Below are 144179 nucleotides of genomic sequence, written 5' to 3'. Positions count from 1 at the left end.
GTTGACAGTGGATAGGCAATGGCAAACATTCAAAGACCGCATGGATGAACTACAGAATTTGTTCATCCCAGTTTGGCATAAAAATAAAACAAAAAAGGTGACTCAACCGTGGCTAACAAGGGAAATGAGGGATAGCATAAGATCCAAGGAGAGGACATATAAATTGGCCAGAAAAAGCAGTAAACCTGAGGATTGGGAGCAGTTTAGGATTCAACAAAGTAGGACAAAGGGATTAATTAAGAAAGGGAAAATAGAATATGAGAGTAAGCTTTCAGGGAACATAAAAACTGGCTGTAAAAGCTTTTATAGATATGTGAAGAGAAAAAGACTGGTGAAGTCAAGTGTAGGTCCCTTGCAGTCAGAATCAGGGAAATTTATAATGTGGAACAAAGAAATGGCAGACCAATTAAATACATACTTTGGTTCTGTCTTCACAAAGGAGGACACAAATAACCTCCCAGAGATGTCGGGGAACATAGGGTCTGATGAAAGGGAAGAACTGAAAGAAATCAGTATTTGTGGGGAAATGGTGTTAGGAAATTGATGGGATTGAAGGCCGATAAGTCCCCAGGGCCTGATAATCTACATCCTAGGGTACTTAAGGAAGTGGCCCTAGAAATAGCAGATGCATTGCTGATCATCTTCCAACATTCGATGGAATCTGGAACAGTACCCATGGATTGGAGGGTAGCTAATGTTACCGCACTATTCAAAAAAGGTGGTAGAGAGAAAACGGGGAATTACAGACCGGTAAGCCTGACATCGGTAGTGGGGAAAATGCTAGAGTCCATCATAAAAGATGTAATAGCAGAGCACTTGGAAAACAGTGACAGGATCGGACAAAGTCAACAGTGGGGGGGAGGTTCCTCGAGAGCAAATAATAAAAATGACAACAGAGAAGGTCATAGACTTAGGTAGCAGTGGGGAAATTAAAAACCAGAGCGTGTCAGGAAGGGGCAGAAGGTATGGAGTAAAAGGTAAAGTAATAAAAAGGGCAAAAGCAGGAACTAAGTGTCACAAAACATCTTTGAAAGTTCTCTATCTGAATGCACGTAGCATTCATAACAAAATAGACGAGTTAATGGCACAAATAACTACATATGGGTATGATCTTGTGGCCATTACAGAAACATGGCTGCAGGGTGACAATGCCTGGGAATTAAACATACCAGGTTATTTAACGATCAGGAAGGACAGGCAGGAAGGAAGGGGAGGTGGGGTGGCTATGTTAATAAAGGAAGGAATCACTGTAATACAGAGAAATGATATTGGGTCAAAAGATCAGGATAATGAAACAGTTTGGGTGGAGGTAAGGAATAATAAGGGGAAAAAAGCACTAGTAGGCGTAGTCTATAGGCCTCCGAACAGTGGCAACTCTGTTGGACGGAGTATCAATCAGGAAATAGTTGAGGTTTCTAATAAAGGAACATCTATAATTATGGGGGATTTTAACTATCATATTAATTGGACAAATCAAATTGGGCAGGGCTGCCTTGAGGATGAGTTCATTGAATGTATTAGGGATGGGTTTCTTGAGCAGTATGTAACTGAACCGACCAGGGGGCAAGCAACCTTAGATCTGGTCCTGTGTAACGAGACAGGATTAATTAAAAATGTCCTTGTAAAGGATCCCCTTCGAACGAGTGACCATAACATGGTTGAATTCCATATTCAATTAGAGGGTGAGAAGGTTGGATCTCAAACAAGCATGCAAAGCTTGAATAAAGGAGACTATGAAGGTATGAGAGCGGAATTGAGTAGAGTGGATTGGGAAAATAGATTAAAGGGTAAGACGATACATGATCAGTGGTGTACATTTAAGGAGTTATTTTACAACTTCCAAAAAATATATATTCCACTGAGAAGAAAAGGGTGTAAAAGAAAAGACAGCCATCCGTGGCTAAGTAAAGAAATTAAGGATAGTATTTGACTAAAAACAAGGGCATATAAGGTAGCCAAATCTAGTGGGAGGATAGAGGATTGGGGAAACTTTAAAAGACAGCAAAAAATAGCAAAAAGATTGATTAAGAAAGGGAAGATAGATTATGAAAGTAAATTAGCAAAAAATATAAAAACAGATAGTAAGAGTTTTTACAGTTATATAAAAAGAAAAAGGGTGGCTAAAGTAAATGTTGGTCCCTTAGAGGATGAGACCGGGAAATTAATGGTGGGAAATATGGAGATGGCAAAAATACTGAATGAATATTTTATATCAGTCTTTACAGTAGAAGACACTAAGAATATCCCAACACTGGACAAACAGGGGGCTAAAGGGGGGGAGGAGCTAAACACGATCAAAATCACTAAGGAAGTGGTACTCGGTAAAATAATGGGACTCAAGGCGGATAAATCACCTGGACCTGATGGCTTACATCCTAGGGTCTTGAGGGAAGTGGCGGTAGGAATTGTGGCTGCATTGGTAATAATTTTCCAAAACTCCCTGGACTCGGCAAAGGTCCCGGCAGACTGGAAAACTGCTAATGTAACACCCTTATTTAAAAAGGGCAGTAGACAGAAGGCTGGAAACTATAGACCGGTTAGCCTAACATCTGTGGTAGGTAAAATTTTGGAGTCCATTATTAAGGAGACAGTAACAGGACATTTGAATAATCATAATTTAATAGGACAAAGTCACCATGGTTTTATGAAGGGGAAGTCATGTTTGACAAATTTGCTGGAGTTCTTTGAGGAAGTAACATATAGGGTGGATAAAGGGGAACCAGTGGACGTAGTGTATTTAGACTTCCAAAAGGCATTTGACAAGGTGCCACACAAAAGATTATTGCTTAAGGTAAAAAATCACGGGATTGGGGGTAATATTCTGGCATGGCTAGAGCATTGGCTATCAGCAGAAGGCAGAGAGTTGTGATAAATGGTTCATTCTCAGACTGGCAATCAGTAACTAGTGGTGTTCCGCAGGGGTCATTGCTGGGTCCCCAACTCTTTACAATCTATATTAACGATTTGGAGGAGGGGACCGAGTGTAACATATCAAAGTCTGCAGATGATACTAAGATGGGAGGGAAAGTAGTGAGTGAGGAGGACATAAAAAACCTGCAAGGGGACATAGACAGGCTAAGTAAGTGGGCAGAGATTTGGCAGATGGAATACAATACTGGAAAGTGTGAGGTTATGCACTTTAGCAGGAAAAATTGTAGAGCAAGTTATTATCTTAATGGCAAGAAACTGGAAAGTACTGAAGTACAAAGGGATCTGGGGGTCCTGGTGCACGAAACTCAAAAGGTTAGTATGCAGGTGCAGCAAGTGATTAAGAAGGCCAATGGAATGTTGGCTTTCATTGCTAGGGGGATAGAATATAAAAATAGGGAGGTATTGCTTCAGTTGTACAAGGTATTGGTGAGACCGCACCTGGAATACTGCATACAGTTTTGGTGTCCATACTTAAGAAAGGACATACTTGCTCTCGAGTCAGTACAAAGAGGGTTCACTCAGTTAATCCCGGGTATGAGGGGATGGACATATGAGGAGAGGTTGAGTAGATTGGGACTCTACTCATTGGAGTTCAGAAGAATGAGAGGCGATCTTATTGAAACATATAAGATTGTGAAGGGGTTGGATCGGGTGGATGCGGGGAAGATGTTCCCGATGATGGGTGAAACTAGAACTAGGGGGCATAGTCTTAGAATAAGGGGCTGCTCTTTCAAAACTGAGATGAGGAGGAACTACTTCACTCAGAGGGTGGTAGGTCCATGGAATATGCTGCCCCAAAAAGCTGTAGAAGCTACATCATTACATAAATTTATAACAGAAATAAACAGTTTCCTAGAAGTAAAGGGAATTAAGGGTTACGGGGAGCGGGCAGGAATTTGGACATGAGTCTAGGTTCGGATTGGTCATGGCCCTGTGGGTAGCGGAGCAGGCCCAGGGGCCGTGTAGCCTGATCCTGCTCCTATTTCGTGTGTCTAACTCTGTTAGATTCAGGAGATGTTTCTGTGATAGTGGATTGGCGGTTAGGATCAGATCAGCCATGATCTTATTGAATGTCGGAGCAGGCTCGAGGGGCCGATTGGCCTACTCCTGCTCCTATTTCTTATGTTCTTATGTTCTAACATGGATTTACAAAAGGTAAATCGTGCTTGACTAATCTACTGGAATTTTTTGAGGATGTAACTGGTAAAATAGATAAGGGAGAACCAGTGGATGTGGTGTATTTGGACTTTCAGAAGGCTTTCGATAAGGTCCCACATAAGAGATTAGCATGTAAAGTTATGGCACATGGGATTGGGGGCAAGGTATTGACTTGGATAGAGAACTGGTTGGCGGACAGAAAGCAAAGAGTTGGAATAAACGGGTCTTTTTCCGAGTGGCAGGCAGTGACTAGTGGGGTAACGCAGGGATTGGTCCTTGGACCCCAGCTATTCACAATATATATTAATGATCTAGAGAAGGGAACTAGATGTAATATCTCCAAATTTGCAGACGACACAAAGCTGGGTGGGCGTGTGTGCTGTGAGGAAGATGCCGAGAAACTCCAGTATGATTTGGACAGGTTGGGTGATTGGGCAGAAGCATGGCAGATGCAATATAATGTGGATAAATGTGAGGTTATCCACTTTGGTGTCAAAAACAGGAAGGCAGATTATTATCTGAATGGCAATAGATTGGGAGAAGGGGAAGTGCAACGAGACCTGGGTGTCCTTGTGCACCAGTCGCTGAAGGTAAGCATGCAGGTGCAGCAGGCGGTTAAGAAGGCAAATGGTATGTTGGCCTTCGTAGCGAGAGGGTTTAAGTACAGGAACAAGGATGTCTTGCTGCAGTTATACAGGGCCTTGGTGAGACCACATCTTGAGTATTGTATGCAGTTTTGGTCGCCTTATCTGAGGACGGATGCTTTGCCATGGAAGGAGTTCAGCGAAGATTCACCAGGCAGATACCTGGGATGGCAGGAATGACGTATGAGGAGAGATTGGGTCGATTGCGCTTGTACTCGCTGGAGTTTAGAAGAATGAGAGGGGATCTCATTGAAACTTTTAAAATTCTGACAGGAGTGGACAGACTGGATGCAGGAAGGATGTTCCCGATGGTCGGGGAGTCCAGAACCAGGGGTCACAGTCTAAGGATAAGGGGTAGGCCATTTAGGACAGAAATGAGGTGGAATTTCTTCACCCAGAGAGTGGTGAACCTGTGGAATTCCCTACCACAGAAGGCAGTTGAGGCCAATACATTAAATATGTTCAAGAAGGAGTTGGATATATTTCTTAAGGCTAAAGGGATCAAGGGGTATGGGGAGAAGGCAGGGACTGGGTACTGAATTTGGATGATCAGCCATGATCGCATTTGTAGTGTCCGTGTGTAGATAAAGACACTGAAGACAGGAGTTGGTTCATAGGTATTTACTAAGCAAGTCTGGGGGGGGGTTTCTAAAGGATACACACAATACACAGGCTTATATAGCCCAAGTGGCAATTACCGACATTACGCACACCTGGGGCTCTTAAAGGCACATACACCATAATTGCTCTTAAAGGCACATACACCACAATTCCTCCCCTTCTAGCTAACTAGTACATCATATTTTAAGTAATTATTAATTGCATGTTATATGCAAAATAATATACATTGCTGTATTAATTAATTATAAGTTAGTCTCTCAGGAGGCTTCCTGACTCGGTCCGGATAACGCCTCGGGGGTGTAGTAGTTTCTGGTGGTGTAGTAGGTTCTTCTGGCAAGGCTGATTCGGCTTGATGGCCAGTGTCGGGTTCACCGGGCTCCAGTATCACCGGATCGGAGGTAGATATGGGTATCTCTACTTCATCGTTAGATGTATAGAGTGGTGGTGTAGGTTGTCCCTTTTCGGATGACTTGATGATTTGGTCAGCATGGCGCCTTATTATGCTGTCTCCGATGTCCACAGTATACATCAGTGGTCCAAATCGTGTGCAGATAGTTCCAGGCTGCCATTTCTCGGTACGGTAGTCCCGGGCCAAAACCGGTTGGCCTATCTGGAAGGCCCTAGTTGGCCTTTCATTCATGCCCTGAAACTGCCGGTTCTCCACGTCCCTTCGGATGTTGGGCTTGACCAAATCCAGCCGGCATCTTAGGTTTCTATTGTAGAACATCATGGCGGGAGTTTGGTTAGTAACCATATGCGTTGCATTCCTATATGCAAATAAAAAGTTATCCACCTTGTGCTGAAGTTTTATGTCTTCATTACCCATGGCCTTGATGGCCTTCTTGAAGGTCTGGACAAACCTTTCAGCCAATCCATTGGTGGCGGGATGGTATGGGGCGGACGTGTAGTGCTTTACCCCATTGTTCTTTAAGAACTTTCTGAATTCTTCGGACACAAATTGCGGTCCATTATCAGAACATATCTGCTCCGGCAGCCCATTCCTGGCAAATATGGTCCTTAATACTGTGATGGCTTTTTCCGTGGTGGTGGAGGACATCTTTATTACCTCCGGCCACTTGGAGTGTGCATCAACTGCGATTAAGAACATTGAGTCCATAAATGGACCAGCAAAGTCGATGTGCACCCTTGGCCAGGGAGATGAGGGCCACTCCCATGGATGTAGAGGGGCCTGTGGCGGAGCATTTTGGACCTTCTGGCATCCTAGGCAGCTCTTGGTCATGTCTTCGATGTCTCCATCGATACCTGGCCACCATACAAACGCCCTAGCTAGGTTCTTCATTTTCACTCCACCCAGATGCCCCTCGTGAAGCTCCTTTAGCACTTTATCCTGGAGTTTGGGTGGAATCACCTCTCTGGATCCACACATCAAGGTTCCTCGGCACACTGACAGCTGTTCTCTTCTTTGCAAGAATGCTGGCAACAGTGGTTCGCCATGTGCTGGCCATCCCTTCACTGTTAAATCGTAGACCCGTGAGAGAGTAGGGTCATTTCTTGTCTCCCTTTCAATGGCAGAATTTGTCACCGGTAGACATTCCACTATGGTAGAGTGGAATATCTCTACTGGGTCTACTGTAGGTGCCTCTTCTATTGTTGGCAACGGTAGGCGTGATAAACCGTCAGCATTCCCATGCTGTTTTGACCCTTTGTATTCAATGTTGTATTGGTGTGCCCCTAGAAAAAGGGACCACCTCTGTAGTCTTTGTGCCGTCATAATGGGGACACCTTTTTTAGGGTTGAATACGGAGATGAGGGGTTGATGGTCAGTCAGCAAGGTAAATTTTTGTCCGTGTAGGTAATGGTTGAATTTCTTCACTCCCCATACCAGGCTGAGTGCTTCCCTGTCTATCTGGGCATAGTTACGCTCAGCTGAGTTCAATGAGCGTGACGCAAAAGCTATCGGCCGTTCCGAGCCATCAGGGAATCTATGGGACAATACCGCTCCTATGCCGTAAGGGGATGCATCGCACGCCAGTCTGATTGGTAGTGATGGGTTGTAATGAGCCAAAATTTTCTCGGATGTGATTAAGTCTTTACACTTATGGAAGGCACGTTTACAGTCTTCGTTCCATTTCCAAATCACTCCTGTCTGTAGAAGATCATTAAGAGGGTGTAGAATAGTTGATAAGTTCGGTAAAAATTTATGATAGTAATTTATTAATCCCAGGAATGACCTTAATTGTGAAACATTTTCAGGTGCTGGGGCTTTTAAAGCTGCTTCAATTTTTTCAGGTGACTTATGCAACCCTTCCTTATTAATTATGTGGCCACAATATGATATCTGATTTTGGAAAAATTCGCACTTGGGGCGATTTGCTCGTAGGCCCCGTTCTTTCAGCCTAGTGAGCACCTGCTCCAAATTGGCAAGGTGCTCGTTGTCGTTTTCTCCTGTTATAAGGATGTCGTCTAGGTAGCATTGAGTCCCTGGAATCCCTTGCAGGACTTGCTCCATAGCTCTTTGCCAGATAGCTGGAGCTGATGCTATTCCAAAAACCAGTCGATTGTACTGGTACAGGCCTTTGTGTGTGTTTATTGTGAGATACTTTTTAGAGGTCTCCTCAACCTCCATCTGTAGATATGCCTGTGCCAAGTCAATTTTTGTGAAACGTTTCCCTCCGGATAGTGAGGCGAAAATATCTTCTATCCTCGGAAGAGGATACTGTACCGTGTGAAGGACCGGGTTTACAGTCACCTTAAAGTCCCCACAGATGCGAATTTTTTTCTGTTCCTCAGAGTTATTTTTCAATGTTTTTTTCATGACTGGAACGATGGGTGTTGCCCATTCGCTCCAATCTATTTTGGATAATACGCCTGCCTTTTCCAAATTCTTCAGCTCTGCCTCGACTGCCGGACGTATTGCGTATGGCACCGGTCTTGCCTTAAAAAATTTTGGAATTGCTGTATCTTCCACTTTTATTGAGGCGGTGATGCCTTTCAAGGTTCCTAGTTTCTCTTGAAACACTTCTTTGGCGTTGGCCAAGATGTCTTTTAATCGTTCAGGTATGATGTCATCATTGTTTTTTTCCTTACTGGTCACCGTCAGTGCCTGAATGGAGTGCCAGTCTAAACGTATCTTCCTTATCCATTCACGTCCCAACAACGGTGGACCACCATCTTGTAGAATGTATAAATACAACTTTTGTATTTCTTTGCCGTTGTACATCACAGGCACCCTTATTTTTCCTTTGGGGTAGACTTTCTGCCCCGTATATGTTTTTAAGATAATGGATGTGTCTTTTAGAGGTATATGTGAAAATAGCCTCTCGTAATCTCGTCGATTTATTACGGTTAGAGCTGATCCTGTATCTAGCTCCATTTTAACTGGGTACCCTGCTTTTGTGAGGGTAACCCAAATGGTTTGGTAATCCTCTTTGGCAAGTACATTATGTAATTTGAGACAGCTTAGTCTCTTGTTTCCGGAGTCGCTATCGCTATTCTGGTCTTCGGAGCTATTGTCCGTCATCATTTGTACCTTCCTGTACTTTTCTTTATTGATTTTTTGTTTTCTGTCAGTGGATTTATTTTGTCCAGATTGGCATACCCGTGCAATGTGTCCAATCTTACCACATTGCCTGCATGCTTTGCCCTTGAACCAGCAGTCCCTCTGGTTATGGGTGGATCTGCCGCAGCGATAACATCTTCCGAACTCCTGTGTCATTTTATGGGTGCCGAAGTCCTGTGTCTCTTGTTGTATCTCTGCAGCTCCTTTTGCTGCTGCTTCGTATGATACAGCCATACTGAAAGCTTTGTCCAATGTTAAATCTTTTTCAGAAAGCAGTCTTTTTTGTGTTCCTTCACTTAAGAGACCGCAAACAAATTTGTCTCGAAGATAATCCGATAGTCCTGCTCCGAATTGGCAGTACTTTGATAGCTTTCTTAATTCGGTTAGGTAATCAGCGTTACTTTCATTCTTGTGTTGATTTCTCTTGAAGAACTTGAATCGTTCCGCTATCAGCAGCGGTGTTGGGTTTAAATGCTCCTGCAGGGTATCAACAATTTCTTTAAAAGTCTTGTCCTTTGGTTTGGCTGGAGTGATTAAATTTCGTAACAGCCCGTATGCCTTCGCGCCCATTAAGTTCAGAAGTACTGAAGCTTTTTTTTCATCTGTTATTCCATTTGTAGTGCAATAAACCTCTACTCTTTCCACGTATGTGGTCCAATCTTTTATTTCGCCATCAAAAGCCTCAATATTACTAGATTTAGGCATTTCAGAAAAGATATGGCGCTTCCCGCGCTTTTTTTCTCTCTCTGTAGCAACGATATGGCGCTTCCCGCGCTTTCCCGCTGCTGCTACCAATAACAACGCTGCTTTACTGTGGTTTCCGTTTATTCACTGTTGGAGACTCGTTCCCGACGGAGGTCTAAACGCTGACCTGCTTGCCGCGCCGGCCGTCTCTCGAGTGCACCCTCCCAGTCCGTTATTGCTTGCCTCTGATTTCGCTGCCTGTCTCAGCTGCAGAACCCGCCGCTGGAGCTCCAGCCTGACGCCCAGGAAGGATTAGCGCAGTACCTGTCACCAGCTTGGCCAGCTGGTGAAACCACAGTTTCTCTTACTTCCTTGAGTCTTCTGGACGCTGGAGGAATCGATGTCCTTGAGGTGCTGCCGAATTGCAGGTAAGTCCGTTTCCACTTCGTCGCCACTGTAGTGTCCGTGTGTAGATAAAGACACTGAAGACAGGAGTTGGTTCATAGGTATTTACTAAGCAAGTCTGGGGGGGGGTTTCTAAAGGATATACACAATACACAGGCTTATATAGCCCAAGTGGCAATTACCGGCATTACGTACACCTGGGGCTCTTAAAGGCACATACACCATAATTGCTCTTAAAGGCACATACACCACAGCATTGAATAAGCAGGCTCGAGGGGCCGAATGGCCTACTCCTGCTCCTATCTTCTATGTTTCTATGGAACACTCTCACTCGGGTGTGTGTGTCTCGGTGCTTTTCCAGTCACACTGATGTTTGAAATCTTTTCCCACAGACAGAACAGACAAACATTTCTCCTTCCAGATTCAAAGGCGGATGATATTCAGGTCCTGATGAATGGAGTGACTCTGTCAGATCTTGATGTGATGTTTGGTTTGAGTTTGCGGTGTGTAAATGCTGCCCTTCTCACCACCTGTAAAAGGAGTTTACAAAAGCCATCACTGTGAGTCCAGGATAGAAATTGACAAGATTCTCTCCTCCTGGTTCCTGGCCAAGGGGGCCGCGCATGCGCCCTGCTGGCCCTGAGCCTCTCAAGATGGCGGCCGTTAACCGCGGGCCTGTCACCGGGAGAAAGCCCCGCAGCTGCCGCCCCGCTCGGGGCAAACGCCCGGCCCGGAGGCTCTTGGTCGGGGCCTGATGCCCACCCCGGGTGTGTGTGAGGCAGATAATGTTGAATGTTTTAATAATGGGGCCAGGGGCCGCACTCGGGGTGTGTGCAGCCCGCGTCCCCCCGGGGTTCATGAACCCGCTCCCTGAGCTCGGGGTGTGAGCGGTCCGCGTCCCCCCGGGGTTGATGAACCCGCTCCCTGAGCTCGGGGTGTGAGCGGCCCGCGTCCCCCCGGGGTTCATGAACCCGCTCCCTGAGCTCGGGGTGTGTGCAGCCCGCGTCCCCCCGGGGTTCATGAACCCGCTCCCTGAGCTCGGGGTGTGAGCGGCCCGCGTCCCCCCGGGGTTCATGAACCCGCTCCCTGAGCTCGGGGTGTGAGCGGCCCGCGTCCCCCCGGGGTTCATGAACCCGCTCCCTGAGCTCGGGGTGTGAGCGGCCCGCGTCCCCCCGGGGTTCATGAACCCGCTCCCTGAGCTCGGGGTGTGAGCGGCCCGCGTCCCCCCGGGGTTCATGAACCCGCTCCCTGAGCTCGGGGTGTGAGCGGTCCGCGTTCCCCCGGGGTTCATTTTTTTAAATTTTAACATTCAAGTATAACTGAAACAACTCATCAATTACATCGTAAATCCATTACAATCATTGACCACAATAAAAAGGATAAAGCCTCAAAAAAAAGCTTTATGGTCAACAATATAAATACAATAATAAATTTTACAGGTAAATCAATAATGTTTACAGTACAAACTGCCACTATTTAATAAACCAAGAAAAGAAAGAACCCCTATACGCCAGTCCTACTGGCATCGCTCAATCATTCGGTCATTCATTCTTCCGTTCGTTCGTTCGCTCACTCAAGCGTAAGTTCCATTGTGCATGTCAGCGTGCGTGTGTGTCATTTGTCTACCTGCGTGCGTTCGTTCATCCATCCAGACAGGCCTCACGCTCACCCAATAGGATGCCGGCCTTCATCCTGGGGAGCGAAGACCATTCGGTCGAACGTAAGTTCCATTGTGTATGCGTGCATATTATTTGTGTCCGCATGCGTGCGCACAGTTGAGCGTTCGTTCGTCCGTACATTGAGGAAGGCTTTAACACGAAATAACACCACAATATACAAAGTCCCATAACCATATCAGAAATCAATTAAAACTTCAAGTAAATACTATTAACCAGAAACCCGAAACTTCTTCAACAAACCAAGTAAATACCAGTTCTACGCCAGTCCTATTGGCCCTCTAATAACTCCTCGTCTTCACTTGATGTTATCCAACCATATAATGTCATGATCCTTGTCCACAGTCTTCAACCTTTCCACAGAAAAGAAGCCGACCACTTTCTCAAATCCCGTAAAAGAAGAAAACAACTACTCAAATTCCCTTCTTCTTGCTGTTATCACTCACAGGACCCGGCCATCAAGACATTCATTATTCCTTGCCGATATTACTTTGTTTTGCCTTTTATCTTTCTTTTATTTTCCTTTTTTCCTATTATTCCGTTCTCCTTTCCCATCTTATGGCCGCTCAAGCACCATACTATAGATGGAAACAGTCTGTCTTTCCTCCACCAAAATGGCAGCGCACAAACCGGCCCCGTCACCGAGAAAAAGCCTCACAGCTGCCACCAAACGGAGCACAGGCGGGGCCGCTGGAACTCATTCGGGCCGGAGACCGTTGTTCAACTTTAGAAACTGTGCAGCATGCTCACCCACAGCATCTCCCGACTCCGCTTCTGGCGACCAGCCACTCCGCCCTAGACCCCCCGCCTGGGGTCCTCCGTGCTGGGCCTCCCGCCTAGGACACTCTCCTCTGGCTCTTCCACCCTGGGACTTCTGCACTGGGCCCTCCGCACTGGCATTCCCCGTGAGCAGCCGGGGTGTGGAGCAGCCCGTTCACACAGCACCGAGCAGAGCCGAGCTGCTGAGAATCTCGCAGCCTGCCCCGGGGTTTATGAACCCGCTCCCTGAGCTCTCTCACCTGATGTGTCAGCAGCTGCTGCCAAGGTCCGCGCATGCTCAGCTCACACTGCCCGGGTGATTGACGGGAGCTCGGACTAATAGGAAGAGCGGGGCGGAGGTGGGCGGAGCGAGCAGGTGGCGGGTTCTCCGACCAATGGCGGCGCAGCAAGGGGGCGGGGCCTGGTGAGCAGCTCAGGTGCGCTGGGGCCGATTGTGACGCGCTGTCCCCAGGTGAGAGCAGCTCAGTCAGCACAGAGCTGGGGCTGGAATCTGGGAGAGGGGCCGCAGTCAGCACAGAGCTGGAGCTAGAATCTGGGAGAGGGGCCACAGTCAACACAGAGCTGGGGCTGGAATCTGGGAGAGGGGCCACAGTCAGCACAGAGCTGGGGCTGGAATCTGGGAGAGGGGCCACAGTCAGCACAGAGCTGGGGCTGGAATCTGGGAGAGGGGCCACAGTCAGCACAGAGCTGGGGCTGGAATCTGGGAGAGGGGCCACAGTCAGCACAGAGCTGGGGCTGGAATCTGGGAGAGGGGCCACAGTCAGCGGGCCTGGCAAAGGGCCAGAGCCACAGCAGCTTCACTAAAGAAGATTATTTAAAAACACATTTCCTGCAGTTTCAGAGACAGCCTTGGTCACTGCAATAATTTCTTAAATTTTTAATAATTAAATCAAAAGCATCAAAAAGGAAGAGAGTAGCACCGGACGTCTCAAAACACTTTACAGTCAATGAAGTACTTTTTGAAGTGGAGTCACTGTTGTAATGTGGGAAATGCGGCAGCCAATTTGCACACAGCAAGCTCCCACAGACAGCAATGTGATAATGACCAGATAATCTGTTTTTGTTATGTTGGTTGAGGGATAAATATTGGCCAGGAAACCAGGGATAACTCCCCTACTCTTCTTCGAAATAGTGCCATGGGATCCTATACATCCACCTGAGAAGGCAGACGGGGCCTTGGTTTAATATCTGAAAGACGGCACCTGTGACAGTGCAGCACACCCTCAGCACGGCACTGGAGGGTCAGCCTAGCTTTATGTGCTCAAGTCCCTGGAGCGGGACTTGAACCCACAACCCTTTGGCCCAGAGGCGAGTGTGCTACCAACTTTTTTTTTAATATACTTTATTAAACATTAAGAACATTTACAACATTGTGATCATTACATTGTATGATACAAATCAATTCCACCACTCTGCACAGCCATTCCGCCACCACATTTTAACATCAAAACCTAAAGTTTAATATGTCACCTGTAACATATATTAATCGATTGTACTTTAAAAATTGGTTGTAAAATACTATCCTTAAATTCCTTTCTGTATAAAACATCCACAGAGCCTTATAATGATCTTTTAGCTTATATTTAAAATACTCTTTTAAATATTCTCCTCCCCTTAAAAAACAGAGCATTCCTTCTTTGCACAATCACGAATCTAGCCAAACTGAACATTAAATTAATTGCTGCTCCGCTAGACTCTGGCAGACTCTCCTGCAATCCCCATCTCAAAATTGAGTCCCACGGGATTCCCATTCTCGCTCTTCGGTCCCCACCCAGCAAAAAAGCTTCACACAACTGTCGAACATAGTACTTAAAGTCATTTAACTGCGGACATAACACCAGTAAATGGGACAGAGTCTCATCCCGTGTCCCACACATTGGGCAAGTTGCCGCCTCCACTCGTCCAATCTTGAACAAGACAGTCATGGGAAAAATCCGGTTATGAGCCAATTTGAAATCCAGTTCAATCTATTCTGGGCATTTAAAATTCGCCCACACTCCCTTCCAAATCCTGTTGAAGTCCAGCTGTGGGTATATACTCTGCCAAAACTCCTGACCAGCAGGTGTCTTGAATCTCCATTCTTTAAATACCTCATAGAAATCTCGAGTATTACAGTTGTCAAATTGGACTAACTCTCCCCCTTTCTCCAGTACAAAGCTTGGAAAAGCAGGACACATTTTACTTCCTTTGGAGATTTCCGCATTTATTTCTTCCATCCAATCCTGTGGCATTGCCCTCACAATCTTCTCATACATGATTCCTATTGCTTTTCCTTCTACCTCCTGATCCTCCTCCCACACCATGTCCCTCACTATCGCTTCTGGCAACCAACCTGGAATCACCTCGTATAATACATCTTTCACCGATATAATCCCAGCTTTTATAAAAGCTTGATTAAATAAAACCTCTCCTTCGATGTTGTACAAAAATAAAGGCTGTTCTAAAAATTCCTCAGCCCCCTTGGGCATAAACTGCACACTCTTTAAAAATTGGGCCCAAGTCTCTACAACCCCCTTATAAAACCTAGGGAGAAGTTTAATCGATTTCAAAAACATATTATTGTATTCCATATACAATATCCCCTGCCCTCCTATCCCACTTCGTTTTAAAAAATGCTCAAAACTCTTCCAAAAACTTGTATTTGACTTCTGAAGAAATCTCTTCACCCATTTGATTCTAAAGGATTTCTTCTTCAAGTCAATATCTGGGAAATTGAGTCCTCCCTGATTTCTCCGTCCAATGATGGTATTGTAAGCCACCAAGGCTGGTTTCCCTTCCCATAAAAACCTCACACAAGCCTCTCGGATGGACTTTTCCACCCACTCAGGAATATCCTCCACCGTCAATAAGTACCATAGCTTAGATAGCAAGAGAGCAGACACCACTGTCGCTCTTCCTTGCACTTTCAACCACCTTCTTTCCCATCTTCCCAAAATCTTTTTAATTTTCATAACCTTCGGTTCCCAATTTAATCGATCCACTTCATCCCTGTCTTTCTTGCAACCCATATGCACCCCCCAGAACTTCCAAAACCTCCACCACCTTAAAGGGACATTCCCCCAACCATTCCCCCCTATCCCTCCCTGCAACCAGGCATTGGGACTTACTATAATTCACTCTGGCTCCTGAAGCTCTACACGGTGGCATAGTGGTTAGCACTGTTGCCTCACAGCGCCAGGGACCCGGGTTCAAATCTGGCCTCGGGTGACTGTCTGTGTGGAGTTTGCACATTCTCCCCGTGTCTGCGTGGGTTTTCTCCGGGTGCTCCGGTTTCCTCCCACAGTCCAAAGATGTGCAGGTTAGGTTGATTTGGCTATGATAAATTGACCCTTAGTGTTAGGGGATTAAATACGTGGGGTTACGGGGATAAGGTGGGATATGTGTCGGTGCAGGCTCGATGGGCTGAAATGGCCTCTAACTGCACTGTAGATTCTGTGATTCTGTGAATATTCCTCCACCACATCCATAGCTTTCCTTACTGACTCTCCATTTCTCAATGTTAAGGTTGTGGCATCTGCATATTGGTGTATCACCGACACCAGCCCAGAACTGGGGACCACAATCCCAACTACACCTTGTTTCTTTCGCATCATGTAACCTAATGGTTCTGCTACCAATGTGTACAACAATGGGGACAGGGGACAACCCTGTCTCACTGATCTCTGTATCGGAAAATACTTGGATAAAGAAACCATTACATTTAACACAGCTAAATATGTTCGAATAAAAAATCCTTATCCACTGAATGAAGTTTTCCTGGAAACCAAATGCTTCCAAAACCTTCAATAAAAACTCATGAGAGACCCTATCAAAGGCTTTCTCTTGATCTATCTTTAATACATAAGCCTCCCTCCCACTCTCTTCCATGAGCTCTATCGCATCTCGGATTGAGACCACAGAGTCTGCGATGTCCTGGCCTATGACTCCATAGGACTGAGAGGGCCAAACTATCTCCGGTAACACCTCCTTCAAACGATTTGCCATAACCCTCGCCAAGATCTTATAATCCACATTTAATAATGTGATGGGCCTCCAATTCTTCAGATCCCGTCTATCCCCTTTATTTTTATATAAGCTAAGCTTATGATACCTCTCCTCACAGATGGGGCCAGGCTTCCCTCAATTTTAATTTCCTTAAAAACTTCTAAAAGCAATGGACTTAAAATCTCGAAAAATTCTTTATAAAATTCTGCACTTAGTCCATCGGACCCTGGGCTTTTCCCCCTCTTCATTCCACTTATTGCTACTTTTATTTCCGTTAATCCTACTTCTTTGTCACACGTGCTTCTCTCATCCTCCTTTAAACCCTTTTCAATAAAAGCAGTAACCTTCTCCATCGCCAAATTGGAAATGTCTTCTTTTGTATATAACTCTTGATAAAAGCTGCTAGCCGCCTCTAAAATCTCCCCACTTTCATGAATGATCTTCTCCCTAACCTTCAATTCTCCAATTAATGATAATCTCTGTTGCAGCTTCTCTTGCTCTAGAAAATATCTAGTGCATCTTTCGCCCTCCAATGCATCTCTAGCCTTTGCACAGAGAATGGCCCCCTTGCATTTTTCAGCTTGCAATAATTCCCACTCTTCCTTTAGCACCCGGAACTTAGTCTCAGCTCCCTTATCCCCTCCGTCAACTGCTTTACAGACATCCGTAAACCTTTTGTTTATATTCTCTTCTCGACACCGGTTAGCTGCCGCCCTCTTTTTCCCATAACATACCGAAAAAACTTTTACCTCATATTTGAAATTGTCCCACCAAACTCTTCTTTCTTTCAAGAACAAAGGTTCCTTCCGAGCATTCTTTATTATATTTATAATCCCTTCTTTATAAGCAATTTCTTTCAGGTATTGATTGTTTAAAATCCACACCCCTGAACCGATCTTAACTCTGCTGTTCCTAATTATAAGAACCAATGCCGAGTGATCACTAAAAAATACTTTTTTATAATAAATCTCCATCACCTCAGAACTTAACCCTTCCCGCATTAACACAAAATCTATTTGGCTCTGTTTTAAAACATCACCCACCCAACCTGCTCTGGAGAACTCCCTTTTTATGGGGTTCCGGTCCCTCCATAAGTCTCTCAAATTTAAATTTGCCATCATTTTTACAATCATCCCTCTGGAGTTATCCTCCTTAAAGGTCATCTGGGCTGAAATGTCCATCCGAGATAAAAATACATTAAAATCCCCCACTATACAAGGATTTTCCACCTCTGCCACTTCAGTGAATAACCCCCGAAAAAACTCACGACGCTTGCAATGGTCGTTCGGTGCATAGATATTAAAAAGATCACAATTAAATCCCTCCAATTTTACCCTTAGCCATAAAAATCTCCCCTCAGTGTCCTTGTCCACCAAGACAACGTTCTCTTTTATGGACGGACTCACCAAAACAGCCACCCCTCTACGGTTATTGTTTGCACAACTTGAAAACACCTCTCCCTTCCAAACCTTCTGAACTCTTTCTAGGATATCCTCATCCCAAAAGGTTTCTTGTAGACACAATAAGTCCGAACCTTTAAAACCCTGCAACAACTGCTGTAATTTCTTCTCACCCCTCAGTCCGTTCACATTAATCGAGACCAATGTAATCATGGCTCCAAAGAAGGGAAGTATGCCCAATAATCTCCCCATCATTTAATCTCTGGCTCTTCCCTCCTCACATGCTCCTTCCCAACTTCTCGGGCAGCTGTTGCTTTTTCCTGCAGCCTCCGGCTCTTTTTACCTCCTGTTTAAACGTTCCCTGCTGTTTCAGCCTCTTCCTTGCATTAAGTTTGGGCCCAGGAGCTGCCCTTTCTCCCCCCTTCTGCCCCTCACTAACCTTTCCCTTTCCACATGATGCCACCCCATCCCCGACTTCCATGTTTCTGTCCCCCTCTAATTCCTCACACTCAAGCTCTTCTGCAACCCCCTGTGCCTGCTCCCCGTCAGATACATAATCCTGCTCCCCGTCAGATACTTCATCTCCCATAGAGAGTCCTCCTGCTATCGCAGTTTCTCCCACTGTGCCGCTCCCTTCGACCACATCTCCACCCTGTTCCCTCTTTCCATGGGACAATGGCACACCTAAATTGTTTCCCTCTGACGTCTCTATCTCGCCAATTCCATCCTGCTGTCCCTTTAAGGCTCCTGTCTCTTGCACCCTCTCCCCGTCCTGCCCCCTCCCGCTCACCAAGATATCCGACTCCCCGCCTCTCCCCGGAGCACCCACATCCACCACACACCCTGCTCCTGCCTCCTCTCCCCCTGCAGACACCAGACTCCCCAGGGGGAGCCGAACCGCACTGAGGCTCGAGTCTGCACTCGACCCTCGCTGCCCACTGCTGTCTTTGAGAGGGCTGTCCTATGATGAGAGATTGTGTAGAATGGGCCTATACTGTCTGGAGTTTAGAAGAATGAGAGGTGATCTCACTGAAACATACAAGATTCTGAGGGGATTGACAGGGTAGATGCTGAGAGGTTGTTTCCCCTGGCTGGAGTGTCTAGAACTAGGGGGCATAGTCTGAGGATAAGGGGTCGGCCATTTAAGACTGAGATGTGGAGGAATTTCTTCACTCAGAGGGTTGTGAATCTTTGGAATTCTCTGCCCCAGAGGGCTGTGAATGCTGAGTCTTTGAGTATATTCAAGGCTGAGATCGATAGATTTTTGGACTCTAGGGGAATCAAGGGATATGGAGATCGGGCGGGAAAGTGGAGTTGAGGTCGATGATCAGCCATGATCTCATTGAATGGTGGAGCAGGCTCGAGGGACCGTATGGCTGACTCCTGCTCTTATTTCTTATGGACTTTCAAAAGGCATTTGATAAAGTACCACACAAGAGACTTACTCGGAAAAGAGAAGCACAGGGAATTAAAGGGCTGATGGTAATTTGGGTATATAATTAGCTAAGGGAGAGGAGGCAGTGAGTAGTGCTGAGGGATATGGAGGGAAGTATGCAGTGGGTTCCCCCAGGGGTCAGGATTAGGACCATTGCTTTTCTTGTTATATATAACTGACCTGGACTTGGGTATAGGTGTACAATTTCGAAGTTTACAGATGATACAAAATTTGGCAATGTAGTAAATAGTGAGCATAGTAGTAGCAGACTTCAGGAGGACAGAGACAGACTGTGAAATGAGCAGACACAAGGCAGATGAAATTAAATGAGGATAAGTGTGAAGTGATGCACTTTGGGAGAAACAACAGGGAGAGGCCGTATAATCTAAATGGGATTATTTTGAGGGGTGCAAGAGCAAAGGGACATAGAAACATAGAAGATAGGAGCAGGAGTAGGCCATTCGGCGCCTCAAGCCTGCTCTGCCATTCAATGAGATCATGGCTGATCATCCAAATTCAGTACCCTGTCCCAGCCTTCTCCCCATATCCCTTGCTCCCTTTAGCCTTAAGACATATATCTAACTCCTTCTCAAATATATTTAATCAATTGACCTCAACTGCCTTCTTTGTAGAGAATGCCACAGGTTCACCAATCTCTGGGTGAAGAAATTCCTCCTCATCTCTGTCCTAAATGGCTTACCCCTTATCCCTAGACTGTGACCGTTGGTTCTGGACTCCCCGGCCATCGGGAACATCCTTCCTGCATCTAGTCTGTCTAGTCCTGTAAGAATTTTAAAGGTTTCAAAGAGATCCCCTCTCATTCTTCTAAACTCTAGCGAGTATAAGCCTAATCGACTCAATCTCTCCTCATACGTCATTCCTGCCATCCCAGGTATCAGTCTGGTGAATCTTTGCTGCACTCCCTCCATGACAAGAACATCCTTCCTCAGACAAGGCGACCAAAACTGCACACAATACTCAAGGTGTGGTCTCACCAAGGCCCTGTACAACTGCAGCAAGACATCCTTGCTCCTGTACTCAAATCCTCTCGCTACGAAGGCCAACATACCATTTGCCTTCTTAACCGCCTGCTGCACCTGCATGCTTACCTTCAGCGACTGGTGCACAAGGACACCCAGGCCTCGTTGCACTTCCCTTTCTCCCAATCTATTGCCATTCAGATAATAATCTGCCTTCCTGTTTTTGCCACCAAAGTGGATAACCTCGCATTTATCCACATTATACTGCATCTGCCATGCATCTGCCCAATCACCCAACCTGTCCAAATCATACTGGAGTTTCTCGGCATCCTCCTCACAGCACACACGCCCACCCAGCTTTGTGTCGTCTGCAAACTTGGAGATATTACATCTAGTGCCCTCGTCTAGATCATTTATATATATTGTGAATAGCTGGGGCCCAAGGACCAATCCCTGCGGTACCCCACTAGTCACTGCCTGCCATTCAGAAAAAGACCCGTTTATTCCACCTCTTTGCTTTCTGTCTGCCAACCAGTTCTTTATCCAAGTCAGCACCTTGCCCCCAATTCCTTGTGCATTAACTTTACACGCTAATCTCTTATGCGGGACCTTATCGAAAGCCTTCTGAAAGTCCAACTACACCACATCCACTGGTTCTCCCTTATCTATTCTACCAGTTACATCCTCAAAAAATTCCAGCAGATTAGTCAAGCACGAGTTACCTTTTGTAAATCCATGTTGACTTTGTCCGATCCTGTCACTGTTTTCCACGTGCTCTGCTATTACATCTTTTAAATAATGGACTCTAGCATTTTCCGCACTACCGATGTCAGGCTTACCGGTCTGTAATTCCCCTTTTTCTCCCTACCACCTTTTTTGATTAGTAGGGTAACATTAGCTACCCTCCAATCCATGGGAACTGTTCCAGAGTCTATAGAATTTTGGAAGATGACCATTTCTAGGGCCACTTCCTTAAGTGCCCTAGGATGTAGATTATCAGTCCCTGGGGATTTATCGGCCTTCAATCCCGTCAATTTCCCTAACACCATTTCCCTACAAATACTGATTTAATTCAGTTCCTCCCTCTCATTAGACCCTATGTTCCCCGACATCTCTGGGAGGTTATTTGTGTCCTCCTTTGTGAAGACAGAACCAAAGTATATATTTAATTGGTCTGTCATTTCTTTGTTCCCCATTATAAATTCCCCTGATTCTGACTGCAAGGGACCTATGCTTGACTTCACCAATCTTTTTCTCTTCACATATCTATAGACCTGGGGGTCCATATTCACAAATCTTTGAAAGTGCCGCGGCAAGTTGGTGAGGCGGTTCAGAAAGCGTATGGGATACTTGGCTTTGCAAATAGGGCCATTGAATACAAAAACAAGGAAGTTACACTAAACCTTTACAAATCACTAGGAACATAGGACAGGAGGAGGCCATTCAGCCCCTCGAGCCTGTTCTGCCATTCAATGAGCTCATGGCTGATCTGTGACCTAACTCCATACACCCGCCTTTGGCCCATATCCCTTAATACCTTTGGGTAACAAAAACCTATCAATCTCAGATTTAAAATTAACAATTGATCTCGCATCAGTTGCTGTTTGCGGAAGAGAGTTCCAAACTTCTACCACCCTTTGTGTGTAGAAGTGTTTCCTAATTTCACTCTTGAAAGGTCTGGCTCTAATTTTTAGACTATGCCCCCAGTCCTAGAATCCCCAACCAGCGGAAATAGTTTCTCTCTATCTACCCTATCTGTTCCCCTTAATATCCTGAAAACTTCGATCAGATCACACCTTAACCTTCTAAATTCCAGGGAATACAACCCTAATTTGTGTAATCTCTCCCCGTAACTTAACCCTTGAAGTCCAGGTATCATTCTGGTAAACCTACGCTGCACTCCCTCCAAGGCCAATATATCCTTCCTAAGGTGTGGTGCCCAGAACTGCTCACAGTACTCCAGGTGTGGTCTAACCAGGGTTTTGTACAGCTGCAGGGTTTTGGCCTCAGCTGGAGTCTTGTGTACAGTTCTGGGCACCACACTTTAGGAAGGATGTCAAGGCCTTGGAGAGGGTACAGAGGAGGTTGACCAGGATGGTACCAGGGATGAGGGACTTCAGTTATGTGGAGAGACTGGAGAAGCTGGGATTGTTCCCCTTAGAGCAGAGAAGGTTAAGAGGAGACCTAATAGAGGTGTTCAAAATGATGAGGGGTTTTGATCGAGCAAGTAGGGAGAAACTGTTCACTCTGGCAAGTGGGTCAGTAACCAAAGGTCTCAGATTTAAAATAGTTGCTAAAAGAACTAGAGGGAAATGAGGAGAATTGTTTTCACACAGAGGGTTGTTAAGATCTGGAACGCACCATCTGAAAGGATGCTGGAATCAGGTTCCACAGGAACTTTCAAACGGTAATTGGACATGTACTTGATGAGGACTAGTTTGCAGAGTTCTGGGGATAAAGCTGGGGTTTGGGACTAAATTGAACAGCTCGTTCAAAGAGCCGGCACAGACACGATGGGCCGAATCACCTCCTTCTGTGCTGTTAGATTCGATGATCAGTGTGAACACGCTGGTGTCCCTTAAGGCTCTTCGAGCTTTTAAAGCTCTTCCCACAGTCAGAACACTGAAAGGGTCTCTCGTCAGTGTGAACAAGCTGGTGTTCTTTCAGTTCCCCGGGGCTTTTAAAGCTCTTCCCACAGTTAGGACACTGAAATGGTCTCTCGTCAGTGTGAACAAGCTGGTGTTCTTTCAGTTCCCCGGGGCTTTTAAAGCTCTTCCCACAGTCAGAACACTGAAATAGTCTCTCCCCAGTGTGAACAAGCTGATGTGCCAGCAGGTTGGAGGGCCGAGTGAATCCCTTCCCACACATAGAGCAGGTGAATGGTCTCTTCCCAGTGTGTAGGTTTTGGTGTATCTTCAGATTCCAGGAGCTTTTAAAGATCTTTCCACAGTCAGAACATGTAAAGGGGTTCTCTCCAGTGTGAACAAGCTGATGTGACAGGAGGGTGGATGACTCAGTGAATCCCTTCCCACACACGAAGCAGGTGAACGTTCTCTCACCAGTGTGAACTCGCTGGTGTCTCTTCAGCTCCCCGGAGCTTTTAAAGCTCTTCCCACAGTCAGGACAGTTAAAGGGTCTCTCGTCAGTGTGAACAAGCTGATGTGCCAGCAGGTGGGATGATTCAGTGAATTCCTTCCCACACATGAAGCAGGTGAACGGTCTCTCACCAGTGTGAACTCGCTGGTGTCTCTTCAGCTCCCCAGAGCTTTTAAAGCTCTTCCCACAGGCAGAACATTTAAAGGGGTTCTCTCCAGTGTGAACAAGCTGGTGTGTCTGCAGTTTGGATGATTCAGTGAATCCCTTCCCACATTCAAAGCAAATATCCTCTCCCCAGTGTGGAGGCGTTGGTGTTGTTTGAGCTCCCGGGGGCTTTTAAAACTCTTCCCACACTCAGAACATTTAAAGGGTCTCTCGTCAGTGTGAACAAGCTGGTGTTGCTTCAGATCCCCAGAGCTTTTAAAGCTCATCCCACAGTCAGAACATTTAAACGGCCTCTCATCAGTGTGAGCTCGCTGGTGTTGCTTCAGATACTGGGGGCTTTTAAAGCTCTTCCCACAGTCAGAACATTTAAACGGCCTCTCATCAGTGTGGACAAGCTGGTGTTGCTTCAGATCCCAGGGGCTTTTAAAGCTCTTCCCACAGTCAGAACACTGAAATGGTCTCTCCCCAGTGTGAACAAGCTGGTGTCCCTTCAGTTCCCCGGGGCTTTTAAAGCTCTTCCCACAGTCAGAACACTGAAATGGTCTCTCCCCAGTGTGAACAAGCTGGTGTCCCTTCAGATACTGGGCGCTTTTAAAGCTCTTCCCACAGTCAGAAGATTGAAATGGTCTCTCATCAGTGTGAACAATCTGGTGTCGCTTCAGTTCCCCGGGGCTTTTAAAGCTCTTCCCACAGTCAGGACACTGAAATGGTCTCTCATCAGTGTGAACAAGCTGGTGTTCCTTCAGATGCCCAGGGCTTTTAAAGCTCTTCTTACAGTCAGAAAACTGAAATGGTCTCTCATTAGTGTGAACAAGCTGGTGTTCCTTCACATCCCCGGCACTTTTAAAGCTCTTCCCACAGTCAGAACATTGAAATGGTCTCTCATCAGTGTGAGCTCGTTGGTGTTGCTTCAGATCCCAGGAGCTTTTAAAGTGCTTCCAACAGTTAGGACACTGAAATGGTCTCTCGTCAGTGTGAACATAAGAACATAAGAAATAGGAGCAGGAGTAGGCCAATCGGCCCCTCGAGCCTGCTCCGCCATTCAATAAGATCATGGCTGATCTGATCCTAACCGCCAATCTACTATCACAGAACCATCTCTTGAATATAACAGAATTAGACACACGAAATAGGAGGAGGATCAGGCTACACGGCCCCTGGGCCCGCTCCGCTACCCACAGGGCCATGACCGATCCGAACCTAGACTCATGTCCAAATTCCTGCCCGCTCCCCATAACCCTTAATTCCCTTTACTTCTAGGAAACTATCTATTTCTGTTTTAAATTTATGTAATTATGTAGCTTCTACAGCTTTTTGGGGCAGCATATTCCATGGACCTACCACCCTCTGAGTGAAGTAGTTCCTCCTCATCTCAGTTTTGAAAGAGCAGCCCCTTATTCTAAGACTATGCCCCCTAGTTCTAGTTTCACCCATCATCGGGAACATCCTCCCCGCATCCACCCGATCCAACCACTTCACAATCTTATATGTTTCAATAAGATCGCCTCTCATTCTTCTGAACTCCAATGAGTAGAGTCCCAATCTACTCAACCTCTCCTCATATGTCCATCCCCTCATCCCCGGGATTAACCGAGTGAACCTTCTTTGTACTGACTCGAGAGCAAGTATGTCTTTTCTTAAGTATGGACACCAAAACTGTACGCAGTATTCCAGGTGCGGTCTCACCAATACCTTGTACAACTGAAGCAATACCTCCCTATTTTTATATTCTATCCCCCTAGCAATGAAAGCCAACATTCCATTGGCCTTCTTAATCACTTGCTGCACCTGCATACTAACCTTTTGAGTTTCGTGCACCAGGACCCCCAGATCCCTTTGTACTTCAGTACTTTCCAGTTTCTTGCCATTAAGATAATAACTTGCTCTACGATTTTTCCTGCCAAAGTGCATAACCTCACACTTTCCAATATTGTATTCCATCTGCTAAATCTCTGCCCACTTACTTAGCCTGTCTATGTCCCCTTGCAGGTTTTTTATGTCCTCCTCACTCACTACTTTCCCTCCCATCTTAGTATCATCTGCAAACTTTGATATGTTACACTCGGTCCCCTCCTCCAAATCGTTAATATAGATTGTAAAGAGTTGGGGACCCAGCACTGACCCCTGCGGAACACCACTAGTTACTGATTGCCAGTCTGAGAATGAACCATTTATCCCAACTCTCTGCCTTCTGTTAGATAGCCAATCCTCTATCCATGCCAGAATATTACCCCCAATCCCGTGATTTTTTATCTTAAGCAATAATCTTTTGTGTGGCACCTTGTCAAATGCCTTTTGGAAGTCTAAATACACTACGTCCACTGGTTCCCCTTTATCCACCCTATATGTTACTTCCTCAAAGAACTCCAGCAAATTTGTCAAACATGACATCCCCTTCATAAAACCATGCTGACTTTGTCCTATTAAATTATGATTATCCAAATGTCCTGTTACTGTCTCCTTAACAATGGACTCCAATATTTTACCTACCACAGATGTTAGGCTAACCAGTCTATAGTTTCCAGCCTTCTGTCTACTGCCCTTATTAAATAAGGGCATTACATTCGCAGTTTTCCAGTCTGCCGGGACCTTTGCTGAGTCCAGGGAGTTTTGGAAAATTATTACCAATGCATCCACAATCCCTACCGTCACTTCCCTCAAGACCCTAGGATGTAAGCCATCAGGTCCAGGTGATTTATCCGCCTTGAGTCCCATTATTTTACCGAGGACCACTTCCTGAGTGATTTTGATCGTGTTTAGCTCCTCCCCCCCATAGCCCCCTGTTTGTCCAGTGTTGGGATATTCTTAGTGTCTTCTACTGTAAAGACTGATACAAAATATTCATTCAGTGTTTTTGCCATCTCCATATTTCCCACCATTAATTTCCCGGTCTCATCCTCTAAGGGACCAACATTTACTTTAACCACCCTTTTTCTTTTTATATAACTATAAAAACTCTTACTATCTGTTTTTATATTTTTTGCTAATTTACTTTCATAATCTATCTTCCCTTTCTTAATCAATCTTTTTGTTATTTTTTGCTGTCTTTTAAAGTTTTCCCAATCCTCTATCCTCCCAGTAGATTTGGCTACCTTATATGCCCTTGTTTTTAGTCGAATACTATCCTTAATTTCTTTACTTAGCCACGGATGGCTGTCTTTTCTTTTACACCCTTTTCCTCTCAGTGGAATATATATTTTTTGGAAGTTGTAAAATAATTCCTTAAATGTACACCACTGATCATGTATCGTCTTACCCTTTAATCTATTTTCCCAATCCACTCTACTCAATTCCGCTCTCATTCCTTCATAGTCTCCTTTATTCAAGCTTACCACGCTTGTTTGAGATCCAACCTACTCACCCTCTAATTGAATATGGAATTCAACCATGTTATGGTCACTCATTCCAAGGGGATCGTTTACTGGGACATATATAATTAATCATGTCTAGTTACACAGGACCAGATCTAAGGTTGCTTGCCCCCTGGTCGGTTCAGTTACATACTGCTCAAGAAACCCATCCCTAATACACTCAATGAACTCATCCTCAAGGCAGCCCTGCCCAATTTGATTTGTCCAATTAATATGATAGTTAAAATCCCCCATAATTATAGATGCTCCCTTATTACAAGCCTCAACTATTTCCTGATTGATACTCCGTCCAACAGAGTTGCAACTGTTCGGAGGCCTATAGACTACGCCCACTAGTGTTTTTTTCCCCTTATTATTCCTTACCTCCACCCAAACTGTTTCATTATCCTGATCTTTTGACCCAATATCATTTCTCTGTATTACAGTGATTCCTTCCTTTATTAACATAGCCACCCCACCTCCCCTTCCTTCCTGCCTGTCCTTCCTGATCGTTAAATAACCTGGTATGTTTAATTCCCAGGCATTGTCACCCTGCAGCCATGTTTCTGTAATGGCCACAAGATCATACCCATATGTAGTTATTTGTGCCATTCACTTGTCTATTTTGTTACGAATGCTACGTGCATTCAGATAGTGAACTTTCAAATATGTTTTGTGACACTTAGTTCCTGCTTTTGCCCTTTTTATTACTTTACCTTTTACTCCATACCTTCTGCCCCTTCCTGACACGCTCTGGTTTTTAATTTCCCCACTGCTACCTAAGTCTATGACCTTCTCTGTTGTCATTTTTATTATTTGCTCTCTAGGAACCTCCCCCCCACTAGTTAGTTTAAAGCCCTCTCTACAGCCCTAGTTATATCATCCGCCAGGACTCTAGTCCCAGCACTGGCCAAGTGAAGCCCGTCCCAACGGAACAGCTCCCTCCTGCCCCAGTACTGGTGCCAGTGTCCCAGGAAGTAAAACCCATTTCTCCCACACCAGTCTTTGAGCCACGCATTTAACTCTCTAATTTTATTTGTCCATGCTAAATTCGCTCGTGGCTCAGGTAATAATCCAGAGATTATTACCCTTGAGGTTCTGTTTTTTAATTTGACCCCTAGCTGCTCATACTCCTTTAACAGAACCGGTTTCCTAGTCCTATCTACGTCGTTTGTACCAACATGGACCACGACAACTGGATCCAGCCCCTCCCACTGCAAGTTTCTTTCCAGCCCAGAGGAGATGTCCTTAACCCTGGCACCGGGTAGGCAACACAGCCTTCGGGACTCTCGCTCTCGGCTGCAGAGAACTCTATCTATCCCCCTAATAATACTATCCCCTACCACTACAACATTTCTATTTACTCCCCCCTCTTGAATGGCCCCCCGTTCCACGCTGCTGTGGCCAGGTTGCTCATCCTCCCTGCAGTCCCTGCTCCTGTCCCCACAGGGAGTAAGAACCTCGAACCTGTTGGTCAAGAACAAGGGCTGCGGCTCCTCCAGCTCTACCTCCTGGATCCCCATACCTGCCTCACTCGTAGTCACACCGTCCTGTCCCTGACCATGGCTACATCTGAATTACTTAACTTCATAGGTGTGACCACCTCCTGATACACAGAGTCCAGGTACTTCTCCCCCTCCCTGATGTGTCGCAGTGTCTGAAGCTCAGACTCCAGCTCATCAACACGGAGCTGGAGTTCCTGTAGCAGCAGACACTTGTCACAGACGTAATCACCGTGAGCCTCAATGGGGTTCACCAGCTCCCACATCTCGCAACAGTAACACATCACCTGCTCCATTCTATGTAATTAATTAAATTTTTTATTGTTAGTTATGGACACCCTCTGCCCGATTTTAGATGCTAGTATCCCCTTTAATAAATTGGATTTAAATTAAATCAATCCCTCTAGTTACACCAGTTAAATGGTTTACCAACAGTCACTCTGCACCAGAAAGGCCTTATTAACTACAACCCACAGAGTTAAAGTTTGAAAAGAGCACCTAACACCCCACTTACCCTAACTCACAGCACTCTTTGATGACTCGCACTCAGTGCTTGCTCGCACTAGGACTGGTCTTTTTATACTGTTTGTTTGTTTACAGCCAAATGAGTCACCCCTGCTGATTGATTAGAAAGCTGGTTTCCACTGCCTGCTGTGCCAATTTACTCCTACTGCAGTGTAACCTTGTTTTACTCTTCTTAAACCAACAGAATCCCAAATATTTAACTTTTCCCCTTTACTTAAACTGCTTAAAGTAATCTTATCAAGAATGATTTAAAGAGAAATAACAATTAAAGAACTCTCACTCTTACCCAAACTCACAGCACTCTTTGATGACTCGCACTTACCCTTTAACTAATTAATTCGTGGTGTGTTTGCAGGTGGGATGAACAAACAAATCCCTTTCCACACACGGAGCAGGTGAACGGACTGTCCCTGGTATGACTGCGCCGTTGAACTTCTATTGCAGACGGGGAACTGAATCTCTTCCCACCATCCCCACCTTTACCCGGTCTCTCCCCAGAGTGATGGTGCACGTGTCTCGCCAGGTCAGGTAATCGGCTGAATCCGCATCCACACACCGAACACGTGTGCGGTTTGTCATTGCTGCGATCGCTGCTTTCTCCTTCCATGTGCAAAGGCCGATGATATTCAGGTCCTGATGAATCCAGCGACTCTGTCAGATCTTGACGTGATGTTTGGTCTGAGCTTCCCGCCTGTAACTGTCCACCTCTATAACCCTGTAAAATGAGTTCAGAAAAGGATCAGAGGCAAACTGTTGTTTAATTTTCCCCTTTCTGACCCTAGGGGCAGTGAAGCTGGTTTTCAGGCCCCAGCTGCTGCACAGGTTGGTTGAAAGGATCAGCATTAATGGCGGCTGTAATGCCCACAAGCCCCCGTGCTCCAGAAAGCACTCTGTTGACACTGAGTCCCGCGCATGTGCCTCATGGCCCCCGCGCTCTCCCTCCTGCTCCACAATCGCCCGTCCCGATCGGTCCACAAGGTGCATGCTCAGCGCACAAAACCCCGCAGTTGGAACATCGGGCGCGCATGCGAAGCTGCAACATCTGGTATGCGTGCACAGCTCAGGTGGGGGCGAGTCCGTGTTTCGCCTCAGCCACCAGGGAGGTGCGCATGCGCAGGACGACCCAACATTCTTCCTGTCAGCAATCACTCCCTTGTTTCTTTAATAAAAACAGAAACTGCTGGAGACACTCAGCAGGTCAGGCAGCATCTGTGGAGAGAGAAACAAGAGTTAACGTTTCAGGTCAATGACCTTTCGTCAGAACTACTTGTTCGTTAGTGTCAGCCAGTGGCTCAGTTGGTAGCACTCTCGCCTCTGAGTCAGAAAGTTGTGAGGTTCAAATCCCACTCCAGAGACTTAAGCACATAAAGCTAGGCTGACACTCCAGTGCAATGCTGAGTGCGGCACTGTCAGAGGTGGCGTCTTTCGGATGAGATGTTAAACTGAGGCCCTGTCTGCTCTCTCAGGTGGATATAAAAGATCCCATGGCACTATTTTGAGAAAGATCGGCTTGCATTTATACAGTGCTTTCATGACCACCAAGACGTCTTGAAGTGCTTTACAGCAAATGAAGTACTTTTGGAGTGTAGTCACTGTTGTAATGTGGGAAAGAGCAGGAGAGTTATCCCCAGTCTCCTAGTCAATGTTTATCCCTCAATCAATGTAACAAAATGATAGATTATCTGGTCATTATCACATTGCTGTTTGTGGGAACTTGCTGTGCGCTAATTGACTGCCACGTTTTGTAAATTGCAACAGTGACTACACTTCAAAAGTACTTCATTGGCTGTAAAACGCTTTGGGTCGTCCGGTGATGGTGAAAGGCGCTATAGAAATGCAACTCTTTCTTTCTTCACTGGCCTCACCAGCAACCTCTTCTGGCTGTTGCTTGATTGACAGCTGAGAGTCCGCGCATGCGCAGGCGTTTCGGCGGTTTGGGTCAAGTCCGGCACAGCGACCCCTCCCGGTCACCAAGGGCTACAACTGCGCATGATGCCCAGAGGAGACCAACCCCCTCCCCCACTCGGAGCTGCGCCTGCGCACTCGGATCCTGTCGAGCGGAGTTGGCGCGGGGCATTCCGAGAAAGGCCTTGGTGTCGGTTAGAGTCGCGATCGGTGACGCAAAGTGAGTTTTCTCTGCTCCGATTGGGTGGAGAATCGCGCGGGGTGGGGGGAGGGGTGGATCGGGAGAGAATAAAGCGAAATAGAAAAACCAGGGAGTCCGCGAGACCCCGGACCGAGCGGCGTCAGTTGGACGGCTCACCTGATCTCCTCGAGGCCACGTGACCCGGGCCCGCGGCCTGATTGACGGGAGCTGCCGACCAATAGAGAGCGAGCGGGGCGGGGTGGAGGAGCGATCCGGCGGCGGGTCCTCCAACCAATCAGGGAGCCCGAGGGGCGGGACTAGCGACGGCCAATTGTCTGATCCGCAGGGCAGCGAGTTTCTCCAGTCCCTTGTTCAGGGCCCGGGGCCAGGGGAGGCTGTGGGCCTTTATTCCCCTTATTGGACACAAGGCTCTTTGTCTCACAACACACTGGCTCAGGTTTTAATGGAGACTTTTTTAATTCATCAATAAAAGCAGATAAACCCCGTGCTTCTGTGGAACAAACTTTCTAATATTTTACAGAATTATAGAATGGTTACACCACAGAAGGAGGCCATTCAGCCCGTCGAGCCCGTGCCGGCTCTCTGCAAGACCACTTCAGCTGGTCCCACTCCCCGCCCTTTCCCCGTAACCCTGCACATTTCTTTACTTCAGGTACTTATCCAATTCCCTTTTGAAAGCCGTGATTGAATCTGCCTCCACCACCCTTTCAGGCAGTGCATTCCAGATCCTAACCACTCGCTGCTTAAAAAAGTTTTTCCTCATGTCGCCTTTGGTTCTTCTGCCAATCACCTTAAATCTGTGTCCTCTGGTTCTCGACCCTTCCGCCAATGGGAACAGTTTCTCTCTATCTACTCTGTCCAGAACCCTCATGCTTTTGAACACCTCCATCAAATCTCATCTCAACCTTCTCTGCTCTAAGGAGAACAACCCCAGCTTCTCCAGTCTATCCACGTAACTGAAGTCCCTCATCCCTTATCCCTGCAACCATTCTTGTAAATCTTTTCTGCACCCTCTGTAAGGCCTTGACATCCTTCATAAAGTGCGGTGCCCAGAATTGGACACAATACTCCAGTTGAGGCCGAACCAGTGTTTTATAAAGGTTCATCATAACTTCCTTGCTTTTGTACTCTGTGCCTCTATTTATAAAGCCCAGGACCCCGTATGCTTTTTTAACTGCTTTCTCAACCTGCCCTGCCACCTTCAACAATTTGTGCACACATACCCCAGGTCTCTCTGTTCATGCACCCACTTTAGAATTGTACCCTTTAGTTTATATTGCCTCTCCTCGATCTTCCTACCAAAATGTATCACTTCGCACTTTTCTGCGTTAAATTTCATCTGCCACGTGTCCACCCATTCCACCAGCCTGTCTATGTCCTCTTGAAGTCTATCACTATCCTCCTCACTGTTCACTATACTTCCAAGTTTTGTGTCATCTGCAAATTCGGAAATTGTGTCCTGTACACCCAAGTTCAAATCATTAATATATATAAAGAAAAGCAGTGGTCCTAGTACCGACCCCTGGGGAACACCACTGTGTACCTTTTAGTTTTATTGCAGGCTGACGGAAGGTAGGTCCCTGGCCGCCTGTGTAGGTCTTTTTGTTGCTTCAGATTGAGCTGGAGTGGAGATGGAGGAGAAGCTGCTGGGTTTAACCCCCAGTACTCCTGAGCCCAGGAGGACCCAACAATTTCCAATGTGGGACTGTCAAGGGATGTGGATTCTAGGGGAGATTAGGTTGTTAAACAGACATTGTCCCTACAATGTAAAAGAGTATTGTTTTAGGAACAAGTATTTCTGTGCAGACTTTTAATCCAGTTTACATATACAGATTTGTTTTAATTTATTCTTGGGATGTGGGCGTCACTCGCAAGAGCAGCAAATATTGCCAATCCCCAGTTGCCCGTTGAGAAGGGGGTGGTGAGTCGCCTTCTTGAACTCCTGCAGTCCATGTGGTGAAGGTACTCCCACGATGTTGTTAGGTAAGGAGTTCGAGGATTTTGACCCAGCAACGATGAATATGTCTAAGTCAGGATGGTGTGTGACTTGGAGGGGAACTTGGAGATGATGGTGCTCCCATGCACCTGCTGCCCTGGTCCTTCTAGGTGGTGGAGGTCACGGGTTTTGGAGGTTCTATCAAAGTTCTGGTCGAGTTGCAGATGTATAAAGTTCCTTTCCTTTGCCCCCTCCCTCTCCCCCTCCCACCTCTCTCTCTCCTCCCATGGAGGCCAGAGTCTTGTGTCGGCCCAGACCGGGTGGTGGATTCCCTTCCCTGAGGGACATCAGTGAACCAGTTGGGTTTTTATGACAATCCGGCAGCTTTCATGGTCACTTTTTTCCAGTGCCGGCCCCACAAATGACCAGATTCATTGAGCTCAATTACACAACCTGCCTTTGTTTTCTTGTGGGTTCTCTCTCACGCTCCCTGTTTTAAATTAATTTTACAGGGCATTAGAATAGGAGGATTTACAGACAGTAAGCTCAAACCAAACATCACGTCAAGATCTGACAGAGTCACTCGACTCATCGGATCTGAATATCACCGGCCTCTGAATATGGAAGCAAAAAGCACCGTTCACAACGGGGAGAAACCGTACACGTGTTCTGTGTGTGGACGAGGCTTCAGCCAATCATCTGGCCTGGCGCAACACAAGCGCATTCACACCGGGGAGAGGCCGTTCACCTGCTCTGAGTGTGGGAAGGGATTCACTCAGTCATCCAACCTGCTGAAACACCAGCGAGTTCACACTGGGGAGAGACCGTTCACCTGCTCTGAGTGTGGGATTGGATTCAGGCATTCATCCCACCTGCGGGAACATCAACTTGTTCACACTGATAAGAGACCTTTTAAATGTTCTGACTGTGAGAAGAGATTTAAAAGCAAAAAGCATTGGCTGAGTCACCAGCGAGTTCACACTGGGGAGAGGTCGTTCACCTGCTCTGAGTGTGGGAAGGGATTCACTCAGTCATCCCACCTACTGAGACACCAGCGAGTACATACTGGGGAGAGGCCATTCACCTGCTCTGAGTGTGGGAAGGGATTCACTGATTCATCCACCCTGCTGACACACCAGCGAGTTCACACTGGGGAGAGGCCGTTCACCTGCTCGGTCTGTGGAAAGGGATTCACTCAGTCATCCCACCAGCTGAGACACCAGCGAGCTCACAAGTGACTGCAGGGGTTGGATTCTGCTGTTATTGCTGCTGTTAATCACATCCAGGACTGAACCATGTTCATTCTGACAGTTGGGATTTGTTTCTGCTGATGTTGTTAACTCCTGTAACTGAGCTGGAGTTTAATATTCTGGATATATGTGAAATAAATCAGCTTTGTTTCAAACACATTGTTGTAGATTTTTGTCTTTCCCACCTGAGTGTTTAGCATCACCTGGCTGGAGCTCAGAAAGGACAATCTGGGGGAGGATCGTACGGCGGGAACAGAACTTCAGCCTGGACACAGTCCTTCAGGGCCACACTGAGAGGGGCAAACGGCACTTTGGTCTTTCTCGTCTCTCTTCACTGACAGCAAAGGCTCTGTGCGGGTTAATCTCGAGGCGTGTAAGAAATGTGTTCCAGCCGCTCTCTGCCATGGTTTAGAGCTCCTTCGCACGGAACAGAAGGCTCCTTTAGGAATGTACCCCAGTGCTTTTTTTTTAATGGCCTTATTAAGCTCTGTCGCTACTTTTAGTGATTTGTGTATCTGTATCCCCGGATCCCTCTGCTCCTCCAGCCCATTTAGACTCTTAGGGGGAAAAATTCAGTGGCGCCCCCTTTGTGTCGCTAACGTTGCCGGGGCTAATTTTAGCCCCGAAAAAGTTAGTGCCCCTGCGCATTAAATTCAGTGGTAGTGCCCCAGGCAGGAGGCGGGGTTAACATAAGAACATAAGAAATAGGAGCAGTAGGCGGCCAATCGGCCCCTCGAGCCTACTCCACCATTCAATAAGATCATGGCTGATCTGATCCTAACCTCAAATCTACTATCACTCTACATCCCACCCGAACCCATGTGATCGCCTGGGAGAGGCGAAAAACTAGATTAAAAACCCAATGGCCAATTTGGGAGAAAAAATCTGGGAAATTCCTCTCCGACCCATCTAAGCGATTGAAACTCGTCCAGGAGATCACTCTGTCCCTATATTTTCTACGGTACTTACCTTCTGTAAAAGGTGATCTCCACCCCAGCCAGGAACAGGAATAGAACCATCTCCTGAAATCTAACACATAATTAGAACACAAGAAGTAGGAGCAAAATCACGCTACACGGCCCCTGGGCCCGCTTCGCTACCCACAGGGCCATGACCGTTCCGAACCAAGACTCATGTCCAATTTCCTGCCCGCTCCCCGTAACCCCTAATTCCCTTTACTTCTAAGAAACTGTCTATTTCTGTTTTAAATTTATTTAATGATGTAGCTTCCACAGCTTTCTGGGGCAGCAAATTCCACAGACCTACTACCCTCTGAGTGAAGAAGTTTCTCCTCATCTCAGTTTTGAAAGAGCAGCCCCTTATTCTAAGATTATGCACCCTAGTTCTAGTTTCACCCATCTTTGGGAACATCCTCACCGCATCCACCCGATCAAGCCCCTTCACAATCTTATATGTTTCAATAAGATCGCCTCTCATTCTTCTGAACTCCAATGAGTAGAGTCCCAGTCTACTCAACCTCTCCTCATATGTCCACCCCCTCATCCCCGGGATTAACCGAGTGAACCTTCTTCGTACTGACTCGAGAGCAAGTAGGTCTTTTCTTAAGTATGGACACCAAAACTGTATGCAGTATTCCAGGTGTGGTCTCACCAATACCTTGTACAACTGCAACAATACCTCCCTGTTTTTATATTCTATCCCCCTAGCAATAAAAGCCAACATTCCATTGGCCTTCTTGATCACTTGCTGCACCTGCATACTAAATTTTTGAGTTTCGTGCACCAGGACCCCCAGATCCCTTTGTACTACATTACTTTCCAGTTTCTTGCCATTAAGATAATAACTTGCTCTATGATTTTTCCTGCCAAAGTGCATAACCTCACACTTTCCAGTATTGTATTCCATCTGCTAAATCTCTGCCCACTTACTTAGCCTGTCTATGTCCCTTTGCAGGTTTTTTATGTCCTCCTCACTCACTACTTTCCTTCCCATCTTTGTATCATCTGCAAACTTTGATATGTTACACTCGGTCCCCTCCTCCAAATCATTAATATAGATTGTAAAGTGTTGGGGACCCAGCACGGACCCCCGCAGAACACCACTAGTTACTGATTGCCAGCCTGAGAACAAACCATTTATCCCAACTCTCTGCTTTCTGTTAGATAGCCAATCCTCCACCCATGCCAGAATATTACCCCCAATCCCATGATTTTTTATCTTGAGCAATAATCTTTTGTGTGGCACCTTGTCAAATGCCTTTTGGAAGTCTAAATACACTACATCCACTGGTTCCCCTTTATCCACCCTGTATGTTACTTCCTCAAAGAACTCAAGCAAATTTGTCAAACATGACTTCCCCTTCATAAAACCATGCTGACTTTGTCCTATTAAATTATGTTTATCCAAATGTCCCGTTACTGTCTCCTTAATAATGGACTCTAAAATTTTACCAACCACAGGTTAGGCTAACAGGTCTATAGTTTCCAGCCTTCTACCTACTACCCTTTTTAAATAAGGGTGTTACAGTAGCAGTTTTCCAATCTGCCGGGACCTTTGCTGAGTCCAGGGAGTTTTGGAAAATTATTACCAATGCATCCACAATCCCTACCGCCACTTCCCTCAAGACCCTAGGATGTAAGCCATCAGGTGCAGGGGATTTATCCGCCTTGAGTCCCATTATTTTACCAAGTACCACTTCCTTAGTGATTTTAATCATATTTAGCTCCTCCCCCCCTAGAGCCCCCTGTTTGTCCAGTGTTGGGATATTCTTAGTGTCCTCTACCATAAAGACTGATACAAAATAATTGTTCAGCGTTTTTGCCATCTCCATGTTTCCCACCATTAATTTCCCGGTCTCATCCTCTAAGGGACCAACATTTACTTTAGCCACCCTTTTTCTTTTTATATAACTATAGAAACTTTTGCTATCTGCTTTTATATTTTTTGCTAATTTACTTTCATAATCTATCTTCCCTTTCTTAATCAATCCTTTAGTTATGTTTTGCTGTCTTTTAAAGACTTCCCAATCTTCTATCCTCCCAGTAGATTTGGCTACCTTATATGCCCTTGTTTTTAGTCGGATACTATCCTTAATTACTTTACTTAGCCACGGATGGCTATCTTTTCTTTTACACCCTTTTTTCCTCAGTGGAATATATTTTTTTTGGAATTTGTAAAATAATTCCTTTAATGTACACCACTGATCATGTACCGGCTTACCCTTTAATCTATTTTCCCAGTCCACTCTAATCAATTCCGCTCTCATACCTTCATTGTCTCCTTTATTCAAGCTCAGCACGCTTGTTTGAGATCCAACCTTCTCACCCTCTAATTGAATATGGAATTCAACCATGTTATGGTCACTCATTCCAGGGGGATCCTTTACTAGGACATTTTTAATTAATCCTGTCTCATTACACAGGACCGAATCTAAGGTTGCTTGCCCCCTAGTCGGTTCAGTTACATACTGCTCAAGAAACGCATCCCTAATACACTCAATGAACTCATCCTCAAGGCTGCCCTGCCCAATTTGATTTGTCCAGTTAATATGATAGTTTAAATCCCCCATAATTATAGCTGTTCCCTTATTACAAGCCTCAAGTATTTCTTGATTAATACTCCGTCCAACAGTGCTGCAACTGTTCGGAGGCCTATAGACTACGCCCACTAGTGTCTTTTTCCCCTTATTATTCCTTACCTCCACCCAAACTGTTTCACTATCCTGATCCTTTGACCCAATATCATTTCTCTGTATTACAGTGATTCCTTCCTTTATTAACATAGCCACCCCACCTCCCCTTCCTTCCTGCCTGTCCTTCCTGATTGTTAAATAACCTGGTATATTTAATTCCCAGTCATGGTCACCCTGCAGTCATGTTTCTGTAATGGCCACAAGATCATACCCATATGTAGTTATTTGTGCCGTTAACTCGTCCATTTTGTTACGAATGCTACGTGCATTCAGATAAAGAACTTTCAAATGTTTTGTGACACTTAGTTCCTGCTTTTTCCCCTTTTACTACTTTACCTTTTACTCCATACCTTCTGTCCCTTCCTGACATGCTCTGTTTTTTAATTCCCCCACTGCTACCTAAGTCTATGACCTTCTCCGTAGTCATTTTTATTATTTGCTCTCTAGAAACCTCCCCCCCACTAATTAGTTTAAAGCCCTCTCTACAGCCCTAGTTATATGATTCGCCAGGATTCTAGTCCCAGCACTGGCCAAGTGAAGTCCGTCCCAACGGAACAGCTCCCTCTTGTCCCAGTACTGGTGCCAGTGTCCCAAGAAGCAAAACCCATTTTTCCCACACCAGTCATGGAGCCACAGTCTTGGTGCTACTGGAAGCGCTCCCCTCCCTCTTGGGGCGCTACCAGTGAATTTCACGGCACTTCGTGCAACAGCGCCACGCCCGTCGGCACATAGCACCACGTCATAGCAGACCTCTCGCCCTGATTAAAGGGGAGGGGCCTAGCACTGCGCATACCGGGGCCCTGCTGGACCACCGGGGAGCGGGGTGTCGGATCAAGAGGAGCGCCGAGCTGAACGATCGCGGCCGGCACCCCGAAGAAGAAAGGGGAAGGGGGCAGGTGCTGGCAGTCGGCCAAAATAAAAAGTTGTGCCCGATACCTGCCCTTTAAGTGGCACCACCGCGGCTGCAGAAATGACCCCTGACCGTGTCGGACATACCGTCAGTGGTCGCAACCCAAGGTTGCAGCCGGGGTGCTGCGCACAGCGATGAAGTCATTGCCGGCGGTGCAGTGCCGCGGGGCGTTACCGGCTACTGCCGCCGCTAACCTCCCGCTGAATATCGCGGTAGGCACAAAGCAGCCCAATTTCACCCCCATGTTGTCCAAGTAGTGTGTGGCCTCCTTATTCTTCCCACCAAAACACACCACCCCACACTGATCTACAGTGACATTCATTTGCCAATTACACGCCCATTCTGAAATTTATTAATGTCTTCTTGCATTTTGTCTTCCTCAGTATTAACTCTACCTCCCAATTTGGTGTCATCGAGAAATTTTAAAATTGTACTTCTGATTCCCGAGTCCAAATCGTTTCTGAAAATGGTGAACAACAGTGATCCCAGCACTGATCCCTGTGGAACACCACTTCCCACCTTTTGCCAGTCTGAGTAACTACTCCCAGCCCCTACTTTCTGTTTCCTGTTTTGTAACCAGCTTGCTATCCATAAACAGTTTGTAAGATCGACAAGATGACCAAGGTCAGGCCACGTGGAGTGAAGGGCCAGGCAGCAGAATGGATGGAAAGCTGGCTACAAAACAGAAATCAGAGGATTGGAGTTAAGGGAAGTTTGTTGCGATCTGTCCATCCATTCTGCTGCCTGGCCCTTGACTCCACACGGCCTGACCGTGGTCATCTTGTAGACCGTACATACTGCAGACACAGTGCACCAGTGGTGGAGGGGGTGGATATTGAGTCCTGTGGCAGGGCGCCCCTGACAGGGTTACAGACCCTTCAGCCACTGGAGAGACATGGAGAGCTGAGCTCGGCAGCATTAGTCCTGTTTTGCCTCCTTTGGAGACCAGGTGTACAAGCAGAGTGAGCGAAGCCTTCACAGCAACCGCAATAAAATTGTTTCAGTTGTGAAGGAACTTTGAGTCAGTGCACTGGACCACAAACAAAGTATGTGTGTCGATTATTGTCTGACTGCAATACTGTAACATTTTAAAGGTGCTATATAAAGGTAAGTTGTTGTTGTTGGTTTGAGTTTGCGGTGTGTAAATGCTGCCCTTCTCACAGCCTGTAAAAGGAGTTTACAAAAGCCATCACTGTGAGTCCAGGATAGAAATTGACCAGATTCTCTCCTCCTGGTTCCTGGCCAAGGGGGCCGCGCATGCGCCCTGCTGCCCCCTGAGCCTCTCAAGATAGTGGCCGTTACCCCGGGCCTGTCACCGGGAGAAAGCCCCGCAGCTGCCGCCCCGCTCAGGGCAAACGCCCCGAACAAGAGCCTCTGGGCCGGGCCTGGGGCCCACTCCGGGTGTGTGTGAAGCGGATAATGTTGAGCGTTAATAATGGGGCCTGTGGCCGCACTCGGGGTGTGAGCAGCCCACGTCTCCCCGGGGATTATTTATTTTTATTTGAACATTTTATTCACAGTTAATAACATTACAGAGGTCAAGCTCAGTTCTTTGTACAAAGTCACAAGCCACCATTCCCTGCAAGGCAGGGGTCCCAAGCTCTTTAAGTTGGTGATGTGATCTCCAAGCTTCTTGATCATCTTCACTTGTTCATCCAGATAGCGGGTCTCCAGGAATTCACACAGATGAGGGTCGGCGCTCCCAGTGGAGAGTTTGTGCAGATCCGGCAGACTCTGGTTGACATTCTTCTCCATCTGCAGGGCTCTCTGCATCGCTGAGCGGAGCCTCCCGCTCTCCCGCCCGAACAAATGGACTGTAAAGAAACTTAAAATACTGAAATTAATTTTAAGACATATCAAATTAAATTAAAATCACATTGGCCGGGGTGACGATGCACTCCAGTCCCCGCGGCGCCCACCGGTCTCGGAAGGCCTCGTGTGCCGGCGGACACCGCGTGATCCATCTCCAGGGCCACCCGGGCGCGAACATAGCCACGGAAGAGAGGCAGGCAATCGGGCCGAACGACCCCCTCGACCGCCCGCTGCCTGGACCTGTTTATGGCCACTTTGGCCAGGCCCAGGAGCAGTCCTACGAGGATTCCTCCCTGGGCTCCTCCAGAGGTGCTGGGTCAGGAGGCGGTGGCGGTTCGGGGCCCCCCTCCGCCCCAGGCACCGGGGTGCACGGGGAAACCGGGGAGAACACTATCCCCATTTCCCCCAACACCCCCGGCGCCAGCGTCGGAGACGGAGTCAGGGGGCCTTCCCCCTCACCGCCATCAGCCACCGACCCAGCGGACCGGGGAGCTTGAATACATTCCTCGGCCACGTCGAGCAGTGCCTGGGAATGGTCCGGACTGTCCTGGGCGAGCCCAGCCTCACTGGCTTCACCCACCCCAGTCTCCAGGGCGCCCGACATGGCGAGATGTAATGGTTCTTGTGTTATTTCCTCCGCGGGTAGATCCACGGTCCCCCCCACGCGCAGGGTCTCTTCCCCGTCCCCGGGAGGCGCAGGCGGGACAGACTCATCTGTCGTACCCTCCCGAGGGACAGGCAACTCCTGCTGAATACAGATGGCGGTAATGGTAGGGAGGGGCCGCAGCACCCACGGCGGGCGACGATTCCCCCCGCGAGGAGGGACATTGTCTCTCGTGGTCCTCCTCCTCTCCCAGGGACTCGCGCCTCCTTTTTGTTATGGAGGGACACGAAGGCTGGGAGACCTCCATACCTACCGGGGCCGCCTCCTCCGCTGCCTCCCATCGCGCGGGTTGCTCGGGTCCCTCGAGCCCAAGCCCGGTTGCAGGTCTTAAATCTTCGCCTCAGCAGTTGCAATCATGGGCCTGGGCACGAGGCCCCCCAAACTCTGAAACACCGCCGCCACCAGCGCAGGGAATGCAGGCGTAAGTTCTGCCAGATTGTCCGTATCCGTGTGCTCACCGAGGGGACCCGCCCTAAGGTGCTTCATCTTCTTCTGCACCTTCCCTTCGCGCGGACGCTCTCCCTCCCCCCCCGGCGTTGGCCTCCGACGTCGACCGCGCATCAGGTGTTGAGGACGCGCGGACAGAATCAGCGGGGGGAGTGGTGGCGGCGCCAGCCTTGGCCGCCTCAGATGTTCTGGCGGCCTTGGAGGTGGGGCAGTTCTTTCGTACATGCCCCACCTCCTTACAGGCGTGGCACCGCACACCGTCTGACACCCAAAAGACGCGGTGGGCAGCCCCCTCATGGCACACGACAAAAGTGCCCTCAGTGTCCTGCTCCCACGCCAGCTGAACAAAAAGCTGGCGCCGGAAGGAGAAGACGTGCTGGAGGCTGGCCTCCCTGCATCCGAGCGGGATCGGTGTGATCCCTGACCTCACCTCCCCCAGTTGACGTAGGTGGGGGAGGAGGAGCTCAGCCGAAACAAAGGGTGGGAGGTTTGATAAGAGGATCCTCTGCGCGGTGGCCTTGAGAGGATCCACCGGCAGGATGGTCCCACCCACGGTGAGCTCCTTGGTTACGGCCAGGGACACCGCCCGCTCCGACCCCAGGAAGAACACAGCCTTGCCGTACATTTTCGAGGCGGCGACGATGGCTGAAGGACCGACTACCCCAGCCACGGCCTTCACGCACGCCTCGATAGTCATGTTGGGGTGAGTGTAGCTCTTCAGCCCGTGATTTTTAGTGAGCAGGCGGAAAGGTGACGGGGTAGCAGAAGCAGCGGGAGCAGCCGTGGCTGCCATACTTGCGTATGATCTTGCTGGCCCCGTCACCGGCGATGATGTGGTCGCCATCGTGGGGTGCTTATTATAAAGGGCTACACCCACCCCCAGTCACAGGCCTGGTGATCTTTATGGCCTCAATGGTTGTTTTCCCTGAGCAGGGGGAGCTTTAAAAGTGAAGGCACACCTCTCCCCTTATTGATTAAATTGGGAGAGGGGCCTTCTCCCCTCTGCTCAACGGGCAATTAATGGAAATGAGGTGCCTCTTAGAGAGAGGCAAAGAGAGAGAGAAAGGGGGGTGGGAAGGAGGGAGGCTGCAGGGGCTGGGTCTCCACTCAAGATGGTGGGTGGGTGCTCGCAGGGGTGCACTCACTGAAAAATAAGTCTCTATTGATGGTCTTGTGGGGGGAGAAGATGTCTTCACCTGGGAAAATAAAGCTGGAGATGCCCAGGCTCAGTCCACCACCAGGTGTTAACGATGTGATCATTAAATGATGACTTTGCCTGGGCAGCACCAGCTGTCCCAAGTCAAGCAATAGGGAGGGGTGTTTGCTAGTGGTGTGCGTGGCCTAGTTTTTACAAGAGCCACACACACTCACACACACCCCTAGATGTTTCCTTCTCCTCCTTCTTTCCTCCCCCCACTTAAATACAAAATCTTTATGAGAGTGCACCATGAAACACCCACCTGTAGAAGTTTTCCAATGGCTCTCCCTCCTTCTGAACAGATGTAGGATGTTTGTTTTTCTCCCCTCTCTCCCTCTCCTGTAATGGAGACCACTTGGGGAAGCAGTGATGGAATGGCTTCCCTTTGTTGTTAGTTCTGGTCTGGTCTCTCCTCTCCTCTGGCACAGCAGCAGCACAAGATTCCTGGCTGGCTATCAGGGATCCCGGGGTTTATTTATTTACTTTTTTTGAGTCAAACATATTTATTTAAATATGGCAGTACTTGTTACAACTCATCAATTACATAATAAATCCATTATATTCATTAGCCGCTATAAAACAAAGCCTTAAAAACACCTTTAAGGTTAACAGTATAAATGCAGTGGTAAATTTTACAGACAAATCAACAATATTAACAGTACAGGTACCAATAGTCCTATTGGCAATTTAGTAAGTCTTCATTTTTGCTTGGTATTACCTGTTGTCCTTTTTTTTTCACTTTAACATTCAAGTGCAACAGTACTTATACAACTAATCAATTACATAGTAAATCCATTACATTCATTGACCACAAAAAAAAGCCTCAAAACAGCTTTATGGTCAACAATATAAATACAATAAATTTTTACAGGTAAATCAATAATGTTTACAGTACAAACTGCCACTATTTAATAAACCAAGAAAAGAATCCATATACGCCAGTCCTACTGGCATCACTCAATCATTCATTCCTCCGTTCGTTCGTTCGTTCGCTCAAGCATAAATTCCATTGTGCATGTCTGCGTGCGTGTCATTTGTCTACCTGCGTGCATGTGTGCGTTCGCTCATCCGTCCAGACAGGCCTCACGCTTACCCAATAGGATGCCAGCCTTCATCCTGGGGCGTGAGGGCCCTTCATTCAGTCGAACGTAAGTTCCATTGTGTATGCGTGTGTGCGTGCGTATTATTTGTGTCTGCATGCATGCATTCACTTGAGCGTTCGTTCGTTCATTCGATTAAGGAAGGCTTTAACGCTAAATAACATCACAATATACAAAGTCCCATAACCATATCACTTTTATTCCGTTCTCTTTTCCCATCTTATGGCCGCTCAAGCACCATACATTAGATGGAAACAGTCTGTCTTTCCTCCACCAAAATGGCAGCACACAAACCGGCCCTGTCACCAAGAAAAAGCCTCACAGCTGCCACCAAATGGAGCACAGGCGGGGCCACTGGAACTCATTCGGGCCAGAGACTGTTCTTCACCTTTAGAAACCGTGCAGCATGCTCACCCACAGCATATCCCGACTCCGCTTCTGTCGACCAGCCGCTCCGCCCCAGGCCCCCCGCCTGGGGTCCTCCGTGCTGGGCCTCCCGCCTCGGACACGCTCCTCTGGGTCTTCCACTCTGGGCCTTCTGCACTGGGCCCTCCGCACTAGCATTCCCGTGAGCAGCCGGGGTGTGGAGCAGCCCGTTCACACAGCACAGAGCTGAGCTGAGCTGCTGAGAATCTCGCAGCCTCCCCCCGGGGTTCATGAACCCGCTCCCTGAGCTCGGGGTGTGAGCGGCCCGCGTCCCCCCGGGGTTCATGAACCCGCTCCCTGAGCTCGGGGTGTGAGCGGCCCGCGTCCCCCCGGGGTTCATGAACCCGCTCCCTGAGCTCGGGGTGTGAGCGGTCCGCGTTCCCCCGGGGTTCATGAACCCGCTCCCTGAGCTCGGGGTGTGAGCGGCCCGCGTCCCCCCGGGGTTCATGAACCCGCTCCCTGAGCTCGGGGTGTGAGCGGTCCGCGTTCCCCCGGGGTTCATGAACCCGCTCCCTGAGCTGGGGGCCGCACATGCTCAGCTCACACTGCCCAGGTGATTGACGGGATCGCCGGACCAATAGGAAGAGTGGGGCGGGGCTAGAGGACCGAGCGGGCGACGGGTCCTCCAACCAATCGGAGTGTGCGAGGGGCGGGGCCTGCGTCACCCAGTGGGCGGGGCTCAGCCCGGAGCTCCCTCATTGGCTGAAACTCGCAGTGGGATTTGAATCCGCAACCTTCAGAGTCAGAGGCGAGGTTGCTGCCAAGTGACATCTGCTTCTGTTTCCGCCTTAACTCCCTGTTCCCTCTGGTTTTGAGGAGAATGTGCTTTCTGTTGTCAGAATTCAGTTACTCAGTGTCGAGCTGCATGTATTCTCTCAGACTAACTTGGTTGTGCCCCTGGTGCCTGTGTTAGCCCTTCAATCATTGTTTAATGCTCAACCTATGTAGAAGCGCTTTTATTTTCCAACAGGTGCTGTGCTCAGTTTTACACAACGCACCGCAGGAACGATATAAATAATACAATAGCAAAATACTGCGGCTGCTGGAAATCTGAACGACAGAAAATGCTGGAAACACTCAGCAGGTCAGGCAGCATCCGTGGAGAGAGAAACAGAGTTAACGTTTCAGGTCTGGGACCCTTCATCAGAACTGGAAAATGTTGGAGATGTAACAGATTTTAAGCAGATGCAGAGACAGGGAAAGGGGGGGAGGGAGGGAAGAACAAAAGGGGGTGTCTGTGATAGGGTGGAAGGCAGGAGTGGTTAAATGTTGCAAGTGGGGACGGCAGAATCATCAACAGCTGCCGCCTGAAAAAATAGGGGCAGAGGTTAACTTTCGATAAGGTCCCACATAAGAGATTAGCGTGCAAAGTTAAGGCACATGTGATTGGGGGCAAGGTATTGACTTGGATAGAGAACTGGTTGGCAGACAGGAAGCAAAGAGTTGGAATAAACGGGTCTTTTTCCAAGTGGCAGGCAGTGACTAGTGGGGCACCGCAGGGATCTGTCCTTGGACCCCAGCTATTCACAATATATATCAATGATCTAGACAAGGGAACTAGATGTAATATCTCCAAGTTTGCAGATGACACAAAACTGGGTGGGCGTGTGTGCTGTGAGGAGGATGCCGAGAAACTCCAGTATGGTTTGGACAGGTTGGGTGATTGGGCAGATGCATGGCAGATGCAGTATAACGTGGATAAATGCGAGGTTATCCACTTTGGTGTCAAAAACAGGAAGGCAGATTATTATCTGAATGGCAATAGATTGGAAAAAGGGGAAGTGCAACGAGACCTGGGTGTCCTTGTGCACCAGTCGCTGAAGGTAAGCATGCAGGTGCAGCAGGCGGTTAAGAAGGCAAATGGTATGTTGGCCTTTGTAGCGAGAGGATTCGAGTACAGGAGCAAGGATGTCTTGCTGCAGTTGTACAGGGCCTTGGTAAGACCACACGTTGAGTATTGTGTGCAGTTTTGGTCGCCTTATCTGAGGAAGGATGTTCTTGCCATGGAGGGAGTGCAGGGAAGATTCACCAGACTGATACCTGGGATGGCAGGAATGACGTATGAAGAGAGAGTGGGTCGATTAGGTTTATATTCGCTAGAGTTTAGAAGAATGAGATAAATCAACCCCAGTCACTGACACCAATCTCCCCTTGTCTGATATAAACCAACCCCACAGTCACTGACACCAATCTCCTCCTGTCTGATATAAACCAACCTCGCAGTCACTGACACCAATCCCCTCCTGTCTGACATAAAACAACCCCACAGTCACTGACACCAATCTCCTCCTGTCTGATATAAACCAACTCCACAGTCACTGACACTAATCTCCTCCTGTCTGATATAAACCAACCCCACAGTCACTGACACTAATCGCCTCCTGTCTGATATAAACCAACCCCACAGTCACTGACACTAATCTCCTCCTGTCTGATATAAACTAACCCCACAGTCACTGACGCTAATCTCCTCCTGTCTGATATAAACCAACCCCACAGTCACTGACACCAATCTCCTCCTGTCTGATATAAACCAATCCCATAGGCCCAGAAAGATTAAACTCAGCCCATGATTTGGTTTGGACTTGTCTCCATTCCCGTGCTGAGGGGATTGCTATATCAGACAGGAGGGGCAACATTTGGGGACTCTCGATTCTCCACCATTTCCCATTCCCCGTCTTTCTGGTGGATAATGGAGGTGCCACTGTGTGTAATGTGCAAGTCAGTAAAAATTGTCAGTGAGGATTAATCAGCACTTTCTAATAGCAGATGTTCTTATTCAGACGGGAAAGTGGAGTTGAGGTGGATGATCAGCCATGATCTTATTGCATGGTGGAGCAGGCTCGAGGGGCCGTGTGGCCCACTCCTGCTCCTAATTCTTATGTTAATCAGTGGAACCTTTCAGACATTGATTTGTAGATTTTGTACCAAAGATTAATATAGGATTAAAGAAAAATTAATAATTTTATTATAAACTAAACTAATTTCTGACGAGAGTCTCTGAATTAAGGGGAAAGATCACAGACAGCACTTCTTAAAGCAGCCCCGAGATCACAATCAGCTTTATATCCAGAATAGTAAACTCCAGCCCAGTTATAGGGGTTATTAACATCAGTAGAAACAAACCCCAACTGTCAGAATGAACATGGTTCAGTCCCAGATGTGATTAACAGCAGCAAGAACAGCAGAATCCAACCCCTGCAGTCACCTGTGAACTCGACAGTGTCTCAACAGGTTGGATGAATAAGTGAATTTCATCCCACACACGGAGCAGGTGAAAGGCCTGTCTCCAGTGAGAACTCGCTGGTGAATGAGCAGGTTGGATGACCGACCGAATCTTTTCCTACACACGGAGCAGGTGAACAGTTTCTCCCCAGTGTGAACTCGCTGGTGAATCAGCAGGTTGGATGACCGACTGAATCTGTTCCCACACACGGAGCAGGTGAACGGTTTCTCCCCAGTGTGAGTCTCTTGGTGTCTCAGCAGTTCCCTTTTGTATGTAAAGCTCTTCTCACAGTCAGAACAGTTAAAAGGTCTCTTATCAGAGTGAACACGCTGGTGGTCAATGAGGTGAGAGGACTGATTGAATCCTTTCCCACACGCAGAGCAGGTGAATGGTCTCTCCCCAGTGTGACTGCGTCAATGAATTTCCTGCTCAGATGGGTAACTGAATCCCTTCCCACAGTCCCTACATTTCCACGGTTTCTCCACGGTGCCGGTGTCCTTGTGTCTCTCCAGGTTGGACGATCAGTTGAAGCCTCATCCACACACACAACACGTGTACGGTTTCTCCCCACTGAATGGTGCAATGTTTTTCAGGCTGTGTAACTGGTTAAAGCTCTTTCCACAGTCAGTGCACTGGAACGCTTTCACTCGGGTGTGTGTGTCTCGGTGCTTTTCCAGTCACACTGATGTTTGAAATCTATTCCCACAGAAAGAACAGACAAACATTTCTCCTTCCACATTCAGAAGCCGATGATATTCAGGTCCTGGTGAATCGAGTAACTATGGCAGATCTTGATGTGATGTTTCGTTTGAGTTTCCCATTTGCAAATCCTCCCCTTCTAATACCCTGTAAAAAGAGTTTACAAAAGTCTTCACTGTGAGTACAGGATAGAAATTCAGAACAGGCAATTCTAGGTGCTGACTCTGGCTGGGTTCAGTTCTACACTCACTGGTTCCCCTCCCTCTCCTCCCCTGAAGGTGCTGACTCTGGCTGGGTTCAGTTCTACACTCACTGGTTCCCCTCCCTCTCCTCCCCTGAAGGTGCTGACTCTGGCTGGGTTCAGTTCTACACTCACTGGTTTCCCTCTCTCTCCTCCCCTGAAGGTGCTGACTCTGGCTGGGTTCAGTTCTACACTCACTGGTTCCCCTCTCTCCCCTCCCCTGAAGGTGCTGACTCTGGCTGGGTTCAGTTCTACACTCACTGGTTTCCCTCTCTCTCCTCCCCTGAAGGTGCAGACTCTGGCTGGGTTCAGTTCTACACTCACTGGTCCCCCTCTCCTCCCCTGAAGGTGCTGACTCTGGCTGGGTTCAGTTCTACACTCACTGGTTCCCCTCCCTCTCCTCCCCTGAAGGTGCTGACTCTGGCTGGGTTCAGTTCTACACTCACTGGTTCCCCTCCCCTGAAGGTGCTGACTCTGGCTGGGTTCAGTTCTACACTCACTGGTTCCCCTCTCTCTCCTCCCCTGAAGGTGCTGACTCTGGCTGGGTTCAGTTCTACACTCACTGGTTCCCCTCTCTCTCCTCCCCTGAAGGTGCTGACTCTGGCTGGGTTCAGTTCTAAACTCACTGGTTCCCCTCTCTCTCCTCCCCTGAAGGTGCTGACTCTGGCTGGGTTCAGTTCTGCACTCACTGGTTCCCCTCTCTCTCCTCCCCTGAAGGTACTGACTCTGGCTGGGTTCAGTTCTACACTCACTGGTTCCCCTCCCTCTCCTTCCCTGAAGGTGCTGACTCTGGCTGGGTTCAGTTCTACAGTCGCTGGTTCCCCTCCCCTGAAGGTGCTGACTCTGGCTGGGTTCAGTTCTACACTCACTGGTTCCCCCCCCTGAAGGTGCTGACTCTGGCTGGGTTCAGTTCTACACTCACTGGTTCCCCTCTCCTCCCCTGAAGGCGCTGACTCTGGCTGGGTTCAGTTCTACACTCACTGGTTCCCCTCCCCTGAAGGTGCTGACTCTGGCTGGGTTCAGTTCTACACTCACTGGTTCCCCTCCCTCTCCTCCCCTGAAGGTGCTGACTCTGGCTGGGTTCAGTTCTACACTCACTGGTTCACCTCTCTCTCCTCCCCTGAAGGTGCTGACTCTGGCTGGGTTCAGTTCTACACTCACTGGTTCCCCTCTCTCTCCTCCCCTGAAGGTGCTGACTCTGGCTGGGTTCAGTTCTACACTCACTGGTTCCCCTCTCTCTCCTCCCCTGAAGGCACTGACTCTGGCAGGGTTCAGTTCTACACTCACTGGTTCCCCTCCCTCTCCTTCCCTGAAGGTGCTGACTCTTGCTGGGTTCAGTTCTACACTCACTGGTTCCCCTCCCCTGAAGGTGCTGACTCTGGCTGGGTTCAGTTCTACACTCACTGGTTCCCCTCCCTCTCCTCCCCTGAAAGTGCTGACTCTGGCTGGGTTCAGTTCTACACTCACTGGTTCCCCTCTCTCTCTTCCGCTGAAGGCACTGACTCTGGCTGGGTTCAGTTCTACACTCACTGGTTCCCCTCTCTCTCCTCCCCTGAAGATGCTGACTCTGGCTGTCTGTCTGTAATATCTCCCTGTTTTGGTGCTGGGCTCTCCCTGAACACTCTCCATTTCACCTTCTTCTACAGACACTCTCTGACCATCACCATTTCACAGAATCATACAGCACAGAAGGAGGCCATTCGGGCCAGCGTACCTGTGCTGCTCTCTGAAAGTGCCATTCAATTAGTCCTTGGGAAGTACTTATCCAATTCCCTTTGGAAAGTTACTATTGAATCTGCTTCCACCAGCCTTTCAGGCAGTGCATTCCAGATCACAACAAGCCATCTCCCCCCTGGCTTTTTGCCCAATTATTTTAATTCTGTGTCCTCTGATTACCAACCCTCCTGCCAGTGGAAACATCTACTATCCTATTGACTCCATGAAAACCCCTCATAATTTTGAACACCACTATTAAATCTCCCCTTAACCTTCTCTGCACAAAGGAGAACAATCGCAGCTTCTCCAGTCTCTCCAGATAACTGAAACCCCTCATCCCTGGCACCATCCGAGTAAATCTCCTCTGCACCCTCTCCAAGGCCTTGAGGTCTTGTCTAAAGTGTGGTGCCCAGAATTGGACACAATACTCGAACTAGAGAGTTATAAAGGTTCAGCATAACTTCCTCGCTTTGTACTCTATGCTTCTGTTAATAAACCCAAGGATCCCGTATGCTATTTTAACAATTAACTTGTCCTACCATCTTCAATGTTTTGTGTACACGCAATCCCAGGTCTCTCTGTTCCTGCACCTGATTAAAATTGTACCATTTAGTTTATTTTGCATCTCCTCTTTCGACTTTCCAAAATGCATTACTTCACACTTCTCTGCATTAAATTTCATTTGCTACATGTCTGTCCACTGCACCAGTCTGCCTATGTCCTCCTAACTGTTTACTATTTCTATTTCATTTACACACGTTTCAGATTCGTCACCAGTTCTCTTTCATTTACAGACGCTCCCTGACCAGTCCCCATTTCTCCTTCATTTACAGACGCTCCCTGACCAGTCCCCATTTCTCCTTCATTTACAGACGCTCCCTGACCAGTCACCATTTCACCTTCATTTACAGACGCGCCCTGACCAGTCACCATTTCTCCTTCATTTACAGACGCGCCCTGACCAGTCACCATTTCTCCTTCATTTACAGACGCGCCCTGACCAGTCACCATTTCTCCTCTATTTACAGACGCTCCCTGACCAGTCACCATTTCTCCTTCATTTACAGACGCTCCCTGACCAGTCACCATTTCTCCTTCATTTACAGACGCGCCCTGACCAGTCACCATTTCTCCTCTATTTACAGACGCTCCCTGACCAGTCCCCATTTCTCCTTCATTTACAGACGCTCCCTGACCAGTCACCATTTCTCCTTCATTTACAGACGCGCCCTGACCAGTCACCATTTCTCCTCTATTTACAGACGCTCCCTGACCAGTCACCATTTCTCCTCCATTTACAGACGCTCCCTGAGCAGTCTCCATTTCTCCTCCATTTCCAGACGCTCCCTGACTCACTTCCCATCTGTCTCGGAGTTTGGCGCTTTGTTGAGATTCGGGCCGGAGTGAAACAGGAACCTGCGGGTGGGGGCGGATAATGTTCACTGCTCTTATAATCGGGCCTGGGGCCGCACTCGGGGTGTGTGAAGCCCGCGTCCCCCCGGGGTTTATTAACCCGCCTCCCTCTGACCTGCTGCAGCCTCGCCACCCGCACATGCTCAGCTCACACTGCCCCAACAACCAACTTCTCCCGCGCATGCTCAGCTCACACTACCCAGGTATGTCCTGTCCACAAAAAGCAGGACAAATCCAACCTGGCCAATCACCGCCCCATCAGTCTACTCTCAATCATCAGCAAAGTGATGGAAGGTGTCATCGACAGTGCTGTCAGGCAGCACTTACTCACCAATAACCTGCTCAAATTTGCCCAGTTTGGGTTCCGCCAACACCACTCTGCTCCCGACCTCATTACAGCCTTGGTCCAAATATGGGCAAAGGAGCTGAATTCCAGAGGTGAGGTGAGAGGGACTGCCCTTGACATCAAGGCAGCATTTGATCGAGTGTGGCACCAAGGAGCCCTAGTAAAACTGAAGTCAATGGGAATCAGGGGAAAACTCTCCACTGGCTGGAGTCATACCTAGCACAGAGGAAGATGGTTGTGGTGATTGAAGGTCAATCATCACAGCCCCAGGACATCGCTGCAGGAGTTCCTCAGGGCAGTGTCCTAGGCCCAACCATCTTCAGCTGCTTCATCAATGACCTTCCCTCCAACATAAGGTCAGTAATAGGGATGTACGCTGATGACTGCACAGTGTTTATGGCCTTTCACAACTCCTCAGATAAGGAAGCAGTCCATGCCCACATGTAACAGGACCTGGACAACATTCAGACTTGGGCTGACAAGTGGCAAGTAACATTCGCACCACACAAGTGCCAGGCAATGACCATCTCCAACAAGCGAGACTCTAACCATCTCCCCTTGACATTCAATGGCATTACCATCGCTGAATCCCCCACCATCAACATCCTCGGGGGGTCACCATTGACCAGAAACTTAACTGGAACAGCCACATAAATACTGTGGCAACAAGAGCAAGTCAGAGACTGGGTATTCTGCGGCGAGTGTCTCACCTCCTGATTCCCCAAAGCCTTTCTACCATCTACAAGGCACAAGTATGTAGTGTGATGGAATACTCTCCACTTGCCGGGATGAGTTCAGCTCCAACAACACTCAAGAAGCTCGACACCATCCAGGACAAAGCAGCCCGCTTGACTGGCACCCCATCTACCACCTTAAACATTCACTCCCTCCACCACCGGCGTACCGTGGCTGCAGTGTGTACCATCTACAAGTTGCAATGTAGCAACTCGCCAAGGCTTCTTTGGCAGCACCTCCCAAACCCACGACCTCTTCCACCTAGAAGGACAAGGGCAGCAGGTGCATGGGAACACCACCACCTCCAATTTCCCCTCCAAGTTAAACACCATCCTGACTTGGAAATATATCGCCGATTCTTCATCGTCGCTGGGTCAAAATCCTGGAACTCCCTCCCTAACAGTACTGTGGGAGTACCTTCACCACACAGACTGCAGCGGTTCAAGAAGGCAGCTCACCACCACCTTCTCAAGGGCAATTAGGGATGGGCAATAAATGCTGACCTTGCCAGTGATGCCGACATCCCATGAACGAATAAAAAAAAACTATGAATTCCTCATCCCTGTGGGAGCTGATATTAGTCAAAAACTGCTTCTTGGGCATTTCTGACAGTCAATATTAGTGGAGACTGAACCAATCACACAGCTCGGTGACAGATTGAATTATTCCTCTCTCCAGCCTGTAACCGATGAAACTTGTAACACTGAAGCTGAAATTCCACTGCCGTGCACCGGGGGTGCAGGCAGTGCTGGGCCCAGAGGGAGCAGCAAACCGGGTTCAGAGAGGGCACGCTGGGTTTGTCCTGGACCTGGGCTTTCCACTGAGCGTGTGCTGGGGCCCAGTGGGATTTCACTGCTCCAGGACATTTCTGAGTGTGTCACAGGAACATTAGGAACAGGAGGAGGCCATTCAGCCCCTCGAGCCTGCTCCACCGTTCAATTAGATCAGGGCTGATTTTATCTTAACTCCATTTACCCGCCTTTATTCCACATCCCTTCATAATCATAATCAACTTTTATTGTCATTGTTAGTGCACAAGTGCAGTACAACGAAATGTAGGCTTGCGGCTCCCGAGAGTGCACATTTAGATTAAGACATTTAAACATTCAACATTCATTTGACTTGTAATACATTAACATAAACATAACCATAATAAAGTGCATTGGCAGATGTGCAGGCTTTAGAGTTTATTTGTGGAGTTCAGTAGGATGACAGCCCTGGGAAAGAAGCTGTTCCTAAATCTGGTCGTTCGGGTGCGAATGCATCTGTAGCGTCTCCCAGATGGCAGGGGGGCGAACAAACTGTGGCTGGGGTGGGTAGGGTCTTTGATGATGGTCCGTGACCTCCGTAAACAGCGTTTACAATTACCTCACAAAAATCGATCATCTCAGTCTTGAAAGCTCCAATCGACCCCCAGCATCCACAGCCTTTTGGGGGAGAGAGTTCCACATTTCTACTACCCTGTGTGTGAAAAAGTGCTGCCTGATTTCACCCCTGAATGGCCGAGCTCTAATTTTAAGATTCTGGCCTCTTGTTCTTGATTCCAGCACCAGAGGAATCCTCCATGGCCTCCCCTCTCCTTATCTCTGTAAACTCCTCCAGCCCTACAAACTCTGAGATCTCTGCACTCCTCCAATTCTGGACTCTTGCATATCCCCGATTTTAATCACTCCACCATTGGCGGCCGTGCCTTCAGCTGTCGAGGCCCCAAGCTCTGGAATTCCCTCCCTAAACCTCTCCACCTCTCGTTCCTGCTTTAAGACATTCCTTAAAACATTCCTCTTTGAACAAGCTTTTGGTCATCTGTCCTAATATCTCCTCATGTGGCTCAGAGTCAAATTTAGGTTGATAACGCTACAGTGAAGCACCTTGGGATGTTTTACTGAGTTAAAGGCACTATCTAAATGCAAATTATTGTTGTTACTCTCCAACTCCCCCACCCCAACTCCTCTTTCACTCCTACTCCCCAAACCCCTCACCCCAACTCCTCTTTCACCCCACCTCCTCTTTCACTCCTACTCTCCAAACCCCCTAACCCCAACACCTCTTTCACCCCTACCCTCCAAACCCCTCACCCCAATTCCTCTTTCACCCCTAATCTCCAACCCCACTCACACCACCTCCTCTTTAACCGCTACTCTCCAACACCCACTCACCCCAACTCCTCTTTCGCCCCTACTCTCCAAACCCCCTCACCCCAACTCCTCTTTCACCCCCTCACTCCAACCCCCTCACCCCAACTCCTCTTTCACCCCTACTCTCCAACACCCCTCACCCCCAACTCCTCTTTCACCCCTACTCTCCAACCCCCCTCACCCCAAATCCTCTTTCACCCCTACTCTCCAACCCCCCTCACCCCAACTCCTCTTTCACCCCTACTCTCCAAACCCCCTCACTCCAAATCCTCTTTCACCCCAACTCTCCAACCCCCCTCACCCCAACTCCTCTTTCACCCCTACTCTCCAAACCCCCTCACTCCAAATCCTCTTTCACCCCTACTCTCCAACCCCCTCACCCCAACTCCTCTTTCACCTACTATCCAAACCCCCTCACTCCAAATCCTCTTTCACCCCTACTCTCCAACCCCCCTCACCCCAAATCCTCTTTCACCCCTACTCTCCAACCCCCCTCACCCCAACTCCTCTTTCACCCCTACTCTCCAAACCCCCTCACTCCAAATCCTCTTTCACCCCTACTCTCCAACCCCCCTCACCCCAACTCCTCTTTCACCCCTACTCTCCAAACCCCCTCACTCCAAATCCTCTTTCACCCCTATTCTCCAACCCCCCTCACCCCAACTCCTCTTTCACCCCTACTCTCCAAACCCCCTCACCCCAACTCCTCTTTCACCCCCTCACTCCAACCGCCTCACCCCAACTCCTCTTTCACCCCTACTCTCCAACCCCCTCACCCCAACTCCTCTTTCACCCCTACTCTCCAACCCCCCTCACCCCAACTTTTCTTTCACCCCTACTCTCCAACCACTCACCCCAACTCCTCTTTCACCCCTACTCTCCAAACCCCCTCAATCCAACTCCTCTTTCACCCCTACTCTCCAGCCCCCCTCAATCCAACTCCTCTTTCACCCCTACTCTCCAACCCCCTCACCCCAACTCCTCTTTCACCCCTACTCTCCAACGCCCCTCACCCCAACTCCTCTTTCACCCCTGCTCTCCAACCCCCTCACACCAACTCCTCTTTCACCCCTACTCTCCAACCGCCCTCACCCCAACTCCTCTCTCACCCCTACTCTCCAACCCCCTCACTCCAACTCCTCTTTCACCCCTACTCTCCAACCGCCCTCACCCCAACTCCTCTTTCACCCCTACTCTCCAACCGCCCTCACCCCAACTCCTCTTTCACCCCTACTCTCCAACCCCCCTCACCCCAAATCCTCTTTCACCCCTACTCTCCAACCCCCCTCACCCCAACTCCTCTTTTACCCCTACTCTCCAAACCCCCTCACTCCAAATCCTCTTTCACCCCTACTCTCCAACCGCCCTCACCCCAACTCCTCTTTCACCCCTACTCTCCAACCACTCACCCCAACTCCTCTTTCACCCCTACTCTCCAACCACTCACCCCAACTCCTCTTTCACCCCTACTCTCCAACCCCCTCACTCCAACTCCTCTTTCACCCTTACTCTCCAACCCCCTCACCCCAACTCCTCTTTCACCCCTACTCTCCAACCACTCACCCCAACTCCTCTTTCACCCCTACTCTCCAACCCCCTCACTCCAACTCCTCTTTCACCCTTACTCTCCAACCCCCCTCACCCCAACTCCTCTTTCACCCCTACTCTCCAACCCCCCTCACCCCTACTCTCCAATCCCCTCACCCCAACTCCTCTTTCACCCCTACTCTCCAACCCCCCTCACTCCAACTCCTCTTTCACCCCTACTCTCCAACAGCCCTCACCCCAACTCCTCTTTCACCCCTACTCTCCAACCACTCACCCCAACTCAACTTTCACCCCTACTCTCCAAACCCTCTCACCCCAACTCATCTTTCACCCCTACTCTCCAACCCCCCTCACCCCAACTCCTCTTTCACCCCTACTCTCCATCCCCCTCACCCCAACTCCTCTTTCACCCCTAATCTCCAAACCCCCTCACTCCAACTCCTCTTTCACCCCTACTCTCCAACCCCCCTCACCCCAACTCCTCTATCACCCCTACTCTCCAACCCCCCTCACCCCAACTCCTCCTTCATCCCTACTCTCCAATCCCCCTCACCCCAACTCCTCTTTCACCCCTACTCGCCAAACCCTCTCACCCCAACTCCTCTTTCACCCCTACTCTCCAACCCCCTCACCCCAACTCCTCTTTCACCTCTACTCTCCAACCCCCTCACCCCAACTCCTCTTTCACCTCTACTCTCCAACCCCCCTCACTCCAAGTCCTCTTTCACCACTACTCTCAACCTTTCTCTCATCTTCCATTGATGTAATGGAAACTGACAGGTGGAACCTGTCAGGATTTTTAATGTATTTACAAATGATTCTGGAGGTTCTTCGAGTTGAGATCCTTCTTTATTCTGTCCACTCAAGGAGTGTGATAACAGACATTCTCCTGTGAATATAGATCTGGAGGATTGGGTCATGATGTGTTTACTTGTTCATCTTGTTGACTCTAAAAATTGAGTCTTGTGGTTTCAGACACCAGATAATCAACCTCACAACAACAGATTGTCTTACACTGACTTTATTAACAGCACTGCAAAAATACAGAGTCCGGAGAACAGAGATTCAGTGCTCTCTTTTCCACAGGTCTGTTCTAATAAGCTACATTTAAAGAAATGTTTAGCCTAACATCAGTAGAAGGGAAAATGCTAGAGTCTATTATAAAGGATGTGATAACAGGACACTTAGAAAATATCAACAGGATTAAACAAAGTCAACATGGATTTATGAAAAGGAAATCGTGTTTGACAAACCTACTGGAGTTTTTTGAGGATGTAACTGGTAGAATAGATAAGGGAGAACCAGTGGATGTGGTGTATTTAGATTTTCAGAAGGCTTTTGATAAAGTCCCACATAAGAGGTTAGTGTGCAAAATTAAAGCACATGGGATTGGGGGTAATATACTGGCATGGATTGAAAATTGGTTAACAGACAAGAAACAGAGAGTAGGAATAAATGGGTCTTTTTCGGGATGGCAGGCGGTGACTAGTGGGATACCGCAGGGATCAGTGCTTGGGCCCCAGCTATTCACAATATATATCAATGATTTGGATGAGGGAACCAAATGTAATATTTCCAAGTTTGCTGACGACACGAAACTAGGTGGGATTGTGAGTTGTGAAGATGATGCAAAGGGGCTTCAAGGCAATTTAGACAAGTTGAGCGAGTGGGCAAATACATGGCAGATGCAGTATAACGTGGACAAATGTGAAGTTATCCACTTCGGTAGGAAAAACAGAAAGACAGAGTATTATTTAAATGGTGATAGATTGGGAAATGTTGATGTGCAGAGGGACCTGGGTGTCCTTGTACACCAGTCACTGAAAGCAAACATGCTGGTGCAGCAAGCAGTTAGGAAGGCAAATGGTATGTTGGCCTTCATTGCAAGAGGATTTGAGTACAGGAGCAAGGATGTCTTACTACAGTTATACAGGGCCTTGGTGAGACCACACCTGGAGTACTGTGTGCAGCTTTGGTCTCCTTACCTAAGAAAGGATGTACTTGCCATAGAGGGAGTGCAGCGAAGGTTCACCAGACTGATTCCTGGGATGGCAGGACTGTCGTATGAGGAGAGATTGGGTTGACTAGGCCTGTATTCACTAGAGTTTAGAAGAATGAGAGGGGATCTCATTGAAATGTATAAAATTCTGACAGGGCTAGACAGACTGGACGCAGGGAGGATGTTTCCCATGGCTGGGGGGTCTAGAACGAGGGGTCACAGTCTCAGGACTGAGATGAGGAGAAACTTCTTCACTCAGAGGGTGGTGAACCTGTGGAATTCTCTACCACAGAAGGCTGTGGAGGCCAAGTCACTGAATATATCTAAGAAGGAGATAGATAGATTTCTAGACACAAAAGGCATCAAGGGGTATGGGGAGAGCGTGGTAATATGGTACTGTATTGAGGTCTGAGTGGGAATGGAGCGGTGAATTAAATAAACTGCGGGTAGGCCGCGTCGCAGGGTTTATAAAGTTGGAGAACGGCCTCAGGCCCGAATGAGGCTGAGGGTCAATTAAAAATGTCAAAACTGAGTGTGCTAGATTTTTGTTAGGCAAGGGTTACAGAACCAAGGCGGGTAAATGGAGTTAAGATACAGATCAGCTATAATCTAATTGGATTCTGGAACTGGCTTGAGGGGCTGAATGACCTACTCCTGTTCCTATGTTCCTACTTACAGTGATGACTTTTGTAAACAGCTTTTACAGGCTGTGAGAAGGGCAGGATTTACAGACGGTTAACTCAAAACAAATATCACGTCAAGATCTGACAGAGTCACTCGATTCATCAGGACCTGAATATCATCAGCCTTTGAATGTGGAAGGAGAAATGTTTGTCTGTTCTGTCTGTGGGAAAAGATGTCAAACATCAGTGTGACTGGAAAAGCACCGAGACACACACACCCGAGTGAGAGTGTTCCAGTGCACTGACTGTGGAAAGAGCTTTAACCAGTTACACAGCCTGGAAAAACCTCGCGCCGTTCACAGTGAGGAGAAACTGTACACGTTTCCTGTGTGTGGACGAGGCTTCAACTGACCATCCAACCTGGAGAGACACAAGGATACCTGCACCACGGAGAAACCATGGAAATGTGGGGACTGTGGGAAGGGATTCAATTACCCGTCCCAGCTGGAAACACATTGGTGCAGTCACACTGTTCACCTGCTCTGTGTGTGGGGAGGGACTCACTCAGTCACCCGACCTACTGGCACACCAGCGAGTTCACACTGTGGAGAGGCCGTTCACCTGCTTCGTGTGTGGGAAGGGATTCACTCAGTCATCCAACCTGCTGATACACCAACTTGTTCACTTTGATAAAGAGACCTTTTAAATGTTCTAAGTGTGAGCTGAGCTTTAAAAGCACGAATGATCTGCTGAGACACCAACGGACTCACACTGGGGAGAGACCATTCACTTGCTCCGAGTGTGGGAAGGGATTCACTCGCTCACCCAACCTCACTGATCATCAACTAGTTCACACTGATGAGAGAACTTTTAAATGTTCTGACTGTGAGAAGAGATTTAAAAGCAGAAGGAAGTTGATGCAACATCACCGCACTCACACCGGGGAGAAGCTGTTCACCTGCCTCGTGTGTGGGAAGGGTTTCCCTCTGTCATCCAACCTGCTGACACACCAGCGAGTTCACACTGGGGAGAGACTGTTCACCTGCTCCGTGTGTGGGAAGGGATTCACTCGGTCATCCAACCTGCTGACACACCAGCGAGTTCACAAGTGACTGCAGAGGTTGGATTCTGCTGTTAATGCTGTTGTTAATCACATCCAGGACTGAAGCATATTCATTCTGACAGTTGAGGTTTGTTTCTGCTAATGTTAATAACCCTATAACTGTCTGAAGTTTAATATTCTGGATAAATGTAAAATAAATCAGCTTTGTTTTAACTGCATTGTTGTAGATTTTTGTCTTTCCCACCTGAGTGTTTAGCATCACCTGGCTGGAGCTCAGAAAGGACAATCTGGGGGAGGATCGTACGGCGGGAACAGAACTTCAGCCTGGACACAGTCCTTCAGGGCCACACTGAGTGGGGCAAATGGCACTTTGGTCTTTCTCGTCTCTATTCACTGACAGCAAGGTTGTCATGCGGGTAATCTTGAGGCCTGTAAGAAATGCGTCCCAGCCGCTCTCTTCCATGGTTCAGAGCTCGTAGGCACGGAACAGAAGGCTCCTTTACAACTGTGTTTAGAATCAGGAAGAACAACGGTGAATGCTGGAAACGTGCTGTCAAATCAGAGATTGGTGTCAAACTGCAATCAGTTCCTGACTGAAAGTGAAACGGCAGGTTTAAGATTCTAGTCTAAAAATGACTGTGATAATTATTCTATGAAGATTTAACATGTTTGTCTGACAGTCCTGAGTCTACCATTTTAAGGCAGGCATTCATTCGATTAAAGTAAGTTGGTTAAAGTCTGCTTTAAAGTAGCAGAAGGAGGAGTTCACAGGAGCCTGTTAACTGCTGGTACAATTATCCAAACAGACATTTGATCTCCAGATAAAGAAGGACCTGCAGCTTGTTTCCAGGAATTCCCTGTTTTATTGATGTGTGTGTTAGACAGCAGGATAACTAAAAATACACGATCCGGAACATCCACGGGGATGCGATCCCGACAGTTACTGGGATCACTCCCGCTGTGGAACTCCACCACTGACCCTGCTGAAGGTTGTAGGCTCAGGGAGTGGGGCCTCCAGGAGTGGACAGTAAGAAAGCTGGGCTTCAGTATCCTGACAAATATATTGCGAGGAACAAGAGGAATCCTTACTAAGGAACCGTCTGGGGTTTTACCTGCCAACATAGGTGTAGGGGTGAAAGACGCCTGACTCCCCGAACTGTCTTACATTGAACCCAGTTTAGAACAACATCAATTCAGTTTATAGGAGAATAGGGACAAATATCACCTACAATTGAGGGAGACAAAAGCAGCCATTAGAAAAACTAAGACATTTTTGGAAAAGAAGATGGTGCACAATTGCGGTAATTATAGCAAAACTTTTCCAGCTATGTCAGGAGGCAGAAGGCATCATCACATAGAGTCATAACGGCACAGAAGGAGGCCATTCGGCCCATCGACTCTGTGCCGGAGTTACAACAACAACTTGTATTTATATAGCACATTTAACACAGTAAAACGCCCCAAGGCACTTCACAGGAACATAATAAAACTAAATTTGACACTGAGACACATAAGGAGATATTAGAGCAGATGGCCAAATGCTTGGTCAAAGAGGTAGGTTTTAAGGAACCTCTTGAGAGGCAGAGAGGTTTAGGGAGGGAATTCTAGAAGTTAGGGGATAGCAAAATACTGCAGATGCTGGAAATCCGAAATAACAACAGAAAATGCTGGAAAAACTCAGCAGGCCAGGCAACATCCGTGGAGAGAAATTAGAGTGAACGTTTCGGGTCTAACCCTTTTTGAAAAAGGGTTAGACCCGAAACATCAACTCTAATTTCTCTCCACGGATGTTGCCTGGCCTGCTGAGTTTTTCCAGCATTTTCTGTTGTTATTCCAGAAGTTAGGGCCTTGGAAGCTGAAGGCACAGCCACCAATGATTGAGTGATTAAAATCGGATATGCTCAAAAGGCCTGAATTAGAGAAGTGCAGATAACTCAGATGGTTGTGGGGCTGGAGGAGATAACAGAGTTAGGGAGAGGCGAGGCCATTCCTGTTCAGCCTTTCCTGATAAGTATATCCTGTCAGGTCTACGATCATCCTTGCAAATCTTTGTTACACCTTCTCCAGTGCCTCTACTTTTCATAATATGGAGACCAAAACTGCTCACAGTACGCCAAGTGTGGTCTAACCAAGGTTCAAAACAAGTTTAACATAACTTCGCTGCTGTTCAATTCTATCCATTTAGAAATGAACCCCAGTGCTTGTTTGGTTTCTTTTATGGCCTTATTAACCTGCGTCGCTACTTTTAGTGATTTGTGTATCTGGACCCCGAGATCCCTTTGCTCCTCTACCCTATTTAGACTCTTACTTTCCAAGCAGTGTGTGGCCTCCTTATTCTTCCTAACAAAATACACCACCTCACACTTATCTATATTGATATTTATTTGCAAATTACATGCCCATTCGGCAAAGGTATTAATATCTTCTTGTATTTTGTTGCAGCTTTCCTCAGTATTAACTTTTCCCTCCAACTTGGTGCCAACAACAAATTTTGAAATTGTTCTTCTGATTCCCAAGTACAAATTGTTTATGTAAACAGTGGTCCCAGCACCGATCCCTGTGGAACACCACTTTCCACCTTTTGCCAGTCTGATTAGCTACTCCTAACCCCTACTCTCTGTTTTGTAACCAGCTTGCTCGCCATAAACAGTATGTAAGATCTAGAAGATGACCAAGGTCAGGCCGTGTGGAGTGAAGGGCCAGGCAGCAGAATGGATGGAAAGATGGTTACAAAACAGAAATCAGAGGGCTGGAGTTAAGGGAAGTTGCTAGCCATCTTCCCATCGTATTTGTGTGTGTTGTTGTACACTACATAGTTATTATTGTTTGTTTCATATTTGTGGTGCACTAGGGCTCTTGCCTAGACGGTTTTGTTCCTATCTGGTGACAGTGGGACTACTTAGTGTCGCCCCTACCGGTAGTCAAAAAAGGCCCACTCTCAATTGGATGACAAAATTAATTTTTTGTTCACCAATTAGAGCTTTCAATGGCGTCTCGTTTACCATGAATCCACCGCGCAGCAGAATGTGCCCCATCAATGACCACAGGAACCCAGTGCGCAGGCGCAAGACAGGACGGCGCTCTGAGCATGCGCAGGGCGAGTGGCGGAGACGGAAGACACGCTCCCGGGAGGTGGTAGGAGATTGTGGGCTCGGGGAGGAATGGGACCCGCGGGTGGGCTGGGAAGCTTCAAAAACGCCCGGTGTAGGCCTCAGGGCCCGAATAAGAGCCCACAGGCCCCGTGTTAATCCCGCGGTGACAGGCCCGGCCGCCCGGGTCAGCGGGGTCACTGGCCGCCATCTTGGACAGAGCGGGGTCACTGCGCATGCGCGGCCATCTTAGCCAGGAACAGAGAGTAGGCGGGGCTTCAGAGTCCCAGTGACCAGGAGAGACAATCATTGACTCATTGGCCCAGTAATTCCTGTCACAACGCGTGAGTAAGGACGGGGTACTCACGCGTGCGTATGCGCTGAAAACCGGCATTTCCTGTCCTCTGACCCAAGGGGTTAAGAGGCTGAACGCATGCGCGGTATTGGGCAGCGCGTGCGACTTGGATTTCCTGTATTTTTACAGATTTGCGCATGTGTAAAAGCCTCCGGTTTTTACGCGTGGAAAAACCAGACGTAAGTACTTAGTTTTACAGGTAAGTGGTCTTTTAGTACAATTTAGAATTTTTTTTTCCACAGGTTTATTATTTTTAAAGAATCTACAGTAAGGTAAGTTTAGTTTTAGACCCTATTTTTTAAAAATTTATTTTTTTCAAAAATTTGATTAATTGTTTAAAATAGTTTTTTAAAGTTATTCATAGTTAATTTAATTATTGGGATGCTTTTTAAAATTTTATTTAAAGTTTAAGTAGTGTTTTGGGGTGCAGTACTTTTCATGAGTTTGACAGTCTTTACTATCAAACTTATGAATGAAGTTTCCCCTCCCCTGATTGGCTGAACAGTGCTCACCTGATCCCAGCCGGCACATCGCACTAACTACGCCGCTGGGTCAGGTTAGCACAGCGCGCCGGGATCAGAACCTGGCCACTGACAGGAAAGCCACTGCGGGCCAGATTTCAGATGTCGGCGCGCCGGGTGAGCGCACATCGGGGGCTTGCACGCGCGGCAAGCCCCCGACAGGAATTACTGGGCCATTGATTTTATTCTCACTCTGCACACAGTGGCTGTAGAACTGAACCCAACCAGAGTAGAGGGAGGGGGAAAACTGGGAGTGGAGGAAAGAAATGTTGGAGATGCGCGATGGGTTTGGATTTCAGCACAGGGAGGAGGGAGAGTGTGTGGGATGGGGATTTACAGCTTTGGGGGAACAAGAGAGGAAAGAATGTTCCATAGAAACTAGAATTGTCTATTCTGAATTTCTATCCTGTACTTACAGTGATGACTTTTGTAAACTCCTTTTACAAAGAATCAGAATGGGAGGATTTGCAAACGAGAAATTCAAACCAAACATCATGTCAAGATCTGATAAGAGTCACTCGATTCATAAGGACTTGAATATCATCAGCCTTTGAATGTGGAAGGACAAATGTTTGCCTGTTCTGTCTGTGGGCAAAGATTGCAAACATCATTGTGACTGGAAAAGCACTGAGAAACACACACCCGAGTGAGAGTGTTCCAGTGCACTGACTGTGGAAAGAGCCTGAAAAATCATCGCACCGTTCACAGCGGGGAGAAACCGTACACGTGTTCTGTGTGTGGACGAGGCTTCAATTGATCGTGCAATCTGGAGAATCTGCACCATGGAGAAACCGTGGAAATGTAGGGACTGTAGGAAGGGATTCAATTAACCGTCCTAGCTGGAATCTGGGAAGAGGCTGTTTACCAACTCCTTTTATTGGAAGGGATTCACTCAATTGTCTAGCATGTTGACACGCCAGCGAGCTTGCAATAGGGAGAGGCCATTCACCTGCTCCGTGTGTGGGAAGGGATTCACTCAGTCATCCAACCTCACTGCACACCAACTTGATCACGCTGATGAGAGACCTTTTAAATGTTCTGAATGTGAGAAGACCTTTAAAAGAAGTAATGATCTGCTGACACACCAAAGCACTCACATTGGGGAGAGGCCGTTCGCCTGCTCCGTGTGTGGGAAGAGATTCGCTCAGTCATCCCACCTCCGTGAACACCAACGCGTTCACTCTGATAACAGACCTTTTAAATGTTCTGAATGTGAGAAGACCTTTAAAAGTAGTAAGAGTCTGCTGAGACACCAAAGCACTCACACTGGGAAGAGGCCGTTCACCTGCTCCGTGTGTGGGAAGGCATTCACTGATTCATCCCACCTACTGAGACACCGACGCACTCACACTGGGGAGAAGCCGTTCACTTGCTCTGAGTGTGGGAAGGGATTCACTCAATCATCCCACCTGCTGACACACCGACGAGTTCACACTGGGGAGAGGCCATTCATCTGCTCCGTGTGTGGGAAGGGATTCACTCTGTCATCCAGCCTGCTGGTACACCAGCGAGTTCACACTGGGGAGAGGCCGTTCACCTGCTCCGTGTGTTGGAAGGGATTTACTCAGTCATCCGACCTTCTGATACACCAGCGAGTTCACACTGGGGAGAGGCCTTTCACCTGCTCTGTGTGTGGGAAGGGATTCACTCTGTCATCCGGCCTGCTGGCACACCAGCGAGTTCACACTGGGGAGAGGCCGTTCACCTGCACCGTGTGTGGGAAGGGATTCACTTGTTCATCCAACCTGTTGAGACACCAGCAAGTTCACAAGTGACTGCAGGGATTGGATTCTGCTGTTATTCCTGCTGTTAATCACATCCAGGACTGAACCATGTTCATTCTGACAGTTGGGGTTTGTTTCTGTTGATGTTAATAACCCCGAAAACTGGGCTGGAGTATAATATTCTGGATCAATGCCAAATAAATCGGCTTTGTTTTAAACACACAGTGTGCCGAGTATTTGTTTCCTCCAAGATAAGAGGAGACTAATTGATGTCCTGTTACTGACTGCTCCATTTTTGGGCCTTTTCTCCTTTCTAACTCTAGATTATTTCAGTCCTCATACTTTCATTTACTCTCATGGACAAGTCCCAGCTCCCCATACCTTCCAGAGTGCCTCTCCTAGCCTTGGTATCCAGGGAAGGTATCGGTAACACCCCCAGGATCACTAAACACAAAACCCAGCCTGTTAATCACTTTCAGCTACTGGACTTAGCATGTGTCCCACAGCATCTCTCTCACCTTCGATATGTGAATAGAGCATCATGCCTGCAAACCTGGTTTTCAATTTAAATGCACTCAGCAAATGTATTAAACGAGATGAACAAGTAAGCAGATCAGGGCCCATCCTCCAGCTCTATATTGTAGGCCGATGAGACTCTGTTAAGGTGCCATGTGCTGCTGGACCGCTCTGCATTTTGCCTGTAATGGAAAATAACTGAAGATTTGTCCCAGTGTAACCTTTGCTGTCATGAAATGAGTGTGTCTTTTAATGAGCCTCACGTCCTTGCTCATGTCGGCTGCAGTTGTGTAGAAAGGGGATGTTTAAAGAGATGGTCTGTGTATGGAGATGTGAAAGAAGGAAACGGTGTGTGTGTGTGATAGTGACACAGCCTTGTGGTCACAGTTAGAACAATGCACAGATATCCTTGTGGTTATGGTTTGTGCAGGGCCAGGTCAATAATGCACTAAACAAGTTAAATATAAATATCACCAGTGTAGTCGCAGCTTGTTAGAACAGAGCTGGGGAGAAGAGAACTCTGAATCCACTGTATTATCCCTGTTCTCCAGATCGGGTAACTATACTCTGTCTGTATTTTTGCAGTGCTGTTAATAAAGTCAGTGAAAGACAATCTGTTGCTGTGAGCTTGATTATCTGGTGTCTGAAACCACAAGACTCAATTTTTAGAGTCAACAAGATGAACACCAAACACATCATGGCCCAATACCCCAGCTCTGTATTCACAGGAGAAAGTCTGTTACCACACTCCTCGAGTAGACAGAATAAAGAAAGACCCCAACTCAAAGAGCCTCTCGAATCATTTATAAATATCTTTCATATCCTGACTGACATCAAATGTCAGTGTACGTTCCATGGAAGACTTGAGAGGGGCTGGAGAGTAGGGGTGAAAGTGGAGTTGGGGTGAGGGGGGGTTGGAGACTAGGGGTGAAAGAGGAGTTGGGGTGAGGGGGGGTTGGAGAGTAGGGATGAAAGAGGAGTTGGAGTGAGGGGTTGGAGAGTAGGGGTGAAAGAGGAGTTGGGGTGAGGGGTTGGAGAGTAGGGGTGAAAGAGGAGTTGGGGTGAGGGGGGTTGGAGAGTAGGGATGAAAGAGGAGTTGGAGTGAGGGGTTGGAGAGTAGGGGTGAAAGAGGAGTTGGGGTGAGGGGTTGGAGAGTAGGGGTGAAAGAGGAGTTGGGGTGAGGGGGGTTGGAGAGTAGGGATGAAAGAGGAGTTGGAGTGAGGGGTTGGAGAGTAGGGGTGAAAGAGGAGTTGGGGTGAGGTGTTTGGAGAGTAGGGGTGAAAGAGGAGTTGGGGTGAGGGGGGTTGGAGAGTAGGGGTGAAAGAGGAGTTGGGGTGAGGGTTGGAGAGTAGGGGTGAAAGAGGAGTTGGGGTGAGTGGTTGGAGAGTAGGGGTGAAAGAGGAGTTGGGGTGAGGGGGGTTGGAGAGTAGGGGTGAAAGGAGTTGGGGTGAGCGGGTTGGAGAGTAGGGGTGAAAAAGGAGTTGGGGTGAGGGGGGTTGGGGAGTAGGGGTGAAAGAGGAGTTGGGGTGAGGGGGGTTGGAGAGTAGGGGTGAAAGAGGAGTTGGGGTGAGGGGGGTTGGAGAGTAGGGGTGAAAGAGGAGTTGGGGTGAGGGGGGTTGGAGAGTAGGTGTGAAAGAGGAGTTGGGGTGAGGGGGTTTGGAGAGTAGGGGTGAAAGAGGAGTTGGGGTGAGGGGGGCTGGAGAGTAGGGGTGAAAGAGGAGTTGGGGAGTAGGGGTGAAAGAGGAGTTGGGGTGAGGGGGTTTGGAGAGTAGGTGTGAAAGAGGAGTTGGGGTGAAAGAGGAGTTGGGGTGAGGACACCCGCACCACGAAGAAACCGTGGCAATGTGGGGACTGTGGAAAGGGATTCAGTTGCCCGTCCCACCTGGTAACTCATCGACGCAGTCACACCGGGGAGAGGCCGTTCACCTGCTCCGTGTGTGGGAAGGGATTCGCTCAGTCATCCAACCTGCTGAAACACCAGCTTGTTCACTCTGATAAGAGACCTTTTAAATGTTCTAAGTGTGAGCTGAGCTTTAAAAGTGCAAGTGGTCTGCTGAGACACCAACGCACTCACACTGAGGAGAGGCCATTCACCTGCTCTGAGTGTGGGATGGGATTCACTAATTCATCCAACCTGCTGACACACCAACGAGTTCACTCTGATGAGAGACCTTTTAAATGCTCGGACTGCAGGAAGTGCTATAAAAGTTCCGGGGAACTGATGTGCCATCAACGTGTTCACACTGACGAGAGACCGTTCAGGTGTTCTCACTGTGGGACTGGGTTCAGGCAGTCATCTGAACTCACTACACCAGCGCACTCACACTGGGGAGAGACCGTTCACCTGCTTCATGTGTGGGAAGGGATTCACTCAGTCATCCCACCTCACTGATCATCAACTTGTTCACAATGATGAGAGACCTTTTAAATGTTCTGACTGTGAGAAGAGTTTTAAAAGCAAAAGGAAACTGATACAACACGAACGCACTCACACTGGGGATTAGCCGTTCACCTGCTCCATGTGTGGGAAGGGATTCACTCAGTCATCCACCCTATTGAGACACCAGCGAGTTCACACTGGGGAGAGGCTGTTCACCTGCTCCATGTGTGGAAAGGGATTCACTCAGTCATCCACCCTGCTGAGACACCAGTGAGTTCACAATTCACTGCATGGGTTGGATTCTGCTGTTATTGCTGCTGTTAATCACATCCAGGACTGAACCATGTTCATTCTGACAGTTGGGATTTATTTCTGCTGAGGTTAATGACCCCTATAACTGGGCTGGAGTTTAATATTCTGGATATGTGTCAGCTTTCTGTTAAACACATTGTTGTAGATTTTTGTCTTTCCCACCTGAGTGTTTAGCATCACCTGGCTGGAGCTCAGAAAGGACAATCTGGGGGAGGATCGTACGGCGGGAACAGAACTTCAGCCTGGACACAGTCCTTCAGGGCCACACTGAGAGGGGCAAACGGCAGTTTGGTCTTTCTCGTCTGTCTGCACTGACAGCAAAGTCCCCATGCGGGTTAATCTTGAGGCGTGTGAGAAATGTGTCCCAGCCGCTCTCTGCCATGGTTCAGAGCTCCTAGGCATGGAACAGAAGGCTCCTTTACAACTGTGTTTAGAGTCAGGAAGAACAACGGTGAATGCTGGGAACGTGCTGTCAAATCAGAGATTGCGGTCAAACTGCGATCTGTTCCTGACTGAAAGTCAAATGGCAAGTTTAAGTTTCCAGTCTAAAAATGACTGGCAATTATTCTATGAAGATTTAAAGTGTTTATGTGACAGTCCTGAGTCTACCATTTTAAGGCAGGTGAAAATATAAATTGGTTAAAGTCTGCATTAAAATAGCAGATGGAGGAGTTCACAAGAGCCTGTTAACTGCTGGTACAATTATACAACAGACATTTGATCTCCAGATAAAGAAGGACCTGCAGCGTGTTTCCAGGAATTCCCTGTTTTATTGATGTGTGTGTGTTAGACACCAGGATAACTAAAAATATACGACCCGAAACATCCACGGGGGTGCGATCCCGACAGTTACTCTGGGATCACTCGCACTATGGAACTCCATCACTGACCCTGCTGAAGGTTGTAGGCTCAGGGAGTGGGGCCTCCAGGAGTGGTCCATAAGAAAGCTGGGTTTCAGCATCCTGATAAATATATGGCGAGGAAACAGGGGACTCCTTACTGAGGAACCGTGTGGGGTTTTACTGGCCAGCGTAGGTCTAGGGGTGAATGATTCCTGAATCCCCGAACTGTCTTACATTGAACCCAGTTTGTAATAAGATGAATTCAGTTTACAGGAGAATAGGGACAAATATATCCACAATTGAGGGAGACAAAAGCAGCCATTAGAGAAGTTAAGAGATATTTGGAAAAGAAGAGGGTGCTCAATTATGGTAATAATAGCAAAAGCTTTTCCATCTTCGTCAGAAGACATAGTTACATAGAATTACAGAGTCTACAGCACAGGAACAGGCCATTCGGCCCAACTGGTCAATGCTGGTGTTTCTGCTCCACACGAGTCTCCTCCCACCACTCTTCATCAAACCCTATTAGCATAAACATAGAAACATAGATGGTCGGAGCAGGAGTAGGCCATTCGGCTCCTTGAGCCTGCTCCGCCATTTAATGAGATCATGGCTGATCATCCAAATTCAGTACCCTGTCCCTGTTTTCTCCCCATATCCCTTGATCCCTTTAGCCATAAGAAATATATCTAACTCCTTCTTGAATATATTTAATGAATTGGCCTCAACTGCCTTGTGTGGTAGAGAATTCCACAGGTCCACTCTCTGGGTGAAGAATTTCCTCCTCATCTCTGTCCTAAATGGCTTACCCCTTATCCTTAGATTGTGACCCCTGGTTCTGGACTCCCCCGCCATCAGGAACATCCTTCCTACATCTAGTCTGTCTAGTCCTGTTAGAATTTTATAAGTTTCAATGAGATCCCCTCTCAGTCTTCTAAACTCCAGCGAATATAAGCCCAATCGACCCAATCTCTCCTCATACGTCATTCCTGCCATCCCAGGTATCAGTCTGGTGAATCTTTGCTGCACTCCCTTCTATTCCTTTCCCCCTCATGTGCTTATCTACCTTCCCCATGAATGTATCTGTGCTATTCACCTCAACTACTCCTTGTGGTACCACGTTCCACATTCTGACCTCTCTTTGGGTGAAGAAGTTTCCCCTGAATTCCCCATTGGATTTATTAGAGACTGTGTTATATTATGACCTGTAGTTTTGGACTCCCCCACAAGTGGAAACATTTTCTCCAGGTCCACCCTACATAACCTTTTCATCATCTTAAAGACCTCGATCAGGTCACCCATCGGCCTTCTCTTTATTCTAGAGAAAAGAGCCCCAGCCTGTTCAGCCTTTCCTGATAAGTATATCCTCTCAGTTCTAGGATCATCCTTGCAAAGCCTTTTTCCACCTTCTCCAGTGTCTCTATATCCTTTTTATAATATGGTGACCAGAACTGTGCACTGTACGCCAAGTGTGGTCTAACCAAGGTTCGATACAAGTTTAACATAACTTTTCTGCTTTTCAATTCTATCCCTCTAGAAATGATCCCCAGTCCATTGTTTGCTCCTGTTATGGCCTCATTAACCTGCGTCGCTATTTTTAGTGATTTGTGTATCTGGACCCCGAGATCCCTTTGCTCCTCTACCCCATTTAGATTCTTATTTTCCAAGTAGTTTGTGGCCTCCTTATTCTTCCTACCAAAATGCACCAACTATCTTAAAATTAATTTGCTAATTACCCTCCCATTCTGCAAGTTTATTAATGTCTTCTTGCATGTTGTCGCAGTCTTCCTCAATATTAACTCTACATCCCAATTTGGTGTCATTGACAAAGTTTGAAATTGTACTTCTGATTCCTGAGTCCAAATCGTTTCTGTAAATGGTGAACAACAGTGGTCCCAGCACCAATCCCTGTGGAACACCACTTCCCACCTTTTGCCTCTCTTAAACCCTACTCTCTGTTTTCTGTAACCAGCTTGCTATCCATAACAGTTTGTAAGATCGACAAGATGACCCAGGTCAGGCCGTGTGGAGTGAAGGGCCAGGCAGCAGAATGGATGGAAAGATGGCTACAAAACAGAAATCAGAGGGTTGGAGTTAAGGGAAGTTTGTTGCGACCTTTCCATCCATTCTGCTGCCTGACCTTTGACTCCACACGGCCTGACCGTGGTCATCTTGTAGACCGTACATACTGCAGACACAGTGCACCAGTGGTGGAGGGGGTGGATATTGAGTCCTGTGGCAGGGGCGCTGATGAAGTGGATTTCTCTGTCCGTGAGTTTTGAGGCATCGCTGGCGGCGTTTTTCACCTCTTTCCACCTTTAAAAAAAACCTTGCTGCCAGTTTATTAAAGCTATTAACAGCCGCTGGGATGGGACGCACCAATAACTGAGGCCTTGTTTCCCTCACAATGACAGGCCTGAACCCGAGTTAGAAAACATTTAGTAATTAAACCAGACTGGCCGGGGCCTGAGGTGCGAGTTAGTAACGAAAAATCCTCCAGTGTGCAAAACAGCCATTCACCACAACTCGCTGCTTTCTGTCTTTAAGCCAATTCCTTATCCAAACTGCCACTGACCCACCTATTGCATGAGCCTCAGTTTTGTTAACCAGCCTTCTATGTGGTACTTTGTCAAATGCCTTCCGAAAATCCATGTAGACAACATCCTTCTTCTTAGGCAGTCCCTCGGAACCGAGGATGACTTGCTTCCACATTAAAAATGAGTTCTCAGGTGACTGATGAGTCCAGTGCAGGACCTACAGTCTCTGTCACAGGTGGGGCAGACGGTGGTTGAAGGGGCAGGTGGGTGGGGTGCTTGGGTTGACGTGCGCTCCTTGCACTGCCTGCGCTTGGCTTCCGCTTGCTCCCGGCGAAGAGACTCGAGGTGTTCGGCGCCTTCCCGGATGCTTCTCCTCCACTTTGTGCGGTAGTGGGCCAGGGATTACCAGGTGTCGGTGGGGATGTTACACCTTTTCAAGGAGGCAACAAGACAACAAAAAAAGGCAACATCCATTGCATTCCCTTCATCAATCGTCTCTGTTACTTCATCAAAAAATTTAGTTAGATTAGTCAAACACGATCTTCCTTTTAGAAACCCATGTTGGCTCTCCTTAATTAGCTTAAACCTCTTCAAATGCCCGTTAACTTTTTCATTGATTATTGTTTCTAAAACTTTACCCACCACTGATGTTAAACTGACCAGCCTGTAGTTACTAGGATTGTCCTTACACCCTTTCTTGAACAATGGTGTCACATTTACCATTTTCCAACCCTAGGCACCACCCCGCATCTAGGGAAGATTGGAAAATTATGGCAAGCACTTCCACTATCTCCTCTCCCAATTCCCTTAGCAACCTGGGATGCAAGCCATCTGGACCAGGCGACTTGTCCACTCTAAGCATACCCAGCCTTTCTAGTTCATCCTGTCTATCAATTTTCACCCCTTCCATTGCTTCTACCTTTTCCATTCCACCGATATTTTGTCAGCATCCACCTCCTTAGTAAACACCGATACAAAGTACTCATTGAGTATTCTAGCCTTGCCCTGCGCCTCTAAGCATATATCACCTTCTTTGTCTCAAATAGGCCCCACCCCGCCTCTTACTACCCGCTTACTGTTTACATGCCAGTAGAAGATTTCTGGGTTCCCTTTTATGTTAACTGCCATTCTACTCTCATATTCTCTCTTTGCCAATCTTATTTTCATCTTCACATCCCCTCAACTTTTTGTATTTGGTCTGGTTCTCCCTTGAAGAATTCACCTGACATGTATCATACACCCTCTTTTTTTGTTTCATCATCTTCTCTGTCTCCCTCGTCATCCAAGGAACCCTTGCTTTGGTTCCCTTACCCTTCCCTCTTGTTGGAATGTACCTAGCCTGTACTTGGAACATCTCCTCCTTAAAGATCACCCATTGTTCCATTACAGTTTTTCCTGTCAGTCTTTGGTTCCATTTTACCCTGGCTAGATCCTTTTGCATCCCATTGAAGTTAGCCCTTTTCCAGTTTAGAAGTTCCACTCTAGATTGTTCCTTGCTCCTCTCCATTGCTAATCTAAATCTTATGATACGATGATCACTCATACCCAAGTGTTCTCCCACAGACATTTGGTCGACCTGGCCCACCTCATTCCCCAGCACCAGATCCAGCAATGCCTCCTTCCTAGTTGGGCCAAGAACATACTGGTGAAGGAAATTCTCCTGAACACAATTCAGAAATTTCTCCACCTCCTTTCCCTTTAGCCCAGCATTATCCCAATCGATATTTGGGTAATTAAAGTCCCCCAATATCACCACTCTAGCTCTTGCATATCTCTGCAATTTCCCTGCAGATTTGCTCCTCTACCTCCATCTCACTATTTGGAGGCCTATACAATACCCCCAATAGCGTGATCATATTCTTTTTGCTCAACTTAATTCAAGGATCATAAATTAAGGGGAAAGATCAGACAGCGGTTCTTAAATGAACACTGCAGCCCCGACAAGTCAATCAACTATATATCCTGAATATTAAACTTCATCCCAGTTATAGGGGTTTTTAACATCAGCAGAAACAAACCCCAACTGTCAGAATGAACATGGTTCAGTCCTGGGTGTGATTAACAGCACCAACAACAGCAGAATCCAACCCTTGTAGTCACTTGTGAACTCGCTTATGTTTCAGCAGGTTGCATGATAGACTGAATCCCTTCTCACACACGGAGCAGGTGAATGGCCTCTCCCCAGTGTGAACTCGCTGGTGTGTCAGCAGGTTGGATGAATGATTAAATCCCTTCCCATAAAAGGAGCAGGTGAACGGCCTCTCCCCAGTGTGAATTCGCTGGTGTGTCAGCAGGTTGGATGAACAATCAAATCCCTTCTCACACACGGAGCAGGTGAACGGCCTCTCCCCAGTGTGAATTTGCTGGTGTGTCAGCAGGTGGGATGACCGAGTGAATCCCTTCCCACACACAGAGCAGGTGAATGGCCTCTCCCCAGTGTGAACTCACTGGTGTGTCAGAAGCTCAGAAGAATGAGCGAATCCCTTCTCACACATGGAGCAGGTGAAAGACCTCTCTCCGGTGTGAACTTGCTGGTGCGTCAGCAAGTGGGATGACCGACTGAAGCCCTCCCCCCACACGGTGCAGGTGAACGGGCTCTCCCCAGTGCGAACTCGCTGGTGTAGAATGAGGTTGGATGACTGCTTGAATCTCTTCCCACAGCGAGTGCAGCTGAATGGTCTCTCATCAGTGTGAACTCGCTGATATTTCTGGAGAATGGACGAGCGAGTGAATCCCTTCCCACATACGGAACAAGTGAATGGCCTCTCCCCGGTGTGACTGCGTTGATGAATTTTCAGTTGGGAAGGGTAATTGAATCGCTGACCACAGTCCCCACATTTCCACGGTTTCTCCGTGGTGCGGGTGTCCTTGTGTCTCTCCAGGTTGGATGATCAGTTGAAGCTTCATCCACACACAGAACACATGTACGGTTTCTCCCTGCTGTGAATGGTGCGATGTTTTTTCAGGCTGTGTAACTAGTTAAAGCTCTTTCCACAGTCAGTGCACTGGAACACTCTCACTCGGGTGTGTGTGTCTCAGTGCTTTTCCAGTTACACTGATGTTTGAAATCTTTTCCCAGAGACAGAACAGACAAACATTTCTCCTTCCACATTCAAAGGCCGATGATATTCAGGTCCTGATGAATGGAGTGACTCGGTCAGATCTTGATGTGATGTTTGGTTTGAGTTTGCGGCCTGTAAATGCTGCCCTTCTCACAGCCTGTAAAAGGAGTTTACAAAAGCCATCACTGGGAGTCCAGGATAGAAATTGACAAGATTCTCTCCTCCTGGTTCCTGGCCAAGGGGGCCGCGCATGCGCCCTGCTGCCCCACCCTGAGCCTCTCAAGATGGCGGCTGTTACCCCGGGCCTGTCACCGGGAGAAAGCCCCGCAGCTGCCGCCCCGCTCAGGGCAAACGCCCGGCCCGGAGGCTCTTGTTCGGGGCCTGAGGCCCACCCCGGGTGTTTGTGAAGCAGATAATGTTGAGTGTTTTAATAATGGGGCCTGGGGCCTCACTCAGGGTGTGAGCAGCCCGCTTCCCCCTGGGGTTCATTAATCTTTTATTTAAATCTGGTAGTACTTGTTACAATTCATCAATTACATGATAAATCCATTACATTCATTAACCACAATAAGGCTAAGCCTTAGAAGAAACAGCTTTAGGATTAACAGTACAAATACAATAATAAATTTTTCCAGACAAAACCAATGTCAACAATACAGGTACCCATAGTAAAGAACAATACATACCAGTCCTACTGCAATCTAGTAACTCTTCATTTTTGCTTGGTATAACCTGCTGTCCTTTTTTAAAAATTTTAACATTCAAGTGCAACAGTACTTATACAACTCAACAGTTACATAGTAAATCCATTACATTCACTGACCAATTATGGTCAACAATATAAATACAACAATAAATTTTACAGGTAAATCAATAATGTTTACAGTACAAACTGCAACTATTTAATAAACCAAGAATCCGTACACGCCAGTCCAACTGGCATTGTTCAATCATTCAGTCATTCATTCCTCCATTCGTCCGTTCATTCGCTCAAGCATAATTATGTTCCATGTGCATGACTGCGTACATGTGTGCCGTTTCTATCTGCGTGCATGCCTATGTGTTCGTTCATCCACCTGGCAGGCTTCGCACTCACCAAGCCGACTTTCACCTGGGGAGCGAGGGCCCTTCATTCAGTCGAACGTAAGTTCCATTGTGTAAGCGTGCGTATCATTTGTCTACCTGTGTGCATGTGTGCGTTTGTTCATCCGTCCGGCAGGCCCCACGCTCACCGAGCGACCCCCCTCCTGGAGAGCGGGCCCTTCATTCGGTCGAACGTAACTTCCATTGTATATGCGTGCGTGCGTGCATATATTTGTATCCGCATGCGTGCGTTCACTAGAGTGTTCGTTCGATTAAGGAAGGCTTTAACACTAAATAACACCACAACATACAAAATCCCACAAACATTTCAAAAAATCACTTAAGACTTCAAGTAAACTACTTTTAACCAGAACCCGAAACTTCTTCAAAAACAAGTAATACCAGTTCAATGCCAGTCCTATTGGCACTCTAATAACTTCTCGTCTTCACTTGATGTTATCCAACCATATAATGTCATAATCCTTATCCACAGTCTTCAACCTTTCCACAGAAAAGAAGCCAACCACTTTCTCAAATCCCGTAAAAGAAGAAAACGACTACTCAAATTCCCTTCTTCTTGCTGTTATCACTCACAGGACCCAGCCATCATGACATTCATTATTCCTTGCTGATATACCTTGTTTTGTCTTTTTTTTCCCTTTTTTCCTTTTATCCCATTCTGTTTTCCCATCTTATGGCTGTTCAAGCACCATACTATAGATAGGAACAGTCTGTCTTTCCTCCACCAAATGGCGGCGCACAAACCCGATCCCACCACCGAGAAAAAGCCTCACAGCTGCCACCAGATGGAGCACAGGCGGGGCCGCTAGAACTCATTCGGGCCGGAGACCGTTGTTCAACTTTAGAAACTGTGCAGCATGCTCACCCACAGCATCTCCCGACTCCGCTTCTGGCGACCAGCCACTCCGCCCTAGACCCCCCGCCTGGGGTCCTCCATGCTGGGCCTCTCGCCTAGGGCACTCTCCTCTGGGTCTTCCACCCTGGGCCTTCTGCACTGGGCCTTCTGCACTGGCATTCCCCGTGAGCAGCCGGGGTGTGGAGCAGCCCGTTCACACAGCACTGAGCAGAGCTGAGCTGCTGAGAATCTCGCAGCCTCCCCCGGGGTTCATGAACCCGCTCCCTGAGCTCGGGGTGTGAGCAGCCCGCGTCCCCCCGGGGTTCATTAACCCGCTCCCTGAGCTCTCTCACCTGATGTGTCAGCGGCTGCTGCCAAGGTCCGCGCAAGCTCAGCTCACACTGCCCGGGTGATTGATGGGAGCTCCGCACCAATAGGAAGAGCGGGGCGGGGCCAGAGGACGGAGCGGGCGGTGGGTCCTCCAACCAATCGGAGTGTGTGAGGAGCGGGGCTTGACCTTTTAACTGGAACAACAGAAGGTGAGCTGAGCATGCGCAGGAGAGGCTGATTGTTGGGCAGTGTGAGCTGAGCATGCGCGGGTGGCGAGGCTGCAGCAGGTCAGAGGGAGGCGGGTTAATAAACCCCGGGGGGACGCGGGCTTCACACACCCCGAGTGCGGCCCTAGGCCCGATTATAAGAGCAGTGAACATTATCCGCCTCCACCCGCGGGTTCCCATTTCGCTCCGGCCCGAATCTCAACAAAGCGCCAAACTCCGGGACAGACAGGAAGTGAGTCAGGGAGCGTCTGTAAATGGAGGAGAAATGGTGACTGGTCAGGGAGCGTCTGTAAATGGAGGAGAAATGGAGACTGGTCAGGGAGCGTCTGTAAATGGAGGAGAAATGGTGACTGGTCAGGGAGCGTCTGTAAATGGAGGAGAAATGGAGACTGGTCAGGGAGCATCTGTAAATGGAGGAGAAATGGAGACTGGTCAGGGAGCATCTGTAAATGGAGGAGAAATGGAGACTGGTCAGGGGGAAATCATTCAGCATTTTTTGGGGATTGGTTTGTGTGATCAAATATATCAGTGATTTTAATGAGACTCTTTCTGTGCCCCAGCTCCTGTAAATACTGGCTGGAAAGGGGCCGGACTCTCAGGAGGCTCCACACCGCTGGCTGCTCGTGTGTCAGTGATCTCCCATCAGATTAATGTGCTTCTGCTGTGTGTGTTTAATAAAGTGCCCGAAGCCCTCACTGTAACACTCTCACATATCCCACCTGCAGTGTAATGTCCGTGCTGTGTGCTTCCTGTCCAATATCCCCCTGATCCCGGGCTCTCCTGTTGCACCAACTCGGTATAATGGGACAAGAAGTGCCAGCTCAAGAGATGCCCAAATCAGGGACGGAATGAAAGGTTCAGACATGTGGAATGTTAATCTTACACAATGTGTGTGATGCTGAGCATCCGCCCAACATTTCACCACCACACCTTCTTTTAAATAGTTTCTTCAATTTCTCTTCTGAAGCCATTATTTTATGACAGAGTCCGGGCCCCGCAGGGTGCTGGCTTCCAGTCGCTCATGAGTGTAGAACTGAACCCATCAGAGTCAACACCTTCAGGGGGAGGAAGAAAAGTCGATTGAAAGGAAAAATGTTGGCGATGGTGCGATGGGTTTGGATTTCAGCACAGGGAGGAGGGAAGAGTGTGTGGGATGGGGATTTACAGCTTTGGGGAAAAAGAGAGGAAAGAATGTTCCATAGAAACTAGAATTGTCTGTTCTGAATTTCTATCCTGTACTTACAGTGATGGCTTTTGTAAATTCCTTTTACAGGGTATTAGAAGGGGAGGGTTTACAGAAAGGAAACTCAAACCAAACAGCACCCCAACATCAGTGTGACTGGAAAATCACCGAGCCCCACACACCCAAGTGAGAGTGTTCCCGTGCACTGACTGTGGAAAGAGCTTTAACCAGTTACACTGCCTGAAAAAACATCGCACCGTTCACAGCGAGGAGAAACCGTACACGTGTTCTGTGTGTGGATGAGGCTTAAACCGATCGTCCAACCTGGAGAGACACCCGCACCACGGAGAAACCGTGGAAATGTGGGGACTGTGGGAAGGGATTCAATTACCTGTTTGAGCTGGAAACTCATCAACGCAGTCACACCGGGGATAGGCCGTTTACCTGCTCCGTGTGTGGGAAGGGATTCATTTCCACATCCCAGCTGGAAACTCATCGCTACAGTCAAACTGGGGAGAGGCCGTTCACCTGCTCCATGTGTGGGAAGGGATTCACTCAGTCATCCAACCTGCTGACTCACCAGCGAGTTCACACTGGGGAGAGACCGTTCAACTGCTCCGTGTGTGGGAAGGGACCGTTCAACTGCTCCGTGTGTGGGAAGGGATTCACTAATTCAGCCCACCTTCTGAGACACCAGCGAGTTCACACTGACGAGAGACCTTTTAAATGCTCCGACTGTGTGAACTGCTTTAAAAGCTCTGAGGAACTGATTCAACGCCAGCGAGGTCACACTGACGATAAACCATTCAGTTGCTCTCACTGTGGGAAGAGGTTCAGGTATTCATCCAATCTCATTGTACACCAGCGCACTCACACTGGGGAGAGACCATTCACCTGCTCCATGTGTGGAAATGGATTCATTAAATCATCCAACCTGCTGACACACCAGCGACTTCACACTGGGGAGAGGCCGTTCACCTGCTCCGTGTGTGGAGAGGGATTCGCTTGTTCATCCAGCCTGCTGAAACACCAACGAGTCCACACACCGGGGAGAGGCTGTTCACCTGCTCCGTGTGTGGGAAGGGATTCACTCAGTCATCCAACCTGCTGAGACACCAGCGAGTTCACAAGTAACTGCAGGGGTTGGATTCTGATGTTACAGAAACATAGAAGATAGGAGCAGGAGTCGGCCATTCGGCCCTTCGAGCCTGCTCTGCCATTCAATGAGATCATGGTTGATCATCCAAATTCAGTACCCTGTTCCTGTCTTCTCTCCATATCCCTTGATCCATTTAGCCTTAGGAAATATATCTAACTCCTTCTTGAATATATTTAATGAATTGGCCTCTACTGCCACAGAATTCCACAGGTTCACCACTCTCTGGGTGAAGAAATTCCTCCTCATCTCTGTCCTAAATGGCTTGCCCCTTATCCTTAGACTGTGACCCTGGCCTCCCCGACCATCGGGAACATCATTCCTGCATCTAGTCTGTCTAGTCCTGTCAGAATTTTTTAAGTTTCAATGAGATCCCCTCTCATTCTTCTAAACTCCAGCGAGTATAAGCCCAATCAACCCAATCTCTCCTCTTACGTCATTCCTGCCAACACAGGTATCAGCCTGGTGAATCTTCGCTGTACTCCCTTCATGGCAAGAACATCCTTCCTCAGATAAGGCGACCAAAACTGCACACAATACTCAACATGTGGTCTCACCAAGGCCCTGTACAACTGCAGCAAGACATCCTTGTTCCTGTACTCAAACCCTCTCGCTACGAAGGCCAACATACCATTTGCCTTCTTAACCGCCTGCTGCACCTGCATGCTTACCTCCAGTGACTGGTGCACAAGGACACCCAGGTCTCGTTGCACTTCCCCTTCTCCCAATCTATTGCCATTCAGATAATAATCTGCCTTCCTATTTTTGACACCAAAGTGGATAACCTCGCATTTATCCACGTTATATTGCATCTGCCATGCTTCTGGCCAATCACGCCACCCTGTCCAAATCATACTGGAGTTTCTTGGCATCCTCCTCACAGCACACATGCCCACCCAGCTTTGTGTCGTCTGCAAGCTTGGAGATATTACATCTAGTTCCCTCGTCTAGATCATTAATATATATTGTGAACAGCTGGGGTCCAAGGAACGATCCCTGCAGTACCCCACTAGTCGCTGCCTGCCACTTGGAAAAAGACTCATTTATTCCAACTCTTTGCTTTCAGTCTGCCAACCAGTTCTCTATCCAAGTCAATACCTTGCCCCCAATCCCATGTGCCTTAACTTTACATGCTGATCTCTTATGCGGGACCTTATCGAATGCCTTTTGAAAGTCCAAATACTGAGTGCGAGTCAGCAGAGAGTGCTGTGAGTTTGGGTAAGTGTGAGAGTTCTTTAATCGTTATTTCTCTTTAAATCATTCTTGATAAGATTACTTAAGCAGTTTAAGTAAAGGGGAAAAGTTAAATATTTGGGATTCTGTTGGTTTAAGAAGAGTAAAACAAGGTTACACTGCAGTAGGAGTAAACTGGCACAGCAGGCAGTGGAAACCAGTTTTCTAACCAATCAGCAGGGGTGAATCATTTGGCTGTAAACAAACAAACAGTATAAAAAGACCAGTGCTGGTGCGAGCAAGCACTGAGTGCGAGTCAGCAGAGAGTGCTGTGAGTTAGGGTAAGTGGGGTGTTAGGTGCTCTTTACAAATTTTAACTCTGTGGGTTGTAGTCAATAAGGCCTTTCTGGTGCAGAGTGACTGTTGGTAAACCATTTAACTGGTGTAATTAGAGGTATTGATTTAATTTAAATCCAATTAATTAAAGGGGATACTAGCATCTAAAATCGGGCAGAGGGTGTCCATAACTAACAATAAAAAATTTAATTAATTACATAGAATGGAGCAGGTGATGTGTTACTGTTGCGAGATGTGGGAGCCGGTGAACCCCATTGAGGCTCACGGTGATTACATCTGTGAAAAGTGTCTGCTGCTACAGGAACTCCAGCTCCGTGTTGATGAGCTGGAGTCTGAGCTTCAGACACTGCAACACATCAGGGAGGGGGTGAAGTACCTGGACTCTCTGTATCAGGAGGTGGTCACACCTATGAAGTTAATTAATTCAGATGTAGCCCATGGTCAGGGACAGGACAGTGTGACTACGAGTGAGGCAGGTACGGGGATCCAAGAGGTAGAGCTGGAGGAGCCGCAGCCCTTGCTCTTGACCAACAGGTTCGAGGTTCTTACTCCCTGTGGCGATAGGAGCAGGGACTGCAGGGAGGATGAGCAACCTGGCCACAGCACCGTGGAACGGGGGGCCATTCAAGAGGGGGGAGTAAATAGAAATGTTGTAGTGGTAGGGGATAGTATTATTAGGGGGATAGATAGAGCTCTCTGCAGCCGAGAGCGAGAGTCCCGAAGGCTGTGTTGCCTACCCGGTGCCAGGGTTAAGGATATCTCCTCTGGGCTGGAAAGAAACTTGCAGTGGGAGGGGGTGGATCCAGTTGCTGTGGTCCATGTTGCTACAAACGACGTAGATAGGACTAGGAAGCCGGTTCTGTTAAAGGAGTATGAGCAGCTCGGGGTCAAATTAAAAAACAGAACCTCAAGGGTAATAATCTCTGGATTATTACCTGAGCCACGAGTGAATTTGGCTAGGACAAATAAAATTAGAGAGTTAAATGCGTGGCTCAAAGACTGGTGTGGGAGAAATGGGTTTTGCTTCCTGGGACACTGGCACCAGTACTGGGGCAGGAGGGAGCTGTTCTGTTGGGATGGGCTTCACTTGGCCAGTGCTGGGACTAGAGTCCTGGCGGATCATATAACTAGGGCTGTCGAGAGGGCTTTAAACTAACTAGTCGGGGGGGAGGTTCCTAGAGAGCAAATAATAAAAATGACAACAGAGAAGGTCATAGACTTAGGTAGCAGTGGGAAATTAAAAACCAGAGCATGTCAGGAAGGGGCAGAAGGTATGGAGTAAAAGGTAAAGTAATAAAAAGGGCAAAAGCAGGAACTAAGTGTCACAAAACATATTTGAAAGTTCTCTATCTGAATGCACATAGCATTCGTAACAAAATAGACAAGTTAATGGCACAAATAACTACATATGGGTATGATCTTGTGGCCATTACAGAAACATGGCTGCAGGGTGACAATGCCTGGGAATTAAACATACCAGGTTATTTAACGATCAGGAAGGACAGGCAGGAAGGAAGGGGAGGTGGGGTGGCTATGTTAATAAAGGAAGGAATCACTGTAATACAGAGAAATGATATTGGGTCAAAAGATCAGGATAATGAAACAGTTTGGGTGGAGATAAGGAATAATAAGGGGAAAAAAACACTAGCGGGCGTAGTCTATAGGCCTCCGAACAGTTGCAACACTGTTGGACGGAGTATCAATCAGGAAATAGTTGAGGCTTGTAATAAGGGAACATCAATAATTATGGGGGAATTTAACTATCATATTAATTGGACAAATCAAATTGGGCAGGGCTGCCTTGAGGATTAGTTCATTGAGTGCATTAGGGATGGGTTTCTTGAGCAGTATGTAACTGAACCGACCAGGGGGCAAGCAACCTGATGCGCTATCAATTACTCATAAAAGACTGAGAGTTAGAAGAGTAACTAAAGGCTTTTATTAACAAAAGAATGGAGGTCTGCCTCGAGTGGTCGACCGGTCCAGAAATACAAAGGGCTGGGGAGCAGTCACCTTTATACTAGGACTTGTGGGAGGAGTCAGCCGAGGCATGTCCAGGCATGTACACAGTGGAATGCAAACAGTATACAAACAGTGGTTTACCACATTCACCCCTTGTTTAAAATTGAGTCCGGCGGGGTGAAGTGTATTAAAAGTTAGTGTATTGGAGTCTCTCCGGAGGTCTTGTCTGCCGCTGTGATCGGCGTGGCGACGGCAGGGGTAGTGAAGCTTCCGGCATCAAGTCCCGCGTAGGCTGTGGCGCTGGCGTGTCGTCCTCGTAGATGTTGAGCGGGTCGCGGGACCCAGGCCTGCCGTCTGCTGGGGCTGGATATCGGATCGTGGGGGGGGGTGGTAGTGGGTAGTGGGTTACTGCAGCCCCCGAGGGTGCAAGGTCTCTTATGGAGACTGTGTCCTCCCGCCCGTCCGGGTACGCAATGTAAGCGTACTGGGGGTTGGCGTGGAGGAGGTCGACCCTCTCGACCAGGGGGTCCGTTTTATGGGTCCTTACGTGTCTTCTCAGTAGGACCGGCCCTGGGGACGTCAGCCATGGCGGTAGCGATGTCCCCGATGTGGACTTCCTTGGGAAGACAAACATTTTCTCATGAGGGGTGGCGTTAGTGGCAGTGCAGAGCAGTGACCGAATAGAGTGGAGCGCATCGGGTAGCACATCCTGCCAGCGGGAGGTTGGAAGGCCCCTAGACTTTAAGGCTAGCAGGGCGGCCTTCCAAACTGTCGCATTTTCTCTTTCCACCTGTCCGTTCCCCCAGGGGTTGTAACTAGTGGTCCTGCTTGTGGCAATACCCCTAGTTAGCAGGTACTGACGGAGTTCGTCACTCATAAACGATGAGCCCCGGTCGCTATGGATATAGCTGGGGAAACCGAACAGGGTGAAGAGGTCATTTAGGCATTTAATGACCATGGCACTGGTCATGTCCGGGCAGGGGATGGCAAATGGGAAACGGGAGTACTCATCAATAATATTGAGGAAGTACACATTGCGGTCGGAGGAGGGGAGAGGCCCTTTAAAATCGACGCTCAGGCGCTCGAAGGGGCGAGTGGCTTTTATCAGGTGAGCCCTGTCTGGTTTATAAAAGTGCGGTTTGCACTCAGCGCAGACTTGGCAGTTCCTGGTCATGGTCCTGACCTCCTCAATGGAGTAAGGTAGGTTGCGGGCCTTGACGAAGTGGAAGAACCTGGTGACCCCCGGGTGGCAGAGGTCATTGTGGAGGGCCCGCAGTCTATCGATCTGCGCGCTGGCGCAGGTGCCACGCGATAGAGCATCCGGGGGTTCGTTGAGCTTCCCGGGCCGGTACAAGATCTCGTAATTGTAGGTGGAAAGTTCGATTCTCCACCTCAAGATCTTGTCATTTTTGATTTTGCCCCTCTGCTTGTTGTTAAACATGAAAGCGACTGAACGCTGGTCAGTGAGCAGGGTAAATCGTTTTCCGGCCAGGTAGTGCCTCCAATGACGCACAGCCTCCACAATAGCCTGGGCCTCCTTCTCAACAGCGGAGTGTCTGGTCTCCGGGCCCTGGAGGGTTCGTGAAAAGAAGGCCACGGGTCTCCCCGCCTGATTGAGGGTAGCGGCCAGGGCAAAGTCGGACGCGTCGCTTTCCACCTGGAAGGGGATGGATTCGTCCACTGCGTGCATGGTGGCTTTGGCGATGTCCTCCTTGATACGGTGGAAGGCTAAGCGGGCCTCTGCCGTCAAGGGAAAAGAGGTGGACTTGATCAGCGGACGGGCCTTGTCCGCATAGTAGGGGACCCACTGGGCGTAATAGGAGAAAAATCCTAGGCACCTCTTCAGGGCCTTGAGGCAGTGGGAGTTCCATAAGGGGACGCATCCGGTCGGGGTCGGGACCGATGACTCCGTGTTCCACAACACAGCCAAGGATGGCGAGGTGGTTTGTGCGGAATATGCACTTCTCCTTGTTATATGTCAGGTTCAGGAGTTGGGCGGTGCGGAGGAATTTTTCGAGGTTTGCGTCATGGTCCTGCAAGTCACGGCCGCAGATGGTCACATTGTCCAGGTATGGGAAAGTGGCCTGCAACGCATTTTGATCTACCATCCGGTCCATCTCCCTTTGGAAGATGGAGACCCCGTTGGTGACGCCAAAGGGAACCCTAAGGAAGTGATAAAGGCGGCCGTTTGCCTCAAAGGCAGTACACTGGCGGTCCTCAGGGCAGATAGGGAGTTGGTGGTACGCTGATTTCAGGTCAATGGTCGAGAAGACGCGGTACTGCGCGATCTGATTGACCATATCAGCTATGCGGGGGAGTGGGTAAGCGTCCAGTAGGGTGTAGCGATTTATTGTCTGGCTGTAGTCGATGACCAGGCGCTGCTTCTCGCCGGTCTTAACGACCACAACCTGGGCTCGCCAGGGGCTGGTGCTGTCCTCAATAATCCCTTCCTTCAGGAGCCGCTCCACTTCGGTTTTAATGAAAACCCTGTCCCCGGCGCTGTATCGCCTGCTCTTTGTGGCGATGGGCTTACAGTCGGGGGTGAGGTTAGCAAACAGTGGGGGGGGGGTGACTCGGAGTGTGGAGAGGTTGCACCTGGTGCGCGGCGGGCAATTTGGAAGCTGCTGGCTGCGGACTGTGAGTGGGGGGAGGGGTCCACCGTACGCCATCGTAACACTTTTAAGGTGGCACTGAAAATCTAACCCCAGTAGAACGGCAGCGCAGAGGTCGGGCAGGAGCAGAAGTTTAAAATTATCGTACACAGTCCCGTCTACTATGAGTGTCACCACGCAGTAGCCGCCAATGTCCGCTGACTGGGACTCGGAGGCCATAGAAATCCGCTGGTGCGCAGGCAGGACTGGGAGAGAGCAACGCCGCACCGTGTCAGGGTGGATGAAGCTCTCCGTGCTCCCAGAGTCAAAAAGGCAGATTGTATCGTGACCATTTACCTTAATGTCCATTGTGGAACTGGCCAGTTGGTGCGGTCTCGCTTGGTCCAGTGTAACGGATGCCAGCGTAGGGGTCGGTGTGTCGCTGCGGGTATCAGATGAGGCGGTGTCGGGGGCCTGCTGCGTCCCGGCTGTCGTCGTCCATGATCCCCATGTGGCTGGAGGCGTCCAAAATGGCTGCTGTACCGGTGATTCGCACATGGCCGAGGAGGCCCAAGATGGCGGCCCGCATGGCCCACACGCGGCGCTGCTGGGGTTCGGGGTGGCTTTGGCCCTGCAGACGCTAGCGTAGTGTCCCTTCTTCCCGCAGCCCGAGCAGATCGCGTTTTTCGCTGGGCAGCGCGCTCTGGGGTGTTTTGCCTGGCCACAGAAGTAGCATTTCTGGCCTTGGGACACTGCTGCGGTAGTTGGGCCATTGCTGGGGTGTGGCTGGGGTGGCACGGCGCTATGAGGCGGTCCTACCGTGTCCCAGGCTGTCGTTCCTCGCGGCGTCCACGGTGCAGAGGAGTAGGCATCCATGCCCTGGTAGGCTGCATCCAATGATAGTGCGAGTTCAGAGGCCTTGTTGAGGTTGAGGTCACTCTGCTCCAACAGTCGCTGTCGGGTGTAATTGGATCTGTGGCCCGCTACAAAAGCGTCCCGGATAAGTTCCTCTGTGTACACAGTGGCCTTTACATCCTTACACCCACAGGCCCGGCCAAGCACGGACAGTGCCTGAAGATATTCCACGGTCGATTCCCCAGGTTGTTGCTTACGACTCCCCAGAAGGTGCCTGGCGTACACTTCGTTCACTGGGCGCGTGTACTGGTCCTTGAGGAGCTTGATAGCATCCGCGTACGAGGTCGCGTCTTGGATGACCGAGTACACTCGGTGGTTCACTTTGGAGGTCAGGACATCCAGTTTGTCCTCTTCCGATTTGATTGCTTCGGAGGCGGTCAGGAATTTTTCGAAACACTTAAGCCAGTGAGTAAACTTGGTGGATGAGTTCGCCTCCCGATGACCTAAGTCCAGGCATGCTGGTGTGAGGATCTTTTCCATTATAAAAATTTTGTTAATAAAATTGATGCGCTATCAATTACTCATAAAAGACTGAGAGTTAGAAGAGTAACTAAAGGCTTTTATTAACAAAAGAATGGAGGTCTGCCTCGAGTGGTCGACCGGTCCAGAAATACAAAGGGCTGGGGAGCAGTCACCTTTATACTAGGACTTGTGGGAGGAGTCAGCCGAGGCATGTCCAGGCATGTACACAATGGAATGCAAACAGTATACAAACAGTGGTTTACCACACAACCTTAGATCTGGTCCTGTGTAACGAGACAGGATTAATTTAAAATGTCCTAGTAAAGGATCCCCTTGGAATGAGTGACCATAACATGGTTGAATTCCATATTCAATTAGAGGGTGAGAAGGTTGGATCTCAAACAAGCGTGCTAAGCTTGAATAAAGGAGACTATGAAGGTATGAGAGCGGAATTGAGTAGAGTGGATTGGGAAAATAGATTAAACGGTAAGACGATACATGATCAGTGGTGTACATTTAAGGAGTTATTTTACAACTTCCTAAAAATATATATTCCACTGAGAAGAAAAGGGTGTAAAAGAAAAGACAGCCATCCATGGCTAAGTAAAGAAATTAAGGATAGTATTTGACTAAAAACAAGGGCATATAAGGTAGCCAAAACTACTGGGAGGATAGAGGATTGGGAAAACTTTAAAAGACAGCAAAAAATAACAAAAAGATTGATTAAGAAAGGGAAGATAGATTATGAAAGTAAATTAGCAAAAAATATAAAAACAGATAGTAAGAGTTTTTATAGTTACATAAAAAGAAAAAGGGTGGCTAAAGTAAATGTTGGTCCCTTAGAGGATGAGACCGGGAAATTAATGGTGGGAAATATGGAGATGGCAAAAACACTGAATGAATATTTTGTATGAGTCTTTACAGTAGAAGACACTAAGAATATCCCAACACTGGACAAACAGGGGGCTACAGGGTGGGGGGGGGGGGGGAGGAGCTAAACACAATCAAAATGACTAAGGAAGTGGTACTCGGTAAAATAATGGGACTCAAGGCAGATAAATCACCTGGACCTGATGGCTTACATCCTAGTGTCTTGAGGGAAGTGGCGGTAGGGATTGTGGATGCATTAGTAATAATTTTCCAAAACTCCCTGGAGTCAGCAAAGGTCCCGGCAGACTGGAAAACTGCTAATGTAACACCCTTATTTAAAAAGGGCAGTATACAGAAGGCTGGAAACTATAGACCGGTTAGCGTAACATCTGTGGTAGGGAAAATTTTGTAGTCCATTATTAAGGAGACAGTAACAGGACATTTGGATAATCATAATTTAATAGGACAAAGTCAGCATGGTTTTATGAAGGGGAAGTCATGTTTGACAAATTTGCTGGAGTTCTTTGAGGAAGTAACATATAGGGTGGATAAAGGGAAACCAGTGGACGTAGTGTATTTAGACTTCCAAAAGGCATTTGACAAGGTGCCACACAAAAGATTATTGCTTAAGATAAAAAATCATAGGATTGGGGGTAATATTCTGGCATGGATAGAGGATTGGCTATCTAACAGAAGGCAGAGAGTTGGGATAAATGGTTCATTCTCAGACTGGCAATCAGTAACTAGTGGTGTTCCGCAGGGGTCAGTGCTGGGTCCCCAACTCTTTACAATCTATATTAACGATTTGGAGGAGGGGACCGAGTGTAACATATCAAAGTTTGCAGATGATATTAAGATGGGAGGGAAAGTAGTGAGTGAGGAGGACATAAAAAACCTGCAAGGGGACATAGATAGGCTAAGTAAGTGGGCAGAGATTTGGCAGATGGAATACAATACTGGAAAATGTGAGGTTATGCACTTTGGCAGGAAAAATCGTAGAGCAAGTTGTTATCTTAATGAAATCGTAGAGCAAGTTATTATCTTAATGGCAAGAAACTGGAAAGTACTGAAGTACAAAGGGATCTGGGGGTCCTGGTGCACGAAACTCAAAAGGTTAGTATGCAGGTGCAGCAAGTGATTAAGAAGGCCAATGGAATGTTGGCTTTCATTGCTAGGGGGATAGAATATAAAAATAGGGAGGTATTGCTTCAGTTGTACAAGGTATTGGTGAGACCGCACCTGGAATACTGCGTACAGTTTTGGTGTCCATACTTAAGAAAGGACATACTTCCTCTCGAGTCAGTACAAAGAAGGTTCACTCGGTTAATCCCGGGGATGAGGGGATGGACATATGAGGAGAGGTTGAGTAGATTGGGACTCTACTCATTGGAGTTCAGAAGAATGAGAGGCGATCTTATTGAAACATATAAGATTGTGAAGGGGTTGGATCGGGTGGATGCGGGGAGGATGTTCCCGATGATGGGTGAAACTAGAACTAGGGGGCATAGTCTTAGAATAAGGGGCTGCTCTTTCAAAACTGAGATGAGGAGGAACTACTTCACTCAGAGGGTGGTAGGTCCATGGAATATGCTGCCCCAAAAAGCTGTAGAAGCTACATCATTACATAAATTTAAAACAGAAATAGACTGTTTCCTAGAAGTAAAGGGAATTAAGGGTTACGGGGAGCGGGCAGGAATTTGGACATGTGTCTAGGTTCGGATCGGACATGGCCCTGTGGGTAGTGGAGCGGACACAGGGGCCATGTAGCCTGATCCTGCTCCTATTTCGTGTGCCTAATTCTGTTAGATTCAGGAGATGGTTCTGTGATTGTAGATTGGCGGTTAGGATCAGATCAGCCATGATCTTATTGAATGGCGGAGCAGGCTCGAGGGGCCGATTGGCCTACTCCTGCTCCTATTTCTTATGTTCTTATTACATCCACTGGTTCTCCCATATCTATTTTACCAGTTACATCCTCAAAAAATTCCAGTAGATTAGTCAAGCACGATTTATCCTTTGTAAATCCATGTTGACTTTGTCCAATCCGGTCACTGTTTTCCAAGTGCTCTGCTATTACATCTTTTATAATGGACTCTAGCATTTTCCCCACTACCGATATCAGGCTTACCAGTCTATAATTCCCCGTTTTCTCTCTACCACCTTTTTTGAATAGTGGGGTAACATTAGCTACCCTCCAATCCATGGGTACTGTTCCAGAGTCTATCGAATTTTGGAAGAGGACCAGCAATGCATCTACTATTTCTAGGCCCACTTCCTTATGTACCCTCGGATGTAGATTATCAGGCCCTGGGGATTTATCGGCCTTCAATCCCATCAATTTCCCTAACACCATTTCCCTACAAATGCTGATTTCTTTCAGTTCCTCCGTTTCATTAGACCCTATGTTCCCCGACATCTCTGGGAGGTTATTTGTGTCCTCCTTTGTGAAGACAGAACCAAAGTATGTATTTAGTTGGCCTGCCATTTCTTTGTTCCCCATTATAAATTCCCCTGATTCTGACTGCAAGAGACCTACGCTTGACTTCACCAATCTTTTTCTCTTCATATATATATATAAAAGCTTTTATTGTCAGTTTTTATGTTCCTTGCAAGCTTACCCTCATAGTCTATTTTCCCCCTCTTAATTAATCCCTTTGTCCACATTTGTTGAATCCTAAACTGCTCCCAATCCTCAGGTTTACTGCTTTTTCTGGCCAATTTATATGTCCTCTGCTTGGATCTTATGCTATCCCTAATTTCCCTTGTTAGCCACGGTTGAGTCATCTTTTTTGTTTTATTTTTATGCCAATCAGGGATGAACAAATTCTATAGTTCATCCATGCGATCTTTGAATGTTTGCCATTGCCTATCCACCGTCAACCCTTTGAGTGATATGCCCCAATCAATCCTACCCAACTCGTGCCTCATACTGTCGTAGTTTCCTTTATTTAAATTCAGGACCCTAGTCTCTGAATCAACTACTTCACTCTCCATCTTAATGAAGAATTCTATCATATTATGATCGCTCCGACCCAAGGGGCCTCACACAACAAGATTGCTAATTAATCCTTTCTCATTACATAATACCCAGTCCAAGATGGCCTGATCTCTAGTTGGTTCCTCGACATATTGATCCAGGAAACCATCCCGTATACACTCCAGGAATTCCTGTTCCACAGTATTGTTACTAATTTGGTTAGCCCAATCTATATGTAGATTAAAGTCACCCATGATAACTGCTGTGCCCTTATTGCACTCTTCTCTAATTTCCCTTTTAATGCCATCCCCAACCTCCGCATTACTGTTTGGAGGTCTATATACCACTCCCACTAACGTTTTCTGCCCCTTGGTATTTCTCAGTTCTACCCATACAGATTCCACAACATCAGAGCTAATATCCTTCCTTACAATTGTGTTAATCCCCTCTTTAACCAGCAATGCTACCCCACCTCCTTTTCCATTTTGCCTATCTTTCCTGAATATTGAATACCCCTGGATGTTGAGTTCCCAGCCTTAGCCACCCTGGAGCCATGTTTCCGTAATTCCAATCATATCATATTCATTTACCTCTATTTGCGCATCTAATTCATCCACCTTATTATGAATGCTCCTCGCATTAACACACAAAGCCTTCAGGCTTTTTTTTTAATGCTCTTAGACCTTTTAGAATTATTATTTACTGTGGCCATGTTGCATTTAAACCCTTGATTTCTCTGCCTGCCACCTTTGTTTTTCTCCTTCCTGTCTTTTGCTTTTATCCTTGTTTCCCTTTCCTCTGTCTCCCTGCTCAGGTTCCCAACCCCCTGCCGTTTTAGTTTAAACCCTCCCCCAGAGCACTAGCAAACACTCCCCCCTAGAACATCGGTCCCGGCCCTGCCCAGGTGCAAACCGTCCGGTTTGTACTGGTCCCACCTCCCCCAGAACCAGTTCCAATGTCCCAGGAATTTGAATCCCTCCCCGTTGCACCATTCCTCTAGCCACATATTCATCTGAAATATCCTTCTATTTCTACTCTGACTAGCACGTGGCACTGGTAGCAATCCTGAGATTACTACCTTTGAGGTCCTATTTTTTAATTTACCTCCTAACTCCCTATATTCAGCTTTTTAGGGCCTCATCCCGTTTTTTACCTATATCGTTGGTACCTATATGCACCACGACAGCTGGCTGTTCAGCCTCTCCTTCCAAAATGTTCTGCAGCCGCTCTGAGACATCCTTGACCCTTGCACCAGGGAGGCAACACACCATCCTGGAGTCTCGTTTGTGGCCGCAGAGTCGCCTATCTATTCCCCTTACAATGGAATCCCCTATTACTTTAGCTCTACGCCTCTTTTTCCTCTGGTCCTGTGCAGCAGAACCACCCCTGGTGCCAGGAAGTTGGCTGCTGCTGCTTTCCCCTGATAAGCCATCCCCCTCAACAATATCCAAAGCGGCATATCTGTTTGAGAGGGGGATGGTCACAGGGGACCCCTGCACTACCTGCCTGTGCCTATTACTCTGCCTGGTGGTCACCCATTCCCTTTCTGCCTGTGCAACCTTTATCTGCGGTGTGACCAAATCCCTAAACGTGCTTTCCACGACGTCCTCAGCCTCACGAATGCTCCAGTATGTATCCAATCGCAGCTCCAGCGCCACAATGCAGTCTGCCAGTAGCTGCAGCTGGATACAGTTCCTGCACACATGGTCGTCAGGGACACAGGAAGTCTCCCTGATTTCCCACATCGCGCAGGAGGAGCATACCACGGGGCCGAGCTCTCCTGCCATGACTTACCCTTTAATTAATTCAAATTAAATTAAATCAAATCAATACCACCAATTACACTACAGTTAAATGATATACTTAAGGGCCCTTGTTTAACAGCAGTCCCCACTACACCACAGAGAGCTTAGATAATATAAACCACAGAGTTTAAGTTTGGAAAAAGGGAGAAATACTCACCAACCAATCACTTACCTGCTTTCTGGTGATGTCACACTTCGATTACTTTTTACTTCTCTCTCTCCCGCTCTGAGATTGGTAAACCTACCTGCTGCTGCCACCACTTATAGACGTGTAAGAGTCGCAAAATTTGTGCATTTCCCCGAAGGTTATTATCGATAAAAGGGACCCTGCATGGACATTTCATTTGAAATTTAAAAAGGTACCCAAGATGGCGTCCGTGCCTCGTGGCAGAAAGCCTGCAGGTCTCCAGTTTGACGGAAATCGAAACTAAGGCTGCAGGTTTCCTGTGAAAAGGACTTTGTGAGTTGGGACCCAGACAGACTGTGAATTATGTATTAGGCCGAATTAGAGGCAGATCTGAATTTAATGAGGCCTGCAGTTAAAGCAATCAAACAGTCTGCATACATAATCGGAAACAGATTAAACACATTCATCAAGGCTGGACAAGCCCATCAAGGACTTTCAGGACAATACGAGTCAATTATCGGGCCGGTAGATGCAATTGCCGGCCATCTAAAAACCTGTCAGTATAGATCGCTACCATTATTTTAACTAGCCCCCCAAAAATAAAACAAAGAACTAACTTGATTTGGCAGGCAGATAAGGGTTTTCGACGAAGGTATAATTGAAGGCCCCCAGGTAGCAAGGGGGTTTGTGGGTTGGAAGAAGAAGACTGCTGCTCGGCTGCTGTCGGTATTGCCGCTCCCCGGTCCTTCGGCCCCTCGCCCTCGTGGCTGCCGCTCTTTCCCCCGTCCCGCGCTTACCCCCTGGCCTTTGCCTGTGCCCTCTCCAACTCCACCTGGACTTGCCCCGACACCGGGTCGGGCGAACACGGGCAATTCAGGCCAGGCGAAGCGGGACGCGATGAGGGGAGGAGGAAGACCACCCGGGGAAGGCCAACTGAGGGTAGGCTTCGAATTATCAGGCCTTCAACCTCAGCCGGCCTGCGAGTATCTTCAGGCAAACTCAAACTGTTGGCGAAGAATCATCCCTGCAAAGTAAAGTACCCAAGCAGAGACTGTAACTTTGGGGTACTCGACCTGGACAATGCCCTTGCAGCACCCGGAGCCCACGTGATGACAGCAGGCTCCAGAGAGCACCAAGAGTGAACCCCGAACCCAACCATTGTTTTGAGTCTAACAAACCCCTTTTATTGGTGAGCCTGAATTCTGACCCCTCATAGATTAACCTAGTTAGGCATAGGGGTTGGGTTAAGGATAAGGGGATTGTTAAGATAGTTGTTTTCCCTCGATGTGCTGTGTGTTCCCCATTCCCTGTATTATTATGACTCTCTTGTAATTTTTGCCTGTAGAAGTGTACACTAATAATTTTCCATAAGATTGTGTCAAGTTTTCCTCTTCAATAAAATCTTGGTTTTGTTTGCATCCAACCACCTGTCTACTCGAGTTTTTCCCTGTATCACTGCCTGTACCTAAGTCCGGTGTCCAGAATCCAGGGGGCGAGTGATTCGAACCGCTCAAGGAAGGTAGTCAGAGGCAAAACTGACGGACCCACACACGCCTGTGCAAAAACCCCCTACAGAAATGGCGACCGCGGCAGGACACCGGCAACAAGGTTGCGATACATAGAAACATAGACATAGAATATAGGAGCAGGAGTAGGCCATTCAGCCCCTCGAGCCTGCTCCGCCATTCAATGCGATCATGGCTGATCATCTAAATTCAGTACCCGGTCCCTGCTTTCTCCCCATACCCCTTGATCCCTTTAGCCGTAAGAAATATATCCAACTCCTTCTTGAATATATTTAATGTATTGGCCTCTACTGCCTTCTGTGGTAGAGAATTCCACAGGTTCACCACTCAATGGGTGAAGAAATTCCTCCTCATTTCTGTCCTAAATGGCCTACCCTTTATCCTTAGACTGTGACCCCTGGTTCTGGATTCCCCGACCATCGGGAACATCCTTCCAGCATCTAGTCTGTCCAGTCCGGTCAGAATTTTATAAGTTTCAATGAGATCCCCTCTCATTCTTCTAAACTCCAGTGCATACAAGCCCAATCGACCCAATCTCTCCTCATACGTCATTCCTGCCATCCCAGGTATCAGCCTGGTGAATCTTCGCTGAACTCCTTCCATGGCAAGAACATCCTTCCTCAGGTAAGGCGACCAAAACTGCACACAATACTCAAGATGTGGTCTCACCAAGGCCCTGTACAACTGCAGCAAGACATCCTTGTTCCTGTACTCAAACCCTCTCGCTACGAAGGCCAACATGCCATTTGCCTTCTTAACTGCCTGCTGCACCTGCATGCTTACCTTCAGCGACTGGTGCACAAGGATACCCAGGTCTCGTTGCACTTCCCCTTCTCCCAATCTATTGCCATTTAGATAATAATCTGCCTTCCTGTTTTTCCCGCCAAAGTGGATAACCTCGCATTTATCCACGTTATATTGCATCTGCCATGCTTTTGCCCAATCACCCAACCTGTCCAAATCATCCTGGAGTTTCTCGGCATCCTCCTCACAGCACACACGCCCACCCAGCTTTGTGTCGTCTGCAAATTTGGAGATATTACATCTAGTTCCCTTGTCTAGATCATTAATATATATTGTGAATAGCTGGGGTCCAAGGACCGATCCCTGCGGTACCCCACTAGTCACTGCCTGCCATTCAGAAAAAGACCCGTTTATTCCACCTCTTTGTTTTCTGTCTGCCAACCAGTTCTCTATCCAAGTCAATACCTTGCCCCCAATCCCATGTGCCTTAATTTTACACGCTAATCTCTTATGTGGGACCTTATCGACTGCGTTCTGAAAGTCCAAATACACCACATCCACTGCTTCTCCCTTATCTATTACATCCTCAAAAAATTCCAGTAGATTAGTCAAGCACGATTTACCTTTTGTAAATCCAGGTTGACTTTGTCCGATCCTGTCACTGTTTTCCAAGTGCTCTGCTATTACATCTTTTATAATGGACTCTCGCATTTTCCCCACTACCGATTTCAGGCTTACCGGTCTGTAATTCCCCGTTTTCTCTCTACCACCTTTTTTGAATAGTGGGGTAACATTAGCTACCCTCCAATCCATGGGTACTGTTCCAGATTGCATCGAATGCTGGAAGATGATCAGCAAAGCATCAACTATTTCTAGGGCCACTTCCTTAAGTACCCTAGGATGTAGATTATCAGGCCCTGGGGATTTATCGGTCTTCAATCCCATCAATTTCCCTAACACCATTTCCCTACAAATACTGATTTCTTTCAGTTCCTCCCCTTCATCAGACCCTATGTTCCCCGACATCTCTGGGAGGTTATTTGTCTCCTCCTTTGTGAAGACAGACCCAAAATATGTATTTAATTGGCCAGCCATTTCTTTGTTCCCTATTATAAATTCCCCTGATTTTGACTGCAAGGGACCTACGCTTGACTTGACCAATCTTTTTCTCTTCACATATCTATAAAAGCTTTGAGTCAGTTTTTGTGTTCCCTGAAAGCTTACTCTCATATTCTATTTTCCCTTTCTTAATTAATCCCTTTGTCCTCCTTTGTTGAATCCTAAACTGCTCCCAATCCTCAGGTTTACTGCTTTTTCTGGCCAATTGATATGTCCTCTCCTTGGATCTTATGCTATCCCTAATTTCCCTTGTTAGCCACGGTTGAGTCACCTTTATTGTTTTATTTTTATGCCAAACTTGGATGAACAAATTCTGTAGTTCATCCATGTGGTCATTGAATGTTTGCCATTGCCTATCCACCGTCGACCCTTGGCGTGACATTCCCCAATCAATCCTACCCAACTCATGCCTCAGACCATCGTGGTTTCCTTTATTTAAATTTAGGACCCTAGTCTCTGAGTCGACTACTTCATTCTCCATCTTAATGAAGAATTCGATCATATTATGATCGCTCCGACCCAAGGAGCCTCGTACAACAAGATTGCTAATTAATCCTTTCTCGTTACATAATACCCAGTCTAAGATGGCCTGATCTTTGGTTGGTTCCTCGACATATTGGTCCAGGAAACCATCCCTTAAACACTCCAGGAATTCCTCCTCCACAGTATTGTTACTAATTTGGTTAGCCCAATCTATATGTAAATTAAAGTCACCCATGATAACTGCTGTGCTCTTATTGCACGCTTCTCTAATTTCCCTTTTAATGCCATCCCCAACCTCTGCATTACTGTTTGGGGGTCTGTATACCACTCCCACTAACGTTTTCTGCCCCTTTGTATTTCTCAGTTCTACCCATACAGATTCCACATCATCAGAGCTAATATCCTTCCTTACAATTGTGTTAATCCCTTCTTTAACCAGCAATGCTACCCCACCTCCCTTTCCTTTTTGCCTATCTTTCCTGAATATTGAATACCCCTGGATGTTGAGTTCCCAGCCTTCGCCACCCTGGAGCCATGTTCCCGTAATCCCAATCAAATCATATTCATTTACATCTATTTGCGCAGCTAATTCATCCACCTTATTACGAATGCTCCTCACATTAAGATACGGTAGACAGTGGTTCGGATGAGCAAACCGTGATGGAGGAAAGGATTTCTGATGATGTTTTTAGCAAGGTGAATATCACTAACAAGTGGATCACCACTCTGTTAAAGGCTGGGCGCCCGGTAGATGCAGCAGCCAAGTGGACAGAGGGAATGGAACACAAGAAGTCCTTAGAGAAAGCAGTTTGGCTGATGTGCTTTAAAAAGCAGATCCAGCTTCCGGACAGGCTCGTTGCCGCACAGGCAATCGAGTTAAGGGAGTCGGCCCTGGAGATCCAGGATAAGGCTCTCACGGGGGAAAAGTTGTTAGTAGCTCTGCAGGCTTTGAACCAAGAAAGAGTACATCTAGTAAGGGAACACAAGGCCCAGTTGGAATACCTATGGTGTCAAGTCACCGAGGCCAAGGGAAATGAGTCAAGGTTGCGGGAGAAAAATGCCCGCATGGCAAGGCAGGTTAGGGAACAGGAACAGAAAGTACAGGAGGTAAAAGCCGCTTACAAGCTAGCTAATGAACAGGGGTTTGAGGAGGCAGACCACGGCCCCTGCCAAGAGAAAATAGAGAATCTGAGCCGGGCCCTCCGGAAGGCAAAAGGCATGGTATGCCTCATAAGCCCAAAGGCAGGTCAGGCTGATTTTATGGGGAACGAGGGGAGAACAGTTCCAGTGTCACCGGTAGTGTCTAGGGACGGCCCGGTTGAGAGAGAGGAGACCTCATGACCACCACCCATCGCGCCAAGTTTCCGTGAGGTTTGGCAGCAAGGGGGGGTGGAGCCCAGAGTGGAGCCAGAGGTGGAGGCGGAGGTAGAGCAACCCCTGCCCAAAAAGTTGGAACCGGAGCCGATGTGCCCAGTGCGGCATCAGAGGTTTGGCCCACCCGCCAATGGCGAAGATGAGGGACCCCTCCAAAACCAGTTCGTATTACCCTTTAACACCCAACAGCTTAGGGTTATGGTCAACCATATCACAAAGCTTTCCACCAAGGGAGACCCCTCGATCCACTTCAGGGAAATAGAGCAGGCCGCCAGCGTCAATGACGGCAATGACGCTGAAAAGGCCAAGATGCTGCTATTCTCCCTGGAGAGTAATCTCCTCCAATCCCTCTCTGAAGAGTGTAAGAGGGGACAGAGCGGGTACGAGGAGCTTAGGGATGCAGTTCTGGAGGCCATGGGGATGGATGAGGGAAGTCCTTTCTCCTGCGTGGAGAAGATGGTACAGCTCTCAGGGGAGACCCCGCAGGCTTTTGCGGACCGGTTGTGGCCGGTATACCGGAAAGCCTGCCCGGGGACGCGGGACCAGGGATTCCTGAACGGGGATCCTCTGACACATTGGCTCCGTTGTCTAGTGGCGAACAGCTTGCCACAGATCTGGGCCAAGGCAGAAGCCTGGTTCGACCCCAAAGATCCCCAGACCACAGAGATCACGGTAATTAGGCAGCTCACTCTGGCCTATAAAAACGGTAGGGGAGCCGATGCACACCCACCCAAGTGTAAGCTGCATGAGGTAAAACCCGGACCGGGTAGGAAAGAGTGGCACCAGGAGGGGAGTAACCCTCCCAGCACAAAGACCAATTGTTACGGGTGTGGGAAGGATGGTCACTGGCAGAAGGAGTGTAAGAACCCTTGTGTTAGATCATGTCAATTTCAGTGGACCACACTAATCTGAGGTCAACACATTAAAATAAAAGATTGCGAGTCCGGTGGTAAGTTTTAAATAGTAGATTTATTGCATCACTTGATTTACACTGTTTGACTTCCTTCATCCGACTAACAGCATGTTCAAAATGGCTGGTTCTTATACAGCAGCAGATGTACCCGCCCCCTTTATTACCATTGGCTCAGCAGCATGCATGCAGAGCCATGGTTGGTTCAACTACATCACACTGATTGGATCTCTGGTACATCAATCATTCCTTTGTTCTCAATTTTTAAGCTAAATCATCACTTTCAGTGTTAGGCTTAGATCAGCACTTTCAATTAAGCTAAATCAGCACTTTCATTGTTCACAGTTTAAGCTAAATCAGCACTTTCAACTAAGCTAAATCAGCACTTTCATTCATTAGTTTAATCATAATAAAATCTATGTTATTAAAATATATATATATATATTCCCTAACACCTTGGAAGGATAACAAGGGAAAGCATCCCACAGCCCCGGCCCAAAAGGCGGGGGTAAGGGCCCCTTCCGCAGAGGTTGAGTCGCTTTTGGACGCCATGAGGTCCTTACTGACTGGCCAGGGGGGAGTAGCAGCCGCCAGCGGTGCTCTCACCCCATCAGCCCCATCCCACCCACAGCCCTGACTAGAGCCGGCGCAGCCTGTGTATCTGTGTTCGCTCCGATCTGATGAGTGGAGGAGACTCATGATGGAGATGGAGGTGGAAAAGGTAGCAGGGACCAATCTGTTGGACACGGGGGCATCATGCACCGTGATCTACTCAGCTAACTCCACCACCTCACCTCTCTCTAACGGGGTCCCATACAGTCTATCGGGGTTTACGGGCAAGGAGCAGGCTGGCTCGGTTTCCATTCTGCTCGCCATTCGGATAGGACCGCTCCGCTCCATGTGGACGTGCGTCCTGATGAATTGGGAAGTGGAGGGTGGAAGAGGGGTCCCGGGGGCCGATTTTATCGTAGGTCACAGGATCCTGGTGGATTTAAGGAATCACTGCCTCTGGGGGGCAGGAAAGGTAAAGGATGGCGAGGTCGTAGTTATCCCGGGTAAGGAAGGGAAGGGGACACTCTGCACCATGAAGCCCAAAGAGGATTATAACCTCGGGCTCATGGTCAGCAACACCCCACCAGAGTTCCAGGCATTTGTGCAGGCCCACCTGGCCGCACTTGCCACTCACAAACACGACTGCGGGAGGGTCACAGGGTTTGAGGTCAGAGTGACGGGGACCCCATGGCCCGACCACAGAAACAGTATAACTTCCCCAGGGAAGCAGAGCCGGACATGGAAGCAGCCATGTCCTCGTTAGTGCGGCAGGGAGTTCTGAGGCCGATAGCCACCCATATGAACTCTCCGTTGTGGCCGGTTAGAAAACTGGACAATTCCTGGAGGGCCACGGTGGACTATCGGGTGCTCAATAGTAACATCCCAGCCTGTGCACCCACAGTGGCAGCAGTTGCCGACCTGATAGGAAGTATTCCAGCATCCGCGACCACTTTCACGGTGCTGGATATTTCCAATGGGTTTTGGTCCATCCCCGTAAGGAGGGAGGATCAGTACAAGTTTGCCTTTACGTTTAAAGGGCAACAGTACACGTGGAACTGCTTGCCTCAGGGCTTCCATAATAGCCCCAGCATCTTCCGTCAGTGCATGGCAGACAGTTTGAAGGACTTTAGCCAGCCCGGACAGTAGTTACAATATGTGGATGACCTGCTCCTGTTCACTGATTCGAAAGAGGAGCATGGCCCACTATTGGCCGAACTGCTGGAGCTGTTAGAACAGAAGGGTTTCAAGGTGAATCCCAAGAAGGCGCAGATCGGCCAGCAGGAGGTGAAATTCCTCGGTCTGGTCATGTGCGCTGGAGAAAGGGCCATAGATAAGGCTAGGAGGGAGGCGGTGCAAGAACTACCGGTCCCCAACACAGTAACGGGTGTGAGGTCTTTCCTGGGGCTCACCGGGTACTGTAGAGACTTCATTGAGGACTATGCAGCTACCGCAGCCCCTCTGCTCCAACTCCTACACAAGGGAGTGGAGTGGGTGTGGGATGAGGGTTTCCAGGCAGCATTTGTCAGACTCAAGGAAGACTTGCAGACCGTGCCAGCTTTAGGAGCCATAGATGGGGGGAAAGAGTTTTTCCTGGAGGTAGCGGCCAGCGGGGACAGCCTGAGTGCTGTGCTGCTCCAAGGGCGGCACGGCCGGCTGCGGCCGGTGGTTTACTCCTCCAGGATACACACAGATGTGGAAAGGAGCTATTCCAATTGTGAATGGCATCTCCTGGCCACACATTGGGCTGTGAAAAGATCTTTGATCTTCACAGGCACATCTCCCATCACCCTCCTCACCCATCACACACCCACCCAGATGCTTCTGGACGGGAGAATCAAGGATGGGACAGTGAGCAGTGCCCGCATGACCTTGCTCCTTTCATAGATGTATCTGAAGGTGAAGGGTCTCTGTGAGCCAAAGCTCGCAGCCAACATGGTATATCCTGCAACAGCCCATCGGTGTTCCATAGAAAGGGTTTGGGAAGTGAACATAGGTTTACGGGCCGGGATACATCCCACAGGCCGCTAAATTTATGTAGATGGTTCTAGCACGGTATCGGCTGGCAAGCATCTCACGGGGTGTGGAGTTTACGACCCAGCGGCAAATATTGCCCTGGCGATTAAGCTCCCCAGCACCATGAGCGCCCAGCAGGCTGAACTGTCCGCGGTGGTGTACGTTGTTACACACCCCGAGATCTTCCCCACCCCCTACAGGATTTGCTCGGACAGTATGTTTACGTGCAAGTCGTGTACGGAGTACCTAGCCATCTGGTCCCGCCGCGGATATACCTCCGCGGACGGGAGACCCCTCACAGTAAATCCCCTGCTGGAAAAGATCCTGGCAGCAGTGGGGGAGGAAGGGGAGGTTTTCATCCACAAGGTGAAGGCCCATTCCTCCACAGAACCCCGCGGCCAGGGCAACCGGCAGGCTGACTTGCTCGCCAAGGAGGGTGCCCGCACAGGCACTTTCTGGGACCCATTCGGATCCAGACCCATGGCGGCGGTCAGAGGTTGGGACGGGACCCAAGGGAATGTAGGAGTAGCGTTAGCCCCGGACCTCAAGACGGTCCAAGCCCAAGACCCCACCCTCAAAACAGTCCTCAGCGCCATAACTGAGGGAAAGGAGGTAGAAGGTCCGTACGGCACAGCGACCCTCTCCGTTAAAGAGGGCATGCTGTTCCGGGGGGGACAGTGGGTTGTGCCGCAGCAGCACCGGAGGGAATTCCTTCAACTGGCCCACGAGGGTCCAGGAGCGGGACACCCCGGGTCTGACACTACCTGGCAATGGGTGGAACAGGTGGAATGGTGGCCAGGACTCAGGGATGATGTCTGCGAGTTCTGTGCAGGCTGTCTTGTGTGTGCTGCAAACAACCCTGACCCCCGCAGAAGGAAGGTCCCCATGGGGCACGTCAGGAGGGTAGAGGGACCATGGCAGTCGATACAAGTCGACTACATCGGGCCCCTGCCCACCGCCCGGGGAGGCTATAAGTACTGCCTAGTCCTGGTGGACGTGTTTACCAAGTGGGTAGAGGCTTTTCCCTGCCGAACTGCCACAGCTCTGGGAACTGCCAGGATCCTAGTCCAGGAAGTGTTCTCGAGGTGGGGACTACCACAGTTTGTGAAGTCTGACCAAGAGAGTCACTTCACCGGACAGGTGATGCAGAACACCCTGATGCTGCTGGGCATCAAAGGGAAATGGCACGTAGCCCACAACCCCCAGTCATCGGGGATCGTAGAGTGTATGAACCGGACCCTTAAGGAAAGGTTAAGAAAGGAAACGGTGGACTCGCCTTGTAAATGGGCCGAAGTCCTACCGTTGGTTTTGATGGAGATCCGAGCCAGCCAGTCTAAAAGCACTGGGTAATCCCCGTACGAGCTGATGACTGGCAGGGTCATGTGGACCCCCACCCATGTGCTAGCCCCGGTGCTCACGGCGGGTCAGCTCAGGGAGGTAAACCGGGACAAGTTCGTCCAAAACCTTTTTGAGCACCTGAAGCAGGTCCACGAGCAGGCGGCTGGGAACATGGGAAGGCAGCATCGGAGTAACCGATTGCTGCTCGAACCGAGAAAGCACCACGAGTGGGAGGTAGGAGATCGGGTTATGGTAAGGAATTATGCCCGAGTGGGTAGTCTGGAGCCATTGTACATGGGGCCATACAGTATTGTAGACAAAGCCAGCCCCATGGTGTACGCCGTGAAGATGCCCCGGCGTACGAAATGGTTTCACATCAACCAGTGCAAACTGTTTCAACCTGAAAGGGGAAAACAGCCAGTCGAGGTGAGGTCTGAGGATAAATATCCTCAGCCTGCAGCCCGAGCGAGTTCACAGACCACACAGGCAGGCACTGTGGCTTGCTTGAAGGGAGGGGCCATCCAGCCCATCGATTGGGACACGCCCCCACTCTTCTGGGATCCAGACGAGAGGGAAGGACTTGAGGGTGAAAACCCCGCCCCTAACCCAGGTGTAGAGAGGGAGGGACCTGAGGTCGAAAACCCCGCCCCGGACCCAGCCATGGGACCTGGGGGCGGAGACTCTCAGCTCGCAGCAGCAGGCTGCGAAAAGTTACCTACCCCCAGCCCAGGTTCGGGAGGGGTCAAGCCTGGGGGAGCAACGGTTCGGGGAAAAGGCCCACCGGCCAAGAAAGCCCCACCCGCCAAAGCCCCCAGAAAGTCCCTGTGGACGCCCCAGCCGAGAAAGCCATGGTCACCAGCCCTCCAGTTCCCAAGGGCCGCCCCTCGAGCCAGGGAGAGGTCCAAGGACAGAGGTCCTCAGCCAGCAGCCGCGGGCTGCGAGGGACCAACAGTGAAGGATGGTGCGGTCACGCCGGGGGTAGCGGCGAGCCGCAGTCCGACCAGGGATTAGCCTGGCCGCCCGGAGACGGGCGGCGGATGTATATAGTACAGTTTAAGTTTAAGTGTAAGTAGGTGTAATCATTAAACTTAAGTTTGGGTGTTTAGCTTAGGTTAAATAAGGTGATGGGTATTTTGTATAAGAAATCTGCCGAGAGTGTGTATATTTGGGTCGAGGTCGCGGGACCCGACCATGCCTCACCAAGCCAGAGAATCTCTTTGGGACCTGGCTGCATGTTTTTACATCTTTTTGCAGAAAGATGTTCGGGATGGGCTGGATCGTGGTCCTATTCGCCCTAATCGTGATGAGCAAGGAGAGGAGGGGAGACGTCCAGGACTCCCACATCTATGGGTGTTCGGTAGACAAGGCGCCCCTGGCGATCGATGGGAGCGGTGAACGGGATGCGGAGGAAACCGCTGTCTACTTCCACGAGGGAAGGTGGCCAGGATGGTTGGGGTCCAATTCGTCCCAGTACTCCAGCCAAACCGGATTCACGTACGGGGAAGCCTCCCTCCTGTGCCCCCGAGTGCGAGTTGTTTCCACGAGGGTCAGCGTCACCGTTGGAAAGCGAATATGTTTAACATGCAAAGGACACATTCCACTGGACCGATGGTGGTGGCTCCAAAAGTTGAGCAAGGACTTGAAGAACCCCGAAGTCGAATGGGAGCGCCTGGGGAATAACACCCATCGGACAATTACCGGGACTCATGGAGGACTGAGTGTGTACTGGGACAAGTGGTGGGAACTGGACCAAGGGATTTACATCTGTATGTGGGGGTCAGAGAAGGTCTGCCCCGCAGGCATATCCATTGTTTTCCACCGGCAGTGGCAAGATGCTGGGGAGGGGATAAGGTGGGATGCCAGCCTGAAGGTGTGTGTGGTCCCATACACCCAGATCCCAGTCAACGCCACTGAACTTGTGCCCCGCCCACGGCGCAGGCGGCGAGGTTATCCAGGGAAGGTTGCCCCACCACCACCAAGGGACCAGGGAATAGATTGGTATTAGTCCCCACCGATCAGATGCTGTACCAGGGGGTACACTACGCGGTAGCCTCCGTGATTTTAAATCTCACCGAGGTACATTTGCCGGAGTGGTGCCCCAAAGAAACAGAGCAGTTATACCAGGCCCTATTAAAAGACATGTTCCGAAAATTTTACGAGTTCAATTTTGCCCACGTGGACAAGACCAAACTCTACACCACACGCCAGGAATTTTTGGGTAACCCAGGGAGGCAAAGAAGGGGTGTATGGAATGGTGTTTTTACTGCGTTTAACACTGGGTCCTCTGTCATCAACAGCTTGGATGACATAGAGCTGCAGACCCAGATAAATGGTTTAAAAACACAGTTAAAAGGGATATTACTGGATGAGAATAAGGTACTAGGCTCGGAGTTGCATGAGGACCAGGCCATGACGGTCCATTTAAAGGAGATTATAGCCGAGTTGGAAAAGCACGCAAAGACGGTAAATGCTCTCATAAGGGAGGACAGAAATGCTTCTGACCAGGCTGCGCAGAATGAGGTGTGCGCGTTATACGGGGCGTGGTTACTGGGTGAGGGCCGCAGTAACCTGGAGGATTTAAAACAAGGTTTGGTCCCCTCCTGGATTAGCAACAAGCACCTCGCAGCCCTCCACCCTTTTGAGAATACATTGAGCCCGTGCCAACTCCGGCTAGCCTCCGAAGCCTATCCAGTCCCCATGGATTGTGGGTGGTCCAACCACACAATCATGGGAGTAGTAGTTAGGATGCCGGTCATGGGTAGGACAGCCCGACCCGCGCCGGTATACAGGGTAGAGAACATTGGAGTCATTCAGGGCGGTGCACACATTCGGTTCACAGCGGTCCCGCCTTACATCATTAAGTGGGAGCATGCTATGACAGGTACTGACCTCTCAGGGTGCCGGAGCTGGGGAGCACACATAATCCTGTGCCCCCAGCACTTGAATGCCTTCTCAAGACCGCAGTGTGGGTTCAGAGCTGCTGATGCGAAGCCTATAAATTGCACCATGGAGGCAATGGCACAAGGCCATGTTCCCCCGCAGGTAGCGTATATAGGAGGTGGGACATATTGTGTCACCACGGGAGCGTCCCACTACCAGCACGGACAGCATAGTTGGTGTCCGGTTAGTGACAGCAGTTTCTGTTTTAAACCCAAGGCAGAAGTTCGAGTGGCCCAGGAGCGAATTGTCCCCATTCCTGAACCCTCCACTGTTCACTTCACTGTGAAGGAGAATTTTACGAACTTGCAGAAGTACGTAGCGCACTTTGGCTACGAAATTCCCCCTCTCCCTGAACATTTGACCAAAATTCTACAAGCCGTTATAGTTTCACAGAAACATTTCTACACTCTCGAGCAGAAAACAGTAGAGATAGGGACTAAGATATTGGATATCGTGACTCCACCCTGGTGGAACCTTTTCAATAATATAAAGGTCCCTTCGTGGATCAGGCTGGCCTCCCACATTCTCGTGGTTTGCCAGTTAGGAATAGTGCTGTATTTAGTTTGCATTCAGTGTAAGGGAAAAGGTCGGTGGTCAGAATTCCGAAACCAGAGCTTTTGGAAAGAACATTACGTAAAGGTGGAGGAAGATACACTGGTTTAAGTTTTCCCGTATTTCAATTGAAGAATTGTTGTTTTCTGGTGTTGTTATTTTCAATTAAAGGTTTTTCTTTTGTTGCTTTCTTTTGCGACGCGGTTTAATAAAGATATGTGTACCAAGTGGTGCAGGGGTGTAGGACCCCCTCCATGCTTGGATGTGTGTGTAAAGCCTGTAGTTTTACTCTCTGTATGCTGATGTACACTACATTTTCGCGGAATGGGAAGTGCATGTGTCGTGGGTATATTAAATAGATAATTACAGGGGAAGGCTGACTATGGAGGGTCAGGAAAATTTTGCTCACTTTGGAAAAGTATGATACTTCAAGCAAGTTTTAGCATCACAGGGAGGAATGTAAGGTTCGCAAAATTTGTGCATTTCCCCAAAGCTTATTATCGATAAAAGGGACCCTGCGTGGACATTTCTTTTGAAATTAAAAAGGGTACCCAAGATGGCGTCCATGCCTCGTGGCAGAAAGCCTGCGGGTCTCCAAAATGGATTCTGCAGCCCAGGCAGTTTGAGGGAAATCGAAACTAAGGCTGCAGGTTTCCTGTGAAAAGGACTTTGTGATTTGGGACCCAGACAGACTGTGAATTATGTATTAGGCCGAATTAGAGGCAGATCTGAATTCAATGAGGCCTGCAGTTAAAGCCATCAAACAGTCTGCATACATAATCGGAAACAGATTAAACACATCCATCAAGGCTGGACAAGCCCATCAAGGACTTTCAGGACAATACAAGTCAATTATCGGGCCGGTAGATGCAATTACCGGCCATCTAAAAACCCGTCAGTATAGATCGCTACCATTATTTTAACTAGCCCGCCAAAAATAAAACAAAGAACTAACCTGATTTGGCAGGCAGATAAGGGTTTTCGACGAAGGTATAATTGAAGGCCCCCAGGTAGCAAGGGGGTTCGTGGGTTGGAAGAAGAAGAAGACTGCTGCTCGGCTGCTGTCGGTATTGCCGCTCCCTGGTCCTTCGGCCCCTCACCCTCGTGGCTGCCGCTCTTTCCCCCGTCCCGCGCTTACCCCCTGGCCTTTGCCCGTGCCCTCTCCAACTCCATCTGGACTCGCCCCGACACCGGGTCGGGCGAACACGGGCAATTCAGGCCAGGCGAAGCGGGACACGACGAGGGGAGGAGGAAGACCACCCGGGGAAGGCCAACTGAGGGTAGGCTTCGAATTATCAGGCCTTCAACCTCAGCCGGCCTGCGAGTATCTTCAGGCAAACTCAAGCTGTTGGCGAAGAATCATCCCTGCAAAGTAAAGTACCCAAGCAGAGACTGTAACTTTGGGGTACTCGAACCTGGACAACGCCCTTGCAGCACCCGGAGCCCACGTGATGACAGCAGGCTCCAGAGAGCACCAAGAGCGAACCCCGAACCCAACCACTGTTTTGAGTCTAACAAACCCCTTTTATTGGTGAGCATGAATTCTGACCCCTCATAGATTAACCTAGTTAGGCATAGGGGGTGGGTTAAGGATAAGGGGATTGTTAAGATAGTTGTTTTCCCTCGATGTGCTGTGTGTTCCCCATTCCCTGTATTATTATGACTCTTGTAATTTTTGCCTGTAGAAGTGTACACTAATAATTTTCCATAAGATTGTGTCAAGTTTTCCTCTTCAATAAAATCTTGGTTTTGTTTGCATCCAACCACCTGTCTACTCGAGTTTTTCTCTGTATCGCTGCCTGTATCTAAGTCCGGTGTCCAGAACCCAGGGGGCGAGCGATTCGAACCGCTCAAGGAAGGTAGTCAGAGGCAAAGCTGACGGACCCACACACGCCTGTGCAAAAACCCCCCACAGACGCTCCTCCACCGTCGCCGCCTCACCCAGGTCTGCCGCCGCTGTGGGGCCTACCTGCTGCTGCCGCCGCTTTTGTACTCGCTCCGCCGCCACCGCCTCACTCAGGTCCACTGCCGCTGTTAATCACAGCCAGGACTGAACCATGTTCATTGTGACAGTTGGGGTTTCTTTCTGCTGATGTTAATAACCCTATAACTGGCTGGAGTTTAATATTCTGGATATATAGCTGATTGACTTGTTGGGGCTGCAGTGTCCCTTTAAGAATCATTGTGATCATTCCCCTTAATTCAGGACTTTCATAAGAAATTATTTTACAATAAAATTATGAGTTTTACTTTAACACTAAATTGACCTTTGGTACAAAATCTACAATTTATTGTCTGAAAAGTTCCACTGATTAACATCTCCAATTAGAAAGTGCTGATTAATCCTCGCTAACAATTCTTACTGACTTGCACATTACACACAGTGGCACCTTCATTATCCACCAGAAAGAAGGGGAATGGGAATTGGTGGAGAATCGAGAATCCTCAAATGTTGCCCTTCCCGTCTGGTACAGCAATCCCCTCGGCACGTGAATGGAGACAAGTCCAATCCAAGTAACGGACTGAGTTTAATCTTTCTGGGCCTCTGGGTTAGTTCATATCAGGCAGGAGGAGATTGGTGTCAGTGACTGGGGTTGGTTTATATCAGACAGGAGGAGATTGGTGTCAGTGACTGTGGGGCTGGTTTATATCAGACAGGAGGAGATTGGTGTCAGTGACTGTGGGGTTGGTTTATATCAGACAGGAGGAGACTGGTGTCAGTGACTGTGGGGCTGGTTTATATCAGACAGGAGGAGATTGGTGTCAGTGACTGTGGGGTTGGTTTATATCAGACAGGAGGAGATTGGTGTCAGTGACTGTGGGGTTGGTTTATATCAGACAGGAGGAGACTGGTGTCAGTGACTGTGGGGCTGGTTTATATCAGACAGGAGATTGGTGTCAGTGACTGTGGGGTTGGTTTATATCAGACAGGAGGGGATTGGTGTCAGTGACTGTGGGATTGGTTTATATCAGGCAGGAGGAGATTGGTGTCAGTGACTGTGGGGTTGGTTTATATCAGATAGGATAAACTAGTCAAAGTTGGAGAAGATATGGTATTCCTATATTTAACGGCTGGTAGGAATTTTTTTAATGCATTCATAGGATGTGGGCGTCGCTGGATGGCTCAGCATTTATTACCCATCCCTAGTTGCCCTTGAGAAGGTGGTGGTGAGCCGCCTTCTTGAACCGCTGCAGTCCGTGTGGTGAAGGTCCTCCCACGGAGCTGTTAGGGAGGGAGTTCCAGGATTTTGACCCAGTGACGATGAAGGATTGGCGATATATTTCCATGTTGGGATGGTGTGTGACTTGGAGGGGAGCTTGGAGGTGGTGGTGTTCCCCTGCGCCTGCTGCCCTCGTCCCTCTAGGTGGTGGAGGTGGCGGGTTTGGGAGGTGCTGCCGAAGAAGCCTTGGCGAGTTGCTGCAGCTCCTCTTGTCGATCAGAGGTTCTCAACCGGGGTCCGTGAGAAGGTTTCAAGGGGTGGGCCCAGAAACTCTCTCCCTCTTTCATTCTTTCTCCCACAAGCAGCCCTCACACCGGGCGCCGGCTCAGTTCCCATTGAGTAGCCGCGGGGGAAGCGATGTGGGGCGCGACGGGGCCAAGGCTGCGGAAGCCGCCCCTCGCTCACTGACAATTGGGTTGATCCAGATTCCCATCATCTCCATCCAGCCTGTTGCCCCCATCTCCCCCCTTCCCCCCTACAAATCCAGGCTGGGGTTTATTGGAGGGTGGGGCCATTCCCAATTCCAGGAGCCCAGCCCGTTGAACACCTTCTCCCACTGGAACAGGAGCAGTGCGCAGGCGCAGTTTGCGGGACCTGCAGCTCCAGCCGCCACTCGCCCTCACACCAGGCGGCGCCACTGAGCAGGACAGCCCGCGGCCCCGGGGATTGGTCCAGTCAACCGTCAATCAAAGGCCAGCAGCCAATCCGCTTGGCCCAAGTCCCGCCTCCAACCGCCCTCCATTGTTGGGGCAAAATTCAAAGCGCCGCGAGCGGGAGCTCAAACTGTCAATCAAAGGTCAGCCCCGCCCACTGCACCCTGCTCACTCTCCGATTGGTGGCTGCGGGGGTGGGCGGGGCGATAAAGGGCCAACCAGTGCACTCCCTGCCTCCGCCTGGGAGCTGGGCTTTGCTCAGGTGAGCAGATCACGTGGGCTGAAAGGAAGGCGGCCACACGGCAGCTTGTGAGGTCACTGGGTCTCTAGTATTGGAGAATCAAGGAGGAGGGAGTTTAAAACATACTATTACCGCACTTAATCGTCAAATAACTATTTATTTCAAAAAATAAAGCACAGTGATTTCTAATGGAAAGACTTGCATTTATAGAGAGGCTTCTGTGATCTCAGGATGTCCCAAAGCGCTTCACAGACAATGAATACTTGTGTTGTGTTACAGGGGGTCCGGGGAATTTTATATCACAGGAGGGGCCTCAGAGAACCCCTGATCTACACTGTCCCATCAAACACTCCCAGGGCAGGTACAGCACGGGTTAGATACAGAGTAACGCTCCCTCTACACTGTCCCATCAAACACTCCCAGGACAGGTACAGCATGGGTTAGATACAGAGTAAAGCTCCCTCTACACTGTCCAATCAAACACTCCCAGGGCAGGAACAGCACGGGTTAGATACTGAATAAAGCTCCCTCTACACTGTCCCATCAAACACTCCCAGGGCAGGTACAGCACGGGTTATATACAGAATAAAGCTCCCTCTACACTGTCGCATCAAACACTCCCAGGGCAGGTACAGCACGGGTTAGATACAGAGTAAAGCTCCCTCTAAACTGTCCCATCAAACTCTCCCAGGGCAGGTACAGCATGGGTTAGATACAGAGTAAAGCTTCCTCAACACTGTCCCATCAAACACTCCCAGGGCAGGTACAGCATGGGTTGAATACAGAGTAAAGCTCCCTCTACACTGTCCCATCAAAAATTCCCAGGGCAGGTACAGCACGGGTTAGAGACAGAGTAAAGCTCACTCTACACTGTCCCATCAAACACTCCCAGGACAGGTACAGCACGGGTTAGATACAGAGTAAAGCCACCTCTACACTGACCCATTAAACACTCCCAGGGCAGGTACAGCACGGGTTAGATACTGAGTAAAGCTCCTTCTACAGTGTCCCATCAAACACTCCCAGGGAAGTTACAGCATGGGTTAGATACACAGTAAAGCTCCCTCTACACTGTCCCAGCAAAAACTCCCTGGGTAGGTACAGCATGGGTTAGATACAGAGTAAAGCTCCCTCTACACTCTCCCATCAAACACTCCCAGGGCAGGTACAGCACGGGTTAGAGACAGAGTAAAGCTCGCTCTACACTGTCCCATCAAACAATCACAGGACATGTACAGCACGGGTTAGATACAGAGTAAAGCTCCCTCTACAACTGTCCCATCAAACACACCCAGGGCAGGTACAGCACAGGTTAGATACAGAGTAAAGCTCCCTCTACACTGTCCCATCAAACACTCCCAGGGCAGGTACAGCACGGGCTAGATACAGAGTAAAGCTCCCTTTACACTGTCCCATCAAACACTCCCAGGGCAGGTACAGCACGGGTTATATACAGAATAAAGCTCCCTCTACACTGTCGCATCAAACACTCCCAGGGTAGGTACAGCACGGGTTAGATACAGAGTAAAGCCCCCTCTGCACTGTCCCATTAAACACTCCCAGGGCAGGTACATCACAGGTTAGATACAGAGTAAAGTTCTCTCTACACTGTTCCATCAAACACTCATAGGGCATGTACAGCACGGGTTAGATACAGAGTAAAGCTCCCTCGACACTGTCCCATCAAACACGCCCAGGGCAGTTACAGCACGGATTAGATACAGAGTAAAGCTCCCTCTACACTGTCCCCATCAAACACTCCCAGGGCCATGATGAGGGAGCTTTATTCTGGATGTAGACTGTGCTGTTCCTGCCTTGGGAGTCCCAGAGGCTAACAAAGGTGCTCTGTCTGATAGAATGTCTCACTCCCCAGCTCTGACATCCATCACCTCGATGAGCACAAAAATTCACCTAAAGAATGTAACACAAACCCATCAGCTTCTTCACTGGACACAGATACCGAGGGACAGGGAGTAGCTGGGACAATGACATTTCTCACTCAATAAGGTATAAATTGATCCTGTACCTCTCCCCATTAATCCTGGGCTCCACACGGGGCGAATCCTGCTCCTGTTTCCCTTCCTGTAACAGCACTGAGCTAAACCCAGCCCATAATGAGCAGGGCTCAGGGAGGTTGGTTGCTAGGCACTGCAGTGATGTCATAAAGCAGGGCCATTCAGCCCAGCTGGTCGTCTCCTTGTCCCTTTAAAGGTGGGGAGCCGGGACACCCTGTCTCCAAACACATCCCACCTGTTCATACTGAGAATCCCCAGGGAAGGCCCAAGGCCCAGAGTGTGGAACACAACCAAGGGGGAAAGAGGAGGAGTGAAGGGGAGGTAAATCAAGGAGTCGGGACTGAGGGACACCAAGCTTCAGTTTTAGAGCCTGTAGACTTCAGGAGGGGAAGAGTGAGTTCAGTAGTTTTAGGATCCAGGGAGAGAACAAGGCACATTGCACAAATTCCTACTATTTCCTCTCCAGTCCTCTCCCTCCCCAGAAAATGTTGACTCTGGCTGGGTTCAGTTCTACATTCACTGGTTCCCCTCCCTCTCCTCCCCTGAAGGTGCTGACTCTGGCTGGGTTCAGTTCTACACTCACTGGTTCCTCTCTCTCCTCCCCTGAAGGTGCTGACTCTGGCCGGGTTCAGTTCTACACTCACTGGTTCCTCTCCCTCTCCTCCCCTGAAGGTGCTGACTCTGGCTGGGTTCAGTTCTACACTCACTGATTCCCCTCTCTCTCCTCCCCTGAAGATGCTGACTCTGGCTGGGTTCAGTTCAAAACTCACCAGTTTCTCTCCAATATGTGACCCATGTGCCCAATCTCCATGTGTGAACCTCGACAGTGAGTGTCGACAGGCTGTTCCACTGTCCTCACCTGAGGCCTCACACATGCGTTTTCCAGCAGGGTCACTGGACCCTCCTCCCAATGGCTCAGTGGGTAAAGGCACCGCCCAGTGTGACTGAGTCATAAGAACATAAGAAATAGGAGCAGGAGTAGGCCAATCGGCCCCTCGAGCCTGCTCCGCCATTCTATAAGATCATGGCTGATCTGATCCTAACCGCCAATCCACTATCACAGAACCATCTCCTGAATCTAACAGAATTAGACACACGAAATAGAAGCAGGATCAGGCTACACGGCCCCTGGGCCCGCTCCGCTACCCACAGGGCCATGACCGATCCGAAACCTAGACTCATGTCCAAATTCCTGCCCGCTCCCCGTAACCCTTAATTCCCTTTACTTCCAGGAAACTGTCTGTTTCTGTTTTAAATTTATGTAATGATGTAGCTTCTACAGCTTTTTGGGGCAGCATATTCCATGGACCTACTACCCTCTGAGTGAAGTAGTTCCTCCTCATCTCAGTTTTCAAAGAGCAGCCCCTTATTCTAAGACTATGCCCCCTAGTTCTAGTTTCACCCATCATCGGGAACATCTTCCCCGCATCCACCCGATCCGACCCCTTCACAATCTTATATGTTTCAATAAGATCGCCTCTCATTCTTCTGAACTCCAATGAGTAGAGTCCCAATCTACTCAACCTCTCCTCATATGTCCATCCCCTCATCCCCGGGATTAACCGAGTGAACCTTCTTTGTACTGACTCGAGAGCAAGTATGTCCTTTCTTAAGTACGGACACCAAAACTGTACGCAGTATTCCAGGTGCGGCCTCACCAATACCTTGTACAACTGAAGCAATACCTCCCTATTTTTATATTCTATCCCCCTAGCAATGAAAGCCAACATTCCATTGGCCTTCTTAATCACTTGCTGCACCTGCATACTAACCTTTTGAGTTTCGTGCACCAGGACCCCCAGATCCCTTTGTACTCCAGTACTTTCCAGTTTCTTGCCATTAAGATAATAACTTGCTCTACGATTTTTCCTGCCAAAGTGCATAACCTCACACTTTCCAGTATTGTATTCCATCTGCCAAATCTCTGCCCACTTACTTAGCCTGTCGATGTCCTCTTGCAGGTTTTTTATGTCCTCCTCACTCACTACTTTCCCTCCCATCTTAGTATCATCTGCAAACTTTGATATGTTACACTCGGTCCCCTCCTCCAAATCGTTAGTATAGATTGTAAAGAGTTGGGGACCCAGCACTGACCCCTGCGGAACACCACTAGTTACTGATTGCCAGTCTGAGAATGAACCATTTATCCCAACTCTCTGCCTTCTGTTAGATAGCCAATCCTCTATCCATGCCAGAATATTACCCCCAATCCCGTGATTTTTTATCTTAAGCAATAATCTTTTGTGTGGCACCTTGTCAAATGCCTTTTGGAAGTCTAAATACACTACGTCCACTGGTTCCCCTTTATCCACCCTATACATTACTTCCTCAAAGAACTCCAGCAAATTTGTCAAACATGACTTCCCCTTCATAAAACCATGCTGACTTTGTCCTATTAAATTATGATTATCCAAATGTCCTGTTACTGTCTCCTTAATAATGGACTCCAAAATTTTACCTACCACAGATGTTAGGCTAACCGGTCTATAATTTCCAGCCTTCTGTCTACTGCCCTTTTTAAATAAGAGTGTTACATCAGCAGTTTTCCAGTCTGCCGGGACCTTTGCCGAGTCCAGGGAGTTTTGGAAAATTATTACCAATGCATCCACAATCCCTACCGCCACTTCCCTCAACACCCTAGGATGTAAGCCATCAGGTCCAGGTGATTTATCCGCCTTGAGTCCCATTATTTTACCGAGTACCACTTCCTTAGTGATTTTGATCGTGTTTAGCTCCTCCCCCCCTTTAGCCCCCTGTTTGTCCAGTGTTGGGATATTCTTAATGTCTTCTACTGTAAAGACTGATGTAAAATATTCATTCAGTGTTTTTGCCATCTCCATATTTCCCACCATTAATTTCCCGGTCTCATCCTCTAAGGGACCAACATTTACTTTAGCCACCCTTTTTCTTTTTATATAACTATAAAAACTCTTACTATCTGTTTTTATATTTTTTGCTAATTTACTTTCATAATCTATCTTCCCTTTCTTAATCAATCTTTTTGTTATTTTTTGCTGTCTTTTAAAGTTTTCCCAATCCTCTATCCTCCCACTAGATTTGGCTACCTTATATGCCCTTGTTTTTAGTCGAATACTATCCTTAATTTCTTTACTTAGCCATGGATGGCTGTCTTTTCTTTTACACCCTTTTCTTCTTAGTGGAATATATATTTTTTGGAAGTTGTAAAATAACTCCTTGAATGTACACCACTGATCATGTATCGTCTTACCCTTTAATCTATTTTCCCAATCCACTCTACTCAATTCCGCTCTCATACCTTCATAGTCTCCTTTATTCAAGCTTAGCACGTGTGTTTGAGATCCAACCTTCTCACCCTCTAATTGAATATGGAATTCAACCATGTTATGGTCACTCATTCCAAGGGGATCCTTTACTAGGACATTTTTAATTAATCCCGTCTCGTTACACAGGACCAGATCTAAGGTTGCTTGCCCCCTGGTCGGTTCAGTTACATACTGCTCAAGAAACCCATCCCTAATACACTCAATGAACTCATCCTTAAGGCTGCTCTGCCCAATTTGATTTGTCCAATTAATATGATAGTTGAAATCCCCCATAATTATAGATGTTCCCTTATTACAAGCCTCAACTATTTCCTGATTGATACTCCGTCCAACAGAGTTGCCACTGTTCGGAGGCCTATAGACTACGCCCACTAGTGTTTTTTTCCCCTTATTATTCCTTACCTCCACCCAACTGTTTCATTATCCTGATCTTTTGACCCAATATCATTTCTCTGTATTACAGTGATTCCTTCCTTTATTAACATAGCCACCCCACCTCCCCTTCCTTCCTGCCTGTCCTTCCTGATCGTTAAATAACCTGGTATGTTTAATTCCCAGGCATTGTCACCCTGCAGCCATGTTTCTGTAATGGCCACAAGATCATACCCATATGTAGTTATTTGTGCCATTAACTCATCTATTTTGTTATGAATGCCACGTGCATTCAGATAGAGAACTTTCAAAGATGTTTTGTGACACTTAGTTCCTGCTTTTGCCCTTTTTATTACTTTACCTTTTACTCCATACCTTCTGCCCCTTCCTGACACGCTCTGGTTTTTAATTTCCCCACTGCTACCTAAGTCTATGACCTTCTCTGTTGTCATTTTTATTATTTGCTCTCTAGGAACCTCCCCCCCACTAGTTAGTTTAAAGCCCTCTCTACAGCCCTAGTTATATGATCCGCCAGGACTCTAGTCCCAGCACTGACCAAGTGAAGCCCGTCCCAACGGAACAGCTCCCTCCTGCCCCAGTACTGGTGCCAGTGTCCCAGGAAGCAAAACCCATTTCTCCCACACCAGTCTTTGAGCCACGCATTTAACTCTCTAATTTTATTTGTCCTAGCCAAATTCGCTTGTGGCTCAGGTAATAATCCAGAGATTATTACCCTTGTGGTTCTGCTTTTTAATTTGGCCCCTAGCTGCTCAAACTCCCTCAGCAGAACCTCCTTCCTTGTCCTATCTATGTCGTTGGTACCAACATGGACCACGACAACTGGATCCTCCCCCTCCCACTCCAAGTTTCTCTCCAGCCCAGAGGAGATGTCCTTAACCCTGGCACCGGGCAGGCAACACAGCCTTCGGGACTCTCGCTCTCGGCTGCAAAGAACTCTATCTATCCCCCTAATGATACTATCCCCTACCACTACAACATTTCTTTTAACTCCCCCCACTTGAATGGCCCCCTGCTCCATGGTGCTGTGGCCAGGTTGCTCATCCTCCCTGCAGTCCCTGCTCCTGTCCCCACAGGGAGTAAGAGCCTCGAACCTGTTGGACAAGTGCAAGGGCTGCGGCTCCTCCAACACTACCTCCTGGATCCCCGTACCTGCCTCACTTCTAGTCACACCATCCTGACCCTGGCCACGGACTACATCTGAATTAATTAATCTAATTGGTGTGACTACCTCGTGATACACAGAGTCCAGGTAACTCTCCCCCTCCCTGATGTGTCTCAGTGTTTGAAGCTCGGTCTCCAGCTCTTCAACACGGAGCCGGAGTTCCTCTAGCAGCCAACACTTACTGCAAATGTGATCACTGTGAGCATCAATGGTGTTCACCAGCTCCCACATATTGCAGCAGCAACACATCGCCTGATCTCCCATTCTATGTAATTAATTAAATTTATTAATATTATTCTTAAATATCCTCTGCCCCGATTCTAGATGGTGTACATCACACTTTAGAAACTATAAACGAAAGAGATTTAAGCTTAAAAGGGAGAAATACTCACCAACCAATCACTTACCCGCTTTCTGGTGACGTCACACTTGGATTACTTTTTACCTCTCTCCTTCCCTCCGAGTTCAGAGACTGGAGATTGGTAAACCTTACCTGGTCTCTGGGGACTTTTATAGCCCGCTCTGCCGCTCAGGATTCCCGCCGACGCTGGAGGAAGAGGAGGGGCCCAGGTTTAATCCTGTCTGTGTATCCTCCCCGTCTAATTCACGGTAAAAGCTGTTTACAAAAGTCATCACAGTAAATAGGAACACAGGAGCAGGTCATTCAGCCCCTCGAACCTGTTCCACCATTCAATGTGATCATGGCTGATCTGTATCTTAACTCCATCTTCCCGCCTTCATTCTGTAACCCTTACTATCCTCGCCTAACAAAAATCTAGCACATAGTTTTGACATTTTCATTTGGTTCCCAACCTCAGCAGCTTTTGGGGGAGAGAATTCCAGATTTCCACGACCCTTTATGAATATAAGAAATAGGAGCAGGAGTCGGCTATCGGGCCCCTCGAGCCTGCTCTTTCCCGCCCTATCCCCATATCCCTCGATTCCTTTAGTGTCCAAAATTCAATCTCAGTCTTGATTATTCTCAATGGCTGATCACCCACAGCCCTCTGGGTAGAGAATTCCAAAGAGCCACATGCCTCATCTCAGTCCTAAATGGCCGACCCCTTATCCTGAGACTATGACCCCTGGTTCTAGACTCTCCAGCCAGGGGAAACAGCCTCTCAGCATTGGGGTGAAGTTGTGCTTCCTGACATCACTCCGGAATGGCCTGGGTCTAAATTCAAGGTTGTGTCCCCTTGTTGTGGACTCCCCCACCAGAGGGAATCATTTCTCTCTATCTACCCTATCACCTCCTTTAATATTAAACACCTCAATTAGATCACCCCGTAATCTTCTATATTCAAGGGAATACCAGCCCAGTCTGTGCAGCCTGTCCTCATAATTTACAAATCTCAGCTCTGGCACTACAGGATAGAAATTCTCAACAGAGAGTTCTAGCTTCTCGGGAACATTCTTTCCTCTCTTGCCCCTACTAAGCTGTAAATCCCCCGTCCCCCACACCCTCCCCCGTCACGCACACTCTCCCCCGTCACGCACACCCTCCCCCGTCCCGCACACCCTCCCCCTCCCCCGTCACGCACACCCTCCCCGTCACGCACACTCTCCCCCGTCCCGCACACTCTCCCCCGTCTCGCACACTCTCCCCCGTCCCGCACACTCTCGCCCGTCTCACACTCTCCCCCGTCCCACACACTCTCGCCCGTCTCACACTCTCCCCCGTCTCGCACACTCTCCCCCGTCCCGCACACTCTCGCCCGTCTCACACTCTCCCCCGTCCCACACACTCTCGCCCGTCTCACACTCTCCCCCGTCCCACACACCCTCCCCCGTCCCACACTCTCCCCCGTCCCACACACTCTCGCCCGTCTCACACTCTCCCGTCCCACACACTCTCCCCCGTCCCACACACTCTCCCCGCCCCCACACACTCGCTGTTTGAAATCCAGATTCATCGCAGGCTCTGAATTTTCTCCCTTTCTCTCCTGAAGGTGCTGTGTGATGGTGGGGTTCGGCCCCAGTCACTGTCTGCCCTCCAGTACCTCACCAAGTGGTAATTCTGAGCTGTGAGCCTATACTGAAGGTGCTGTGTGATGGTGGGGTTCGGCCCCAGTCACTGTCTGCCCTCCAGTACTTTGCCAAGTGGTAATTCTGAGCTTGTGGGTCTGTAGTGAGCTGCCAGCATTTCGACCATGGGGAGCAGCACAGCCGCCATCCTTGGCTGATTCTGTCTGGCAAAGTTGAGACCTATAGTAACACAGCATCAACAACGTGCATTTACATAGCGCCTTTAATGCAGTAAAATGTTCCAAAGTGCTTCACAAGAGCGGAATCAGTCAGAATGTGGCTCACTAGTAACAGGAAGGATGTTACTTTAACTACTATAGATGTAGAGAGGTGAACCACTGTCTTTGTGTCAGGCCGTGGGCTCAGTTGGTTGCACCCTCACCTTTGAGTCAGGAAGGGTTTGTAGGTTCAAGTCGCTGCTCCAGAGACTTGAGCTCAGAAATGCAGGCTGACACTCCAGTGCAGTACTGAGGGAGTGCTGCATTGTCGGAGATGCTGCCGTTCAGATGAGATGTTGAACCGAGGTCCCGTCTGCTCTTTCGGGTGGGCGTAAAAGATCCCAGGGCACTATTTTGAAGAAGAGCAGGGCAGTTATCCCCGTTGTCCTGGCCAATATTTATCCCTCAATCAACATCACAGAAACATTGCTTTGGTCATTAACACATTGCTGTTTGTGGGAGCTTGCTGTGCAGAAACTGGGTGCCACGTTTCCTGCATTACAACAGTGACTACACTTCAAAAAGTACTTCATTGGCTGTAAAGCGCTTTGGGACGTCCGCTGGTCATGAAAGGCGCTATATAAATGCAAGTCTTTCTCTAAATATCACAAACAGATGCACAATGAGGGGAAATCAATCTCTGTACCTTTAACTAACAGCGACATGGAGCGCGGGCAATGAATGAGCTTTAAACACCTGGTCCACTTGTCACTGAAGTGTCTGGAACTCAGAACCGGAACTCCGGGGAAACACAATACTGAACATGGCGGATTCCCTTACCCAGAATGTCCCGCGCGGGTGAATACGGCCTATCTCCATCAGCAAGGGCACAGCGCGCAGGCACGGGAAGGGCTGGTCCCCGGAGAGCGCCTTCCGGCGTGGAGCACGCGCGGTGTGACTCCAGGACACTGAGCGGGGGCGAGCGCGGCCTCAGCAACACCGAGTGCGTGTCTCAGGCCCCGAATCAGAGCAGCCGGGCCCGGCGGACGTGCGGCCAGAGCCCCGGCACCAGGAAACCCAGGGTGCAGCGCCTCCCCCAGACAGGAGAAATCACAACTGGATCGACACAGCAGAGCCGCCAATCCAGAGCCGGCTTGTCTCTCTCTCCTCCCGTAAGGGTGACCCCGAGCTTCCGGTCGCCTGTCATTTTAATTCACCGCTCCATTCCCACTTGGACCTCACCGTCCTTGGCCTCTTGTATTGTTCCACGGAAGCTCAACGTAAACTCGAGGAACAGCACCTCATCTTCCGATTAGGCACTCTGCAGCCTTCCGGACTCAATATCGAGTTCAACAATTTCAGATCATAATCTCGGCCCCATTACATTTTTTCTTGTATTTTTCCACTCCTTCCCCCCCTCCCCCCACTTTCCTTTTGTTTCTCTCTCACACCTGGCAGCTATCTCTTGCCCTGCCATTACACTTCACACCTAATCTCAGCCTATTACCATCTCGTCTAGCTTCGAATACCTTTTATTGTCTCTTTTACTTCTTTTGTTTCTTTCACTTCTGTTGTCCGATCGCAGCCCTGCCTTCGATCTATTTTCTTTTCTGTCCAGTTTTGAAGAAGGGTTCGACCCGAAACGTCAACTCAAATTTCTCTCCACGGATGTTGCCTGACCTGCTGAGTTTTTCCAGCATTTTCTGTTGTTATTTCGGATTTCCAACATCTGCAGTTTTTTGCTACAGTACTGAGGGAGCGCCGCACTGTCGGGGGGGCAGTGCTGAGGGAGCGCCGCACTGTCGGAGGGGCAGTGCTGAGGGAGTTCCGCACTGTCGGAGGGGCAGGGCTGAGGGAGCGCCGCACTGTCGGAGGGGCAGTGCTGAGGGAGTTCCGCACTGTCGCAGGGGCGAGGGAGTTCCGCACTGTCGCAGGGGCAGTACTGAGGGAGCGCCGCACTGTCGGAGGGGTAGTGATCAAGGAGCGCTGCTGCATTGGAGGGGCAGTACTGAGGGAGCGCCGCACTGTCGGAGGGACAGTGCTGCGGGAGCACAGCACTGTCGGAGGGAGCGCCGCACTGTCGGAGGGGCAGTAATGAAGGAGCGCTGCAGTGTCGGAGGGGTAGTACTGAGAGAGCGCCGCACTGTCGGAGGGGCAGTGATCAAGGAGCGCTGCTGCATTGGAGGGGCAGTACTGAGGGAGCGCCGCACTGTCGGAGGGGCAGTAATGAAGGAGCGCCGCACTGTCGGAGGGGCGGTGCTGAGGGAGCGCCGCACTGTCGGAGGGGCAGTAATGAAGGAGCGCTGCAGTGTCGGAGGTGCCGTCCTACGGATGAGACGTTAAACCGAGGCCCCTGTCTGCCCCCTCAGGTGGATGTAAAAGATCCCGTGGTGCTATTTTGAAGAAGTTATCCCCGGTGTTTTGAGCCCAATATTTATCCCTCAGTCAACATGGCGAAAAAACATTATCTGGTCATTATCACATTGCTGTTTGTGGGAGCTTGCTGTGCGCAAATTGGCTGCCGCGTTTCCCACATTATAACAGTGAATACACTTCAAAAGTACTTCATTTGCTGTAAAGCGCTTTGGGACGTCCGGTGGTCGTGAAAGGCAATTAAGAAGGCAAATGGTATACTGGCCTTCATTACAAGAGGATTTGAGTACAGCAGTAAAGAAGTCTTACTCCAATTATATCTTCTTTCTTCTTAGGCAGTCCCTCGGAACCGAGGATGACTTGCTTCCACATTAAAAATGAGTTCTCAGGTGTAAGGGTAAACCAGGAGAGCTTCTTCTCCCCGAGACGGACCCTCTGATACAAAGGGTCAACTGGATCCATGTTTATCTGTAATTTAAACAGAGGTCTGGTCGTGTTCCGAGCTCTTTCCCCTAGAGGAGAGGGTAGAATGGGGGTCTTTAGTGTTAAATGGTTTCACCTGGGTCCATTGCTTCCATCGCATACCCGTCGGTTGCTGTAGACAAACACACGTGTCACTTGTCATTAATACAGTACATGGCCCCATCCAACGGGCCCCATTCCCTTTCTTCCAATAACTTGCGTCATTACTTGTTGACCTATTCTGGGCAACTCGTCTGGTTTAAGTCCAGCATTCTGCCTTTCTAGATCTTTAATCTGTTGTTGGTTCCTTACTACTTTATTTAGTGCTTGTACCTCCTGATTTAGTTGTACTAAGTATCGCCTTAATCTATCTTGCACTGGTCCTGGTCTTAAATACATACTTTGGTTCTGTCTTCACAAAGGAGGACACAAATAACCTCCCAGAGATGTCGGGGAACATAGGGTCTAATGAGAGGGAGGAACTGAATGAAATCAGTATTTGTAGGGAAATGGTGTTAGGAAAATTGATGGGATTGAAGGCCGATAAATCCCCAGGGCCTGATAATCTACATCATAGGGTACTTAAGGAAGTGGCCCTAGAAATAGTAGATGCATTGCTGGTCATCTTCCAAAATTCGATGGAATCTGGAACAGTACCCATGGATTTGCGGGTAGCTAATGTTACCCCACTGTTCAAAAAAGGTGGTAGAGAGAAAACGGGGAATTATAGACCGGTAAGCCTGACATCGGTAGTGGGGAAAATGCTAGAGTCCATTATAAATAGCAGAGTACTTGGAAAAACAGTGACAGGATCGGACAAAGTCAACATGGATTTTCAAAAGGTAAATCATGCTTGACTAATCTACTGGAATTTTTTGAGGATGTAACTGGTAAAATAGATAAGGGAGAACCAGTGGATGTGGTGTATTTGGACTTTCAAAAGGCTTTCGATAAGGTCCCGCATAAGAGTAGCGCATAAAGCTAAGGCACATGGGATTGGGGGCAAGGTATTGACTTGGGTAGAGAACTGGTTGACAGACAGGAAGCAAAGAGTTGGAATAAACGGCTCTTTTTCCGAGTGGCAGGCAGTGACTAGTGGGGTACCGCAGGGATCGGTCCTTGGACCCCAGCTATTCACAATATATATTAATGATCTGGACGAGGGAACTAGATGTAATATCTCCAAGTTTGCAGATGACACAAAGCTGGGTGGGCGTGTGTGCTGTGAGGAGGATGCCGAGAAACTCCAGTATGATTTGGATAGGTTGGGTGATTGGGCAGAAGCATGGCAGATGCAATATAACGTGGATAAATGTGAGGTTATCCATTTTGGTGTCAAAAACAGGAAGGCAGATTATTATCTGAATGGCAATAGATTGGGAGAAGGGGAAGTGCAACGAGACCTGGGTGTCCTTGTGCACCAGTCGCTGAAGGTAAGCATGCAGGTGCAGCAGGCGGTTAAGAAGGCAAATGGCATTTTGGCCTTCGTAGCGAGAGGGTTTGAGTACAGGAACAAGGATGTCTTGCTGCAGATGTACAGGGCCTTGGTGAGACCACATCTTGAGAATTGTGTGCAGTCTTGGTCGCCTTATCTGAGGCAGGATGTTTTGCCATGGAAGGAGTGCAGCGAAGATTCACCAGGCTGATATCTGGGATGGCAGGAATGACGTATGAGGAAAGATTGGGTCGATTGCGCTTGTACTCGCTGGAGTTTAGAAGAATGAGTGGGGATCTCATTGAAACTTATAAAATTCTAAAAGGACTGGACAGACTAGGTGCTGGAAGGATGTTCCCGATGGTCGGGGAGTCCAGAACTAGGGGTCACAGTCTATGGATAAGGGGTAAGCCATTTAGGACAGAGATGAGGAGGAATTTCTTCACCCAGAGAGTGGTGAACCTGTGGAATTCTCTACCACAGAAGGCAGTTGAGGCCAATTCATTAAATATATTCAAGAAGGAGTTGGATATATTTCTTAAGGCTAAAGGGATCAAAGGATATATGGAGAAAGCAGGTACAGGGTACTGAATTTGGATGATCAGCCATGATCTCATTGAATGGCGGAGCAGGCTCGAGGGGCCGAATGGCCTACTCCTGCTCCTATCTTCTATGTTTCTATGTTTCCCACCCCTCCAGCCAAATCCTCTGGTAGTCTCATAGCTCGTCCTGTCATTAATTCATAGGGGGTCAGTCCGGTCGTTCATCCTGGGGTGGCTCGCAGCCTCATTAGTATGCTGGGTAATAATTCCGACCATCCCGTCCCTGTTTCTTGGATGGCTTTTGTCAGCGCGTTTTTCAGTGTCCTATTCATTCTTTCTACCATCCCCGAGCTCTGGGGGTCATATGGAATGTGATATTTTTGTGTCACATGTAGCAGCTTACAGATTTCTTTCATTATTTTGCCGGTGAAATGAGTGCCTTTGTCTGAGTCAATTTGCAGAGGCACTCCCCAACCGGGTATAACCTCGGTAGCCAATATTCGTGCAACTGTTTTTGCAGAGCAATCTCGGGTGGCAAAGGCTTCCACCCACCTGGTAAATTGGTCAATTATTACCAGGCAATATTTCTTCCCCCGGTCCTGCACTAGGGGGCCGGTAAAGTCAATTTGTAAGTTTTCCCAGGGTCCTTGGGGCCTGGGTTGGTTTGCTACTCCAACTCTACATCTCTGTCCTACATTATTCTTGTGCATATTATACAGCGGTGGCAAAATTTCGCTACTTCCCGACCCATTTTTGGCCACCACCGGTACTGTGTCAGTAGGTGCAACATGTTACTTCTGCCAGTATGTGTTACACCATGGTATAGCGCCATCAGTTGTTGTCTACAACATTCCGGTGCCACCACCTGGTTACGTGGGCGCCATTTCCAAATTCCATCTTGTAATTGCGCGCCAGCTTGTCTCCATTTCTCCTTTTGCTCTTTACTAGTATTTTCTTGTAGCTCCATTATATTCACTTCCTGTACCCCACTGACTATCATGACCATATTTATTTCATTTTTGAACGCGTCCTCTGGTTGCATTTCTTCTGCAGCTAGTTTTGCGCCTAGATCTGCATACCTATTCCCTATAGGGGCCTGGTCCTGGGGTTCATAGAAACATAGAAGATAGGAGCAGGAGTAGGCCATTCGGCCCCTCGAGCCTGCTCCGCCATTCAATGAGATCATGGCTGATCATCCAAACTCAGTACCCTGTCCCTGACTTCTCCCCATATCCCTTGATCCCTTTAGCCTTAAGAAATATATCCAACTCCTTCTTGAATACATTTAATGAATTGGCCTCTACTGCCTTCTGTTGTAGAGAATTCCACAGATTCACCACTCTCTGGGTGAAGAAATTCCTCCTCAATTCAGTCCTAAATGGCTTACCCCTTATCCTTACACTGTGACCCCTGGTTCTGGACTCCCCGACCATCAGAAACATCCTTCCTGCATCCAGTCTGTCCAGTCCTGTTAGAATTTTATAAGTTTCAATGAGATCCCCTCTCATTCTTCTAAACTCCAGCGAGTATAAGCCCAATTGACCCAATCATTCCTCATACGTCATTCCTGCCATCCCAGGTATCAGTCTGGTGAATCGTCGCTGAACTCCCTCCATGGCAAGAACATCCTTCCTCAGATAAGGCGACCAAAACTGCACACAATTCTCAAGGTGAGGTCTCACCAAGGCCCTGTACAATTGCAGCAAGACATCCTTGTTCTTGTACTGGAACCCTCTCGCTACGAAGGCCAACATACCATTTCCCTTCTTAACCGCCTGCTGCACCTGCATGCTTACCTTCAGCGACTGGTGCACAAGGACACCCAGGTCTCGTTGCACTTCCCCTTCTCCCAATCTATTGCCATTCAGATAATAATCTGCCTTCCTGTTTTTGACACCAAAGTGGATAACCTCGCACTTATCCACATTATACTGCATCTGCTATGCTTCTGCCCAATCACCCAACCTGTCCAAATCATACTGGAGTTTCTCGGCATCCTCTTCACAGCACACACGCCTACCCAGCTTTGTGTCGTCTGCAAACTTGGAGATATTACATCCAGTTCCCTCGTCCAGATCATTAATATATATTGTGAATAGCTGGGGTCCAAGGACCGATCCCTGCGGTACTCCACTAGTCACTGCCTGCCACTCGGAAAAAGAGCCCTTTATTACAACTCTTTGCTTCCTGTCTGCCAAGCAGTTCTCTATCCAAGTCAATACCTTGCCCCCAATCCCATGTGCCTTAACTTAACACGCTACTCTCTTATGCGGGACCTTATCGAAAGCCTTTTGAAAGTCCAAATACACCACATCCACTGGTTCTCCCTTATCTATTTTACCAGTTACGTCCTCAAAAAATTCCAGTAGATTAGTCAAGCATGATTTACCTTTTGTAAATCCATGTTGACTTTGTCCGATCCGGTCACTTTTTTCCAAGTGCTCTGCTATTACATCCTTTATAATGGACTCTAGCATTTTCCCCACTACTGATGTCAGGCTTACCGGTCTGTAATTCCCCGTTTTCTCTCTACCACCTGTTTTGAATAGTGGGGTAACATTAGCTACCCTCCAATCCATGGGTACTGTTCCAGAGTTTATTGAATTTTGGAAGATGACCAGCAATGCATCTACTATTTCTAGGGCCACTTCCTTAAGTACCCTCGGATGCAGATTATCAGGCCCTGGGGATTTATCGGCCTTCAATCCCATCAATTTCCCCAACACCATTTCCCTACAAATACTGATTTCTTACAGTTCCTCATTTTCATCAGACCCTATGTTCCCCGACATCTCTGGGAGGTTATTTGTGTCCTCCTTTGTGAAGACAGAACCAAACTTTGTAGTTAAAACCAGGACCAGTGTAAGGTAGATTAAGGCTATGCTTAGTACAACTAAATCAGGAGGTACAAGCACGAAATAAAGAAGTAAGGAACCAACAACAGATTAAAGATCTAGAAAGGCAGAATGCTGGACTTAAACCAGACGAGTTGCCCAGAATAGGTCAACAAGTTATCGGAAGAAAGGGAATGGGGCCCATTGGATGGGGCCATGTACTGTATTAATAACAAGTGATACGTGTGTTTGTCTACAGGAACCGGCGGGTATGCGATGGAAGCAATGGACCCAGGTGAAACCATTTAACACTAAAGACCCCCATTCTACCCTTTCCTCTAGGGGAAAGAACTCGGAAGACGACCAGACCTCTGTTTAAATTACAGATAAACATGGATCCAGTCGACCCTTTATATCAGTGGGTCCGTCTCGGGGAGAAGAAGCTCTCCTGGTTTACCCTTACACCTGAGAACTCATTTTTAATGTGGAAGCAAGTCATCCTCGGTTCCGAGGGACTGCCTAAGAAGAAAGAAGATATAATTGGAGTAAGACTTCTTTACTCCTGTATTCAAGTCCTCTTGTAATGAAGGCCAGCATACCATTTGCCTTCTTAACTGCCTTTCACGACCACCAGACGTCCCACAGCGCTTTACAGCCAATGAAGTACTTTTGAAGTGTACTGTTGTAATGTGGGAAATGTGGCAGCCAATTTGCGCACAGCAAGCTCCCACAAACAGCAACGTGATAATGATGAGACAATATTTTTTCGTCATGTTGACTGAGGGATAAATATTGGGCTCAAAACACCGGGGATAACTTCTTCGCAATAGCACCACGGGATCTTTTACGTCCACCTGAGGGGGCAGACAGGGGCCTCGGTTTAACGTCTCATCCGAAGGACGGCACCTCCGACACTGCAGCGCTCCTTCATTACTGCCCCTCCAACAATACGGCTCTCCCGCAGCACTGTCCCTCCGACAGTGCGGCGCTCCCTCAGTACTGCCCCTCCGACAGTGCGGCACTCCCTCAATACTGCCCCTGCGACAGTTCGGCGCTCCCTCAGTACTGACCCTCCGACAGTGCGGTGCTCCCTCGGTACTGACCCTCCGATGGAGCAGCGCTCCCTCAGCACCGCCCCTCCGACAGTGCAGCGCTCCCTCAGTACTGCCCCTCCGACAGTGCGGCACTCCCTCAGTACTGCCCCTCGGACAGTGCGGCCCTCCCTCAGTACTGCACCCCGACAGTGCAGCACCCCCTCAGTACTGCCCCTCCAATAGTGCGGCACTCCCTCAGTACTGCCCCCCGACAGTGCGGCACTCCCTCAGTATTGCCCCTCCGACAGTGCGGCTCTCCCTCAATACTGCCCCTCCGACAGTTCGGCGCTCCCTCAGTACTGACCCTCCGACAGTGCGGTGCTCCCTTGGCACTGACCCTCCGATGGAGCAGCGCTCCCTCAGCACCGCCCCTCCGACAGTGCGGCACTCCCTCAGTACTGCCCCTCCGACAGTGCGGCGCTCCCTCAATACTGCCCCTCCGACAGTGCGGCGCTCCCTCAGTACTGCCCCTCCGACAGTGCGGCGCTCCCTCAGCACCGCACTGGAGTGTCAGCCTCGCTTTATATGCTCAAGTCCCTGCAGTGGGACTTGAACCCACAACCTTCTGACTCTGCTATCCACTGAGCCACAGCTGACTCCAGTCTTTTACACAGTTTCATCATAACTTCCTTGCTTTTGCATTCTACCCCTCTCCTAAAGCAGGGGAATTATGATGAATTGTTAAAACGTTTTTTTGCAGAGTGACCAAGGCTGTCTGTAGGAAACAATTGTGCATTTGAAAGAAGCTTGTATTGTGAAGCTTCTGCCCCTTTGCCAGGCCCGCTGACTGCGGCCCCTCTCCCAGATTCCAGCCCCAGTTCTGTGCTAACTGAGCTGCTCTCACCTGGGGGCAGCGCGTCACAATCGGCCCCAGCGCACTTGAGCTGGAGACCCAGGGCCCGCCCCCTTGCCGCGCCGCCATTCGTTGGAGGACCAGGCCCTCCCTCGTCCTATTGGTCAGTGCTCCCGTCAGTCACAGGCCGGTGCCGGGCCTCCATCCACCTGAATGGCCGCTTCCTCTCATGACGTCACAATCGGGCCACAGCGCCGTGTAGAAGGTCCCACCTCCTAGCCGCGCCGCCATTGGTTCGACGACCAGGCGCCCAGTTCAGGCCTCCCAGCTCAGCCCGCTTCCTATTGGTCAGCGCTCCCGTCAGTCAGAGTCACATTGCTCCGGCTTACTCCGCCACCCCGCGCGATTAAATCTGCTCCGTTTGGCGTCCGCGGAAGTCGCGCCCGCCCGACTCTCAGGTTTGGTTTTCTCGTATTTTACTTTATAATCTCGCTCTCCGGTCCCTTCCTCACCTCGATTTAAATCGATTCCCCAACACTTCACTTTACCCCGGTCGCTGATTCCGCTTCTTCCCCGGGCCCGACCTTCAGGCTACTCCCCGGAGGCCCCGCGCAGGCGCACTGGCAGCCTCGTGTTGTGGTGAGGGGGCCGAATAAGCATGCGCGGCCCCGCCTCTCCACAATTAAAGGGACACCCACCCCTCCACAATTAAAGGGACTCCCTCCCCCCTCCACATTTAAAGGGACACCCACACCCTCCACATTTAAAGGGACACCCACCCCCTCCACATTTAAAGGGACACCCAACTCCTCCACATTTAAAGGGACTCCCTCCCCCCCTCTCATGTGTTCTTCAGATTAAACAAAGAAGAAACATTGAAGGTAGGAGCAGGAGTAGGCCATTCGGCCCCTTGAGCCTGCTCTGCCATTCAATGAGATCATGGCTGATCATCCAAATTCAGTACCCTGTCCCTGTCTTCTCCCTACATCCCTTGATCCCTTTAGCCTTAAGAAATATATCTAACTCTTTCTTGAATACATTTAATGAATTAGCCTCAACTGCCTTCTATGGTAGAGAATTCCACAGGTTCACCACTCTCTGGGTGAAGTAATTCCTCCTCATGTCTAAGTCTAAGGATAAGGGGTAAGCCATTTATGACAGAGATGAGGAAGAATTTCTTCACCCAGAGAGTGGTGAACCTGTGGAATTCTCTACCACACAAGGCAGTTGAGGCCAATTCATTAAATGTATTCAAGAAGGAGTTAGATATATTTCTTAAGGCTAAAGGGATCAAGGGATATGGGGAGAAGACAGGGACAGGGTACTGAATTTGGATGATCAGCCATGATCTCATTGAATGGCAGAGCAGGCTCGAGGGGCCGAATGGCCTATTCCTGCTCCTATCTTCAATGTTTCTATGTGACCCCTGGTTCTGGACTCCCCCGCCATCGGGAACATCCTTCCTGCATCTAGTCTGTGTAGTCCTGTTAGAATTTTATACGTTTCAATGAGATCCCCTCTCATTCTTCTAATCTCCAGCGAGTATAAGCCCAGTCGACCCAATCTCTCCTCATACGTCATTCCTGCCATCCCAGGTATCATGCTGGTGAATCTTCGCTGCACTCCCTCCATGACAAGAACATCCTTCCTCAGATAAGGCGACCAAAACTGCACACAATACTCAAGATGTGGTCTCACCAAGGCCCTGTACAACTGCAGCAAGACATCCTTGCTCCTGTACTCGAATCCTCTCGCTATGAAGGCCAACATACCATTTGCCTTCTTAACCGCCTGCTGCACCTGCATGCTTACCTTCAGCGACTGGTGCACAAGGACACCCAGGTCTCGTTGCACTTCCCCTTCTCCCAATCTATTACTGTTCAGATAATAATCTGTCTTCCTGTTTTTGCCACCAAAGTGGATAACATCGCATTTGTGAGGAGGGGGGCCGAATGAGCATGCGTGGCCCCGCCTCTCCACATTTAAAGGGACACCCACCCCCTCCACATTTAAAGGGACTCTCTCCCTGCTCTCGTGCGTTCTTCTGATTAAAGGGACATTGACAATTCCCCCGGCCACCGCACTTTAGCAAGGATGTGAAAGACCTTGAGAGCCAGCCAGTGGCTCAGTTGGGAGCACCCTCGTCTCTGATTCAGAAAGTTGTGGGTTCATAGTCCCCACTCCAGGGACTCGAGCGCATAAACCTAGGCTGACGCACCGGGGGGGCGGTGCTTAGGGGGTGCGGCCCTTTGGAGGGGCGGCACTGAGGGAGCGCCGCACTGCCGGAGGGGCAGTACTGAGGGAGCGCCGCGCTGTCGGAGGGGCAGTACTGAGGGAGCGCGGCCCTGTCGGAGGGGCAGTCCTGAGGGAGCGCTGCACTGTCGGAGGGACAGTACTGAGGGAGCACTGCACTGTTGGAGGGACTGTACTGAGGGAGCGCCGCACTGTCGGAGGGGCAGTACTGAGGGAGCGCCGCACTGACGGAGGGGCAGTATTGAGGGCGCGCCGCGCTGTCGGAGGGGCAGTACTGAGGGAGCGCCGCACTGTCGGAGGGGCAGTACTGAGGGAGCGCCGCACTGACGGAGGGGCAGTATTGAGGGCGCGCCGCGCTGTCGGAGGGGCAGTACTGAGGGAGCGCCGCACTGTCGGAGGGGCAGTATTGAGGGAGCGCTGCACTGTTGGAGGGGCAGTACTGAGGGAGCACCGCACTGTCGGATGGGCAGTACTGAGGGAGCGCTGCGCTGTCTGAGGGGCAGTACTGAGGGAGCGCCGCACTGTCGGAAGGGCAGTACTGAGGGAGCGCCGCGCTGTCGGTGGGGCAGTACTGAGAGAGCGCGGCCCTGTCAGAGGGGCAGTACTGAAGGAGCGCTGTGCTATCAGAGGGGCAGTACTGAGGGAGCGCCGCACTGTCGGAGAGGCAGTACTGAGGAAGCGCCGCACTGTCAGAGGGGCGGTACTGAGGGAGCGCCGCACTGTCAGAGGGGCAGTACTGAGGGAGCACCGCACTGTCGGAGGGGCAGTACTGAGGGAGTGCCGCACTGTCGGAGGGTCAGTACTGAGGGAGCGCCGCACTGTCGGAGAGGCAGTACTGAGGGAGAGCCGCACTGTCGGAGGGCCATCTTGCGGATGAGACTTTCAGGTGGGCATAAAAGATCCCACTATTTCGAAGAAGGGCAGGAGAGTCATCCCTGGTGTCCTGGCCATTATTTATCATGCAAATTGGCTGCAGTGTTTCCCACATTACAACAGCGACTACACTTCAAAAGTACTTCATTGGCTGTAAAACCATTGATCGTGAGAGGTGCTGTATAAATGCCAGTCTTTCTTTATTTTCTCTCTTGTATTTACATTAATTACTTATATAAACCTGTTTTACTATCTCTTGCAAGGGGAGGAATTGCAGATGGGCAGCTTAACGTAAACTTCACATGAAGATCTGACAGAGTCACTCGATTCATCAGGACCTGAATATCGACATATGGAAGCGGAAAGCAGCAATCTGAATGCGGGCAAACTGCACACGTGTCTTGTGTGTGGACGTGGATTCAACCGAAGGTGCAGCCTGGAGAGGCACAAGTGTAACCAAAGCAAGGAGAGTCCGCGCAAATGTCGGGAATGCGGGAAGGGATTCAGTTGCCTCTCCGAGCTGGAGACTCATCAACGCAGTCATTCCGTGAAATGGCCGTTCACCTGCTCCGTGTGTAGGAAGGGATTCACTCATGCAGGCTCCCTGTGGGCACACCAGCGAGTTCACACCGGGGAGAGACCGTTCACCTGCTCTGTGTGCGGGAAGGGATTCACTCAACAATCCACCCTGCTGAGGCACCGGCGAGTTCACACCAACGAGAAGCCATTCGCCTGCTCTCACTGTGAGAAGAGGTTTGACCAGTCTTGCAACCTGTTGATACACGAGCGTGTTCACACTGATGAGAGACCTTTTCAGTGCTCCGACTGCAAGAAGGGCTTCAGAAGATCCAGCAACCTGATAGAGCACCAGCGAGTACACACCGGGGAGAGACCGTTCACCTGCTCCGTGTGCGGGAAGGGATTCACTCAACAATCCACCCTGCTGAGGCACCGGCGAGTTCACACCAACGAGAAGCCATTTGCCTGCTCTCACTGTGAGAAGAGGTTTAACCAGTCTTGCAACCTGTTGATACACGAGCATGTTCACACTGATGAGAGACCTTTTCAGTGCTCCGACTGCAAGAAGGGCTTCAGAAGATCCAGCAACCTGATAGAGCACCAGCGAGTACACACCGGGGAGAGGCCGTTCACCTGCTCCGTGTGCGGGAAGGGATTCACTCAACAATCCGCCCTGCTGAGGCACCGGCGAGTTCACACCAACGAGAAGCCATTCGCCTGCTCTCACTGAGAAGAGGTTTAACCAGTCTTGCAACCTGTTGATACACAAGCGTGTTCACACTGATGAGAGACCTTTTCAGTGCTCCGACTGCAAGAAGGGCTTCAGAAGATCCAGCAACCTGATAGAGCACCAGCGAGTTCACACCGGGGAGAGGCCGTTCACCTGCTCTGTGTGTGGGAAGGGATTCACTAAACAATCCCCCCTGTTGATACACCAGCGAGCTCACACTGGGGAGAGCCCGTTCACCTGCTCCGTGTGCGAGAAGGGATTCAGCCATTCTTACTCTCTGCGGGTGCACCAGCGAGTTCACACTGACGAGAGACCCTGTAAGTGCCCTGACTGTGAGAAGAGCTTTAAAAGCGCCGAGGATGTGTCGAGACATCAACGCATTCACACTGGGGAGAGGCCGTTCAGCTGCTCTCACTGCGGAAAGAGGTTTGCTAAGTCATCGAACCTGGTGATACACCAGCGACATCACACCGGGGAGAGGCCGTTCACCTGCTCCGTGTGCGGGAAGGAATTTGTCCTGTCCCACACTCTGCTGGTACATGAACGTGGGCACACTGACGAGAGGCCGTTCTCCTGCTCCGAGTGCGGGAAAGGATTCACTCGTCCCTCCTTTCTGCGGGAACACCAGCTGGTTCACACTGACGAGAGGCCGTTCTCCTGCTCCGAGTGCGGGAAAGGATTCACTCATCTCACCTCTCTGCGGGAACACCAGCTGGTTCACACTGACGAGAGGCCGTTTAAATGTTCCGACTGCGACAAGAGTTTCAAATGCTCCAAGGGCCTGAAGAAGCATCGACGCATCCACACCGGGGAGAGACCGTTCAGCTGCTCTCACTGCGGGAAGAGGTTTAAGCACTCATATTCTCTTCAGAAACACCAGTTCACCCACACCTGGAAGAGGCCGTTCCCCTGCTCAGTGTGTGAAAAGGGATTCACCAGTTCATCTCACCTGCTGAGACACCAGCGAGTTCACACCTGAGCGCACTGGTCCCATTCTGCTGTTAATCACATGAAGGACTATTCTGTGTTAATAATGGCAATTACGGGGTTGGGGGGCGGGGGGCGGTTTGAAGATGCTGATAACCCCAGTAACTAGGCTGGAGTTTAAGAGGGGTCAGCCTCGGCTCAGTGGGCGACACTCTCACCTCTAGAGTCAGAAGGTCGTGGGTTTGAGTCCCACTCTGGAGACTTGAGCACGTAATCTAGGCTGACACTCCAGGGCAGTACTGAGGGAGAGCTGCTCTGTCAGAGGTGCCATACCATTTGCCTCCTTAACCGCCTGCTGCACCTGCATGCTTACCTTCAGCGATTGGTACACAAGGACACCCAGGTCTCGTTGCACTTCCCCTTCTCCCAATCTATTGTCGTTCAGATAATAATCTGCCTTCTTGTTTTTGCCACCAAAGTGGATAACCTTGCATTTATCCACATTATACTGCATCTGCCCAATCACCCAACCTGTCCAAATTATACTGGAGTTTCTCGGCATCCTCCTCACAGCACACACACCCACCCAGCTTTGTGTCATCTGCAAACTTGGAGATATTACATCTAGTTCCCTCGTCTAGATCATTTATATATATTGTGAATAGCTGGGGTCCTAGCACCGATCCCTGCGTTACACCACTAGTCACTGCCTGCCACTCGGAAAAAGACCCGTTTATTCCAACTCTTTGCTTCCTGTCTGCCAGCCAGTTCTCTATCCAAGACAGTACCTTACCCCCAATCCTTTTTCTTTTACTTTGCACGCTAATCTCTTATGCAGGACCTTATCGAAAGCCTTCTGAAAGTCCAAATACATCACATCCACTGGTTCTCCCTTATCTATTCTACCAGTTACAACCTCAAAAAATTCCAGTAGATTAGTCAAGCATGATTTACCTTTTGTAAATCCATGTTGACTTTGTCCGATCCTGTCACTGTTTTCCTAGTGCTCTGCTATTACATCTTTTATAATGGACTCTAGCATTTTCCCCACTACCGATGTCAGACTTACCGGTCTATAATTCCCCATTTTCTCTCTACCACCTTTTTTAAATAGTGGGGTAACATTAGCTACCCTCCAATCCATGGGTACTGTTCCAGAGTCTATAGAATTTTGGAAGATGACCAGCAATGCATCTACTATTTATAGGGCCACTTCCTTAAGTACCCTAGGATGTAGATTATCAGGCACTGGGGATTTATCGGCCTTCAGTGCCATCAATTTCCCTAACACCATTTCCCTACAAATACTGATTTCATTCAATTCCTCCCCCTCATTAGACCCTATGTTGCCCAACACCTCTGCGAGGTTATTTCTGTCGTCCTTTTTAAGACAATACCAAAGTATGTATTTAGTTGTTCTGCCATTTTTTTGTTCCCCATATTAAATTCCCCTGATTCTGACTGCAGGGGACCTACGCTTTACTTCACCAACCTTTTTCTCTTCACATATCTATAGAAGCTTTTACAGTCAGTTTTTATGTTCCCTGAAAGCTTACTCTCATAATCTATTTTCCCCCTCTTAATTAATCCCTTTGTCCTCCTTTGCTGAATCCTAAACTGCTCCCAATCCTCAGGTTTGCTGCTTTTTCTGGCCAAATTATATGTCCAAGGGGACAAGGGGAATTATGATGCCATGAGACGGGAACTGAGTAGGTCTGATTGGACAACGTTCCTGAGAGGACTGGAGGTAGATAAACAATGGCAAACATTTAAAGATAGAATGACAAAATTGCAAAAATTGTTTATACCAATCTGGCATAAAAGGAAATCTAAAAAGGTGACTCAACCGTGGATAACAGGGGAAATTAGAGACAGCATAAAATCCAAAGATAGGGCGTATAAAATAGCCAAAAAAAGCGCCAGAGCGGAAGATTGGGAACAGTTTAAGATAGAGCAAAGGAGGGCAAAGGGCATGATCAAGAGGGGCAAAATAGCTTACGAAAACAAGCTGGCGGAAAATATAAAAACTAACTCCAAAAGCTTTTATAAATATATCAAAAGGAAAAGACTGGTGAAAACCAAAGTTGGTCCATTGCAGTCAGATACGGGGGAATATATAATGGGAAATAAGGAAATGGCAGATCAACTAAATGCATACTTTGGGTCAGTCTTTACGAAGGAAGACACAAAAAACCTCCCTGGGATATCGGGAAAAATAGGGACATTGGCAAAGGAGGAACTGACGCAAATCAATATCTCTAAGGATATGGTGTTAAGGAAGCTAAAGGGATTGAAGGTGGACAAATCCCCAGGGCCTGATAACATGCATCCTAGGGTACTGAAGGAGGTGGCCCTAGAGATAGCGGATGCACTAAGGATGATTTTTCAGAATTCATTAGACTCGGGAACAGTGCCGATGGATTGGAGGGTAGCTAACGTTACCCCACTATTCAAAAAGGGGGGTAGGGAAAAAGCAGGTAATTACAGACCTGTAAGCCTTACATCAGTTGTGGGCAAAATGCTGGAGTCCATCATTAAGGATGAAATAGCGGAGCACTTAGCAAATGGGGACAGGATAGGACAGAGTCAACATGGATTTACAAAGGGTAAATCGTGCTTGACTAATCTATTGGAATTTTTTGAGGGAGTAACTGGTAGAATAGATGGGGGAGAGCCAGTAGATGTGGTGTACCTGGACTTCCAAAAGGCCTTCGATAAGGTCCCACATAAAAGATTAGCATGGAAAATTGAGGCTCATGGGATAAAGGGGAAAGTTTTGGCGTGGATAGGGAACTGGCTGTCAGATAGAAAACAGAGAGTTGGAATAAACGGCTCATTTTCTGAATGGCAGGCAGTAACAAGTGGGGTACCACAGGGATCTGTCCTGGGCCCCCAGCTGTTCACAATTTACATTAATGACCTGGATCAGGGAGTCGGATGCAGCATTTCCAAATTTGCAGACGACACTAAACTAGGAGGTGGGGTGGGCTCAGAGGAAGAGACCAGGAAGCTCCAGAGCGATTTGGACAGACTGGGCGATTGGGCGGATAAATGGCAGATGCACTATAATGTGGACAAGTGCGAAGTTATCCACCTTGGGTGCAGGAACGGGAGGGCAAATTATTATTTAAATGGCAATAGATTGGGAGAGGGGGAAGTACAGAGAGACCTGGGTGTTCTTGTACACCAGTCACTGAAGGCGAGCATGCAGGTGCAACAGGCGGTCAAGAAGGCAAACGGTATGCTGGCCTTCATAGCAAAAGGGTTAGAATACAGGAACAGGGATACCTTGCTGCAGCTGTACAGGGCACTGGTGAGACCACACCTCGAGTACTGTGTACAGTTTTGGTCGCCTCATCTGAGGAAGGATGTTCTTGCCATGGAGGGGGTGCAGCGGCGATTCACCAGGCTGATACCAGGAATGGCGGGAATGACCTATGAGGAGAGACTATGTAGTTTAGGGATGTACACACTGGAGTTTAGAAGATTGAGAGGGGACCTCATAGAAGTGTATAAAATTCTGACAGGTCTAGACAGACTGGATGCAGAAGGAATGTTTCCCTTGGCGGGTGAGAACAGAACTAGAGGACATAATTTAAGGATAAGGGCTAAACCATTTAGGACAGAGATGAGGGGGAATTTCTTCACTCAGAGAGTGGTGAACCTGTGGAACTCATTGCCACAGAGGGCAGTGTACGCCAGCTCATTAAATATATTTAAGAGGGAATTAGATATATTTCTACGGGCAAAAGGGGTTAAGGGTTACGGAGAGAAGGCGGGGACGGGATACTGAATTAAAGGATCAGCCATGATCTCATTAAATGGCGGAGCAGGCACGAAGGGCCGAATGGCCTACTCCTGCTCCTATCTTCTATGTATCTATGTATCTATGTCCTCTCCTTGGATCTTATGCTATCCCTAATTTCCCTTGTTAGCCACGGTTGAGTCACCTTTTTTGTTTTATTTTTATGCCAAACGGGGATGAACAAATTCTGTAGTTCATCCATGTGATCTTTAAATGTTTGCCATTGCCTATCCACCGTCAACCCTTTGAGTAACATTCCCCAATCAATCCTACCCAACTCGTGCCTCATACCATCATAGTTTCCTTTATTTAAATTCAGGACCCTAGTCTCTGAGTCAACTACTTCACTCTCCATTTTAATAAAGAATTCTATCATATTATGATCGCTCCTCCCCAAGGGGCCTCGCACAACAAGATTGCTAATTATTCCTTTCTCATTACATAATACCCAGTCTAAGATGGCCTGATCTCTAGTTGGTTCCTCGACATATTGGTCCAGGAAACCATCCCATATACACTCTAGGAATTCCTCCTCCACAGTATTGTTACTAATTTGGTTAGCCCAATCTATATGTAGATTAAAGTCACCCATGATAACTGCTGTGCCCTTATTGCACGCTTCTCTAATTTCCCTTTTAATGCCATCCCCGACCTCCGCATTACTGTTTGGGGGTCTGTATACAACTCCCACTAACGTTTTCTGCCCCTTGGTATTTCTCAGCTCTGCCCATACAGATTCCACATCATCAGAGCTAATATCCTTCCTTACTATTGTGTTAATCTCTTTAACCAGCAATGCTACCCCACCTCCTTTTCCTTTTTTTTGTCCTTCCTGAATATTGAATACCCCTGGATGTTGAATTCCCAGACTTGGTCATCCTGGAGCCATGTCTCCATAATCCCAATTATATCATATCCGTTTACATATATTTGTGCAGCTAATTCATCCACCTTATTACGAATGCTCCTCGCATTAAGACAGAAAGCCTTCAGGCTTGATTTTTTAACACTCTTAGTCCTTTTAGAATTATTATTTACTGTGGCCATGTTTGATTTACACCCTTCATTTCTCTGACTTCCACTTTTGCTTTTCTCCTTCCTGTCTTTTGCTTCTATCTTTGCTTCCCTTTCCTCTGTCTCCCTGCACAGGTTCCCAACCCCCTACCTCTTTCACCAAGCTTTTGGTCACCTGTCCTAATATCTCCTTATAAGAGTCAGTGTTAAATTTGGTCTGATGGTGCTCCTGTGAACTGATTGGGATGTTTTTACTATGTTACATTGGATTACATAGGACATACGGCACAGAAACAGGCCATTGGGCCCAACCAGTCCAAGTTCCACTCGAGCCTCCTCCCATCATTCCTCATCTAAATCTATCAGCATAACCCTCTATTCCATTCTCCCTCATATGCTTGTCCAGCCTCCCCTTAAATTGAATAGCAAAATACTGTGGATGCTGGAAATCTGAACGAACAACAGAAAATGCTGGAAATACTCAGCAGGCCAGGGCAGCATCCGTGGAGAGAGAAACAGAGTTAACATTTCAGGTCTGGGACCCTTCATCAGAACTGTGTGGTCTAACCAAGGTTTGATACAGGTTTAGCATAACTTCCCAATTTTTCAATTCTATTCCTCTAGAAATAAACCCTAGTGCTTGGTATGCTTTTTTTATGGCCTTGCTAACCTGTGGCGCAACTTTTAGTAATTTGTGTATTTGTACTCCGAGATCCCTTTGTTCCTCTACCCCACCTAGACTCGCACCCTCCAAGTGATAAGTGACCTCCCCATTCTTCCTACCAAAATGTAATACCTCACATTATCTGTGTTGAACTTCATTTGCCAATTGTATACCCATTCTGCAAGTTTATTAATGTCCTCCTGTAATTTGTTACAATCCTCCTCAGTATTGACTATTCCCCAATGTTGGTGTCATCTGCAAATTTAGAAATTGTGTTTTTGATTCCAAAGTCTAAATCGTTAATATAACTTGTGAGCAACAGTGGACCCAGCACTGATCCTTGTGGAACACCTCCACCCACCTTCTGCCACTGTCAACAGCTACCTTTGACCATTGATTTGTGAAATAAAGTGTATCAATCAGACGTCTCAATGTTTCCTGTTCCACGAGCTTGTTTCGGGGGTCTGGCTCAGCGACTATCCTGTAATCCCACCAACAAGTCCCACTGAGCTGAACAATGGAGGAGAGGCGTTGGAGGAGGACGGTGTGATCAACCGTGGTGAAGCTCGCAGACAGGTCGAGAAGGATGAAGAGAGATAGTCCACCGGTTACAGCCGCGGAGGATGTAATTCGTGACTTTTGTTGAGGGCTGTTTCATAGAATCATAGAAAGCTACAGCACGAAAGGAGGCCATTTCGGCCCATCGTGTCCGCGCCGGCCAACAAAGAGCTATCCAGCCTATTCCCACTTCCCAGCTCTTGGTCCGGAGCCCTGCAGGTTAGAGCATCCCAAGTGCACATCCAAGTACTTTTTAAATGTGGTTAGGGTTCCTGCCTCTACCACCCTTTCAGGCACTGAGTTCCAGACTCCCACAACCCTCTGGGTGAAGACATCTCCCCTCAAATCCCCTCTAAACCTTCCACCAATTACTTTAAATCTGTGCCCCCTGGTTTTTGACCCCTCTGCTAAGGGAAATAGGTCCTTTCTATCCACTTTATCTATGCCCCTCATAAATTTATACATCTCAATAAGGTCTCACCCCAGCCTCCTCTTTTCCAAGGAAAACAGACCCAGTATATCTAGTCTTTCCTCAGAGCGAAGAGTCTCCACTCCCGGCAACATCCTTGTAAATCTCCTCTGTACCCTCTCTAGTGCAATCACATCTTTCCTGTAATGTGGTGACCAGAACTGCACACTATTCTCTAGCTGAGGCCTAACTAGTGTTTTATACAGTTGAAGCATAACCCCCTGCTCTTGTATTCTATGCCACGGCTAATAAAGGCAAGCATTCCGTATGCCTTCTTAACCACCTTATGTGCCTGGCCTGCTACCCTCAGAGATCTGTGGACATGCACTCCAAGGTCCTTTGCTTTTTGTGGTATAAATCAATGATTTGGACTTCAATGTAGGAAGTATGATTAACCTGATTGCATTTTTTGAGGAGGTAAGGAGGAGGATTGATGAGGGTAGTGCATTTGATGTAGTCTATATGGATTTTGATCTTTTGATAAGCTCCTACATGGCAGACTGGTCAAGAAAGTAAAAGCCCATGGGACCCAATGCAAAGTGGCAAGAAACAAAGGGTAATGGTCGAAGGGGGTTTCCAGTGGGGTTCCGCAGGGCTCAATACTGGGTCCTTTGCTTTTTGTGGTATAAATCAATGATTTGGACTTGAATGTAGGAAGTATGATTAAGAAGTTTGCAGATGATGCAAAAGTTGGCCGTGTGGTTGATAATGAAGAAGAAAGCTGCAGACTGCAGGAAGATATCAATGGCCTGGTCAGGTGGGCAGAACAGTGGCAAATGTAATTCAATCTGGAGAAGTGTGAGGTAATGCATTTGGGGAGGGCTAACAAGGCAAGGGAATACACATTAAATGGTAGGACACTGAGAAGTGCAGAGGATCAGAGGGACCTTGGAGTGCATGTCCACAGATCCCTGAAGGTAGCAGGACAGGTAGATAAGGAGATTAAGAAGGCATATGGGATACTTGCCTTTATTAGCCGAGTCATAGAATATAAGAGCAGGGAGGTTATGCTTGAACTGTATAAAACACTAGTTAGGCCGCAGCTAGAATACTGAATGCAGTTCTGGTCACCACATTACAGGAAGGATGTGATTGCACTAGAGAGGGTGCAGAGGAGATTTACGAGGATGTGGCCTGGGCTGGAGAACTTTAGCTATGAGGAAAGATTGGATAGGCTGGGGTTGTTTTCTTTGGAACAGAGGAGGCTGAGGGGAGACTTAACTGAGGTGTATAAAATTATGAGGGGCCTGGATAGAGTGGATAGGAAGGACCTATTTCCCTTAGCAGGGAGGTCAATAACCAGGGGGCACAGATTTAAAGTAATTGGTCAGAAGTTTAGAGGGGATTTGAGGAGAATTTTTTTCACCCAGAGGGTGGTGGGGGTCTGGAACTCACTGCCTGAAAGGGTGGTAGAGGCAGAGACCCTCATCACATTTAAAAAGTACTTGGATATGCACTTGAAGTGCCGCAACCTACAAGGCGATGGACCAAATGCTGGAAAGTGGGATTAGGGTGGATAGCTCTTTGTCGGCCAGCACGGAGAAGATGGGCCGAATGGCCTCCTTCTGTGCTGTAAATTTCTATGATTCATTCAGTCCAAAGATGTGCGGGTTAGGTTGATTGGCTATGATAAATTGACCCTTAGTGTTAGGGGGATTAAATACGTGGGGTTACAGGGATAGGGTGGGATATGTGTCGGTGCAGGCTCGATGGGCCGAAATGGCCTCTATCTGCACTGTGGGGTTTCTGTGATTCTGTGATTGATCATTCCATTCCCAAGCTGACTCTGTGTTAACACCTCGGACGAGCTGTCCCACGTAGGGTGACTCCCTCAACCTGTTCGATAGCAAAATACTGCAGATGCTGGAAATCCGAAATAACAACAGAAAATGCTGGAAAAACTCAGCAGGCCAGGCAACATCCGTGGAGAGAAATTAGAGTCGACGTTTCGGGTCTAACCCTTTTTCAAAACTGGAAAGGAAATGAAATAGCTCGAAAGGCAGGGCTGGGACAGAACAAAAGAAGTGAAGAGACATTAAGAGGTATTCAAAACGAGAGGAGATGGTGAGAGGACTAGTGGAGACAAAAGACGGCTCAGATTAGGTGTGAAATGTTCTGGCAGAATGAGAGACAGCTGCCATGTGGGAGAGAGAAAAAAAAGGAAAGGGGGGGAAGGAGAAACCGCAAAGGGGTGGATAAAAAATATAAGTAAAAATGTAATAGGGGCCGAGGTTATGATCTGAAATTGTTGAACTCGATATTGAGTCCGGAAGGCTGTAAAGTGCCTAATCGGAAGATGAGGTGCTGTTCCTCGAGTTTACGTTGAGCTTCCGTGGAACAATACAAGAGGCCAAGGACGGTGAGGTCTGAGTGGGAATGGGGCGGTGAATTAAAATGGCAGGTGACTGGAAGCTCGGGGTCACCATTACAGACTGAACGGAGGTGTTCCGCAAAGCGGTCACCCAATCTGCGTTTGGTCTCCCCAATGTAGAGGAGACCACATCGTGAGCAGCGAATACAGTGTACTAGATTGCAAGAAGTACAAGTAAATCGCTGTTTCACCTGGAAGGGGTGTTTGGGGCCCTGGACAGTGGGA

General features: G+C 48.5%; 1 protein-coding gene, 1 long non-coding RNA gene and 4 pseudogenes across 2 annotated transcripts; 4 read left to right on the top strand and 2 right to left on the bottom strand.

Moving 5' to 3' along the window:
• LOC147119367 (uncharacterized) overlaps positions 1–34304 on the top strand; it is a 58843-nt pseudogene extending 24539 nt beyond the window's left edge.
• A 5867-nt stretch (positions 34305–40171) lies between these two features.
• On the bottom strand, positions 40172–44719 carry LOC147119366 (uncharacterized). The gene is made up of 2 exons (XR_015078015.1): positions 43095–44719; positions 40172–40525 (listed from the first exon to the last, which is right to left on the bottom strand). It is a non-coding gene; the product is annotated as an uncharacterized LOC147119366 (long non-coding RNA).
• A 15137-nt stretch (positions 44720–59856) lies between these two features.
• On the top strand, positions 59857–66009 carry LOC147119365 (uncharacterized; annotated as a pseudogene).
• A 323-nt stretch (positions 66010–66332) lies between these two features.
• Positions 66333–69253, top strand: LOC147119364 (uncharacterized; annotated as a pseudogene).
• Positions 69254–74474: 5221 nt separating this feature from the next.
• On the bottom strand, positions 74475–110746 carry LOC147119363 (uncharacterized; annotated as a pseudogene).
• Positions 110747–130149: 19403 nt separating this feature from the next.
• Positions 130150–137020, top strand: LOC147119362 (uncharacterized). Its single transcript, XM_085984996.1, has 3 exons — positions 130150–130229; positions 133161–134124; positions 134207–137020. Exons 2-3 carry the CDS (start codon positions 133250–133252, stop codon positions 135123–135125), a joined length of 1794 nt encoding a protein of 597 aa, XP_085841122.1. The 5' UTR covers positions 130150–130229; positions 133161–133249; the 3' UTR covers positions 135126–137020.
• Positions 137021–144179: the final 7159 nt, after the last annotated feature.

The sequence above is a fragment of the Somniosus microcephalus genome, chromosome 4 (assembly GCF_052327205.1).
Source record: "Somniosus microcephalus isolate GS21.2 chromosome 4, FLI_Smic_1.0, whole genome shotgun sequence".
Lineage (NCBI taxonomy): Eukaryota > Metazoa > Chordata > Chondrichthyes > Squaliformes > Somniosidae > Somniosus > Somniosus microcephalus.
This window is presented reverse-complemented; position numbering and strand designations above follow the sequence as displayed.

Bases quoted from the DNA above. Each gene is read 5' to 3' on its own strand.
- LOC147119362 (XM_085984996.1), top strand. From the start codon at position 133,250: ATGGAAGCGGAAAGCAGCAATCTGAATGCGGGCAAACTGCACACGTGT. The intron at 134,125-134,206 runs GCCATTCGCCTG...CACTGATGAGAG, and splicing joins CGAGTTCACACCAACGAGAA to ACCTTTTCAGTGCTCCGACT.